The following is a 134,421-nucleotide window of genomic DNA, read 5'->3' as shown; positions in this document are numbered from 1 at the left end:
GTATGTTTGGTATAGGTAAATTGGTTGGAGTGCCCTTTCGATTACTACCCCCTTGTCTGGAGTAGGCGCGCCTCGATTCCGTCTCGTTTCGTCGTCGGTTCGTGATAGGTGTCGTTGCAAATCTGGTTGCAATGGATTGTGTGTAGGATATAGGAGCTAGTCGTCGGTCGTGGGCTCGAGAGCCGTTTTGCGCCGGGGTTGCGAGGCGCGTTTGGGTGCGTGAGTGGACAGGTGGTACCTGGAGCTGGCGATATTGGAGACGTAGCTTCTTTCGAGGCTCACCACGTCAGTCAGGGCTGGTCGCTGGAGCTGTAGAGTGGGGCCGTGAAGCATCCTTCTTGCCTGAACCTTGAGGCATGTAAGTAATGCCTGTCAGGCACAGATGTTTATCGATAAGATAGCTCCGCTGATCCTGCTATCGATAAGATAACGTCTGATCATGTTTCCCTCGGACCTTTTCTTGACGACCCTGGACCGGCATTGCTTGTTCCCCAGTTCTCCAGTTCTTGTGGACGTAGCAGTGTATTATTCCACGAACACATTATGCATCAGTAGGATGAGATGAACTGCGGATAAAGCAACAGCTACGCATAAGTCACTAGATCATGTCATCATCCCGCTGAGATTGTCAACGTCACGCAATTCTCTCTTCTGCAACTTGCAAGCATCAGCTCCAGCAAGTGTTTGCCTCCAGAGAGCGAACAACGGCAGCCAATTCCTCTTCCATCTAGCGTCAAACAAAGCGCAAATTTCTGCCCGCCAGATTAGGCAAGCAATTCTTCCAAGGATGTTCGTCCGGGGATGAACGCTTCTTCTGCCAGCCCACATAACCCAATCCCCAACCAAACAATTCGCTTGTGGGCAGACTGCGGCAGTTTTCTGCTGCTCCTGACTCTCTTCACTGGAGCCCCTATCAACCCATGGCATCGGTAACTGGCCACGAGGTGACTGGGCCGCCAAGCATCACGGCAGTGGACTTCCATCTCCACTCAAAACACGCAGAACCAGAAGTTCTGGACAACATCGCGAGGTCAGAGAGTGCATGCGCTCTCCAAGATGGACAAGTTTCCCTTGTTCTCATCTCATTCTAAGGTGATTATGCTATCACTAAATAGACATTTGGTCCTCGGGCATGTTTCGTTCGAAAAGCCGACCATTTGGTGTCGTGACATTGCTCAACTGAGTCGTGTGCCTGCTCAATACGATTTAAAGCCCTAGTCAACGTTCCATCGAGTCCGTGTACGGCTGCTCTCCGAGATGGTGGACTGAGATCTTCCGGTCGAGGCTCTCTCCGGTGCCCGAGGAAGTGGTGCGAGCTGCTTTTCCGTCGGGGTCGCTGGTGTACTGTCCTCCCTCGTGGCTCATAAACCGCGTATTACCTTCTTCAACAACCTCGACCGCATCCCTAGTAAGCCCAGGGAACCCCTCGTTCATGCGGTCCTGGGAATCTCTCGATTGCCGGGATTTCTATCCCACGGAGATGTCGATGGATCCTACCTCGAAGCCAGGTCTCCATCAATGAGGCGGCCCTACGGTGGTGGAGTTTGTTTTCCACCAACGGGAGGACGGTCTGCTTTCTAGCCCAATTTAACAAGGGGGTCAATGGTGGTTGCGAATAGAATGCCACGGCCTGGATAGCAGCTGTCTGCAACGAAAGTACAGCGTTACTTTCATCATGACCTAGACTGACAGCTCTCAGAGACGAGGGCTCCCTGTTGACGATGCGAAGTTTGTATTTAAGCTTGATGGCAGCCGGCTAATCGGCAAGAGCTGATCCCTCTCGATCAGTCTTCACTGCTGCAGTCATTCATTCCTTACCTTGCAATTGGTCTTTTTGGTTTTTCAACAGCAAACATGGGTCTCTACAGGTTCCTCATCGCCATCCTCCCGGTCGTCTTGGCCGCGGACCTCTACGTCGCGCCCGCCGGCTCAGATAGCGCTGCCGGGACTCTCGCTGCTCCTCTCAAGTCCATCCAAGTTGCAGTCGACAAGGCCGTTGCCGGCGACACCATCTACCTCCGTGCCGGCACATACTCGCCCACGACTAACATCAAGATCACCAAGAGCGGCACCTCCGCCAAGCCCTATACCCTGACGGCTTACAACGATGAGGCCGTCACCATCGACGGAGAGGCTTTGCCCGGCACCCCCGGCGCTCTCGACTCCTCTCTTGCCAACGCCGACCGTGGTGTTCTTCACATCGAGGGGGCCAACTACTGGAAGTTTTACAAGTTGACCATCATCAACGGCCCCTACGGTGTCTACCTCCGCGACGGATCCAACAACTACTTTGAGCGCATCGTCACCCACGACAACTACGAGACGGGCTTCCAGATGCAGGGCTCCCTGAGCAACAACCAGGTCATCTACCTCGACTCCTACCGCAACCGCGACCCCCGCAAGAACGGCGAGAGCGCCGACGGCTTCGCCTGCAAGGAGGGCTCCGGCACGGGTAACATTCTGAAGGGCGCTCGTCTTTGGGAGAACGTTGACGACGGTTTGGACCTTTGGTTAGTTATATCTTCCCACATTCCCCAAGCCCACCTAAACACCCGCTAATAAACATAACAACAGGGAGTTCAAGTCCCCCGTCACCATCATGGACACCATCTCATGGGGCAACGGCGTGAACCGCTGGGGCTTCACCGACTTCCAGGGCGACGGCAACGGCTTCAAGCTGGGCGGCGGCGACGCCGCCGACGTCGGCTCGGCGAACCACGTCATCACCAACAGCATCGCCTTCAACAACGTGGCCAAGGGCTTCACCGACAACAAGCAGCCCGGCAACTTCCAGTTCACACGCAACACAGCCTACAACAACGGCGCCGTCGGCTTCCAGACCATCACGACCAAGTCGACGCTCAAGAGCAATGTCGCCGCCGCCAACTCGGCGACCACGGCCAAGTCGGGACAGACGTCGCTCGTCAGCGGCACCACCAGCAGCGGCAACTCGTGGGACGGCAGCGCGACCTGGTCCGCTTCGAGCTTCAAGAGCGTCGATGTTAGCTTGGTTAAGGGTGCGCGCCAGGCCAACGGCAAGATTGTGGCGAGCAACTTCTTGATTCCTACCTCTGGTGAGGCCATTGGTGCCACCACCACCTGGTCCTAGATCTCGTTTTCACGTCTTGGAACATACTATCTTATCCCGTAAATAATTCATCTGTACATACTTAGACTGCCATAGAGCGGAGTACATAAACCGACCAGTACATATCCTCTTACCTAGAAGACTCTTCTGCCTTATTCAGCGCTAGAGATTTTGCCTGAATGATTTGTCTCCTGGAAGCTTCGGAATGGTTGCTACTCAGTCACGGAGACTGATGTACCAAGATTCTGAACAGTCGGGTCGGCCTAGTAACCCCTCGAGGTTGTGCTGTGAATGCCTGCGCCAACTCCTATTCTTCATCGTGCTCTCTATGCAACAAACAACATGAGCATCAGACACTCGAGGTGAAATCAAGGTTCCATGGGTATGCAGTGCCGTCGAGACGTTGAAAGAGAGCACAAGCGCAGCGGAACATTTCGACGATGGACTCAAACTCAAAATCAAGCCCCGTGCCCTGTTGACAAGGGGAATCCATTGCTCATTTCCCGCGAGCATCAGGGTGAATAACAAGCCACAGGAGAGGCGGCCTACTTGAATCAGTGTTGTGGCTGAGGATAGCACATGTGGCGCAGTATGCACGGAAGGCCCGAGAAAAAAGTTGTCGGCGCCCGGCCAAACCCGCTCCTCCGAAGTGCAGGAAGCTCGGAATTTCTCGTCGGCAATTTCCATGTCGTCGATGGATTTTTTTGGATAGGTTGCGAGCCATCCTTACGCCCAGCGCCCCCCCGTACCAGCCAAGCTGTACTGAACACGCGCGACATCGCATCTCGGGTCCCTGTATACCGTGCGATCAGTCATCGAGCACCGATCCGCCTCCATCAACAACATCTCTACCGTCCTTCGCGCAGAGGCTACTAATACAGCAAACATGGTGAGTTCGCCTCAAGCTTTCCCCTCCTACCCTACTCTCTCTCTCTCTCGCGCGCGCCCTTCCGAACCGAATGCGCCGCCAGAGCTCACCAACCTCATACCGATCCTGCGAAGCGAAACCCGACTAACCCTCGCAACCTCTAGGCCTACCGCCTTATCACCCAAGTCGTCTTCGTCGGCACCCGCATCGTCGGTCGCTCCTTCGCCGCAGCCTACAAGCAAGCGCAGGCCTCCTCCGAGTACGCCCGCGCGCAAGCCAAGAACGGCAACGCACCCGCCGGCACAAAGGGTGCCGGCTCCGGCGGCTCGGGCATGACCCTCGACGAGGCGTGCAAGATCCTCAACGTCGAGGCACCCGGCAAGAACGGTGCCGACGCCAACCCGGGCGAGGTCATGGAGCGCTTCAAGAAGCTGTTCGACGTCAACGATCCCAAGAAGGGCGGCAGCTTCTACCTCCAGAGCAAGGTGCTCCGGGCGAGGGAGAGGTTGGAAAAGGAGATTGGGCCGCTGGTGGAGAAGGAGGAGGTCGAGGCTGAGGTGAAGGAAGGCTTCAAGCCCAAGATTTACAAGGACCGGTGAACTGCCACCGCGAGAACTGCGGCGGCGGCGGCGGCAGGACGGTCGTCACGAGGACGCTGACGCAGTAACGGACGACGAAGGCTTCTCCTGCGACGAGCGATCTTAGGCCGGGCCAGACCGAACCGATGTACGAACGGACCCCGACGGAGGGATGGGAGGGGGTATGACCACTGAGCGTGCTCTGCCAAAGAGCTGCTCGAGGGTCAGAAAACTGTATTGGAACAAACTTCACTCGACTCCGCATGGCATGGCGTTTTTAGGAGGCGGAATCTCTTTTTTGATTATTTTGGCGCGCGCGCTCACGGCACCGCCAGCATTGGCACGGTTAGACGATAAAAGGGGGCTTTGCGTGAAGAAAATTTGTTAATACTACTGTACTATAAAACATGATGGGAAGAGAAGGAGAAAGAGAGACGGGGGACTTCGGACCGATGGGAAGAGGTCTTTAGAGAATGCAAACACCATATTGCTACTCATGCATAGAGCCAATGAAATGCGTCTCACGCTTGATTGAGTTGTTGACTGGTGGCTCAACGTTGCTTGGATTCTGGCATTTTTTCACGGCTTTGGGTGAGCATGTTCCAGTGTCATGCTGACCGACCGGGCACATGAATTTTGACTTATTCAATCCTTTTCAATATACATTATCTCATTATTTCGAGCAGCCAACCGCCCCTCCGATACTTGGCCTACATCAAGTACTTCACAACAACGCAGGACATCCATCCCCACCCATCAATACAGAACTCCATGCCTCAAATTTCTGACCAAACACAAAAAAGTAAACTGATCGCGATGATCAGTTTCGGGTAATTGCCCAGAGGCGGATTCGAACCGCCGTCAACACGGATCGCTGTATAGAAGAACCACAACGTATCATCCTAACCAACTAGACGATCTGGGCGAATTGAAGCTTGCACGCATCCCCTTGGTGGGGGAGGAAACTTGGTTGACAGATCCGCTCGGAAACGGGTCTATGGACGGACTCTCAAGTGAGGTGGGAGACGAGATGCGTGAGGGCTTACGCGTGGTGGAGCAAGTGGATGTATTCCTTCAGGGCTGCATGGAAGTCTCGTGCAAGACTTGAGAAATGGGTAGAAGAAATATGGCTTTAGAAGTTGTTGCTCAGACTCGAATGGTTTGATTGAAATGCGTGCTGTTGTTCTTGATGGGGCTTGACTGCGTTGCTAGGGTTGAATTTCGAAGAGCCCTCGAACGACAAGTCTATGATCTCGCGAATCTCAAGACACTGAGAGATGATAACTCGAGACGGAAAGGTATAGTACGAATTACATCCAATGAACAATACCATTTTTCTCATTCCACGCCATGAAGAGGGTCATCAGCAGCTAGGTTTTCGTCAGGCATGTCAATTATGCCTGGTCGTTCATCTGCGAGACATATGACTGTTGACCATATTCAGAGCCTCAGATAAATCATCCGTTTTGACCCTTTCCATATACTGCGCCCCATTCTCACTTTGCATCTGGACCTCCCCAGTTCCAGAACCCCGAGCAGCCCTCCGTCGCTCGACAACCAGCCACCGCGACGCTGTCACAACAGCCCGGACAATATCCACAAAGTTGAGGGCATCCTTCAACGCTCTCCATTGGAAGCCCCGCGCAGAGACGCTGGTCTTGGCGTTAGGCCGAGTAGAGCCGTCAGCTCCATCCCAAACGCCGCATGCATCCTGCTCTTCTGCTCCTGCCCGTCCATACGCAGTCTCAGGCTGCTGAGGCCAGACTTCTCGGCTTCTTACAGGGATGATTCGCGTCGCAGAGTTCTGATCTGTGCCCTGCCCATCTTCGTCGCCGGTATTGTGTCTGTTTTTTTGCGGTGCGGCTGGGTCTTTGTAGATGGAGTAGGGGTAGGCATAAAGGTGGAGGATCGATACGGCTGCCATCTCGAAGCAGAGGAGTGTGTTGGGAAAACCGACTGCCCATGACGGGTGCGAGATGTATGCTGTTGGTTTCAATGGACCACCGTCGCCTGTGAGGAACTCGAAGATGCCCTGGTGTCGCTTCGGCGTCAGCGTACGTTCATAGTAGACAGGCGGCCAGGAGAGGACGTTGTTGGAAACCACCTATCTAGGGAGAAGGAATTTGCACTCACGGTCTGAACGTAGAATAGAAACACCACCAGCTTGATGGCGAGGAACTTGAGCAGAGGTCGATGCTGGGCCATCTCCTTTGAGGTTTGATGGTAGAATTGCAGCAGGCACATCATGGCTGTGACGAGGGACAAGATCTCAATGACCATGACCTATTCGTAGTCAGTGTCTCTAGTCTTCGCTCTCTACCATGTTCGACCCTCGAGAATCTTGTCTTGTCTTCACTGAGGTCTAACTCACCCAGATCTTGGCATGACTAGGATCCTTGGATTCCTTGCAATACACGTCCGCCGCTTCCGTGATGCATTTTGTGAGAGCGCCGAAGAACTTGACAGTACAGAACTGGAAGACACCGAACCAAACAATCTACCAAAAATTAGTTAGACGCAGACTATATAAGAGGCACCATGATTATGAGCTGGGTTCACTCACGTTGAACCATTTCAGGCCGTCCTCAGTTTGTCCCTTTTTGTTTCTTCCGACATGTTTGACAAAGAACCGTGTGGGATTGAGCCACTTCTTCGGCTCCGCCAAGTTGAAGACCCGGCGTAGTGTATTCAGATCGGGATGCAGCAGCTGGCAGAGTAACAGGAAGAAGGACGTGATGACTAAGGACTCGTAGAACTCGTAAACGCTTCCGATGTACACCTGCTTCTTGTAAAAGATGATACTCAGGCTGCATGCGATGGAGTAGACTGGGACCATCAACAGGATCCGGATTATTCTGTGCAACAATGTCTTTTTGTCAGAACCCACGAACGATCTATGATGGGAGAGTGTTAGAGAACGAGATATGCGGAACTCACTGCTTCTGTTCTTTGGGTTTCGTGTAGTTGCTCGCGTGTCTGAAGATGAGGTATGCCGTAGCACAACAGGCGACTATGGTTGCTCCTGCTGATAGAGATATCAACAGGCCGTGGACTCGGATACCGCCACCGAGCTTCTGTTCGATAACTTGCAGTAGATTTGTCAGACGTGCCTTCGACCGATGTTGTCATATATCTTAACGTACTTGGAACATCCAGAGGATGCTCTTTGCATTTCGCCATTGAATCTTCAGGACGGTCCAATTCCGTAGTGTCACTCTCGAGTCAAACGGTCCAGGATCTCGGCTCGCGTCTTCGTTCAGATCACAAGGGGAGTCACCTTCGGCTTCGTAGGTTTTCGCGCTCTTCCGTGCTCTCTATCCTCCCGATCCTTCTCTTATGGCTGTCCTTTTATTGTTTCTGGTTGCCTTCTCTTTGTGATGACTGTCAATGAGATAGTATAATAAGACAGATTGTCTGAGATAAAACCAGATTTGAAAGAGCGAGATACCAGTACAATATCCAGAGCAGATACTGAAAGAAAACAATTATGAAAGGCTACACGGAATTGGCAATGAGAACATACATCCTGCGCCTCTGGAGCCCAGGCTTTCTTATCAAGTGAGTAAAAGCTTAGGTAAGTACATGAAAGGACCAATCTCACCCAAGCTTTCTGCGTTCTCTTGGCATCGTAGCCAATTATTACCTTACCTATCCTAACGAGACAAAACCTGACGGATCTGCGGGCCTAAGATCATAGGAACCAATGGACTTTCGAATGTCCTGAACTAGGCAGATTGAATAGCTCTCTCCCCCATTTTACAGCCTTTGCCTAGCCGTACTATCCGCTGACTTACTCGTGTAATTGTAACTTTACACGCAGACGTTGGCTTAAAAATCTCTTGGAATATTAAGGTTTCGTTACAAAGCCCAGGCGCGAACGCAGTGACAAGGGTCAAACCCCCACTAGGCTGAGCCGTCATAGCCACACTTCACACGTCAACGGGAGATTCGGGAAGACCCGTTCGTATATCTAACGGCATAACCCAGTCTCGGCAAGGAGTAATCCGTTTGGTCGATGTCCATTTGCCCTTGGTTATAGAGTACCTGATTCGTCCGCTTTTGCCCCATACGGTTGTAAACGCGACGGAACCCGAGTTACGAACACGAGATACGAGCTAGGCAGTTCGTTAGTTACAGACTCGCTTGCTCCAGAATTTGGGGGTTGACAGATCTGCCTTGCTAGGCCTTGGCGGCTTCGAGTGCCGGCTTCCCCTAAATAGGCATTTGCTCGAATCTTGCACTATGTGACATTAGTTACCGTACCCGTAGCTGAGACACGGACTTCGGTCTCTAACTACAGGCCCTGGTTGAAGATTGTAATATCGTTACCCGCGTAAAGTGCGAGCTATCATTGGTTCTGCCTACCGTAGCCTGCGCTTCCAGTGGCTGGTTTTTATGTTCATCCTACCCCACGATCATGACACAGCCCCATAAGTTATCTTGGTGGACAGTCTGTAGTTTAAAGCAAAGCATGAGGCGGGATTGAGAGACTTTAAAGACTCCGGAGCCGTACGGAGCTTGAGTCAGTGTTTGTCAATGCAAGTTACAGTGCCTGAACATCGTGAGCCTCGATGCTGACTGGTCAAAAGTTTCGGCTCCCACCGCTTAGCAAAGTGGTGAAACATCGGCTGCATTCTAACGAATGGACATATGCTACCCATATACTATGGCGGAAAAGCGGTAAGAAAGAAAGAAAGAACAAAAATGGGAACGCAAGGCGCACTTGACAAAGGTGATTGCCCGCATGTTCATCGGATCGGTTGACATCAGTTCGTCTGAATTCCGTCCCGATGTCATGACTGACGACAGTCTATCGTGCGGACGCAGTATTTCGCCTTTCGGCTTTGCAAGCGATTCCCGATATGTGGTTTACCATCAACGTTGTAGCGAATGAGAACGTTTTGATTTGTAGTCCTCTGCCTCATGTGAGATGGGGGAAAGCCATGCATAGGGTTGAAGCTCGCTAGGAGCTGTCCGTTGAGACCCATTTCAAGACCTGGTATGGAATTCAGAGTCGAGATAATTTCCGTCATCCTAAGTTGATCAGTTATTGGCTCCATGATGATGCTCCTGAGAGGCATGCTGAACAACTAAATGTTCTTTACATAAGGAGGCCATTCCATGAAGGTTGAAATGGACGACTCTTGACGAAGCAGCTCTACTTATATCTTACCACGCCCTGTCGACCATCACAACAGCAAACTGATCTCCAAAACGAGTCACAATGGCTTCATCTTCACCAATCGCGTCCGCTTTCTCATGGCTAGGCAAAGAGAACAGTCCAAGCCCAACAATCCAGCCGTACGGCTACATCGCCACTGCCTTCTTGGTCGTCGTCTTTTCCATCTTCCTCAAAGTTTCCAAACACGACGATTTACCCCTCCTGCAGCCACCGCCAAAGTGGTTTAGACCGACCTTCCTAGCACAGATTGAATTCTTCAAAACAGGAAAGGAACTGATTGCGAGAGGGAGAGCCACGTTGCGCGACAAACCCTACAAGGTCCTTGCAGAGAGTGGGGAGATTATTTTTCTGCCCACTCGTTTCGCCAACGTCATCCGGAATGAGGAGGGACTGAGCTTCGGGGCTGTGATCATGCGGGTGAGTTCACAGGGCCGTGAAGACTACCCAGGGTGGTTCTTTAAGACGTTTTATTTGGGGAGCTCTTGTTATACTGATATTTTTGCTCAATTTGTAGGACCTCCATGGCACAATCCCGGGATTCCAGCCGTTCGGATTTGTTGACGACGATAACAAGATCCTGCAAGTAGTTGCTCGCAAGCAACTTACCAAGTCGCTCAGTAAGCTCCACGAGATTCTAACTCAGGAAAATACAAGTCGATGGCTGACTCGAAAATTCCTCTGGCAGATACCATCACCGAACCGCTCTCTCTCGAAACCGCGTTCGCAGCAAACCTCATCTTCGGCGAATCTCAAGGTAGATATCATGGCCATCTCCTAGATTCCTCGGCATGCCTTTCTGTGAAACCCAAACTAACAGTACCGCCACTCCAGAATGGCACCAACTGCCCCTAAAAGACACAATCCTCGACCTCGTAGCCCGCCTCTCCTCCCGCGTCTTCCTCGGCTCAGAACTCTGCCGTAACGAAGATTGGCTCCGCATCACAAAGGACTACACTGTCCTCTCCTTCACCGCAGCCTTCAAGCTCCGCGCCGTGCCCTTCCGTCTGCGCCCCCTGCTCCACTGGTTCTCCGCAGACTGCAGACGCACGCGTGAGTCCCTCGCCGAGGCCCAGAAGCTCATCGCACCAGTCATTGAAAAGCGGCGCGCGGAGAAACGGGCAGCCGCTGCCGGAAGCCAGGCTGCTGAGATGTCGGTGTTTAACGATGCTATTGAGTGGGCTGAGGCTGAGGCACAGGGAGGGGCGTACGATGCTGCCATTTTCCAGCTCACGCTCTCCTTTGTGGCTATTCACACTACGACGGACCTCCTTGCTCAGACGCTCATCTACTTAGCCAGGGAGCCGGAGCTGATCGGCCCCCTGAGAGCCGAGATCGTAGAGGTCCTGAAAGCCGAGGGATGGAAGAAGAGCGCGCTGTATAACATGAAGCTCCTAGACAGCGCCATCAAGGAGACGCAAAGAATGAAGCCCGTCTCCATGCGTAAGTCCACCGCCCTCTCCATTACATACAACAACCCAAAGCCTCCAATTACTTAATCACTTCTTCGACTACAGTCCTCATGCGCCGCCTCGCCACCAAAGACGTGACCCTCCCAGACTCCAACATCACCATCCGCCGCGGCGACACCGTCTCCGTCGACACCTACAGCTCCATCGACCCGACCGTCTACGAACACCCCGAGACCTACGACATCCACCGCTTCCGCCGCATGCGCGAGCAGCCCGGCGGCGCCAACAAGGCGCAGCTCGTGACGACGAGCCCGGAACACCTGGGCTTCGGTCACGGCTTGCACGCGTGCCCTGGCCGGTTCTTCGCCTCCAACGAGGTGAAAGTTGCGCTTTGTCACTTGCTGTTGAAGTATGACTGGAGGCTGGCGCCGGGGTCGCCTTCGGAGCCTGTGATTACGGGCGCGTCTATGAATGTGAACCCGAAAGCTGTGGTGATGGTTAAGAGGAGGGTGGAAGAGTTTGACATTGATAATCTTGGGTTTGGGGACCTGGAAGCTTGAGATTCATGAGTCTGGTGGTCTTGTTGTGGAGAACATCTTCATTGAAGCAGTTGATCGTTGCTTCTAAGCAGTTTTCTCTCGTTTACTGAAATAAAGGAAACATGCAAAAGGGCTTGGACTTGCCTCGAAAAAGAGGAGTCTTGACAGCGTGCTCTCCAGAGGGACTAGAAATCCCATCCCCGTTTTATAGCCTCGTATCAAGAAGACTCAGAATAATGACAAACTCATGAGGTTTACAGGAAGAAGCAACATTTCATGGCTGGAACCTACAACGTGAATCATGACGGGACAACTACTCACTTGCCAAACCAAGCCGTTGCTCATGAACTGCGGAGGATTGGACGACAACAGCACCAAAACCAGCGATAGCAACATAAATAGCCTCGAGACCATTCACCAACGTGATTGCTAGCACTCTCCGACGTTATCCATCACGACCAGGTACAAGGATTCGACCATCCGAAGAGACCTTAACGCACCTCAAGGAGTCGCGACAGGATTTTGCATATTATCGTGACCAAGACGAGGGCGAGACGAAAGTGCCGAACACTAGCAGGGCCCCAAAAACTGCAACTAAGTCATCGACATCGCCATTGAGGGCCTCATGGTGGCGCCGTAGATCCCTTCTGCACCCCGCTGGCGGCCTTTATAAAGTGGCCTCGTGGAGCGTGAACACTCCGCAAAGCAAGAATGCGCCTCTCTTGAAGAGGCTGTTCGATCGGAGAGGCAAGATCTTGCGTTCCTAGTTGTGTTAAGCGACGATGGAATGGAACTTCATGTTGCATGGATACTTGATTTATGCACCAGCAGCATATGCACCAGCAGCAGACAATCAGTAGTCTCGCCCTCCCCGCTTCTCTCCAGTATTCGCGTCTGTATACTCTCAAAGAGGGCTTTAGCGAAAGAATCCGACGTGTCTCAGTCTCAATTAACAGTGTTGTCGTAAGAGGGCCAGGGGAAAATGCACCTAGCAAGTCTGCATCAAGAGGAATTTAAATTCCATGACCCGAGGAGTCTAGCTTCAATGGCAGAGACTGTGTGGAGAGAAACACGTAGCATCTCCGCTGGCCGATAGCATTATATACTTACTTTTTCTTGATCAACACTTGCACCTAGCTACAGATTACGCCAGGAAACACAGTTGCTCAGTTCAAGGTGTTCCATGCGAGACGGGACTCATGTTACGCCTATTCACACGGGAAAGGGGCAAGGCAGCGATTAGATGGAGAAAATTCCGAGGACACTAAGAGAACGATCCTGCAAAGGGGATGATGCGGAGTACACGTCGAGAATGGGAGACGCAATGTACTTGCTAGATCTTCTGGAGCTAATACGTTGTTACTGAGAAAGACGTTGTACATGGGACAATACTGCAGACTAACAAAGGAGAGACACAGGACCAAGCAGCCGAAATACCACCAAAGGGTAGCCAGCGGCAGTACCGTCAGCTAGGCAAGCTCATGTTCCCAGACTTGCGCGCATAGCAACACCGTCAGGAGAGAACCTAGAGGTAGCATCCGACTAGCCAAGTAGATCCCTCCTCAGTATCTCCCTCCAGAATCTTCAGCATCTTTAGCTGAACATCCTATGGAGGGCTGCTCCTTTGTATTTGATTTCGCAAGGTATCAACTCAAGATCTGTCACGTCACAGGTAGGGTAGCTGGCTGACTTGATCTATCGCATCAAGAGGTCTCTTAGACTGAAGAACTGAGAAATCTACAAGCTTTGGCTAGCAACTGTTCGTCTATCGTGTCTAATACTGTGCAAAGTACCCGATAGTTGACAAGCCTGGCAGTTTATACGTCTACGGGATGCTCGAGACGGACTTACGAGCCTCAACGAGCAAGGTACGTGGGGGGAAGGGTAGTTGTTCAAGGGAGGGAGGAGAGCAAACGCCGGAGCGCTTGAGCCAGAGTGATACACACTATATCGTTGAGAAAGACAACGTCCTAGCATGAATCGCCCTCTCATTATCATACATTGCCTGCTCGCTCACGTTCACATTGATGCTCCAACGACGCCGAGGTCCAACGGTGTCTCGAACGGCCCGAGAGTGCGCTCGTCGCAATAGAAATAGGCTTATGATTGTTTCGCCCACCCAGATGCTCCCTGCGAAGCCATTACCGGATTCAGCAAATCACTTGCGATGTTTGGGGAAAATGTGTGTGTATGGCTGACTAACTGACACTTGAGAGTCAACCGACGTTGAGCTACATCAGACCGACAAGAACGCCTCGTCCAGCGGTCGACAATCCACGCTTAGACTGTAAAGTCTGTGTGGTCAATGTGGGAGCCAAAGAGATGGTATGCCCATGGGAGGAAACCTTAGCATAACATATCGACTGTTTGGACGAGACGGAAATGGTCGCTTCCAGATCACGATATTAGACTTTTTGGCCGATTTACGACAACGTTTTGGCTGGAGGGGTCGACGACGTAGATCGTCCCCGCATGTTGCCTCTTTCGGATGACCGAGTCGGCTCCGACCGAGCGGTTGACTAAAACTCCCATACGGATATCCGTCTCGTTCAGCGGTTGAGATCCGAGAATCAGCCGCAAGCTTACCATTTGTGCCTCGACGAGAGGGATGACATGTCTGCGAGGTTTCTGGAAAATCAGTGTAGTGTAATGCAGGCGCCGGCCATTTTGAGAGCAGAATAGGTAGTGGAAAGACAAGAGTAAAGAGGCCCATTGGAGGAAACTCTATCTGGGTTCTTGGCTGTCAGCATCCGGCACAAACAAGTCTGTGGATGACTCTTTCGGCGTGCAGTTAGTCGTCAGGGGACAGGGCGGTCTGTGACGAGTTCAAGCGATCATTTCTCTCGCTGGGAGCCAGTCTGAAGTCGGGTAGAAACGCCACGCTGTCGATCGGATGCTGCCACTGGCGAGCGAATTGACATCGTTCGTTCGGGGGTGTGGGGGAGAGTAGCAAAGAAGAGGAAGAGGATGAAGTGAGGATGAAGCAGCGCTGCATAAGCTTAGAGCCAGGCGTACGTGCTGCATGCTGCACCGAGTGTTGGGTGGTTGAGTTGGCTTTCGCGTTCATGTTTCGTGTCGCGGCACTTGAGGCCGAGCCGATCAGGCTGATGTGGGCATGATTGCTAAAGGCGAGCGAGGTACGGAGTACGGTAGGCCATGTGCATGCGTGCGAGGCGTCACGCGAAGGTCCTCGACCAGGCTCTAGCTGACAGGAGACGGACGGACTTTTTATCAATGTGTAATTAGCGGGTCTTGGCTAGTCTTCACGACGTGAGGTGTCTGGGGTTGAGCTGTGCATTTCTCATCAGCCTTGGAAAGTCGGGGGCCAGGTGCCAGGCCAGGTCGCCAGGGTAGCGGTATGTTCTGTATCCGTAGTGCTGCTATCTCTCTTGAGTCTCTTCTGGTTTGCGAGATTGAGGAACATCATATACCTTGTCCGAGGCTTCGGCCGATTGCCGCCGAGACTCGAACGGCAGCTGCACCGTGCCACCGTCAGGTAGGACGGGGGAACGCCCACCAGGTGTGTGACTTGCGGCGGGAGGGCGCGCGGAAGGCGTGGCGGCGAGACACTAATTTAGCAAAGGAAAGTCTCCGACAGGGTGAGGCGCGAGGGTGCATTTGTCGTGGAACAGTGACTTGCTGGGCTTGAATTACTCGCAACAATTCTTGCTGACACCTCAATGGCCTGTATCCGTTGTAGAAGATAATTCGACCTGTCATTAGTGTGTCTGCTAGGCCCTCGAGTTTTTGCTTTTTGGTTCAGTTGCCATGATTTGCAGTCTAGAAGTGACTCATTCTGAAGACGGGCTTGGCGAAACGGAAATGTCCAGGGTTGCACCGGTTGCTTGATCAGCCGGAGGATAAGACGAGTGGGAGACGTCCGTAGGAGAGTGATAGGAGGCCCGTTGGAGGAAACAGGTCGGAGGGGGAAACAGGGCCGTGAGATTGAAATCTCGTCAATGATCAGCGTCAACGTTGATGGAGAACCGGAGCTGATTCAACGTCCAAGAAGACCTCCGTTGCGGCGGACGAAGCCGGCGGTGGAATGCTGCTGGGACCAGGGGAGCAGGGAGGCCGCGGGGCCCGGTCCACATTGAATTGACGACTTTTTGGTGTCTCCAGAATTCGAATTGCTGCTGTGCCAAAAACCTCAGCTGGGTTGCGGTCGGAGGGTAAGACTAATCGACTGTAAAGGCTTATGTAAGGGGTCAGCGACAATCCACAATGGAAGCAGATACTAGTCGTAATTGATCCGCACGCAATTTAGCATATGAGGTCCCTGCCAGGCTGTAAGACAGTGGGTGGGCGGGATATCCGTACGAATAATACGGGTCCTCGATCCTTTGTCGCAAAAGGACTTTTAGATGTGCGGGCCTGATGCGAGATGGAGATGAATAATAATGGTTCAAATATGCTTGTTTGACTGGCGGGAGGCTAGCGGAGAAGTCGCGGAAGACTGGCGGAAGCATGGCGGGAAGTCCGTGGTGGAAAACCCGGTGAAATGACCGGACAGAATGCGTTTGGATAGAGGAGGTCTGATGAGATGGAGCGAGGATGGGAAGCCAATTGTAGAGTGCGATACTTGAATGCAAATAATATTAGTTGTAGCTGGCAGTGATGGCGATGTGGTGGGATGGCCGTGATTGGAGTTCGAGATCGAAACGAGAGGTGCATATTCGGAGAGAGAGACCCTTCAAACCTGGACTGCTCTTTCCCTCTTCTCTCTCTACCTAATTGGCTCGCCTTTGGAGGAGGGAAGCTGATTCAGCAGCACTAATCCAAAACAAGACACTGTAGCCCTTCTTGCCTTTTCTTTCTCCACATTTTGCCGGATGACTCGAAACCGATTGCCAGGCCCCACACTCCTGACAAGCGCGGATTTCAGATGTTTTGACTGGCCAATGTGGCTGTCCTTGGCCAGGTGGGCAGTGACCAACCAGACTGTGAGAATTCAATGTGGAAGGAACGTGAAAAAAAAAGAGAAGAAAGAAGGACCAAAAAGTCCAAGGAAAGAACACCGGGAGCAGGCAAAGCGGGGCAGGACCCCATCCCTTGTCCTGGTATTGCCGCCTTTTTACGCCGGCCGCAGACAACGCAACGTACAGCAGCACAAACTCGGGCAGGCGCTGCTGGCTGCGCTGCTGCTATCTCTCAAGTGGGGCCGCCTTCCCTCGATGTGGTGTCTCCGTTTTCTGCTGTTGTGCGTGTTCTGTGTTCGGCATTGCCATCGCAACCTGCAACATTTCTTGTTGTTTGCTTCCCCTTGTTTCTCTCCACTGTCTGTTGGCCTGCCGCGTGCTTAGCTGCGCATTTCGCTCTCGGAGTTTTGTAGCGCCAACTTGTGCGACGTGTCTGACCTCTATCATCGACGACCATCGCGCTGGATACCTGCGTTTCAACACTGCTGGTATCCACTTTGATCCCTTTTTTTTTTTTTTGCCTCTTCTTACTCCGTATGGAGTCTCTCATTCTTCTTTTTTCTGACTGCATCAAGGGTCAGCACACATGCGTCGGGGCCCATGGAGATCTGCTTGGACACCTCCATGACGGGCAGGTGCTAGATGATGTTCAATTTGCATCTGCTTTTCAGATGGAAATGTTTGCAAGTCCACGTCAATGTGTCTAAAACCTCTCAACGAATTGGCTGCCGCTAACGTCTATGTTGTTCAGCTCTGCCGTTGCTGGTAGCCAGCTCTCCCACCTTATACTAGCACGACTAGTCTGACCAAAGAGGGTGTTCGAGTCCCTCGCCGGGTAGATAGATCGTAGAGTTGCATTACGCATTCGCGCACACACATACCGACGAAAAAAGTCACACACACACACACACACACGCACACACTGTGACACTATACACCTCGAAAGCGTCCTTCTTCCCGATGACGCGTGCCTCTACACACGGACACTCATCATCCCATCTCATCTCACTGCTGACCGCCTCTTCTTCGTTCAAGATCGGGGACATCTGTCTATGTACCAACGACCAAGATGCCTCGAGGCAAAACCCCGCGACGGTTGGAAAAAGCTTACTATAGTAGAGACCGGTGCAAGCTATTGCCGTCTCTGACTCCTCCCCGATCTGCCCTCCCACGGGCCACAAGTTACAACGGTTCAAGGAACCAAGGAACCCAACGTTTGGTCTGTGACCTGGGAGGTATCATGGTGGCTCAAGATGGCTCATCATGTACTATCCGTCGACCGTCAGGACTAAGGAATACTATGCCAAGGGAACAGGATGATCCACATAGCCGTACCCCCACCACCTCATGGATGACGGCCGTCTTGCACCCTGGCACGCCTGTGTGTCTGGGTCTCCCCGACAATTTAACAGCTGCGGGTCCTCCCATCGCGCCTCCACCCTGCTGCATCGTCCGTACCTACGCAGCGCTGTTAGTCGCATCTGTACGCCTTTTTCCTGGAGCCAAGCCAAGCACGCACTTTCCAACGAGTCCCAGTCTTCCAGACTCTCACTCGTGGCGCTAATAAGGTCCTTTTAGCTGGGTACGGGAGATGCGTGGATACGTTATACGGTACCTACATATCCCACTAGATGACGCCCACAACACCACCAATTCCCATGTACTCGCCCAGGAAATGCTCTCTGTCTTTCTTAACAGACTAACAGCAGCCTGCCGGGAAGTATGTACCCATCACTCTGAAGTCAAGGTAGTATCTATCACCCCAGTCAGGGTGCCTCGCCTACGCCCTGCGTGCAACAATACCTCCTGAATGCCCAACATCGTGCTGTACCTCCACCTGTGACCTCGCATTACCTTACTCCGTACCTACTGCAAGTTGTTAGCTACCGGCCGGGCTTAAGACGTCCTAGATCCGGGAACCGACTCCGGCGCAAATTGTCACTCATCTTGACGCATCGTTGATTGGTAATGTTTTCTGTTTGGCTCCCGAGGTCGATCCGATAGACTGCCTGGGCGGCCCCAAGACCCTCTTTATTTTTTTTTCCCTCCTAGACCATACGGATGGATACCCAGTAACCCAGTCCTTAGGAGGTAGTTGCTTGCTGGCCCTGGTTTTCTTTCTCTTAGGTTGTTGACGGAAGCTTCTTTTATTTTTCCTCAACTCCCATTTCTCATCCATCAACTCGCTCTCGGGTCGACGGCCACTGGGATTTGTGTATTCCTCCTTTCCTCCGCCGAATGACCGCCTCTTGGTCCGAAGCGCATCTCGACAGTCAGAAACTCTGACACATACACGCTCTCTCTCTGTCACGCAGTCTCAACCCACCGGCTCTTAGCTTCCACCCTTCAGTCCCTTGATCTCTCTCTCTATTTCATCCCCTTTAACACGGCACATTGCCGCCTGACTCTTTCGCCTATTCTCCCTCTTTCTCACCATCCATCCCCACGGCATATCACCCCGTACCTCCACTTCCAACGCCTTTTCTCTCCCCGGCACGGGCCAGCCACCGCCACTTTCCGGTCGCCTGGGATCATCGTCACCACCTCTTAATACCAGCTCGACCACTCACTCACCATTAGGTTTCGTGAGACTGAGCATTAATTCAATTCAACGCGCCGTACACAAAAGATTTTGCACCGCAGTGGACAACAACACTTCGCGCATCACACATCAGCCCGTCGGTCCAATGGCGGACCAGGACTTTGAAAAGACGGAACAGGCCGTCGCAGGAGGTAGCCCCGCCGTCAACGAGAAGAACAATACGGCCGACTCAAGTACGGCCCCGCGATCCTCGACCTCCACCGCCGCCGATTCTGAACAGCAACGCGAGGAAGCTCGCCGCAACAACCCCGATGGTTTCACCGCGATCCACGCCGGTATCTCGGTTCACCAGGCCGAGGCCGAGTTTGCGGAACTCCAGCGCGAGCTGTCTGGTCACTCACGCGCGAGCAGAGTGAACAGTCGCAACAGCCGTAGAAAGTCTGAAGATGTCGAGAAGGCTGTCGCCAACGTCAACTCGGCCACACCTTCCTCCGAGACGGATGGTGAGCAATTTGACTTGGAAGCCGTCTTGCGCGGGGGCGTCGAGGCCGAGCGCGAGGCCGGCATCAGACCGAAGCACATCGGCGCCTACTGGGACGGGCTCACGGTCAAGGGCATGGGAGGCACCACCAATTACGTCCAGACTTTCCCCGATGCTTTTGTCAGCTTTGTCGACTACGTGACTCCCGTCATGAACCTCCTGGGCTTGAACAAGAAGGGTGTTGAGGCTACTCTGCTGGACAACTTCAAGGGTGTCTGCAAGCCGGGTGAGATGGTCTTGGTCTTGGGCAAGCCTGGCTCGGGCTGCACCACGTTTCTCAAGACCATTGCCAACTGGCGCGCCGGCTACACCAGTGTTACTGGCGATGTGCTGTACGGGAAGTTCACAGCCGACGAGTTCAAGCAGTACCGAGGTGAGGCCGTCTACAACCAGGAGGACGATATCCACCACTCCACCCTCACCGTCGAGCAGACGCTGGGTTTTGCTCTCGACACCAAGGTTCCCGCCAAGCGCCCCGCCGGCATGTCCAAGAACGAATTCAAGGAGCAGGTCATCTCCACCCTCCTCAAGATGTTCAACATTGAGCACACCCGCCACACTGTCGTCGGTGACGCTTTCGTGCGCGGTGTCTCTGGAGGAGAGAGAAAGCGTGTGTCGATCGCAGAAATGATGATCACCAACGCTTGCGTTCTCTCATGGGATAACAGCACCCGTGGTCTAGATGCCAGTACGGCGCTCGACTTTGTCAAGTCCCTCCGTGTCCAGACGAACTTGTACCAGACCACCACGTTTGTATCTCTGTACCAGGCCTCCGAGAACATCTACAACCTCTTCGACAAGGTCATGGTTATTGACGCCGGAAAGCAAGTCTACCTCGGCCCCGCCACCGAGGCCCGCGCCTACTTCGAAGGTCTCGGTTTCGCCCCTCGCCCCAGACAGACCACCCCCGACTACGTTACCGGATGCACCGACGACTTTGAGCGCGAGTACGCCCCCGGCCGTTCAGCCGAGAACGCGCCCCACAGCCCCGAGACCCTCGCTGAGGCTTTCAAGACTTCCAAGTTCCAGAAGCAGATCGATAGCGAGATGGAGGAGTACAAGGCGAGACTGGCCCAGGAGACGGAGAAGCACACCGACTTCCAGGTCGCCGTCAAGGAGGCCAAGCGCGGCTCTTCCAAGCGCTCCGTCTACGCTGTCGGTTTCCACCTGCAAGTCTACGCGCTCATGAAGCGCCAGTTCGTCCTGAAGCTCCAGGACCGTTTGTCTCTGTTCCTCTCCTGGTTCCGCTCCATCGTCATCGCCATCGTCCTCGGTACTCTCTTCTTCCGCCTCGGTTCGACTTCCGCCAGCGCCTTCAGCAAGGGTGGTCTCATGTTCATCTCGCTCCTCTTCAACGCCTTTGAAGCCTTCTCCGAGCTGGCGGGTATCATGACTGGACGTGCAATTGTGAATAAGCACAAGGCGTACGCTTTCCACCGTCCGTCGGCATTGTGGATCGCGCAAATCATTGTCGATCAAGCCTTTGCAGCAAGTCGAATCATGGTCTTTTCCATCATCGTCTACTTCATGTCTGGGCTTGTCCGCGAAGCTGGGGCATTCTTCACCTTCTACCTTATGATTCTCTCTGGAAACATCGCCATGACGCTCTTCTTCCGATGCATCGGCTCCATCAGCCCCGATTTCGATTACGCCATCAAGTTCGCCGTTGTCATCATTACCTTCTTCGTCACCACCTCTGGTTACCTCATTCAGTATCAGTCTGAGAAGGTTTGGATTCGCTGGATCTACTGGGTCAACGCTCTTGGTCTTGCTTTCAGTGCCATGATGGAGAATGAGTTCAGCCGTCTGAAACTCACCTGTTCAAGCGAGTCACTCATCCCCTCGGGCCCCGGCTATGGCGACATCAACCATCAGGTTTGCACGCTTGCTGGCTCCACCGCAGGAACCACGCTCGTCGATGGCTCAGCGTACATTGCTGCTGGATACAACTACATCAAGGGCGATCTGTGGCGCAACTGGGGTATCATCCTGGCTCTCATCGTCTTCTTCCTCCTCATGAACGTCACCCTCGGTGAACTCATCAACTTTGGGAACGATGGCAGCTCGGCCAAGGTCTACCAAAAGCCCAACGCGGAGCGTAAGAAGCTCAACGAGGCATTGATGGAGAAGAAGGCAGCCAAGCGCCGCGGCGACAAGCAGGAAGGCTCTGACTTAAGCATCAACTCGGAAGCCGTCTTGACCTGGGAGGACCTCAACTACGATGTTCCTGTCGCCGGTGGAACCCGTCGCCTGCTCAACAATGTCTACGGATACGTCAAGCCCGGCCAACTCACGGCTTTGATGGGTGCTTCCGGTGCCGGCAAGACCACTCTCCTCGATGTACTCGCGTCTCGTAAGAACATTGGTGTCATCCACGGTGACGTCCTCGTCGACGGCATCAAGCCCGGAAAGCAGTTCCAACGCAGTACCTCGTACGCCGAGCAGCTCGATCTCCACGACCCGACCCAGACCGTCCGCGAGGCCCTCCGCTTCTCCGCCCTTCTTCGCCAGCCTTACGAGACCCCCATTCCCGAGCGCTACGAATACGTCGAGGAGATTATTGCCCTGTTGGAAATGGAGCATATTGCCGACTGCATCATTGGCTCTCCCGAGTTCGGTCTGACCGTCGAGCAGCGCAAGCGTGTTACGATCGGTGTCGAACTGGCCGCCAAGCCTGAGCTCCTTCTTTTCCTTGACGAACCCACCTCCGGTCTCGATAGTCAGAGCGCCTTCAACATTGTCCGTTTCCTCAAGAAGCTGGCCGCCGCCGGACAGGCCATTCTCTGCACCATTCATCAGCCCAACGCCGCCCTGTTCGAGAACTTTGACCGTCTTCTGCTCCTCCAGAGAGGTGGCCGCACCGTGTACTTTGGTGATATCGGCCAGGACGCTGTCGTTCTGCGAGACTACCTCAAGCGCCACGGCGCCATCGCCAAGCCCACCGACAACGTCGCTGAGTACATGCTCGAGGCCATCGGAGCCGGATCCGCGCCCCGTGTCGGAAACAAGGACTGGGCCGACATCTGGGACGACAGCGCCGAGCTCGCCAACGTCAAGGACACTATCGGCCAGCTCAAGGAGCAGCGCATGGCCGCCGGCCGGACCGTCAACCACGACCTGGAGAAGGAGTACGCCAGCCCGCAGTTGCACCAGCTCAAGGTTGTCGTGAACCGCATGAACATCAGCTTCTGGCGCAGCCCCAACTACCTCTTCACCCGCCTCTTCAACCACGTCGTCGTCGCCCTCATCACCGGTCTCACCTACCTTCAACTCGACGGCAGCCGCAGCTCGCTCCAGTACAAGGTCTTCGTCATGTTCCAGGTCACTGTTCTGCCGGCCCTCATCATCAGCCAGGTCGAGGTCATGTTCCACATCAAGCGCGCCCTCTTCTTCCGCGAGAGCTCCTCAAAGATGTACAACCCCCTCACATTCGCCGCCGCAATCACCATTGCCGAGCTTCCCTACTCCATCATGTGCTCCGTCGGCTTCTTCCTTCCGCTCTACTACATGCCAGGATTCCAGTTCGACTCCTCCCGCGCGGGCTACCAGTTCTTCATGATCCTCATTACCGAGCTCTTCTCCGTCTCCCTCGGCCAGGCCTTGGCGTCACTGACGCCCAGCCCCTTCATCTCCTCGCAGTTCGATCCCTTCATCATGATCACCTTTGCCCTCTTCTGCGGTGTCACCATCCCCGCCCCGCAGATGCCTGGCTTCTGGCGCGCCTGGCTCTACCAGCTCGACCCCTTTACGCGTCTCATTGGCGGTATGGTCGTCACCGCGCTACACGACCTCAAGGTTGCCTGCTCCTCGGTCGAGTTCAACCCCTTCACCGCGCCGCCGGGTCAGACGTGCGGCGAGTACATGCAGCCCTTCTTCGACAATGGTGGCCCGGGATACCTGGCCAACAACGATACGTCGAGCTGCGAGTACTGCGCGTACAAGGTCGGCGACGAGTTCTACACGCCTCTGGGGCTCAACTTTGATAACCGCTGGAGGGACCTCGGTATCTTTTTGGCCTTTGTTGGCAGCAACTTGATTATCCTTTTCATGGCGGTAAGCATCCCCCACTTCAGTCCCCTAATGGATGATTCAAGCAGTTACTGACGTCTTCAACAGAGCAAGTTCCTCAACTTCAACCGCAGATAATCATCCCCACCCCCAAGCCCGCTTCGCAACGCGTTTCGCATCCTGCTTTCCACTTTCCTACTGTCAGTTGATTTAACAGCATCAGCATCGTCATCGCCCGATAGGTTTCCAACTCGGCCGCGTCTTTTCAACAGGCCAAGAACCATGTTTTGTCCAAAATGGAGTCTTCTGGTTTTGGGAATATCGACACCAAAATTTTCGGGAGGGTTTTGCGAATTCATATGAGAAGATAGAGGAAGCCTTCATTGCGCACAGTACACACATCACACATCGAGCCATGAGATAGCATGGCTTTTTGTCAAGAGCTTGCGAGATGTACACACGCACATCACACCCTAGCATAGAGCTTTTTACGTAATTTAATAGACACGGCCAAGAGACTGTATGTATGAATTGAGAATGAGAGCCTTTGTGAGAATTGATGTGTTGAAGGTTGAAGATTGAAGAAGACTTTTTTCTGAGATTTGAAGTGTGAAGACTGCTTGTTTTTGATGAAGCCACTCATTGCGATTATGAGGAAATCGCCATTATACCCCAAAAACCATTTCGATCCTCTGGGGTTGATGGGTAAAGAGGAGGTAGACGAAATCATCTACAATCCCTGCTAGAATTCCTCTTCGCTCGACAGTATACTGAGGTAATCTTCTGGCCGAACCGCTCATGGTTCGAGAAGCTATTCCGTCACCCCAACCCGAGACTCTGATAGCCCACACACTGATGTACCTTGATTCGTTCCTCGAAACTTGACACCCCCTCCCCGCACTCCCGTCGGGAACCCCGCCGCCGGCACCACAGAGATAGACCCCACTATCGGTCGACAGTCCTCCGCCAGCACCCCACCACCGCACGGCGTCCTGTCACCCCCTCCTCCGGCGAACGACTTCATTGAAAACCCCGTCCGTACCGAACTTACTCTAGACTTCGGCATTTACAACCGTCCTACAAATCCTCACCATAGAATCCTTTTCGAATCAATTTCCGCAGCTCGTTCACTGCCTTCAATCGCCTCATCCAAACATCCACACGAGACTTACACTCAACCCGTTCCACCACTTAAAATGGCAGACCAACCCCCCCGCGCAGACCTCACAAAACGCCAAATCCCCTTCATGACCCTCGCATCAGGCGACACCGCCACGCTCCCAGGCGGACCCGCCCGCACCGCCTCCGCGTCCGACACACCCGAATCCCGCTTCGCACTCCCGGGCACAGCAGTCCTGACAGGCGGCACCGGCGCCATCGCCCACGCCGTCGCGCGCGCGATGCTCCAGCACGGGCTGACGGGCCTCATGCTCCTCGACCTAGACGTCTCCTCCCCCGCCGCGGAGACGCAGATCGCGTCTCTGAGGACCGAGTTCCCGGCGACGAAGATCCTTGCCAGGAGCGTGGATGTCACGGATGAAGGGGCCGTCAAGGAAGCTATGGAGGTCGCGGCGAGCAAGTTGGACGGGATCGATTACTTGGTTTGTTTCGCGGGGGTGGTGGGCTGCCACCACGCGCTCGAAATGTCGGCCTCGCAGTTCCGGAGGATCCTGGACATCAACACCACGGGCGCCTTCATCTGCGCGCAGGCCGCCGCGCGCATCTTCGTGAAGCAGGACCGCGGCGGACGGATCGTGTTCACGGCGAGTATCTCCGCGCACAGGGTGAATTTCCCGCAGCCGCAGGCCGGGTATAATACGAGCAAGGGCGCGCTGCTGCAGTTGAAGAGTAGTCTGGCGGCGGAGTGGGCGCGGTACGGGATCACGGTGAATAGTGTGAGTCCGGGGTACATGGACACGGTGTTGAACGAGGGGGAGGGGTTGAGGGAGGCGAGGGAGGTGTGGGCGGGGAGGAATCCGACGGGGAGGATGGGGTTGCCGGAGGAGCTGGGGGGCGTTGTGGTGATGTTGTGTAGTCGGGCGGGGAGTTATTTTAATGGGAGTGATTTGGTTGTTGATGGGGGCGGTGTTGTGTTTTAGATGGGGGTATGGGGATGACAGATTTTGTGTAGAGGGCTGGGGGGTGTGGGAAGAGGGAAGGGTTAGATAGGTTAGAGGAAGATCTGCTAGAGTGCTAGACGCATTGAATCATGTTATTGAAAGATTAGCATCCGGCTGCTTGAAGAGATGGGCTAAAGAGTCTCGAAGGTTGCTTCTGAGGAGGGATCGTCACGGAATCATGAGCCTCGTTGAGTGCTTGAAACGTTTGACAACCCAATAAGAGCTCGATGTCAATCCTCTTCCTTACTTTGAGAGCCACGCGCTCTGTACCCCTTCACTTTCATCTATTGGGCGAGATTCATTCGCTTGTCGTAAATCGGCGGTGGTGCCGTCATATGTCATCCCTTTTTCTCATCGGTGACTTCTCTTTGGTAAGTATGTTGAGGCCGAGATAGGGTAGCCTGAAACGCCATCAGGAGTCGTTAAATTGCCGGGCTAGACGCAGGAGAAACGCATCCGGATGAACAGGTCCCAAGCACGTATCGAGTATGGACTGACAGGAGTGGCTATGGCTCCTGTTTGGAAAAAACAATCGGCATCAAAGCTCGTTTTAGACCATGAAGCTTTGTTGAAGCTTCTTGGTATATATGGTCCAAAGTATATACCATGACGAAGGCGCATCCTGGATCAGATACAGAACAGGGAAAGGTGGCTGTGATTTGGGAGACATGGAGAGATCTATAATCAGAGGTCACACTTAACCTGATTTTGTTGACAAGGACTCAAGCTTTCCGGGGGTCGGGAGCTGATGTTCTTCAACAGTTGGGACACTAACATGACGCTTGCCATGGTCCAGTGAGATATCATGGGCAGAAAGGCTACTTATAGTACTAAAAATCACAAGACGAACGATCTCGCGGAGTCTAGGCCCTGCTTCCTATTCTCAGGATCCTCGGGTATCTACCAGCGTAGTTGGGTATTCCACATAAGGGTGCTGAGTGACGCCACCTACCGCGGAGCAATGTTCTCTTGGGATACTATGGGTGCGGCAAGCATGATTGAGTGTTTCTTTGATCCTCCCGAGTTGTCGACTGCCTGAGGTAGGTGAAGCAAGATCAAATTGGCTGGCGTGAGGCTTCTGCCCTTCTTCAAGTCGTTCGGGCTGTGTAGGACGCATTGCTTAGAGACATGGTACAACTTGAAATAAATTACTCATATGGATTTTGACCAAGGTAACAGACATCTTCCACATACTGTGATAATCAACGAAGCCAGTCTCATGCATTGGGGAGGAGGCTTACATTGAGGTTGAGCAGCTCACCTGTTAAAGACGATGACTGACAGTTCACGCTAACCTTGACTGTGCGGACATCCTTGCTTTGAACACCAAAGATCGCCTGGTAGGGCCTTTTCATCCAGGTCTGCCTGGTATTGTTGGGGGTGAACCTTTGAACCAGAACTTAAGAAAGTCTATGGCTTTCAGCTATCTTATTACTATCCGAGTGAATTTGCTCTTGGCCTGAATTCCAGCCTGCAGGACCTGACAAAGACGAAAACAGAAATTTGGATGCAATCGGCGATAAGAAGATAAGACGTCACCATCCTCCCCACCACCCCCCCTTCCTCCGACCACCGTCACGTGCACGCTAGCGTTATCGATAGTCACAGGGCAGGAATTCGTGACCTTGACGTCGACCGCCCGAATTTTCTCAATCGCTTAAGCTTCTCAACGCGTCAACACCAGGATCCACTGCACAACGCGCGCGCCCACGATGAGCTCATACAGACCATACCCGCCTCAGGGCAATGCTAGGGACGACCGCAATCGCGGTCGTTACGATTCCCGTTCTTCACATCATCAGCCGCCGCCACCTGGAGCAGGCGACAATTGGCGCAACCCGTGGCCCGAAGACCGTGAGTACAGCCACCTCTCAAGATCGCAATTTCCACCGCGGCATTTCGACCATTTTGGTGCTAACAAATGATGCAATGATATAGGCCGAAGATCAGGAGGCTACGATGGCTACAGACCCGATAACCGACCGCCTCAGGGCGACTTCACCTTCCGGATGGATAAGCCCTCTGGCGTTGGCAGCACCTCCAGAGGAGACTCGTACCGCCCCGGCGCATATCAGGGCAACGATAGAAGAAGGGCCCCACGCGCTCGGGGAGGCTTGTTTCGTGGTCGCGGTAGGGGCGGGTACCAGAAGATCATCCCGGCCGAGCGCGAGCTCTTGCGCACCCGCCGCGATGGAGTCGACGAGAACCTAGTCAACGAGGAGGGCGCCGGTGTAGTATACCGCGACATCAATGACCTTTCAGACGATGAAGAGGCCGATATGGAGATCTCGGACAACTCCGACGATGACGACGAGGAATCTGGTGAGCCTTCTAGCAAGCGCGCCCGCCGCGCTGGCAACGACGAATCGGGCAACAGCGTCCCGAAGTGGTCGAACCCAGACCCGTACACCGCCCTGCCCCCGCCTGATGCAGCGGAACGCAAGAAGAAGGACATGGTCAAGATGATTCGGAAGGCACGAGTCGACGAGACAGCCGCAGACAAGCTCAAGGCCAGCACAGAAGCCGAGGAGTTCATTTCCTTCGACTTTGACGAGCCCAATGACGAGGAAGAGATCATTCTTCCTCCTTCTGAGCCACCCTCGCCTCCCCCTCCCCCTCCTCCTGGCCCCGCGCCTCCTCTGCAGTCCTCATCTATCGCCTCGAGAATCGCACCCAGCGGTCCTCGTTCCGACCGTCCACCTGCTATTAACGGATCAGCAGCGTCGACAGCGCCATCCACGCCTGGCAAGCCTTCAACTCTGCCGCCTAGGCCCGTTGCATCCAACGACGCTCTCGGCTCCCGGAAGCGCACTGTCGACGATCACATCAAGCCTCCTACCTACGCTCCGCTCAAGAAAGTCAATAAAATGCCTGTGGGTGGTGCCATCTTGTCTGAGTGGAAGGTGACCAAAGGCGAGGATCCCACGCCCTGGATCGACGCCGACCATTCCAAGACCTCGGACATCAGTGTTTGGTGAGTTGTGGCAGCGTTTAATCGGACGTAGTTTCTAACCGGGATAGGCTCCACAAGGAGATTGTCGACTTCTACGAGGTCGTACGCCCTCGCGACTTTGAGCACGAAATGCGCACACGGCTTGTGGAACGAATTCGCTCAGCGCTCAAAACTAATCGCTTCTATAAGGAATGCGATGTTCGCCCTTTTGGCTCATACATGTCTGGCCTCTACTTACCCACAGCTGATATGGACTTGGTCATCTGTGAAAGAAGTTGGCTCAATGGTGCACATTCCAACTTTTTCGGAATCAAGGCTCTGCGGAGCTTTGGCAAGTTCCTTTCGTCCAAGCGTCTGACCCATTACAACAGCATGGAGTTCATCGCAGGCGCCAAAGTCCCGCTCGTCAAGTACATTGACACCGAGACTGGCCTTCGGGTGGACATCTCCTTCGATCGCCTTGACGGTCCCCAGGCCGTCAAGACATTTATTGAATGGAAGAAGCAGTATCCAGCCATGCCAATTATCGTCACAATGGTCAAGCACTTTTTGGCGATGCGCGGTTTGAACGAGCCTGTCAACGGCGGTATCGGTAGCTTCACTGTAACCTGCATGGTCGTCAGCATGCTGCAGCTCATGCCCTCTGTGCAAAGTCGCAACCTTACCCCTGATCACCACCTTGGACAGATGCTCATGGAGTTCTTCGATCTCTACGGAAATAGGTTTGACTATGTCAACACGGCAATCCGGCTGAATCCTCCAGGTTATGTTCACAAGGTAAGTTCATATTGGTGACCTTGTTGAGTACGTTCACTAATGCTCTCACCGCAGCACCGAGTTCAAGACGTCGTCTACAAGAACTTTGATCGCATTTCCGTCATTGATCCCAATAACCCGGCAAATGATATCTCTGGTGGCTCAAGCAACGCTGGGCGAATTCTAGAAGAGTTCAGCATTGCACATCAGATGCTGAAGAAGAGAATGGTGCAGCTTGCCCAAGCCGGTCCACGCGCCGATGGACCTGCCAGCATACTCGAGACTATCTACGCTGGTAACTACTCTTCATTCCGTCACCAACGCGCGCACCTGCGCCAGCTGTACGACTCAAGATGAGATCCCAGCTCTTGTTGCGAGTCGCAATTCGAAAAGCATCGTTCCAACTGTTGATACAGGAAGGATGGGGGTTTCATGATATGTCGGAAGGGAAGCGAATCATCAGGCTACAGGAATCTTTTGCGCTGCATTGTTTAGACGGGCGGGGCCCAAGCACCCCAGTTTGGAGACGGAGTCAAGGAGAGGCGGCTGTTTCTTTCTCACGATACCCACCCCCATATCCTGGTTGGCTTGACTTCTTGGGTCAAGTCTACTTTTTTCTCTCTTGAAGTGTTCCCCTCTCTCCATCTTCTTTATTTTCTCTATTGTTTCGTCTCTCTTCGAAGCAAAGTTGTATGATAACGGCAGCTGGTTGGCTGCGACGAGGGGGTGTCGACGAGGATCGACTGTCACAGGACCGGTCCTTTTCTGCGCAAACACGTCCTGGTGGCGTGTTCTTACCCCTTTCCCTGCTGGCCAGCTACCCAACGAAGCATTTGGGCCCAGCCCTAGTGGGCTCAACAATGAACAAGGACTTTTTCTACTACTTCTACTTGGCAGCGCTACCGTTCCTCCTGGGAAGCGGGAAGCGGGAAGCCTCTGCTCACTTGGCACTACTACGCTGGGCCTGCGTGGCCCGGCGACTTGCTGACGATTTCACAGATGGTAGGACCTCCTGGCAAGCTTCCTCGCGGGGGCTTGCACAGGTGGGGGTGTGAGCGATGAGGCAGATCTTCTTACGAGAATCTGGCACGAGGACTCGCAAGCAGACAAACAACAAGCAACTCTGGCCGACGCTCTTTGGAGTTTGTTGGCCTCTTTTCTCACTGCATTTTCTGTGCCTTTGCGCATGGGTGTGGAGAGGAAGAAGTGATATCAGAGCCAAATGTCTCGCGCAATCTCTGATGCCACTGGCACGCCCAAGGTTTTAGCCCAATGGACGGGGTAGGTCCTGGAGAGACTTCCTCAACCGTCGAAGCATCTCACATAGCCAGAGAGTCAATGCCCTTGCAGCCTTGTAATTGAAGTCCATGCCTTCTATAGTTTACAGGCATTTACTCATTGAAGCACCCATACTTGAACACGCCCTTGTTTGCGTTTGGCGTCTCACCAGTATTGGGGTCACTTCATTGATATCACCGCATGCTGTCTAGTTCAACATTATGACCTTGCTGTTTCCGGAGGGCAAGTTTTCGCGGGTAGTGGAAGAACTTGTAAGAATATGGAAGAGGACCACCACAGTAACGAACGCCAAGGGGTCAAATAAGCATGCAAAGGAAAGGTATATCACTTGTAGCGAAGGAGCCTTGTTAGATGACGCTGTAGGGTCTCTTGTTCCATCGAAATCTTGTTAGCGATGCAGCTTCTGAGCCCATAGGCAGTGGGCTTGGACAAGGTGCTGCTGCTTCTGCAGCCCGGGTTGGGAACCGAGGGTGCGTTCCCAGGTGAAAGAACGGATGGCTGGAAAGCCCATGCGACTCTGGGGCCAGGGTCAAGCTACCCGATGCTTGGGATTTCCGACCTTCTGGCAGAGCCAAGCAAGGTGTGCACCATCTACGTTTGATCGAAGCTTTTCGGTCCGTATGTAGTTCGTCCGGGATTCGAATACAATCACAGGATACGGGCTGATGTCCAGCACGTCGGCCACAAATTGCCGACCAAAGCAGCAAAAGGGGATCAGTCAGTTCGGTCGATATGAAACTCCGCATCGGGGTAACGTTGCAGTCTCGTCTTGCTGTCGAGGAGTTGCGGGGGACCATTGGAGGATTTGCTCGTCCGGTATCTTGTCTGGAGGGCGTACAGAGTTAGATGCAGCAGTTGGGCGTGCCGATCTCCGTAGAAGGAGCAGCGAATGACCGGTAGGACGGTGGTAGACGGGGCCCTTCTTCGGGGAGTCTGCGGTGTAATACCTAGATGCGCTAGGCGAATCATCAATTCGGAGCCCCCAAATGGAAAGGGATTATGAAATGCCGTAACCTCTTGGTACCTAATGTCGAGGACGTGTTGCCGCCGGAACAAGAAGAAAAACCCTTCCGTAGCTTTGAACGTGCCAAGATACAAGGGCAGGTAAATGTGAAATTTCTGAAATATTAGGTGCAAGGCCGAGGGGTGATGAACGTGCGACTGATGAGAAGCGATCCATTCAAGGCACACGCATCGCAGCAGCGGGCAAGGGCCCCAGTGTCTTTTCAGGGCCTCGCGGAGTGGTGGCCGGGTCAAGTAGGCGCTAAGCAGTGGCCAAGATGTCAAATTGGTGGAGATGCCTTAGGTAATGTCGCCAAAGAGACAACCTTGGTAGATGGACCTCTGGTAAGACTGCGAGAAAGCGAGGTTGGATGATTTAGTCTTGTCATATTTTAACTGACAGACGCTCAAATTTACCGTGGCATGGGACGAGGCTTCAAGATTGCGTGTGCCTTGGTCAGTCTCTGCACCATCATCAGGGCCGGCGATGAATAGACACGGGTTCTGGAAGAGGGAGGAATCGACTTTGGCGTATGTACTGTAATTACTGGTCGTCTTGGCGGAGAACGTTGACCGGTTGGCACATTGGGTTGCTCGTGTCGGAGAAGTGGTCCGAGAACTGGCCCGCAAAACAAGGACGGGACCAAGCTTGAAAGCCCGCAGCTCGGGAGCCATTCCCCCGCAAGCAGACGGCTTGCTAATAAGCTTGAAGTCGAAAATGAGAGGAGCCAAAGTTGCTTGAGCACACCGAAGCCTTGTCAGGTCGGCAAAGGAGTGGTCAGGAGGCCGTCATATGGCGAGGTCCGCATATGTGCTGGAAGGGCACGTCGCTGTATCATCGGCGGGACTCTAGAGGCTAGAGTGCTTGTTGAAACTATGATGATTGCGAATGGTCGGACGAGGAAACCGCGAGATAGTTGCTGGGGACAGAGGGCCGAAAGAGAAAGGATTCGAAATGATCGTGGCGAGACAGAGGCGTGGCGTTCCGACGAGGTAACCTGTGCAGTAGTCGAGGCACAAGACCAGAAATGGCGGAAGCAACTAGACGGCATTGCTCACTGGAGATGCTGGCAAAGTCATCTGGTTGGAGGTGCTGGTAACGGGCTGTTGGACGGAAATCTGGCCCGGTCTGAGACGGGAGTCGGATTGGCGCACTGGAGTCTGTAGGTCAGATGATGCGGGTAGCTTGACGAAGGGGACAAATAAGGTGGTGTCGAAGTCACCCTACCGGCATAAGTTCATATTGTTGGAAAGAAAGAATTGGCCGTTCGTGCCTTCTCTCAACCAATTGCATTACAGGTTTCTCAACCTTTGGGAGGAAGGATCAATGGGGTGAGGAGGTTGTGGTGCTACCCGTAGCTGCCTCGAGGGAGGTGTGAGGTGAGGCCGGGGAAGAAGGAGCCAGGATGGATCCTTCCCATGTTGGGGGTGTGGGGCGAGGGAAGGAATTGGGGTCGACGGGGGAAAGAGCTGTCGGGTAATTGGAGAGAGCTCTACTGCTGTGCCTGCCTCGACTTCGCTTTCGTGTCGCATTGTCCCGTGATGATCAAAAACTGCAAAAACTTTTCCGACAGCCAAGACTCTGAACTTTCGGTGAGTTTGTTATTTGTAACGTGGAGTGGTAGAAACCACATGAGCTTAGGTACCTTGGGTATGGATACCTCATCTCCTCTGCAGCTGGAACAATAGAAAGCTTCCCATGCGGGCTTTTACGAATTTTCCGCCGGTTCTCCGTCTGTTCTCCATACTTAGGTTCACTTAGCAGGGTACTTCCCTTCCCGGCTCTTTTTCATGTGTCCCTTGGGAAAGGTCCAGCAGCGTACGGATAGTTGACAACACCTAGACGTCAGATTTTGTGGCACGAATTCGGACTCTTTGTTCACCGTCCGGCATCTAGGTACTTGCCAGATGCACACGTGCGGGTAAGGTAGGCAACTTTCGTCAGATGGCCGAGGCGACTCTGTATCGCCAAGTTTGCCCCAAGCCTGCCTTCGTCGGAGCAGCAGCCGAAAAGGCACCAAGACATCAACCACCCTGGCGCTGAGTGACGACATCTGGATCAAATCGCCTTGGCATGCTGCAAATCCGCCTGCCTTACCTACCAGGGATAGCGCCCAACTTTTGTCCAGCCTTTTCCTACATGTTCGGTATCAAGTTAAGGATACCTTACCAGGTGTCCACTGTAGGTATTTACCTTCGGTAGGTAAGGCAGTCGTTTCGCCCTTGCCGTGATATGACTGGCCAGCATTAGAGTTGCGTGTTTGGTCTTTATTTCCATCATCATCCAAGTCGGGTGCGGGGGAGATGGGCCGCTTAGATTGGTCCGTCAATTGGGAGGAGGAACGTCGGGAGGTGGTCCACCGTTCTTGACCCGCCCGGGGCAGACAGCGGGCAGGGGTCCGGACGGAAAAGACATACGGGCGATAAGGAAGGGAAAGGGCGAATGAACCATGTGTTTCTCCTTCCCATCCGTTTGACACTGGACTAGGTACCTGCGGTACGTATTGAAATTGATGACCTGCTCCAGGTACCTTACCGTACGGATATCTCCTGCCTTGCGTACCTCACTTAAGGTATCATTGACCAAGTTTAGCCTGCTTCCATGTGTCGGTCCATTTTTGTACAGTTCTCGGTTGCTATGAATTCATGACTAAAAAACTGACAGTATGGCACCAGTGTCAGGAAACCCGACAACAGCCCAGATGTGACATGTCCATCCATGTCCACGGCCCACATCACCAAGGTTCTCAGTTATGATAGTCGACTGCGTAAGAGAGAGCTCAGGCAATAGAGACGAGTAGCCAGGCAAGGCAGACCAGCAGACAGACAGATGAACAGCTCGACTGTACACCAAGTTCCTGGTCTGCACAATTCTGCAGCAATATACCTGGCTGTAGCAATATGGTACTTGGAACTTGGACACACCAGTGTCACCACCGACACGAGCACAGCATGAGACGTGCAACGCAACGACACCTCTACCGCCCATGTGGCATTCGGGATCTCGCCCAGCTTTCTCGTCTGAGCCTCCCACGCTGCTCGCCTGGTAACATCGCCAATCATCCAATCTCGCCAGCCACTCACAGCTGCCGATTCCTCCCATCCTGAGTTAACTCTCCTCTTCTCCGCATTTTGTCTCCCACACACCACACATCTGCTCACGCACTCTGGATGATCAATGGTACCCTGGGAGCTCCTGATTTTCCATACTCCAATGTGCCTCATTTGGTCACCTTTTCTTGAGCTCCCCAACTAAGGTACGGAGTACTTTATGCAGGCATGCGATTCCTACCCAGTCAGTCACTCCTCGGCCTCACCATCTCAACCAACGACCTGGCAACGGCCCAGACACCTGTGCCTTCGCCATGCTCGCCCACTTGTCCTACCTGTCACACAATGGCCCTATCGCCCTTCGAGGAACTGATCGTCCGTACCCTTCAATGCTCCTCCGCGCCTGCTTCTACCCATGACCCCATCGTGTTCCATGGGATGGGCAGTCCTCCACATCAACCTTGTCAACCCTATGTGCCAACGTTTGCATTCGGTCCGTCCTGTCTCCCCAGACAGGGTCCCCCTATGATCAACTCAACTGGTAGCCTAATGTCATTCGACACAGCAACTCGGTACGACGGTGACCAGTGTCGTTACCCATCCTACGATTCGGATACCATACACACGAGGCAACCGCGGCCGCCCCCGAACCGCGTCCAGATGTACCGCAGGCAAACAACCACCGAGCCTCCCCGTTTACTTTAAGTTTCGGTCGCGCCCACCTGCAAGCCAATTCACGAGCCACGAGAGACCTACTCCGCTGACGCATACATACGACATTCCAACTTCACCTCGTCCCACCTAGACAGACGACTCACCTCATTGTAACTGAACACAACTACAGAAATAGTCGCCTTCGTGCGAACACCGCCATCATGTATCAGGCGCAAAACATCTACTTCATTTGCGGTTTCGCCGCCATTGGTACGTGATTCTGCCTTGAGTTCTCGCCTGGCCTTACACCTTGAAGATCATACTGACGAAAGCTCAGGCGGTGGCCTATTCGGCTTTGATATCAGTTCCATGAGCGGTGTTCTAGGGACTGGAGCCTACAAGAGATACTTTAGGAATCCTACATCATACCGCCAGGGTGGTATTACGGCTTCCATGCCTGCCGGCTCCCTCGTCGGATCTCTCGTCTCTTCCTTCATTGCCGACAAGTACTCTCGCAAGGTCGCTCTCCAATTCTCCTGTATTCTGTGGACCATCGGTGCCATCCTTCAATGCGCTTCCGTCAATGTCGGCATGCTTTGTGTCGGCCGTGTCATCGCGGGCATGTGTGTCGGTATCGCATCCTCCATTGTGCCCGTCTACCAGTCCGAAATCGCCCCCAAGGAGATCCGTGGTCGCGTTGTTTCGCTCCAGCAGTGGGCAATTACCTGGGGTATCTTGATTCAATACTTCATTCAGTACGGCGCCGCCGAGGGCATTGGAAAAGGCTCCACTGATCCCGACCAGCCGACCGCCGCTTTCCGCATTCCTTGGGGCGTCCAGATTGTCCCTGCCGCTGTCCTCTTTGTTGGATTATTCTTCTTTCCTTACAGTCCTCGTTGGCTTGCTAGCAAGGACCGTTGGGATGAAGCCATTAAGGTCCTCGCTCATCTTCACGGCAGCGGCGACGTCAACCACCCCAAAGTCCTGGCACAGTACCAAGAAATCGAGGAGGCCCTTCGATTCGAGCGAGAAGAGAACATTTCTAGCTTCAAAGGTCTCGTCGCTCCCCGCATGTACAAGCGTGTGTTGCTCGGCATGAGTATCCAGATGTGGTCCCAGTTGTGCGGAATGAACATCATGATGTGTAAGCAACGACCTTCCAATTGCAAGTGTGGACGACAAGTTGCTGATTTGATCCAGACTACATTGTCTACATCATGCAGGGTGCCGGCATAGGCAACCCGCTACTTACTGCATCTATTCAGTATATCATCAACGTCGTCATGACTCTTCCTGCCATCGTCTTTATCGACAAGCTCGGCCGTCGTCCCTTGCTCGTCGGCGGCTCTTTTATGATGATGACCTGGTTGTTCATTTCTGGCGCACTTCAACAGTACTATGGACAGCCCAACACCGATGAGACACGCAACCCCGACAATGAGTCTGTTACCTGGCTCGTCCTCAACCAGAGGCCAGTCTCCTCTGCTATCGTCTCCTGCTCGTACCTCTTTGTCGCAACCTTTGCCACCACATGGGGTCCTGTGTCATGGACTTACCCTGCCGAGATCTTCCCGAGTAAGATTCGCGCCAAGGCCGTCTCTTTGTCCACTTCGACCAACTGGTTCTGGAACATGATTCTTGCTTTTGCCGTTCCCCCTCTGTGTAAGTCGAACCGCATGGCACCCCCCTTATAAGTAAGGACTAACAGACATTCAACAGTATGGAACATCAACTACAAGATGTATTATATCTTTGCGACATTCAATGCCCTGGCATTCCTTCACACCGCATTTTTCGCGCCCGAAACCAAGGGCTTCACACTTGAGGAGATGGACGATGTTTTCAACTCTGGTCTTCCAGCCTGGAAGACCCATCAGAAGAAATCTCGTCTTGACGACATCGAGCGAGAGATCGCCGCCGGCAATCTTAAGGTCTCTCGCCACGGCGCGGTTGCAGATGAGGATAACCATGAGGTCGTCGCCGAAACTGAGAAGAAGGGAACCGCTGTCTGAGCACTGTGGTAGAGTCCTGATACTCGAAACTAAACGATAATACCCAGCAGGAGTTGTTGTGGGAGAAGATTGCTATGGAAAAAAGCGAATTTGAAGCGAATGAAGCGGGGCGAATGCGCAAGATGGCAGATTAACTGATGAAGATGATACAACGACTGTTCATTTTGTCCAAAGACATTGACGATGGTGCGATAGATGTGAAAGCATGACGTAATTAAATGACTTGACGACACAAGAGGTAAAACGCGCTCTTCCGCTGCTCAATCCACAACTACGTCCCGAGGTCCTAAGATGCGCTGCGAACTTGTACAAAAAGCTATCTTGGCAAACGATCCTTTGGAAGATATTCCTAGATTCGTTGACATACCCGGAAAATTACAACGCCCTTTTTGACCGACTCGTTCTGTTGCCAGGGCTAGGTGGATAAAGGATATATAATTCAGTTTACTTTTCCATTCGTAACACGAAGAGTCCCAAGAAAACTGAATTTGTCAGTCAACCTGATTGACGTCTATACGAAGAGATAGGGGTTAGGTGACTTTGGTGTATATGAGATGATTCCAATGCCTGTTTCTAGAATTCAGTGCTGTAGTTCAGGATGTGGTTAGTACCAGGCGGGGAAGTCTGACGTTTGATGTGTATTCCGTTGGGAATCATCGAGGGATAGGGGGACGAAATACTTGACGGCAGCGAGTGATGGTGTTATGGAAACTCGGAATTTGAATTCTGAGATTAACCCGCTTGTCGAATCAATGCGCTACCCATCCTGGCAACTCCAGCCGGCTCGCTGTCTATGAGGTCGTTGGCTGTAGGCCGAGAAAAGGAATGACCGGCATGATTTGTCCTGGCAGTGACTAGTCTTCAGTTGACTCTTTCAATATATATCTGTCGAACATCTTGATTGCGAAGAAACCAAGTGCTACACTGTCATATGCAGCTTCAGACGAGCCAAGCGATGTGTCATTTGAAACATCAAGTTCGATATCAATAGTCTGCAATGCCTGATCACGAATATCTAGCTTCAGAGATCGACCACGGGAGTGGTCATTGCATTCTCCGGATACACCAACGGCCCCATCGACATCGTCCCTGGCGCAGAAAGCACCAGATTCCCCTTTCCGTCCTTCACATTCTCCACCTCCTTGCCCGTATCCAACGCGCTCGCCGTCTTATACAACCGCGCATCCAGCTTCCTCGTGCTCGGATCAAACTGCAGCGTCCACTCTTCCGCCTTCCGCCGACTCCCCCTCGCCAACTCATCCATTAACGCGCCCAGGTCCCGGTAGGGAACCATCTCCGTAAACCACGACGTCCACATCAACAGACCCCACTCCAACCCACGAAACCCGTCAATGCTGCCGTAGACTTCTTCCACCTCCCTACGAAGCAACCGTCGATCCTGGGCCGAGGCGTGGTCGTAGACCTCGAAGAAGGCGTCCTTGGCCTCGGATACGTATTTCGGCTCCACGAGCCAGAGGTCCCCTTCGTGCCCGCTCTCGCTGATGCAGATTACCCGCCGGAGGAGGGGCCACGCGATGCAGCTACCGTCAGCGAGTCCCCGGGACGGCAGCAGCTCCAGCTGCATGCTGGCCGGAAGCTCGTCGTCTTGGGCGGTGACTTTGGATAGCGGGGCTAGGATGCGGAGGTGCTGCGATGTATTCCACCACACCGGCCCCATCCCGTCTGTGACGCGGAAAAATGCCTTGTACTGATCCGGCAACGGGGCACTCAGCTCCAGCCTCCTCTCCAGATCCTGGATTTCCTGGTGAGAGGGGACTGGGTAGCGAAACAACGTCTCAGGACGGAAGATCTTGTCCTTATCAAGCTCCATCGGCCCCATAACCGTCCTCTCGACGAGCATATCATCCCGCCCGCGCAGTTCGTCGGGGGCATACGGCGCACATGATCTAGTGTTTTCGTCGATTGCGCGCGCGAGCTCGGCAATGGTGTACCCCTCATACGGTCGCACCGGGCTGCGCTCCAGTCGCTGTCGGAGCATCTCGCACCCGGCGTCTGCGACTTCGCGGACATGGGTGAGGTCGATCTCTATGTGCTTGACGAGGGCGTTCTTGGAGGGATCCGTGAACCAGCCGTAACGCCATAGTTCGCGCATACTGCCTAGCATAGACATCTGGTCCTGTGCGGAATGGAGGGTCGCTATCGTTCTTCCCCATAGCTCGATGACGCTTTCTTCTTCTTCGCTTGCATGGGTGCTGCTTCCACAGCTGTCATTAACCCTTTCTTCATCCTCTTCGGCCTCGTCTGCAAGGAACTCGTCGACGTGGACCTCTTCCTCAGGTCGATACACATTCTCTTCCACCCTGCTACCACCACCATCATTGGTCGCCTCCCCACCATCCACCGCATCACGAAACAACCTCACAGAGAGATCAAGCGCCAACACCCGCCCCGTAGCCTTGACAACCTGGTTCATCTGCCACGGCGCCAGCATGCGCTCCCAGAGACCCCAGAACCCGGCCAGGCGCATCGGGATCGGGCCGTGCGGGTTCGCCCTGTTGTCCTGCCCCAGCGCCAGCTCGCGGGCGAGTTCGTAGGTTTCTTCGTCTTCGCGCCAGGGCGGGGCGAAGCGGTTGCAGACTAGAGTGCGAGCGTAGCGCTCCAGGGCGTCGAGCGCCGTATCACAGCCGTTGTCTGAAGATGAATGATACTGCTGTCCATCGTTCGAGGAAGAAGAAGAAGAAGAAGAAGAAGAAGAAGAAAACGGCTTCGGGACGGGCGTAGCCCACCGCGGCCACCGCCCGACATGTTCCCACGCAAACGCAAAGACGATGCGCGTAAATGGGTCTGCGCGCGGAGGGTTCACGGGGACCTCGTACGTGCCGGATCCATCGCCGTTGTCGTCGCATCCCTTGCCGAGGCTCCGGCACCGGGAAAAGTCCTCCGAAAACACCTCGGGCCCGAATTCCCGGAGGTCAAACGGCGGGATGCCGTGCGCGTGGAGGATCGTCAGCAGACCGGTGCCGTGGTCCACTTGGCCGAGGACGGCGAGACACACGGCTGTTTCCCGGACGTGTTGGACGACTTTGCTCAGGGATGGTTCTTGTGCGATGGAGGTTGGGTCTGTTAGGTGGCGGAGGAAGAAGGCCATTGTTTTGTTGGTGCGGCCCGGGCCTCTCCCCCTCCCTGCCGCTTGGAATGATGGTTTTGTACGAGGGTATGTGATTTATTGCTCTTGGCGGTGACTTAGGAGCTTTTCAATACATGACATCAGAGGAACTGATAGGTATGATGACGGGTTAATTTAGAAACAAGGTCGAGGCGGAGAAGTTGGCTTCGGGAGTGGTAAATTGGTGGCGGGGCTAGTGCTGATGGGGCATGCATGTCAGACTTGAGAGCCCTGTTATTCTCAACCTTTCTGTAGATGCATGGCTTGAGCCGGCGATGGTGATGATCATGGTGGCTGATGTTTCACCCGGAAGACAGAACCTTGAAAGGTAATTTAGAATTCAGAGACGAATGAAATCGTAGTAGACGTTAAGAGGCATAGATGCTACTCTCGTCAATTGCTATACGTTAGAAGGATCTGGTGTGGATGTCGCTCTGTGCACATACGTAGACAAAAGTAAGTCGAGTACCCTCCTCCCACCTGAGCCGAGACGGCGTTGTTGCTGCCACTACGTTGGATGCCAGGTTGGTTCCAAGTAAAGAACGCAAGACGGAGAGCTCTCGATCAAATACAGCAAGGTGCTGAACAATAGTGTAAAAAGAAAGTTACCTTATGTGGATGAAAGAACTCTCCAAGATGGTATTTTCCTTCCCGGCAGCTTCGAGCACGTCAAAGCGATTGAGGTCCAGGTGGCGAACGCTAGTAAATATGCTTAATCCACTCTAGGCAGACGAGTTTAAACAACAAAATCACCCGCGAGCTGACAGTCTCTTGAGAAGTTGGCGTAGCTGGGAAATGAGCAGACATTAAAAGGGATTAGTACGTCGTTCCAAGCCTCCAATGCCAAGCGTATTGTCATCTCTCGTAAGGCTGATTTCGGGAGAGGATCAACATTGAGCGAGGCAAAGTCGCAACTAACATGCGCGGAGTCTTTCCGCAGTCCTGCCGGGAACCCTTTACCTCTGCGAGAGCTCCAGTGGCGGATGCTGTGGCTTTCAGCTCTCTAGTTGTCCTCGAGGCCCGGGGGTATTGTAAGCCGGCAGAGCTCTTGGTGCTGACGGCACGGGAGTCCAAAAATTTACGCGATTCTCGACATGCCGCGATTGGTAGCATCGTGGCAGTGGCACGCGGTTCCGGCAAGGGATGGAATCCTACGTGAGCGGTTGGCCCCCAGCTCTGTAATTCGGCTGCCTAGCACTAGCTCTGGTGACTGCCAAGCTGCTTCTTAAGAAAGCTGTGCAGATCTGTTTTGCTTGAGAAAGCTATTTCATGGGTCTGGAGTTGTTTCCCTTTCTGTTTCTCATGAGCCTCATCGACATCACCTCATAGCGATACTCTTCTCCCCATCGGACTCTGATAATTAGACGATTGAATGCAGTCACCCGAGCAAAAGGCGTTGCTCGATATCAACCGCATCCGACGGTCCGGTGGAAGTTGCCGAGACGAAGAACACGAGATGGACCATTCCTACGGGCAGCAGACGGGAGGTTATAACGTCGGCCCAACAGGATCTGATGCGAGTACGGCACAGAATACGAAAACGCATTACAGCCAGTCACAAGTCATTGACGACTCGTACGTTGAAAATGGTCTTCATCCGGTGCCGGAGCCAGACAAGATCGTAGGCGCGCCGTATTATCACCAGTACAACCAAGTACCCGGCAACGGCATGTCTAGCCATCCTCAAGAACATGCGGCATCGAAGAGGAGGATATGTGGCATGAGCTTGGCGATGTTCATGCTCTGGTGTATACTGGGGTTCCTTCTTGCGCTGCTGGCTATCGTCGCGGGGGTATTTGGGAGCATGCTCGCAAGACAGAGCTCAGAAATCTTAGATCTCAAGAACGTGGCAGCAACAAAGTAAGTATTCCCCTCAAAACACCTCGATCAACACTGGCTGGGGCTTTGATACTAACAACCGTCACAGAACAACCGACTCGGACACCAACGGCACCTCAACAACAGCAGCACCCGCAACGACGACGACATGGGTGCAGGTAGTGGACTGGGAATACATTGGCTGCTATGAGGACACCTCGAACCGCGTGTTCCCGGACAAGTTCACGCAGATTGACGACCAGACGAACCGGCTCTGCGCGGGGGTGTGTTCTGGTTACGAGTACTTTGGCACCGAGTTTGGGGACCAGTGTTACTGTTCGCGGACGCCGCCGACGACAGCTGCGCCGGCGTGGAATTGCGATATGCACTGCACTGGCGCGCAGACGTCGGAGATTTGTGGGGGGTTCTTCTTTTTGAGTGCTTGGAAGAAGAAGGTCTGAGGTTCAGGGTTAAGTATGAGGTCTTTGGAGGGTGTCATTGGGTGTGACGACGTGTGAGTAGAGGTCTGCTTCAGTTTTCCTGGAATGATTATGCGAATTGGAGTTTCTTGGGATTGGCTGATTGAGATACCCAGTGGTAACAGGATTGAAAGAGTCTTTGATTTGATTTATCAATCAAACTTTGTGTCGGCCTTCAGGAGGTTGTTCGAAGGTGAATTAGATGTAGGGCGGTCGATGCGTGGTTGTGATGCGGAAGACTCAGACCATGATACTCTCTCTCACAGGCAGGCTACATAGAGCCCAATCTGGCCATTCTCATCAGCATCCAGCAATGGATCCAAACAACCATGGCCGGTTGGCCCAATGGCAAGGCGTCTGACTACGACTAAACATGTTATCAGGAGATTCTGGGTTCGACCCCCAGGCTGGTCATAATCTTTTGAAAATTCTGCATTTTGAATGCCGGGTTTGAAATTTTTGCGCGGGTTGCGGGTCCGGCGCCCCCGCCGAGTCAGGGCTTGCTAGTCCGGGCCGGAAGTGGCCTTCAACGCTCAGGCGCCGCTCAACAGTGTTAAACGGTAGTACAAGAACACGGTTAATGCAACGAAAACTCGTCCTAAGCACATGCCACGGGAGTTATTTTTGTATCTCGATGTTTTGAACGCATGAAAGCTGCCTTGTTGCGCGGCAAACCACACAATCTTCTGCCGGCCGCCGTGACTAACAATTTTTTGACGCTCCGGCGTGGTGCCCCACTTCGCCGAAAAAAGTCTCAACTCCGACCAGATACGTACCTCTCGACGTCTCCTATCGGATCTCGACGGGACATTTCCACTCCTCTTCTCATACACCCGCTCGGTGGGCATCGTCATGCCTTCCACCCCTGCACCGCCAGCGCCGGCATCAGTCTCAGAGCTTCTGACGCTGATAATAACCACGTCGCCAACCCCGTCCGCGCCTTCGACAGAACTCTTGGATGCGGTCTTCAAATCTATGCGCCTTCACTGCAGTGACTTGCTATCGTGCCGCATCATTGTTGTACTGGACACGTATGAGCGCATAGGAGACGTTCCAAGGTTGAAGAAGGGCCAGGTGACGGAAAAGGGCGCGGAGGAGTATGCAGAGTACAAAGACAACGTAAAGAAGCTCGTGCTGAGGGAATACGACGCACATGAGAGACCTGACGAGTTGAGTCAAGAGCAAGGGGAAGCAGAGTATGGCTACAACGGACGAGCGGCGACCGTAACGACAAACTCGGCCACGTTCACCGTAAGCCAGACGAAAGACCTTCGTGTATCCTTCGTAGAGCCGTCAGAGAGGCTTGGTTTCGGTCTAGCAGTGCGGACGGCCTTGAGAATAACGACAACACCGTACGTCTGGGTCCATCAGCACGACTGGACACTCGTATACGACATCCCCGTGGGCCCAATACTGGATGTCATGAGGACGCAGGACGCAGATGAGGAGAACCCGGTGAAATATGTTTGTCTTACTTCGGTTCGGATGCTGAAGTATGCTGAGACTGCTCATGCGCAAGAGTTCCCTCATCTTAGAACGTTGACGAACAAGCTGAAGAGGAGTTTTACGCCAAAATTATATCCGGAGGCGGAGGTGCCGTTGACGCCGATGTTCTTTTGGCATGATAAGCCCCACATCGCAGCGACGGAGCACTATTTGACGCGTGTCTTTCCGACGCGGCTGGCGATACCTAGAGGGGCGTTTATCGAGGACACGATTGGACATCGGGCGCGGACGCAGATGAAGGAGCAGGGCATGTGGTTGCGGTGGGCTTGTTGGCTGTTTTATCCTGATGAAGGAAGACAATTGTGTCTCCGGCACTTAGATGGGAGGAAATGGAGAGGCGCAGAGGGAGAAGTCACGATGAAAGAAATTTGGAAGCAGGCCAACAAAGAGATGAGGACAACAGATGATTCATGAATCACAGCTTTAAAGCATACAACCTTTTTTAGGTTTACCAACACATCTTACTCTGGGATAAGGTCGGTTGCAGTGTAGTATTGACCTTTACCTTCGTAATGCCATTCCTTCACCCAACTATCACCTCCGGAGGGGCACTCGACTCCTGAGCCAGCGCCGTTACAGGTAGCGTAGACGCCGACCAACGATCCGGTGAAAGGACCACTCTGGCCACTGACTAATCGTGCCGAGAATGTACCCATGACAACTTGCTGGTCCGGTTGAGAAGCCTGGGATGCGGCCATCGTGTAGTAAGTGCTGTTGACTGTGGCGATCTGGAAGCGAATCGAGTCGTCTCTCCACGCTTCAGGCACCTTGGCGATATTCTCCACGGGAGCATCTTCTCCCGTTGCCCTGAAGCGTAGCATGCGGTCGTTCCCTTCGGAGCCGTCTGTCTTGGGGAGGACCACTACCCCAACATCGGCGTGATTGAACTGCGTCAGGAACAACGTAACACCGGTTTCTTGGTCTATATCAGCGGTCAGTGCATCAATGACGGCTTCGAAGGTAAAGAGAGAGTCCGTCTGAGGTCGTCCGATGAAAGATAGCCCCGAACGGCCGTCCAGATCCGCATTATCGCCCGTGAGGTTCGCGCGACTAGGCACAATATGGAGCCCCCTCGAGCTTTCAATCGAAAAGGCGCCCTCATTTGGAACCCTCCAGTGGATGAGATTCCGAGGGATAACACCCAGTGCCGTAAAATCGTACGCGTCGGGGTCCGAGTTGAACGGGCCGTCTCCGGGGAGATCTCTAGATGCCGGGGGCATTTGCCAACCCGACATTTTGCCTCTGACGGGTTCCAGTATCGGCCACTCGCCTTCGCGCCAGGTGACTGGATACAAGACCGTCTCGCGACCCATGGGATAGATTCTCCATTCTGGCCCGGAACGGGTGGCTAGCGCGACACCCCACCAGTTTCCATCAAAGTCTTGGAATAGGTCTGCGTGGCCGATAGTCTGTTGTCCAAAGTTAGAGCTAGACAAAAATTGCGATACATGAAATATGGCATGCCTACCTGGAAATATTCATCGGTATCCTTATTGGTCAAGACCGGGTTGTACGGGCACGGCTCATACGGGCCCGTCAGACTGGAAGATCGGGCCATGACCTGGTAGTGCCCAGTCTCGGTCCCACCCTCGGCAGCAGAGATGTAGTACCAGCCATCTTTGCGGTAAATGTGAGGGCCTTCAGGCCAAACACCACCGGTGCCGCCCCAGAGGAACGTGTTGTTGACAACCGTCCCCGTCTCGAGGTCGACGTCGAGGAGAACGTGGCCGCCTCCCGGGATGTACATTTTTCCGTCGTCGTCCCAGAAAAGATCCAGATCTCCGTTGGGTGTTAGGAATGTGTAAGGGTCACTCCAGCTTGCTCCATCGAACGGATTGTTCGTTTTGAAGACCGTTCCCAACATTCCGTAGGGCAGGCCGAGGTACTCGCACACAACCCAGAACTCGCCATCATGGTGCCGAATAGTTGCGGCGTAGAAGCCTTCTTGTTGTCCTTTGAGTTGAACGTTAGTGAAGATTCAAGGAGTTCAATGGCCTATTGAAAGGCATCATTTGCCATGCCTTTGGTTTGTTGAGTAACGTTGGGCATTTGACTTTGTCGATTCCAAACATGACTTATCAACTTCCAGTTGAGCAGGTCTTTGGAGGCATATATTGGTAGACCAGGGAAAGTGATGAAACTTGAGGTGACGCAGTAGAAGGTGCCATCAACGTGGACACATGATGGATCGGAGTGCCAGCCGGGTAGGATTGGGTTGTAGAATGTTGAGTTATCAGCTGCTACTAGAGCTGCCCAAAAATTGAGAGAAAGTCCTAAGACCAAACGGCCCAAGTGAGGGATCATTTGAATAGAGTTGGAAAGTTACAAGATACTCAAGGCTATGAAGAGGCGTATTGACAGCTCAGACAAAGTGGGCGTGGTCTAGTTGTCAGACTATATACCCCATGAGAATTACTGTAGGTTTGAGAATGACGAGGTCATACCACATGTTGCCCAGCATTTCAGTTAGTGGCTTCACCATTCTGCCTTGCCGAACTTCGCTCCCACTATTGAAATACATAACGCAGTAACACAGACTTCGGCTAAATGATCTGCCTGTCAGATAGCATCATGATGCAAGGAAGGATCGATTTGCTTCTGTGTGGGGAAGTTCTTCCCCGCAATCAGCCTCTACATGGAGTCCTAAAGGCATGCAGCCCCTGATACCACTGAAAGATGTCGCAGGAACGCGCAGAGCAAGACAGGGCAGGTCTGGTGACAACGATCATGGATCATGGAGCAAGGCTTTCATGATTGAATGATCGACCAATTGCAATACATCGCTTAAGTAGATGAGAGCCGTTTAAGCTTACAAACAACTATGTTTTAGCCGATTCCCGAACCAATAATTGAACAGAAGCGCAACGTGCTTGACAGCCCGCTCCGCTTGGCCCAGAGTGCCCATCTCATGCATCCGGCTAAATCAAAAAGCATTTTACTACACTGTCGAATACTACGCTGGAACGGTGGCTACCTTAGCTAGTATTATTTCATTGCCGAAAGCTACACAGTTGCACATGCACCCCGCATAGTTCATCGACTTCATCCTCCCGATCTAATGATTGACTTGCGGTTGGATCTTCCTAAGGTTACAAAATCACCTGTTCCTCCATGAATCATTGGAAAGCAGAGGACTGGGTCACAAATCTGGAGACAGCATGAAATCGGATCAAATTCGGCGAAAGTGGTGGCCATCCTGTTTACCTCGTCTTCATTCGGCATCTTGGCGTCTGATCCGGTAACCGACTCTGCCGCTTCGGACGATCTCTGCACGATGTTAGCAATTGAGCGTCCAGAGAGGCTAATAGTTCTGCCTAAGATTCAAATCGAAATATGCTGAGGCTAGATCCAATGTCTAATCTTTAATCGGGAGCTAGAGAATGCTAATATATAAATCACTAAACTTAATCTATTAGATTAGAAGTCTAATTCGACCGCAGTATATAGCTAACTACGCAGGGGCTAATTAGGGGCCCTATTTATAATTATTATAACTAGCCTAACTTATAATTAGAACCTCTTTTTTATTCTTATATAGAAATTTATATAATTTAATTAATTTCTTTATTAATTTATAGTTTAAACTAACTACTTTATAATAAAAATACTAATACTAATTAATAATTAAATTCTATTATTATAAATCGGTAAAGTATTTTGCTACGTAAAAAAAACGACTTCTTAATATTATATAAAATAGGAAATTTATATTAATTAACTTTATAAAAATAAATAAAAAAAGAGGTAATTTTTAAATACCGTATAGAATTAAGTAATTATAGCCCTTTACTATTTATAAAAGGTTAATATTTATTATATTAAACTAAGTTAAATAATAAAACTACTTAAGTAACTAGTTTTTTATTATTATTTTAAATAGCTTTTCTATTAAATAACTTCTTTATAACTAGCCCGTAATTAGAAATTAACTAATTAAATTAAAAAAAAAATACTTATATAATAACTACTCGCTTAATTAATTAATATAACGAACGAGCTTAATAATATAATATAAAAAAGTACTACGTAATTAAAAACAAAGATTTTTAAATATAAATATTCTTATTTAGTAATAAAAATAACTTTATAAAAGTTATAAAACTAAAAAATTTATAGTATATAAAAAGGTTTATTATTATAAAGATCTTATAAATATAATTATAAGCCCGTAATTTAAATAACTTTTTTATAACTCTTTTAATTATTTTCTAAATATTATTTAAGAATATAATATAAGGGATAGTTTAATAAGAAAGGAGGGGATTTAGAGGTCCTAATAGTATTAAGCTAAGAGTATTATAAATTTTAAAAATTAACTTAAAAAAAAAGTAGCTATTCTAAAATAGTCCTATAACTTCTTATTATAATTATTATTAACTTAAAAAAAGGCTAAAAAAATAAGGATTTAAGAAAAAAAAATTCTTTTTTAAAAGTTACTAAAAAGCTTCCTTTTTATACTAGTTCTTAATACGAGATTATTAATTTCGAAAAATTAACTAAGTAATAAAAGGAATTATTAATAAGTAATAATTATTTAATAATAATTAAGTTATAAAAAAGATTATTTAAAAAATATAAAATAGGGTACTAAGAAGTAGTTAGAAAAAGGATTTTTAAAGTAATTAGTCCTATTTAATACGAGTAATAAGTAGTATTTTTAATAAGTCTTTTAGACCCGTAATTTTATAAAAAAGAGGGCTTAATTTTATTAACTATACTTAACTATTTATTTATTTTTTAATAGCCTATTTAGCTCCTTTATGAGCTATTTAGCGTCTATTTTTAACTATTTTTTTAAAATACTATTTTAAAAAAAAGAGGTTAAAAAAAGAAATAATTTAAAAATTATAGAGAGTACGAGGTTTAAAAAGTTAAAAATATATAGAATAATAGAAATCGGTAATTAATAAAGATCTTAAAACTAATTATTATATCTTTTTATAATAATATAAACGTTTACTATTATTATTAAAAAAAGAATTACTAAAACTTACTTTTTTATATTAAATAAAAAAGAGAATCTTAATAAGTATAATAATTAGAGATTTAAAAAAGTAATAATAATTATTAAAAATAGTAAAAACGAGAGTAATAATAAGATAGTAAGAGAAAACGGGAATTACCTAAACCTTAATAAATTCGTTAAGTAATAAAAGTACGGATTTATTATAATTAGTATATAAATTAAATATATTCTTATTAAAATTAAATACGTTAATAATTACTAATATAAGTATAAGCTAGAGTACGACCCTTAGTAAATTAAAATAAAAAAAAAGAAAAAAAAACCCGATCTTAAATAAAATCCTAATCCTTTATAAATAAGTAAATATTAACTTAAATTATTAAGGGACGTAAATATATAGGATCGTAAATTAGCTTAATAATAAATAAATTAACGTAGTATTAATCTATTTAATTAAGGTTTATAAAAAAAAGGGGCTATAGGAGTAACCCCTATTTTATAAAATTATAAATAACCTTAATTATTAACTAAATAAATAGTTTATAAATATAAGCTTAGAAATTATAAAAGTAATTAATAAATTTTTCTATAAGCGAGGGGTATTATTAGCGTAATTATAATTATAAAAACTATATAAGATTTTAATAATAATAATTATAAAAGAGGAATTCGTATTATAAAACTAGGTATAAGTTAATAAAGCGTATAATTATTTTAATAAATTTAAAAAAAAGGTAAATAACTTAGATTTCCTTTTTATAATTACTAATAATAATTTATTATTATAAAAGAATATATAAAAATAAAATATAGTATTAAACGTATGATAATTAATAATTTTACTTATTTCGATTTATAACTCGTTATTATTATTAATATAAAATTTAGTACTAATTAGTTAATAAAAAAAAAAGTAAACGATTTAAAATTACTAATAATACATAATAACGTAGAAATCGTATATAAATACTAAAAATATAATAATAAATACGAAATAATTTATAAATTTTAAAAAGATCTTTTTAAAAAAGAAATTATACTCTAGGGGGAAGTACGAGGTTTTATAAAAAACCCTAATAATATTTTATAATTATTATAAAAAAGTCGGGATTAGAGAATATTAGTACTATTTAATAATTAATATTATATTTATAAATAAAGCCTCTAATTATTATTACGAAGTAGTACGTAATTTTAATTAGAACGACTTTTTTAATATTATTAATATAATCTAAAGCTATTTTAAGACTTATAATAAGAATTTAGAGTTCCTATTTAAGCTATAAATAATTTTATTTATATTTATAGTTAAGATAATAGAAAATAAATTATAAATAAAAATCTTTAAAGAGCTTATTAATTAAATTAATAAATTAGTAAAAACCTAGTTAAATAAGGGGATTAATAAATAAAAAATCGGATATTTTTATACTATAGTTTAGCATATATTAAAAATAAAAATAACCCTATATTAAGTACTTAAAAACTACGAGACGCTTTATTTAAAGCTAAGATTTAGCTTTAATATTAAAATAAAAATATTATACTAAACCTATTTCTAAGTATATAACGGCTTTTATTAATAATATTAGGTTAACTAGATATATAATAAGAAAAAAAAAAGAAGCTAAGTACGGTAATTATTAATAAAGAGGCCTAAATTCGTTAAGTAAATAAAGATTTAATTTACGAGTAGGGTAATAAAAAAAGTAATATTTTATTTATAAAAAAAATAAATATTAATTAAGTAACTATTTTAAAAAAGAGTATATTAAATTATATAAATAGTATAAAAAGTCGAGGGTAGTAAATAATAAAACTAGCTTTTATTAGTTTAACTAATTTTTTATTATATATAAAAGTAGATCTAGGGGTATAGAACTTAGTAATAATAACTAAAATAGTAGCTTAGAATATCTACCCCCTATAAGAAATTTGGAAAATAAAAAAGATCTCGCTCCCTATATTAATAAATTAGATTATAACGAAATTAATAATATTAACTATTCTAGTACGTATAGCTTTAACGAGGTAATACGGAATATTCTTATAAAAGAATATAGAAAGTAAATATTCATATAGAAGTAAGAATATATGAATATAGGGGAAATAAGCGTATATAAAAGAGGTTTTTATAATAAAGAGAGTAGTATAGTTAAATTACTATATAAGAAGTTGCTTGCTTAACGAAAGGTTTAGGTAGGTAAATACACGCTTATATATAGGTATAAAAACCTCCTACTAGAATATTCCATTGCTTATTAATTATGATATAATTAATAAGCGTATACGTAAGTGAATGCGTAATCGTAATACGTAATTCCGTCTCGAGAGAATTCCAGCTTATTTAGTTACCTTCCAGCACTTTCTATTGCTCACGTAAGCTTATATAAGCAGTATTGCTTACATAATCAATACCTATAATAATCTATAGAAATCGTAGATTATTATGGTATATAGCTTGCTTACGTAATATTGATAATAAGGCGAATAATAAGGTAAACAAAGTTACCTTTGTAACAACTACTCTTTTTTTACCCCGTTAGTTTTTAGAGAATATACGAAGCTAAATAAATAAAAAGTAATAAAAACTCTTAATAAGTAGGCTTTTATTTATAAATAGTAAAAGAAAGTCCTTTAGATAATAGATATAGAGGTAAATAAAAGAACGAATTTAATAATATAAAATTCTATTTTTTTAATATTTAAAGAAAAATTAATACCTTTTTTAATATTTAAAAAAAAGAAATATAGTATTAAGTAATTCTAGGGGTAGCTAGAGGGGTCCTTTTTATACTACTTAGATTACTTAAATACTAAGCTCATATAAGTATTTTATATAAGTAAAAAGTACGGCCTAAATAATTTTTATAAAATTATTTTAAATACTAAGGTATTATAATAGTTAATAAAAAAAAAAGGTAATTCTAAGTATTATAAAAAATCGCGCTAGTAATACTTAATATATTAATAGTAAGTATTATAAAACTTAGCTTTAGCCTAAGTAAAAAAATTATTACCCTAAGTATAATAAAAATAAAAACGTACTTCGGAATAATAACTTTTTATATTTTACTTATTAATACCCTATTTCTTTTATATTTAAAAGATATAGATTAACTAAGTATTATATTTAATAATACGAAGAATAGAATTTTTAATAATAAGTATTTCAAAACGGTTAAATAATAATAGGGGTATATGTTTATAAAGCTTACTAATAATACGAAGTTAATTAATTATTTAATAAAAAGTAAGCTTAGATAACTATACTAAAAATTTAAGTACCCGTTAGTTATAAGGTTATATAACTTTTTAAAGTAATTAGGTAATAATAATATTAAAATAGGGGCGCTAGAGTAGTTAATAAAAATATATTACTAATACTAAATAAATATATAAAGCCTACGTAAATTTAAATTTAAATTATATAATAAGCTTAACTTTAATTAGGAAATTATTATTAATATTTTTTATTTAAATAGTTAACTAGTCCTATATATAATTAACGAGGCTATATTATTTTAAATAAGGTAATTTTTATAAGATCTATAAGTAAAAATAATATAAGTAGTTTTATAAAAAAGCTAGATTAATATATACTAAGGATTACTAAATAGTATTAGAACTAATATTAATATAAGTTTTAAGTTAATAAAATTTAAAAAAAATATAACGGCTTATAGTATATAACTAAAAATCGTATTTATAAAAGCGCACTATAATATTAAAAAAATAAAAAGGGTATATTAGTAGTTAAAAAGGGCGTTTAGAATTATTAAAAAAGAAAATTCTAATTTTATTAATAATAAATACTTCTAAATAATACTTAAATATTATAATAATATTATAGGGCTTAATAAGCTTATATTAACGCTATTAGTATTTAGAATATATTTAAGAACGACTTTAGCTTCGCTACTATTACTAAATATAAGCTAACGAGCCTAAGTAATTAAAAAAATAATACGGGCACTATATAAAATAAATATAAAAAAGTAAGTTAATAAAGTAATTACTATATATAATAGGCCTAATATAAAGGCTAATTTAGATATATTTTTAAATTTAAATATATAAGTTTAATATAAAATTACTTAATAATAAACTAGGCTATATAAATTAATTTTTATTAACGACCGGTTTTATATAGTTATAAGAGATTATAACTAGTTATTTAAAGTATTAATTATTATAATTAAACTATATTATATAGATCTTATTAAAGTAATTTCTAACTTATAAAAAAAAAAGAACTAAGGGAAATAGTATAACTTATAATAAAAATATAAGATATTATCTTTAATAAAATCGTTATAGTAGTATTAATAAATAATGAGGAAAAAGAAATTACTAAAAAGGTACTAATATTATTAGTAAAACGTTATAAAAGACTATAATAATAAGCCTTAACGTAATAATTTATTATTAATAACGAGGTATTTAATACTTTTTATATAATAAAAAAGAAAGCTAATTTTAAATTAGTAATTAAACTACGTAAAAAAAGTATTATTATAATTATTAAAAAGCTATATAAAAAATTAGATCTTATTAAAATAAATACTTTATATAATCGAAGGGTTTATTAATTTATCCTTTATAATTTTAAAAAATATAAAAATCTTTATATATTTAAATTACGAATAATATATAAAATTAAAGAAAAAGAATACTCTAATTATATAAAAAATTTAGGTATATAATTTAGGAGTATAGCGATATTAAAAAAGCGATACTACTTACCTAATTACTTATAATATAGTATTATAGCTAATGATTAATAATAGTATTAATAATATTATTATAAAAAAAGGGATATAAAATTTAGAGCTATAATATTACTTAAGCCTATACTTAATTAGCTATAGGGCTTATAAAGAAAATCTTAGCCTACTTACTAAAAAGAATAGCTAATAAGTACCTAGAAAGTACGATTATTAAAGTATTTAAATTATTATATAGACTTATAAAATCGGGTACTTATTAATAAACTACTTATTACGATTTTTATATTAATTAATTATTAATAGTTATATTTACATACAACCCGTATTTATTAATTTTTAAATATAAAGGAGATTAATTTAGAATTATTAAAATATAAACTAACGATATATTAGGCTTATTTAATATTAATTTTATAAAAAAGGAGGATAAGGAGCTTTAAAAAATAGGCTTTATAACTAAGCTAAAAGAAGTCCTTATAACAAATAACTTATTAATATTTAATAATAAAATTTTTATAATTAAAAAAGAAACCGTTATTTTTTTATAAAAAGGGTAGAATAAGAAAATTAACCTTATTAACCCGAACGTAATTAATATTAAAAAGAGGTATAAAACTAAGCTCGTGCGAGGGGTATATATTATAAATATATATTAACCTAAAGTAATTTTTTATTATATTAAAATAGTATAAACTATAGATCTAAATAAATAAGATATTAAAGTATTTAATAAGTAGTTTAAATAGTAATAAATAAATTTTAATCGAGGCCTCGTTTATTACTTAATCGACCTCGCTATTAATAAGCTCTATATTTTTATTAATAAATTATTTATAAATAATGACGACTTTATTTTATAATTAGGGTATATTATTATCTTAGTTAATAAGAATATAAGTAAAAGTAAATTTATTATATATAATAATATAATTTATTACTCGTTAACTAAAAGTAAATAAGTAATAAAAAGTATATTTATATTAAAAGTTTATAATATAATTAACGGCGTTAGCCTTACTTATGTAATTTTAATAATACTAAAAAAGATTACTAATTAGCTTAACTTCTTATTAATCTTAATAGTTATTTATACTAATTCTTACTTATTATATAAATACTTTATTAAATTAAAAATAATAAAAAAAAAGAGGTTTATAATTAAAGAATTAATATACCGGTATCGTAAATTAATATACTAGTATTACTTTTATATTAGTATTACTATTCTATTTTTTAATTAATTTAAAAAAATAGTACTTCCTTATAAAAGCGGTAAAAGTAATTATATTAATATAGCTATTTTTATTATCTTCTCTAACTTAAGCTCTAGTTTAAAATTTTTAAAAATAAGAATATTATTATAACCTATATACTTATTTAGAACTACTATATTACCTATTTAAAATTTATAAATTTTAAATTAGTTAGTAATATAAGCTTTTATAAATCTTAAATAAATAAGGCTTTTTCTTATTATATATTTAAAATATATAAAAAATAAATTATAATAACGTCTACTTAACTACTTCTTTTAATATAGTTATAATAATTTATTATTATTATAAACTATTTTTTACTAGCTCTATTTTTTCTAAATATTAAACTATATTAGCTATTTACTTATATAATTCCCTATTATTTTCTCCTTATTAAGAATACTAAACTAGCTCCTTATTTATTACTAAAATAAGCTTAATATTTAGCTTTAACTTAGCTAACTTATTTTTTTTATAAACTTAACTAGCGTTAACTTATTCTTATTCCTAAATAAGTAACCTCGCTTTTTATTATTTATACCCTAGTTACTATATATAATACGGGCTTAATTAACTAACTAGCCCTCTTTAAATAAAGCTAATTATAATAAAATAAGCTATACTATATTCTTTAACCTATTATAAAGGGATATAATAATCTTAAGGTTAAAAATTTAGTAATATAAATTTAAAAAAAACGTTTTTTAAAAACGTTACTAAGGGTATACTTTTTACTTATTAAAAATAACTAAATTTAATATTTTAAAATAGATTTTATAATAATATAGGATACTTAGCTTAATTAAAATAGTATAATTTAGATTATAAGATCTGAGGGGGTTTAAAAATAGCCTCTTATTAAATAGTATTACCTTTTTTATAAGCCGGCCTTATATCCTAATTAAAATAAGATATTTTAAAAAAAGTATTATTTAAAGTTTACCTAAGTACTTAAAATAAGTACTTATATATTCCCGGCCTATAAGTACCTCGTCTTTTATATAAGCTTAGTAAAAGCGTAGTTCTTAATTACTAAGTATATTTTATATAACGTTAATAAGCTAATATAAATAACTAAAACTATTTAAAAAATAAGTTTTAATATTATTATTACTTAACTTAGTATTAAAAGTAACGTAAGTACTAAAATTTTAATATTTTTAAATAAAGTAACGGGCCTATTATACTCTTAAAAATAAGTATATTACGTAGAGGTACTAAAGGATTAGGTATTAGTTATTAAACTCTTTATAGAGCTTAGTCTAAGCTTTTTTAAAAATATACTTAGTTTTAGTAAAAATAATAAGCTTTTATATTATAAAGACCTTATAATATATATAAAGGGGGGGCTTATTAATAAGTATATTAATATAAGCCTTATTTTTATTACTTAGTATAGTTATTACTTATATTAATAACTAATATCCCTTATTATTAAACTTATTATTATTATTACTATAACTACGGTCCTTAACTTATTTCTACTTAGCCCTAAGTATAATATTAGAGTTAATATAGTAAATATAAAGTTATTATTAAATATTTAAAAACTACTCGTTTAGTATAGCTTTTATCTACTTATTATAGTTTATAATAATAATAATAGAATAACGGACTAAGTATTAGTCTATAAGTTAGTAAATATTTACTAAAAAAAACCGGAAACCCTCTAGTTTTTTATTATTAATAAGGCCGAACGTAGCGTTATAAATAGATCTAAAGTAGGTTTACTTAGTAATTTAAAAAAGAGGGAGCTTAAAACGATTAGTATTATAAATATTATTAAAACTAATTACCTTAGAGAATCGTTTCTATATTTAAAAATAGTAAAAAAAGGTCTAAATAAGATTAATACAGCGGTTTAGCTCGTTATTTACTTATTTTACTATATATAGGATATTTTACTTATTAAATAGCTTAATTAATGCTATAATTAGCGAGTATTTAACTAGTTTCTCTTAATTTATATGAGCCTTAGTATTATAAATATCTTACTAAATAATAAAAACTCTAAAAACTATTCTTAAATAATAATATATATATCGTAAGCCTAAATCTTAACTCGTTAATTTATAATTTTAATAATATCCTTAACTACCTTAATAAGCTTATAATATAAAAGGTATATAGAGGTTTTAAAGCTAGGGCTATAATTATATTATTTATACTAGGGGTTTAAATAATAATATAATAGCTACTTATCCTCTTTTTAAGCCTCAGTAATAATTTACTATTTATAACTATATTTATAAAACTTATATTATTAAATACTAGTATTTTATATAAACCTAGGCTTATTAAACTAATTATATTAAAAAGTATATTAAATAATTTAGCCTCGAGTTTTATACTTATTCTGCTTTATAATACTAAATTTATTAATTTTTATAAAATTATTAACTTAGTTAAAAAGGGTATTATAAATTTATTTTAAATCGCTAAGAATTAGTAAGTTCGGGATTTTAATTATAAGAGGAGAAGAGGATCGGTTATTTAGAATATAATAAGAAGTTATAATTTAAAAAAACGCTTTATTTTAAGTAAAAGATAGCCATAAGGGTAAATAGGGTAATAAGTTAACTTAAGGACCCTATATTTATTATTATTAATAAATATATTCTTATTATTAAAATAATACTATTATTAATTATTAATTAATTTTAATAACCTATTTAATAAGTTAAAGAGTATTATTAAACTATTTTGTTATAGAATAAGAAGGTTATTAAAACTATTTATTAAGGGGAAAAGAGTTATATTTTAAAAAAAGTTATAAAAGGGTAGTCCGCTAAGTTTTTATTATTCTTTTAAGAAAATAGTAAATAAAATATAATATAAGCTCTATATTAAAATAATTATTTATAAAAAGTTACGTTCCCCTAACGGAGTAATCCGCCAGGGCCGTACTATATATTACGTATTAAAGAAAACTAAGTATATTACGCTCTATACCTAACTACTAATTAAAATAGCTCCTAACCTTCTACTACCTACCTATAGGGCGAGCTTTACCTACTCTAACGCATATAAGACCTCTTAGTACTAACTTATATAAGTAGCTAGGTTTATTATAATCTATTTTTTTATATAAGTATTATTATTACCTAGGGGGTCCTATAAGAACTATCTAAAGTACTAGCTTATTACCCTAACCCTATATACCTCTAGCCCGTTTATTATAGCTATTATAACTAAGCTAACGTTAATATATTAAATCTTAATATTTATACCGGCCTAGCTATTTATAGTACTTATAATATTACCTAGCTAAATTCCGTACTACTAAAAAGTACTTTACCACTTCTTAAGTATACTTACGTTAGTTACGATAGCTATAGTATTGAGCTAGCTAAAGAGGGCGCCTAGTTTAAAAAGGGTAAATTTATTAACGGGCATCTTTGGCCTACTAATTGCTAACTATATACTAAGAGAGTAGGTTCTCATTAAAGTAGTATTTTAACTAGCTAACCTCTTAACTAGTTATTTAACTAGCTATCTAAGTAGTAGTTTATATATTAATAGGTTTATTTAGTAAATTTATTTAGTAAATTTATTTAGTTTAAATAGAGAGTAGCTTTAGGTAATATTAGAAGTAATAAGGATAAAAAGAATTTTTACGAGCTCTAGTATAGTAAAAGAGTAATAAATATTAGCCTATTTAGCCCTTTTTTTAGAAACCTCTATATTACTATTAAAGTTTAGAACCTCTATAGTTAAAGAAGGCCGCCTCTAATTATTATAGCTAACTATTACGGCCGACTATTATAGCTAACTATTACGGCTAATTATTATAGCTAACTATTACGGCTAACCTCTATTATTAACCTTTCTAACTAGCGCCGTTACTAAAAAGGGTAGCTTACCTATCCTAAATTAAATAGTAGTTTTTATATTAAAATTACTATATTACGTTAAGCGCGTACTTAGGATATATTACACGTATTATATAGTTAAAAAGTATACTATATTATATAATTTCCTTTAAAAGCGTAATCCCGTTAAAGTCGATCTTTTATACTTATAAAGCTAAAAAAAAAAACTATTATATAAAAAGTTACGTATTTTATAATATACTAATTAAGAGCTTAGTAATAAGGTTATATTATTTTTTAAAATTATTAATTTTATAAAATTAGTTAATATTAAAATAACTACTTTTTAAAAAGGGAGATAATAATAATTAGTTAAATAATAATAAGAGGCCGTAATTAATTAATAGTCGTTCTTATAAAGGGGGAAGTCTCTTAATAAGGGTATTACTTTAAAATTAGCCTTAGGGAACGTCTCTAATTCTAATTATAAAAGCTATTATAAATAAATATTATAAATTAAATTTTGAAGTTTAATAATATAACTTAAGTATAAAGGGAGTAAAGGAATAAAGGCTTAAGATACTTTATAAATATTTAGTAAAATCTAACTATATTAATAAATTTTTTTTAAACTAATTAAAAAATAAAATAACGACGCTAGTATAAGAGCGACGCTAGTATATTAATTTATAACGCTAGTATATTAATTCCCTATAATTAATATTATAACTTTTAAATAATCGTACGAAAAGTATAAGATTTTCGAGATTTATTAAATTAATAATAATAATAACCTTGCTAATACTTTTATAAAAATAGTACTTAATAAGGGGTTAGAATAATTTATAAATAGTAAAAAAATTATTATATAAATAGAGGGATAGGTTATATAAAAAGAGTAAAAAAAAGGGAAAAAAAGAGATAACTTAGTAAATAGGCCTAAGGTTAAATTATATTTTTAATTATAATAAGTAAATTAATAAAAAAAAGAGAAAGTTAGTATTAAATTAGAAGTCTAATTTAATTATAATATATAACTAACTACGTAGGGGCTAATTAAGGGCCCTATTTATAATTATTATAATTAGCTTAACTTATAGTTAGAACCTCTTTTTTATATTTATATAAAAATTTATATAGTTTAATTAATCTCTTCGTTAACCCACGGTTCGAACTAACTACCCTATAATAGGGATACTAACATAATCCTTATAGAAGATAATAAGCATCGATGTTCTTCACCCTCATGCCTTTCGTTCCTGGCCTGGAAACACCCGAGAGAATTTCCTCGTCACCTTCAACCAGTTACTATGACACTCCGTGTGTCTACTGTCTTCTCCCTCGCCCTTCTTGGCCTTAGCCAAGTCGGCCAGGCACTGGTCCCCCGCCAGGAAGCCACCTTTTCCAACCCAGTAATATGGGCCGACCTCGCCGACGATGAAGTCTTCCGAGTCGGAGACACGTACTATTACAGTGCTTCGACAATGCACTATTCTCCCGGTGCACCACTTCTCAGATCCTACGACCTCGTGAACTGGGAGTTCGTCTCGCACTCGGTGCCTGAACTTCCTGGTTCAAAGTTCTCACTTAATGGCAGTGACAGTGCGGGCTACGTCAACGGCGTCTGGGCTTCTTCCCTGGGATATCGCGAAAGCAACGGTGTCTTTTACTGGTATGGCTGCATCCAAGGCACGGATGAGACGCACATCTACACTGCGTCTAGCCCAGAGGGGCCGTGGACTCATCACAACCCCATTCCGAAATGTTACTACGACCTCGGCTTATTGATTGATACCGATGACACCATGTACATCGCCTACGGTGCCGTCGACATCCGCCTTGCGCAGCTATCTCCTGATGGTTTTACCGAGGTCCGCAATGAGGTATGTTGGCAAAACGTCGGAGCCTATTCTGCACTGCAGATACTGACTCTCACTAGCTTGTGTACACTGAAGATGCCCACAGGTACATTGAGGGCTCGAGATTCTACCACATCAATGGAAATTATTACATCTGGGTTACGAAGCCCGGCGATGAGCAGCATGTTCTGAAGTCTACGTCGGGTCCCTGGGGTCCATATGAAATTCGGCAGGTGATTGCGCAGATGAAGGCCCCCGTCGAGGGTGCAGGAGCGCCGCATCAGGGTGGTCTCGTATCGACTGAGGACGGTAAGTGGTATTACATGGCCTTCATCGACGTGTACCCCGGTGGCCGTGCTCCCGTTCTCGCCCCTGTCAAGTTTGACGCCGAAGGTTGGCCTTCGGTGGTCACAGATGCAGACGGTGGTTGGGGTGTCGAATACGCGATGCCTGTCACAACCTCGAAGACAGTCCAGGGAGTTGGATCCTATGTCGACAAGTTCGAGGGTGACGCGTTGAATCCCCGCTGGGAGTGGAATCACAACCCTAACAACGACGCCTGGAGCTTGGGGCCCGATGGAGTCACACTCCACACCGCAACGGTATGCGAGGGGCTGTACGGAGCCGCCAACACCCTCACCCAGCGCATCATCGGACCCAGAAGCCAGGCCACGTTTCGCCTTGATATTTCTGAAATGGTGGACGGAGACCAAGCAGGTGTAGCAGCACTGCGTCAACTGAGCGCTTATATCGGGATCCACAAGGTTGATGGCGTGTCTAAGCTTGTGTACGTTGATGAGATCAGCATGGCCGTGCGAGACTCATTGACGGACTGGGTGACAACCTCGAACGGTTATGTCAAGGCGGAAGGACCTACTATCTCCGGCGGCGATCTGTGGCTCCGTATCAAGGCCGACATTTCACCGCCCGTCGCCGGATCGAGCGCGTGGCCGAATGCTACGTTCTGGTTTAGCACCGACGGTGATAACTTTGAACAACTTGGGCCAGTGTATGAGCTGAACAATGAGTGGTTCTTCTTCGTGGGTTATCGATTCAGCGTCTTCAACTGGGCAAAGACTCGTCTGGGTGGTAGCATCTTGGTTCGGGAGTTTGAGTTGGAGATTTTGGAGTAAAAGGAAATCCCGAAGCATCTTTCAAGTCGGAGAGAGATGTTCGAGGATAGTATGGCGGCTTTTGGGGCATAATAGCCCACAGGCTGCGAAGGCAGACGGAGTGGACGCGTTCAATTCTACACCACGATCATGTGTGGTCATTTTTAGTACGACTCATCGGTAAACTTTCAAATGATCCAGTACTTACTGAGCACCACTGCAAGATCGCATCGTGCAAAGAGCATAGTTCTAAACGGGAATGTGGTATTCTGCGCCTCTGAAGTGCATTAACCTACTGCTTGGCATCTCACGAGTCACGCATGTTATAGGGCTTGGCGACTTCGCGGAATTCCGACTTGATGCAATTCTAGACTGGGCCCTTGGTAGGGTCTGGACCACCGTCTGACAGCTCCAGTTACTAGTGGTCTAATTGAAGCCTTCTGGATAGCGTTGCTTGGCATAATTCAGCTCTCGCCCTCACACCCAAGTCACAATTGATCGTGCAGCGACCAGTAGCCCACCACGACAGGTTGACAACCCTGATATAAGCACCCGACGTGAGAGACTCCTTTCAAAGTAACTAGGCAATTCTCATATTCCGTCAGCCTTTAAAAGCAACACTAGCAAATACTAACGGCGGATCTGCTTTAACGACCTGCTGTATCGGGTATGGCTGTGCCTCTCAAAGAGGCACAGCTGCGCAAAAGGCCGCCACATGCGTGATCCTTCAAAGAACACTTCTTCCAATCAGCAGAATGCCTCAGAAACAACCACAAGCTCTTGAGACAAGATAGCGGTAAGATAGGTCCAGTCTCAGCAAATCTGGGCGAAACCGAGAATTTAACTGCATACGAGTATTGGCCAGAATGGGAAGCTCGCAAAGGTTCAAGGCGCCAAGGGCAAACGCAAACAGGCCGAAACGATTTCTAGACTTTGTATTACCCAATTGAGATATAAGAAAGTCGTAGATTCTGAGTTGCCATTGAAACATAAATAGTCTCCTTTCTGTTGTCATCGGTGCAGGAAATTGCAACTTCTCAACAACTCCTAACCTCAAAAACATCCAACTACTTCTCTCCATCAATTAGTCAACTCACCAAAACAAATCAAAATGAAGTTCTCAATCCTCACATTCACCACTCTCTTCGCCGCTCTTGCAGCTGCAGCTCCCGCTCCCGAGGCCGAGCTCGTCGCTAGACAGTGCTCATGCCACAAGATCGGCGATGAGTGGTTCTGCAGCGGCAGACTTTGCCCCAAGGACTTCGTTCCTACGCCTGCGATGACCAAAAGAGACCTTGATATCCAGGCTCGCGGCTGCAGCTGCAAGCCTATTGGTAACGGCGAGTACTTCTGCATTGGAAGCTCTTGCCCTTGAGCAATCGGCCATGCGAGCTTCCAATTGACTTCGAGCCTTCATCAAATGGTAAGCGCTTCACTCCCGACAAAGAGAAGTCCTATACCTTACTCAATAAAATTAGGTCTTTGGTCATTGTTACCATCATTTTCGTCACTATTGCCTTGGGGTGAGATTTACCCTAGGCGCCGCGCATGCAATTGCTGGATGTTGAAACTATTATCCGTTGGGATGGATAATAAGAACAAGTAAATGAATGCAAACACAATCTCAAGAAGACTTTGCATCTGGCGGCAGCCGATTGCTTCTTTCCCCTTTAATAACCTTAAAGTGCCTTGAGAAGCTTTGCTTTTCTAGTATGGTCAATATCTGACATTCGAGTGCTGAGTGTGGAAATGGCAATCTGTCCATGTGTCTGCAACGCATCGAGTACTTTCAGACAACCTCAGTCGCCCAGTTGTAGAAGTATTCTCGGTCTTTACTTGCCAGATGACGCGATGCCGAGCACATTTTGATGGCGATTCTGCAAATTATGTGCAGCGAATGACGGCTTGGCAGAAGATGTACGTACTCTTCTGAAGCGCTGAACTCGAAATCGGGTTACCTCTGTATTGTAGCCAGTAGTGGGAAATAATTGTATTTCCTGGTATACCTCAAAGCTGTGACGGGGCTAACTTAGAGTCTCCAAGTTCTCAGTATCACTTAGGTTGGCAACCAATGCGCTGCAACTTGCAACTTGTGTGCTGCGAGAGATAGAGCCGCTCACGTCAATGGAGTCATATTGCTTCCGTGCCTCGCCGAAGGCTCAAGTACGCTATCATGGGGAATTGGCGCCGATAATACTACAAGTCAGCCAATGTTCGGCTCGGCTCAACTCGTCGTCGGTACAAGCTTTTTTGGCCGCCGAGAAAAAAGTGATGCGGCGGCCGGACAAAAGACGGACTTTCACGGCGGACATTTCAGCCGCCGTCCACCGACCCAAAACCTCGCACCCTCGAAATTACATGGTAACGGAAACATGTGTCGAAAGACTTATGGCATCTGGGGGTGGGTTACATAGCCACATAAATCCCACGCGTTGCTGTTAGATATGACGCTTGTTTGCTTGATTCCAGAATTCGTGTTACTTGGTGGTGTTGCACTGCGTCTAAAGTCTATGACGAAGATCCCGGGAGCTAAGACGTGCCAACCCGCACGGTCTCGAGCCGTGCCTATTACCGTAGTAGCGTACTAAGTTTGCGCACTTTGTTTGCCAATCAATAACGATGGGTCCTGTTCTCTTATCTGTTTCAGATGTTGAAATCTCCCAAGCGGGCCAACTTTTTTTAAATGTCCGGGGCGGTTCCGTTCCGATCGGTGACAACTAAGGGGCCGGCATGGACACCGACTTTGATGTTTGCCATGCCGGCGTGGCATCATTGTGTTCAACAGAGAAGCTTTCGATAAATAGGTACGCGGCCCGCAAGTCTATCTAGCAATCTCTCGACCAAGCTTTTAGTAAACTCTCACGAAAAGGCTAACCATAACTCCGAATACCGAATACCCAACATGCCATCCAATGCAAAGCCATCAACTTCAGGCCGAACCCTGGCCATCTTCGGCGCGACCGGCCGCACCGGGAGCGAGACGCTGAAAGCCCTTCTTGCCAAGCCCACAAATCCTTTTTCTCACATGAAGATCTTTGTCCGCTCCCGCGAAAAGCTCATCAAGACCTTTCCACAATTCAAGACAGATAACAGCGTCGAAATTATCGAGGGTCAAGTCACCGACGAGGCCCGCGTCAAATCCTGTCTCGTCGGCGCCGACACAATCATCTGCGCCCTGGGCGAGAACGACAACAAGCCAACCGTTAGCGTACTCCAAGATTCAACAACAACAATCGTCTCGGCACTGAGACAGCTCAAACAGGAAGGGGGAGCAGACTGGAAGAAGCCATGGTTCATCCTCCTCTCCTCCGCAACTTGGAACGAGCGATTCTCCGCGAGGCAGCCATGGCTTGTGCGATGGATGATTCAGAACGCCTTTTACTGGCCCTATGCGGACCTGCGCAAGGCGCACGCAAATCTGCAGGCTGAACCGGAGCTGTTGTTACTGTTGTTGGTGCAGCCGCCCGCCATCATCGACGAAGAGGCGAGCGGTCACACGATCAGCACGGAGTCGGTTGGCCTCGCGTGCTCGTATCCGGATCTTGGTGCGGCGTTTGCGGAGCTGGCAACCGAGGAGGCGTACAAGGAGACTAGTGCCGTTGGTGTCACGTCTGGAATGGCCAAGGCGGGTTTCTCGAGATATGGGCCCGAAATTCTGCCGAGAGTCATCTTTGGACTGATGGCTAGTTTCATTCCGGGTGCTTGGAGGGTTGTCCCAAGCGTGTGAGAACTATCAGTTTATTTACAAGTAGCGTTATTAGATTACAATAGACATGAACCAGCCGTTCAGGACAATGCATGATTCTTTAATGCCTTTGTTTTCGACCACTACACTCGCTGGATAGTAAGCATGCCCTTGAGCATTGACTTCATCATACCAGGCTTAGGCCCAGTACGCCGTGAAGTGGTAAGTGAGACAGCATCATTGTTGCGAAGAGCGTCGTCTTGCTCTTCTTCTGATAGGGCCAAGGTCTCAAGTTCGCGTATTTTCCACACGCGAAGAAACCAAACTATGAGCAGTTAGTCAAACGAAGCAGCTTGCCAGATGGAAAGATTTGCAACAACTTACTAGAGATGAACGCCGCAACGTACATAAATCCCGTGAACAGCTGAACAGGGAGGTACGCGTTCAGTCCGGAGCCCTTGATTGTCAGAGCTATGGGCTCGGCGAACGTTGCTGGGATAACGAGGATGATCCAGAAGATAGACAGAGCTGATGGAAGCAGCTGCATTCCGACCACCTCAGCGCCTACCGGTGCGACTGTTGGCCAGAGCACGCCGGCGAATGCGCCAAAGAGGGCAAAGACAATGAGACCTGCAAAGTGTTTGGCGGCGAGGATCCAGAGCAAGAATGTGGCGAGGCCGGCGATGATGGTGCCTAGGCCAGCTACGTTAATGCGACCAAAGCGGTCACTCACCAGGCCGATGACCGGGCGGCCAATACCTTGTGATACTGAGAGAAACATTTAGCTTGACTTTGACTGGAATATGTCGGATGGGGAGGAGAGCTCACGGTTGAACATGGCCGACACAATAGACCCTTGGCTAGCACTGAACCCGACTGTTTGGGCATAGTCCGCCAGTGAGAACACGGAAATGACGTATCCAAAGAGTCCAAAGAAACCCCACGCGACAAACAACCAGAACTCGATCCTCTTAAAGATGTCCTTGTGAAACGCGACATGAACGCTGCCGAGAGCCTTGTTTCGGTCCTTCATCATCAGACAACACGCGCCATTGACAACGAACGACAAAATGGCGATGATTCGGAACGCCCAGGGCAGACCGATGTTGCGGATCATGGCGTTGGAAGCAAGGGAGTAAATGAGACCTCCCAGGCCGGAGCCAGCCGTAGCGATGGAGTTTGCAAAGGAGCGGCGCGCGACGAACCATTGCGGGACCACACCGACGGTGGAGTTAAAGGTAAATCCCATGCCAACGCCGAAGCCGATGCCTTGGGAGAGTAGGAGGTGCCATATCTGGGTCGTGAACGATGCGCCAATGAGAGCGGCCCTGGAAATTGTGTTAGGAACACGGGTGGCGGAATTTCCGTCCGTCTCGGAAGACGTCGGGGGTTGGGAGGGGGTTAGCGGGCCGGCTTACGCTTGAATCACGACGCCGATGCCAAGAGTAGGTTGCGTGCCGATGCGAGGGATGCAAAAGGTGACAATCGGGGCGATGAGAAGGGCTGGTTGTGGCGAGTGAGTGAGATGACGCGCAGAAGTTTAGGAATTGGAGAGAGAGCTTACCGACGGAGAAGGACAGCCCGCCAACGAAAGCGAGTGAAATTGGGCTTGCGCCGGGAAACGCTCCGGAGTTGAGGTAGTAGGCGAGGAACACGGCATAAGTCTAGATTTAGGTGTGAGAATCATGCTTCCCGAAGTGAAAGGAAGGGCGCGTAAGGATAACTCACTGAGTTCAAGCCCCAGGTATGGGCATTGATGAGAAAGACACAGCCTACGACAACCCTGGTATCATGTCAGTGACTCAAGCCTCATTATGTTGTGATGGCTTTATGGAGCGCAACTCACCATCCATAGCCGCCCTCTTTGAACTCTACCTGCTCACTCGGCCGTTGACTGACAGGGCTTGCCGCCGCAGAGCCATTCTTCTCATTCTCCGCTGCCCTGGAAGCACTGTCAGGCATCCGTACCACGGCATCGTGGCTGTCCTGTTGACTGGAAGAATCAGAGTGAGAAGGCATACCGGGCCCCAGCGACAAGACGAAAAGGTGCAAGTTTCGTGCTTGTCAAACTGAGAGATGGGAGTTTTGCGACAGGACAGAGGCAGGTTTCGGATAGGGAAGAGAGAAAATACGCCAGCTGCCTCGGCAAGTAGTGACGGGTTTGATTGAGTTTCGCGGGGTTATTTAGTTCGCTCCTCGGCGGGCCGAAGACCGTTTATTCTGTTTCGATTGACTCACGTCTTCGGAGGTAATGTGGTTGACAAAGCTAGAGCCCTGAATCATCAAGAGGATCTCATCCAAAAGCCGTATAGAGTAAGACCCCGCGGGGATATGGCTGTTTGGTAAGCAGAGGGCTTCGGGAGGCAAGCAAATACTCTCTCGAGTTCTCCGAACCGAAGCGCGTGTTGGGCGTGTTTGAGTTTTTGCTGGCTGTTGGTCCCCGCCGGGAATAGGATGGGGTTGCCGTTACTCGCTAAGCCATGAACGCATGAAGGGCGTGGCAGCGACAAGGACTCGAGGAGCACTGCGGCCAGAACACCTGGGGAAGCAAACAGGCGAGATTGACTCGTCAATTGACAGCTGCAAAGTCAGCGCTCTAGACCCGATGGAGGGTGGCGCCGGAGTCGGTGTCCGCGATGTGTAATGAAATCATCTCATTGGCCTTATCGCCCGGTTGAAGTTTGCCGGGGTGGATCCTATCCGTTCTCGGAAAGGTAAATTCGCAATGGGAGAAGACATGAGCAATCTTCGGGTTCAAGGCCGTGGGCTCGGGTGTGGTTTAGAATATCAATTCACTTATATTTAGCCTCTCCCTGCCTCCGTGAGTCTTCATCGGCGATGCCGCTGCTGTGTCTTGAGACTTCTAGAGACAAACAACTGAGATGGCGCGTGTGGCTTCGGTAATCTGGCTGACTATGGGGTAGAGCGCCGACAAACAGTTGCACAGCGTTTTCTGCATATTTCCATTGATCTTGGCCGCTCTTTATGCGCCCACGTGGGGTCAATAGACTTTCGTCTTTCCGTTGGAGCTTTCCCCCGTATCACCGGCCGCTCTCCGGGCTTTAGGCCTCCGCCGGGACCGACTCCCGGGCCGTGCCGTTCAAATCCCGAAAAGTCGGAAGATGATGCGGGTTCGGCGATAAGATAAGATCCCGATACAATCATGACAATATGGTAATACACTGCCTTGCATTGATCGGCTGTTGTACTTATAGTGAGTCGATGCTTTTACCATTAGTGATGTGTAGGTTTACAGTCAACTGAAAGAAGAAGCCTTGATCAAACGAATGGTCGTCTTCAACTTGGGAACTTCATTGCAAGATTCGCTTCGTTCGTGATCCTAACTAAAACGCTTCAAACAAGCCGACTCTTTGAAGTCGGGGCAGGTGCAGTAACAGTACCCTTCTCCGTCCTCAAAGCACATACTTGAACAAGGGCGACCTATCTCCCAAGTTGAACAACTCCTCCTCAGTGTACTTCGTCTTCGCCTCCTCCGCGATCGCAGCCTTGCGTGCGTTGGCCGACTTGTAACTCCACTCGAGCAAGAGAGCCACGATCAGTCCAGATCCACCAAAGGCCAAACTCAAGCCAAAGCCGGTAGGGTACTTGGGCTTCTCGCTCTCAAGGTACATGAAACTACCCACAATGCCACCGACGTTACCCACGCAGTTCATCAGCGCGATACCAATCGCTCTTCGGGAGGCCGGGGCGATATTGTTGGCGTTCCACGACGCGGCCGCGGCTTGAATGGGATAGATGCCGACTACTGCAAGGACGACGGAGAAGTAGGCGACTCCCTTCTTCGCCTCGAGCGCTCCGTTTAGGGAGAGAATGATGGCGTACGCAATAGCGACGATGGCGAGAGGGATCGCCAAGAAGGGCATACGCCAGAAGAACCGATCAGAAATCTTGGCGAAGGTAATGGCCGAAATGGCGGCAGCAACGTAAGGCGGCGCAGAGAGAAGCTGGGCCTGTGTATTCGCGAATCCCATAGCCTTGGTGATGGTGGGCAGGGTGAACTTGATACCGTACGACAGAGCCGACTGGCACACCAAAAAGTACGCCTGGACGTAGATCCTCCAGTTGGTCAAGTTCATCTTGAGATCTCTCCAGTTGACCTTGCCGCCGGCGCCGGCCTCCTCGCGACCACCGCCGCCCGACTTGATGAAGATGGAGAGCTCCAGGTATCGGATCTCCTCGGGCTCGAGCCAGCGCTTTGAGAGGGTCGGGGTGTCGATCAGGAAGAAGAAGCAGCAGGCACCCATGACGACGGTGGCGAGACCCTCGAGGATGAAGATCCAACGCCAGCCTTCGAGGCCGGCGACACCGTCCATTTCAGCGATGGCGGCGGCGAGGAGACCGGAGAAGGCTCCTGACAAGGCGCTGGCGCAGTAGAAGTACGAAATTCGGACCGCGAGATCTTTGGGCTAGGGATGTTCGTTAGCTCATCCGTCAAGGGGCTGTTGCAGTCTGGATACTCACCATGTACCAGTAAGAAGTCAGGTAAATTGCACCGGGGAAGAAACCAGCCCTGCAGATGTCAGCCAGAGTACTCAAACGACCCCAAACGTTGCGAAACATACTCAAAGACGCCGAGAAGAATGCGAGTTACCATCAATCCACCAAAGTTACGAACCAGTCCCGTGCAGGTCATGATGATACCCCAGCAGAGGGTAAGAGTGCCGAGGTAGAACGAAGGACGCTTGACTTTCTTGAGGATGATGTTGCTAGGAACTTCGAAGAGGACATAGGGGATGAAGACTGGTTAGGGCTGGTTAGCGAATTTCCTTCTCAGATCGAATGTTAAGATGCTGATTATGGCACTCACAGATAGATAGCACAGTGTTGTACTGCACACCAGTCATGCCTAGGTCCTCAACCATGCCTTCAATCTTGGCGTTACCGATATTGGCGCGATCGATGTGGCAGATCAAGTAAAGCAGAGCCAGCATGGGAATCAGACGAACGTCAACCTATTCTCGCCTATCAGTCGGTGTGGTCGTGATGGTTAAGCGTTTCCAATACCCACCTTATGGAAAGTCTTCTTCCTCTTCTCTTCGGGGTAGTTGTTGAAGAAATCGGCATCTTCAGTGGACAATCCATACACGCGGTAGGGACCAACTTCGATGGCTTCAGGCACCTTTTCGAGATGAGCCTCTCCAGAAGGTCTGTGTTCAAAAACGGCATCGTTCTTCTCGATGGAGCTCCTGTGGGTGGCCATTTTGACGGGAGGCTCTGGTGTCTGGACGGTTCGAAGGTGAGAAGGAAACAGGAGCAAGGACGACAGACGCTCTGCGACTTGAGATGATGGAAAGGTTGCCTTTCCCAGCTCTGAACCTCTTCGTCTCGAGAAAAGTCACGGATGAAGATTTCTGCCCACGGATACTTATATCTGACCAGGACCACCTCTTAATACAAAGGGGACAGATAAAGCCCACTGCGGAGAAAGGCTGGGATCATCCGGCTCTTACCCCAGACCCAAAAAACCCACCCCAAACTCACACTAACCCCAGACTTGGCAGCCGCAGAGTGCGGGGAAATGGTGCCATTGCCAGTCGGAAATGTCGGACTGCAAGACGGATTATTGATCAGATGCCAATACCTTATCCGTGTGGTGGTATCCGTCATGTCCGCAGGGGCCAACGTGCTGCTCTTGCCAGCATTCGCCAGAGTCACATTGCAGGAGGCTGGTTCGAGCGCAGGTCGACGGTATTGGAGAAAGCTGGCTGGGATAGGTGGCAAGACATGGGCGAGACATGGCTTTGCCGTTGGTGGGATTACAGCCGGGGGGTTGTATTCCCTGTGCGTTCATTGGAATGATGGATTGCGCGACATCCGCATGCGCGAGGTTGAAGAGAGCCGGTTGGCTTGATTGCTTGTCGTTGCATTTCCATCAAGACGGTGGGGAATCGCGTTGCTGACCAGTATGTGGGCTCCTTTGAGAGATGTGAAATCAAAGACGTGGAGACGGAAAAGCACCATTGCTTTCTTATTCGCCCATCATTTTATTCTCTATCATAGCACCCGGTCCCCGTCAGCTTTGTTGATGCTTGTCATATTTCCGTCTTGTTTCGAAGTGGATCCCGAGAGGATATTCAAATCAGTCTCGAAATCCTCTAGATCAGCATCGTATCTGATGAAGCTCACGATTATGCAGTGCTGCATTGACGAGAATGGTAGTTCCATAGTGTTTTACCAAGTGACAACATTATCGGGCAGATGTGAGGGCCATACCATTTGATCCTATCGTGGCCGCGCGTCAATGCTCATTTGGCACTTCATTCGCCGCTCATATCTGCATTAGAGATCTCAACACTGTCTTGGCGGTTCTGGACCCAGGACTGCGGATTCCTGGAAGCTTAATGGCACTAACGCCGGAGTTAAGCGTCATCAATGTAAGCAACCTGAACCATCTACGTGTAAAAGACGGGCCTGGCTATCACTATCACAAGGGTTGTGGACTGCTATCATTGTGGTAGCTTGCATTCTTGGCCTTTTCCGACGCCAAGATGGCTAGCTTGACAACGGATTTTCATGTTCCCAATGGGATCTTTGTCCTGTTCTGAGTCGGCGGTGATAGTGTGCCGAACAAACCAGAATTTGGATATGCCGACAGAATGTTGTCATGAGGTAGATTTAAAACTCTAGACACCAGAGGTCCAGCATGTGATTCTGAATAATTATTCAAGTAATTAAGGCGTAGAAAAGTATTAAGACGAACCTTTCCATTATTTCACAACGAGTCCCTTCAGAGGTGACGACCAAGGCCACCTTAGGTACTATTGCGGAATTGCTGCGAAACTTGAGTGGCTGAGAAGACAACCGGGAGGCTGTAATGGTCTCATTGCGTCGAATTAGACAAGATTAAAGATCTAGAAGTTGTCACGGCTATTATTGGTTCAGGGAACAGTTTGTCCACGGCCGCTTTCGTCCATGTGCATGTGGGTGTCTGCTACTTTCGACCGAGCAGCGTCTAGCAAGTTTCGAAGTGGCAGGTAAGACGTGACTACGGTAGCAATGTCCTCGGCTGTGATCCGGGCAGTTTGTGTATGCCACTGTCTGGTCCTAATCCCTCGAGATGCTGAGTCATTCAGAACGTTTACACGTATTCAAGCTGCCACTAAAATGGCTGGAGTTGATAGGTCGAGGGGAGTTGCCCGGTTCGGAGTTACATGGCGTTCGAGTGCACCATCGGCGAATCTGGAAGTCATCCCCACCCACTTGCAGACAAAACATAGCGCGATGCGGGTCTCTTATCACGTCGATCATGTATGGACCCGGAACTTTCGTCTTGAACCTCACGATAAACACTATCCTCCGTCGGCCCTAGCATGCGTGAGAAGTACAGAAGTTCCCGCATGTCATCTCTATGCGAACTAATCTCTCGGACCGGGCCGTGGCTAGAAGACGATATGCATATATGTCGATGCATCACCGCGATGCCCACGACTCACCTTCCCTCGTCACCGTTACTTCGAACATTTCATCCAATCAGATCCTTGGCAGCAATCAACGATATATGCATGAATCCTCATCAAGCAGCTATGGAACGTAATGGCCTCCACACGTTGACGTCCAACTTGCCTTAAAGGCACATTGCATTCCAGGATTGCCGTTACCCGCACGCCAAGCACTGTAGGAAAAGCCAAGTCAGATGGAAAAGCTTAGCATCAAGATGATTGCCGCGCAAGCTGTGAAAGATCGGCGTACGTAGCCTCTGAACCTACGTCGACACCATCACCCAAGCAACTTGCGGAATCGACACCACCTCTAATGAAGATACCCAAACTCAACCCCATCAACCCTCACAACACTTGCAACCCGCCCATACAAAAACTCGAGTGTGATATCAAGCTTATCCGTCACCGGCGTATACTCCACCTCAAACACCTTCCAAATCCCCCACCCGCCCGCATCACCAGCATCTAGCGTCCTCTTCGGTTCGCCATTAAACTGGATCCCGATGAACCCCGCCGCCTGATTATCAAAATACGACCAGAACCTCAACCTGCACGGCACACCCGGCTGCACGGAAAACACAGGCGTCGAAAGCCGCGCGCTGACGACCGGGTCCTGCGAGTTCCGATCATACAGCAATCGGGACTCGAACGAATGCGTTCCCGTGTGGGATGCTGCCGAGGTGACGCCGACGCGGGCGTTTTGGTCTAGGTTCTGGACGATCCAGGGGCTGATGCCGCATTCGAAGTCGCCGTTGGTCAGGAGGTTTGTGCCGGAGGGGCTGCCGCACGGGGGCGTCGGGGAGGGAGTGCAGGTGGGGCCGCAGGCGCAGGCGGAGATGTAGCGGGATGCGGAGGTGCCGCAGGCGGAGGTTGCGCGGGCGGGGAAGTTTGTTGCGGTTGTGCCGTCTGCTGTGAGGGTTACGCAGAAGGCGGAGGCGGAGGAGACTGCGGACGGGGAGGGGCATGGGAAGAGGGCGCGGTAGCAGCTTCATCGTGTTAGTCATCGTGACGGATGAGAGGAGGTTTGGAGGAGTACTTGTCCGCGTTGCATCTTGCGAGGGTAGTGGTCGCTGTGGTCCCGATGGCGAGCATGCCGACAAAGATCGAGACTGTAGTCGAGACAAACATCATGATTGACGAGATGAGAAGGTTGAACGAGTTGAATCAGATTGGATAAAAAACTTGCAGAGACTTTGTTCTAATCCTTAATCCTCCATCTCATAGCACGACTTTATAATTTTCTAGGATACTATGAAGACCTCCCACGCTCTACTGATCTAAGTTATCATCTGTGTAAGTGGCTTGCCATGAAGTAAGATTTTCTAGAATCTCTCCGAACACGAGTTCAGCTCAACACAAGATCACACCAAATGGCACACCATGCTGGATGGCTGCATCTCAGCCGTTGCTAGTCGACGAATGGGAGTTGTGCATGTTTCTGCCAACTTTCAGATAGCTATGGGATCATTGGCTCGGGTGGGTCGAGTCTCGAAGACTGAGACAACTTGACATATAAGCCGTTCAAAACCTGGAGTCGAAGGCGTGGAGCGCAGGGATAACTTCGTATGACGGAGTTTGTTGTCAGTTGCCAAAGGACCTCGCTTCCGCGTAGGTTGGTAATATGTCTTAAGTCACGGGAAACAGAAGGAATATGTCTTGAAACTCGTGTAAATAATGACAAGATGCTCGCGCCGAGAAGAAGGACGTCTATAGCAGGTTCTCGCAGAAGTCGTCCCGAAGGCAATTGACGATAAAGCCTTCTGTTGGCGACAGGATGCCGGAGTCAGAGATGAACATCAGTACTTTTGCTGAAAGTGTCGGGGAGGATACGTTTGAAGGTGTCTCGGAACCGACGACTTTGAGGTGTAACGACAGACTTCCTCCACCAAGTCGGCCATAAGCGATGTTGCCTCATGGCTCCGATTCAAACTCCGTGGAGGGACAGAGCAGATACTCCAATGTCAAATGCGCAAACGCTATCGACCTAGCCTTAAGGTGTTGAAAGATCGATACATGCGTTCCTCCTGCAAAGGAGTAAACTCCGAAAGACTGCTGACATTAGCCTCGAAACCTCAGCACTCCGAGCGAGCCATCCTTACCATGCATGCTTCGTGTAATCCATATAATTATGAATGGGATCCAACCCAGGCTTCTCAGGACAAGAATCCTGACTCGCCGGACACCCAACAGTAGCAACCTTGGTCGCCGGCGTATCATCAATCAAATCACCTTCTCCTTCACAATCAAACCCCTCAAACACATGGAAAAGCCCAAACCAGTGCCCTACCTCGTGCGTCGCCGTCTTGCCCAAGTTATCCTCCGGGTCCCACGGCACCCCCGGCCCGCCGGGCATCGTGCCGACACTGACGTGGCAGCCGTCGAAGGTATACCACGATGTGCCATTAATGCCCGTGTTCCAGGGGTCCTCAACGGGGAAGCTGCAGATTCCCGTCGCGGAGTTGGGGTTGGTCATCATGCCTGTCTCGAAGTAGATGTTGAGGTCGTCGTAGGCGCCTCGGCGGAGTGTCTCTGCTTTCTCCTTGATGCGGGCTTGTGTTGTCCAGGCGTTGTTCACGGTGTGGGTAATTTCTTTGACGAGAAATTGAATATTGTGAGGGAGGAAGGTGTCGTTGAGAACCCTCATCTGTTTCACCCAAGATCAATCTCTGGACTTTGTAGCCTTGTACGGGGGTTGGATTCATGCCGCACCTGATCGCTGATCATCGTATCGGTGACAAACCCTCTATGAGCCTCGTCTTCGACAACATGCAGATACGTCGAAACGAGCAGGCCCTCCGCGCGCTTATGAAGGAATGAAGCTGATAGCCCTTCTGCACGCTGGGCTGCGCGGAAAGACACGGCAGCTTCATAGGCTTCGGGCCCTGGCTGCTCTGAACCGCACTTCTCCTGGGCCAGTACTAGTGATGCCGTCGCCAAGCCGGCACAGCTGGTCAGCAGGGACTTCAATCTCATGGCGGCAGCGATAGTCGTGCGGTTCAGCAGATCGCTCGTTCTCCGAAATGTAGCAGGCACTGAAGACAGCGGGCTGCGGGTTTAAATGTTCATCTTCTGCAAGACTTGAAGAGGAAGGTGTCTATCGCAATGGAGTTGGTGATGGTCACCAAGCCAAGCATCGGCAGGCTTAGGCCTTCCTAGAAAGGCCATCGGCCCCTGCCCAGAATACGGGTTGATGCGACGCTGCGGGGGCTGCCGCCAAGTCCATGGTCGATGTTCCGAGTGATACGGATAACGTAATTGAGGTTAAGTTGCTCGCAACGATGGGCCGACTTGAAGAGTTTCGAAGACTCAGCCGGGATCGGCGACGGTGGATAGAAGATGGGGTCCGGCTCCGAGAGGTTCTGGGGGCCGGCCGGAAGCTGTAGTGACAACCTGACGCACACGATTTACAAGGTACGCCCAACTGGGTACAATGGACGGAAATAGATGTAGTACGGCTATTGCGCTCTGCACGCAGGAGGTCATTATTTGATCCTCGTGGGCATCTGCGACTGTCATGCAGCTTATCTTGTGTTAACTACGGCAATAAACCATGACAATGAACCATGGCAATGAACCCTGGCATTGGGCCACAAAAGGATCGTTACTTGAGTGGCCACCCGCGCAGGTCCCCCCAAAAGGAAAATGCTGACGATTAGTAACGGTCAACTTCATCGGTCCCGTCCACTAGAAAGGGTTTGAAGTGGCTTGAGTTTCATGCCAGTGAGGATAGATACCTACTGGATTTCCGGATTGTGGTTACTAGCCAAGTCTTGAAGACGTGATCACCGGACGCATCCGGATCTTCAGCGATCCGCCCGGCGCTGTTGTCCATGAGCTTACTCAAGCCCCGACTTACCATGTAATGCCCTTCGAGAGAGGAGAACGACTCAACCATGAATAAAGAAAAGAGTGACCCGAATGTCCGATCGCGATCTAAGGATAGAGAGCCCTGAGAGCCGTTGGTTGTCAAGATCCTTCGCTCGCAGTGTGGCTTTGAGAATCTACATCAGCTTGCTTGCCTGCTTATGCGCTTGCATAGGGGACGGCGTGCTAAAAGGCCAACATCAGGAGCGCCATGGCTTCCTAGTCTCGCGGCGGCGCCGCCGCCGGGATCGAGCCAACTCCGAGAGGCTTCCCTCCAGGATAGGCAGCCCGCGCAGTTTGACAGCCGACTACCGAGAGAGATGAGAGGGGGCAGTCCGATCTGTGGTGGCTTTCCAACGTCATGATGGCTATACTCAGTCAGAAACAAGCAAACTCTTTTGAAGCCATCTCGCAGGCGCCATCCTCGATGCAGCGGGGCATGACAGATCAAATGGGAAACGATCTGTAGCACCCTTCGCAGTCACGACAAAGACAGACAAACAGAGCCACAGAGCCAAATCAACAAAAAAGGCTGAGGCAGTTGGTTGCACAAACCGGCCTTGATTGCCTCGCAGGCCTGCACCGTTTACGGAAGCGCGGTATGCCGCCGCCGCCGTGATGGCCGGTGGTACCTACGCAGGTGAGCGCGTTGCCAAACCTGCGCTAGCTGTGGTAACACAGCGCTTCTGAAGTCGCTGCTGCTGAGGGTACTTGAGATGTCGCACAGGTAGCTTAAGTTGAAGAAAGAGGTGATGCTGACCGCGACACGAGCGCGAGCTGAAGGTCCGGAAAATGTGCGTGTCGATCGCTGAAGAAGAACAATCTAGGGGTTCTGAACGTGGAGAGTTCGAGCTAATTGTTGAAGACCAAAAACACTCGGGCCGCCGTTTATCAGCCCATGCGACTCGAAGCTAGAGCAGCAGTGTGGTGTTACCCCTCAGGTGAAGTGCGTGACCTAGTTCAATAGACGGAGGATATTGGTTAGCTGGACGTAGGGAGAGACATCTTCAAAGGGATATGAACCAGCGAAGAGGGCGGCCGGGAGGTTAAGAGGTGGAAGACTTGGGAGAAAAGGGCAAATATGCCGTAGTGGTGAAAATTGCATGACTCTCAAGTGCCAGCAAGTGGGCAAAGTCAGCTTGGTGTGAATCGATAATTCGTGTCTCACTCGTACGATAGCTGCATAATCCTTGCCGAGGCTAATCCCAATTGATCTGATCGGCAGCATACTCCTTACTTGAGAGAGCAGACGCTCTTGCTTGCTGCTCGTTGTCTGGTCTGCTGGACCAAGTGATGGGATGGCCGTCATTGTTGGTGCGGAAGGCCATGTTCCTGTTTGCACGTCCAGAGAATTGGGTGGTGTCCCGGTCGTACAGTCCAGGGGCGAGAACCAATGGCCCGTGTATGCAGCGGAGAGAATGCGAAATGCAAATCCAAGCGTTCGGCACAGATGATCGACTGCAGCAGCGTTGTCAGCTGAAATGTGACGCTGGGTTCAGGTAGGGAGATGGACACGAAACTACGCAGATGCAGACGGTTGCAGAGGAGGAGGAGGAAGAGGAAGCCGAAGATCATCGGGGATAAGATGCCTCGCCCGAATACGTACCTTATCGATGTCACCGCACTCACCTCCTGTCACCTCAGGCAGGAAATGAGGCCGAAAAGGGAGGTATCGCGGAATTGTTGGAAGGTACGTGCAGTACGTACCGCACCTTGCAGTGTTGTGGCTAAAATTGTTAAGGCAGGGCAGGCGGCCCTTGCGCAGGTTCACCCCCAAATCTCTCGTGCTCGCTGCTCAATTCGCCAGCTTGCCCCCCGGCCCCCCCCCTCCAGTACCGCGCCGCCTTCTCCCTTACGACCAATGCACACCAACTCTTAGGTTGCGACCCCTGCGTCTCCAAGCTCGACGTCTCTCTCCCACGTGGTAACCTTGCATCTTCCTACGCTTCTCTCCGCATCACCGCATCTGGCGCCGTCGATAAGAATTTGTTACTCTGAAGCTAAGGCGCGAAGCAGCATAGGCCGGTCCGGTTACCTGAAGAATCCCACGAGGAGATCGTCCCGCCCGAGACTTGCCTATCACCAACTCCTTCCGTCGGCCCTCCGAATCCGTCTGCAGAGCACCGCAATCTCTCCAAGTCTTGCTCTGCGTTCATTATGTGTGTGTGCGTTCGCGTCGTCCTCGAACCCGCCCTCGTCCTGGTCATTGTCATCCTCGGCGGGCAGAAGAAAATCCTATACCGCCTCACCTTTCCAACGAAGAGGATGCGAACAATGGCGAAAGAATTTCCGATCTTTGCTCCGCTAATCTACTCGTCCTTTGACAATGACTCTGGCATCCCCGGTTTTCGAGCATGCCTCGAACTCTGATTACTGGGTCGGCACAATCTGACAGCCCGCCCATTCATAGCTTACGTACAGCAAACGCGGCCGGATTGGGAGTCTGCTACGGGGGCGAAGAGGGTCAAATTGTCGATTCCTTTGTTTGCTCCTGTCGACATTAGCAAAGACAAACAAGATTCTGATCGGCCTAAACCCTCCACAACACGGACACAAGCAGGATTGGCTGCGAGACCTCACCAACGGAGGAAACTAACGCTGCGGGTTCCCTGTCTCGCCGCATCCGAGGGGTCCTCAATCATCCAAGGGTTTCCTCCACAAATACATTGCCATGAAGCACCAGCACTGGCTACAAAATCTGGCACCAGCGTGAGGAATTCTCCAGCCCAACGCAGAGTAGTGCAAGGCGCTAACTATCATACTATGTAGAAAAAGGTACCTTGACACCAAGCCGCTTTGACTCGTCCACGCTGGAATCGGTTGGTTCGCCGACTCGTCCGAAATCCCCTACGTCTCGAGGCATCCCAAGTTTGGATTCAAGGGCGCAAGCCTCTTTCACAACCAGCCGGCCGTGGCGTCTCCTCCGCTCCCACCGCCATTGGCCAGTCGTCATGAGACATAATTAGACGGAGGAGAGAGGCAAAAGGCTTTCCATGCCGACTGGGCGTCTGCAAAGCACCCTAACGGATGCTACTGACCGAATCACGCCGCTCGACTCGTTCTTCCCTGGTGAAGTACCGGTGGGACTGTCTGTGCATTGTGCGTAGTTTGTCTGCAGCAGACCTGGAGTAGGTGGAGCTATCTCCCTGCCTGGTCGAGCCAGAGGGCCCTGACATGGAATCAGCCGTGGGACTCCCGGTCTGATCTGCTGCAAGCCTGCATCGAGCGCCCCGCGGCACATGCAGATACAGAATGGCGCTAAAATGAAGAAGACTCTGATATATGATGGGGAAGGTTCGTCCGCCATCAAAGTCAAGGCGTCCCTTGTCCTTGCTCTATCTTATGTTACTTCGGCACCACTCGGTCGTACACACAGCATCTGTACATTCTTCAGCACGATTTTTTCAACATGGACGCCGCCAAGGAACGAAATACCAAGCGGGAGGAAGAGGAGGATAAGTCGGCGGCACCATCCAAGATCTCACGCCTGTTCCCCGACTGGTTGATTTGGTACAAGAAGCCGGAGTACAGGGACTTCAAGGAGTATGCCACCGCCATTCGGACGGGAAGGAGGCCCTTGAGTAGGGACGGGAGAGATAAGAGTCCAATTCCAGTACGGTTAAGTTTGGAGAGAGTTCTGAACAACCAAACCTGTAAGCATGCCTCTCAAGCCATACTGCGACCGACTATATGGCCAAAAGCTGATCTTTGTTTTATGTAAGGCTCGCCAATGTCGTTGTATGACTTCTACATGTACCTCAAGTACATCGAGTTCTCGCCCGAGAATCTTGAGTTCTTCGTCTGGTAAGTGACACTTCAGCCATTGACACGACTGCATGAGCCATGGTCTGACTGTCCTCGCAGGTTCCGCAACTATGAAGGATCGTACGCAAAAACTGGAAGTCTCAACAACTTCCCCATCGAGAAGGATATCGACCAGTCATCTTCATCACGGGACAGTATGGCAGATAGTGCTGTTGATGCAGCGGGCATGAAGCTTCCCTCTATCCAGATGTCTGAGTTTGAGTGTGATCCCGAAGCAGGTGAGTGTTATTCCTCCATTTCTTTACACCCTCAGCAGTATCTAACTTATCCAAAGCCAACGAGACCATGACCAACATCGTTCACCTCATCGCTCCGGAAGCCGCTTGCAGGCCCAACAGCAAAGTCGGTCCGAACGGTCGCGACCGTATCAAGTCCTGGGCCAACGCCTGCGCCAAGCCCATCTGCGCCAACAATGTCCCAGCCGTTATCCCTACTCGCATCGCCCCGAACTCGGCATACCGCGTCGAGCTCAACGCCGTCGTGAACACATTCCTCGTTCCTGGAGCCGAGAAGGAGCTCAACATCCCGCCTGCGCTTCGCGATACTGCCCTCCTCAACCTACAGCACTCCTCCGACCCGATCCACCTCAAGCCAATCGCAGATCACGTATATGGCCTCCTGAAGAACTGCTCCCACCGTAACTTTGTCCGCCTCGGTGTCTCCAACGGAACCTTTGAAACTCTCTGCATGGCCACCAGCGTTGGCATCGCCCTCACCATTGGAGGCTTCCTCTGCGTGCTCCTCAAGGCCTTTGTTCCCTTCATGGGCGCCAACAGCCGATGGAATGCTTTTGCACCCTGGCCAATGTGGTTTGTCGGCATGTCGCTTATCTTCTCAGGTCTGCGAGGTAGCTGTTTCTTTCTATTGCTCTTCACGAGACGTCAGCCTCTGCCCTGGGAACGCTTCGACGACAGCGCCTCTCTTCTATCGCAACGTTCTGGTCTTATGAAGTTTGTCTCGCGAATGATGATCTTTGATCGCAAGATTCGTGTCAAGGATGTCCATCTGCGCAAGCTTCAGCATAAGATTGTCCTTCAGGCCATGGTTGGCGGCGCGGTCTTTGCGTGCTTGAGCACGTTGATTTTCATTTTCCTGCCGATCTGGTCGCAGACGGTGGTGCACCGGATGTAACAGTTGTCTTCGCGAAGCTGTACTATGACGGAAGTGTTTTGATGATATATATACTCTTTTAGGATCTAGCGTGTGATATCCCTGGGTGGTCGAAATCGATTTCTATCCCCTTTGTTTCTATACAACGTTGTCTTCATTTCATTTTATGTTTGTCAAGTATGATATGTATTTAGATCAGACAGAATCAAAGCAATGATGGTCACACTCAGACCTATACTTTTTCACCTTACAATGTTTACCATAATCCTTCCATGCGCGGACAACTGTCCCCTCTCTCAAGGTGCTGAGCCTAACCCAGCTCAAGAACCCCCTATTCTCCCCCTTACTGCAGTTAAACATGCCTACATTACATCGGCGCATGTAGCGCCGTATATCTTCCGAATCCCGAACCTCTGCGAATCCGCGCTGGTATACATCATCACTTTCGTTTGGGGACAGCTCTTCTGTCGCCTAAAATTTCCTTTCCCGTATTTGCTGAATTGATTTAGACAGTTTCTTGAGCCCTCACATTGTTTAACCCCAAGAACCAGTTTATTCGGTCTGGATGCCCCGATGTCATGGAGGCCCATTCTGATCTAGATGTTATCCTTCTTGACATCATGGCCCCAGCTTGGGGATAGGACTAGCAGACTACTATGGTCTTGTAGCATTCTGACAATTGTCTTCTGTCAGTGGTGAGCGCGGACCTCTCCTGTCCACGAGAAATCAGAGCAATCCATCTATGAAAATAGCCCTCAGGCCTGAAACTTACTTAATGCCTTTCGATAGCATCATAGTTACACATCGACATCGCATGCTGGCTTGAAGCAACTCATGGGCCTCTCAGGCTTGGATTTTCTTCCTCAACTCAGCCATCTTTCTTATTCTTTCGGGAAGGGCGACACCACGCTCTTTTCCTCACGATATCAAGCCCCTTCCTTCCGCTGAATCCAGTTGTTAACCACCGCCGCAATCTCCAAACTGTTCTTCTCCAAGTGCATAAAATGCCCGTTTCCACGAATCCCAATTTCCCCCAGCTTAATCCATTCCGGCTGCCCACCAACCTGCTTCAGATAATCCACAGTACAGTGATCATACGTGACATGTACACTCGCCTCCGTCGTAACCATCAAATACGGCACGCTCGCAATCTTGGGCAGTTGCCGTGCCGGCTCCTTTTGCCGGTAACAACTCCGATGCGCCAGCGTATCGTTCCCCACAACCTCGGTCTCGAGCTCCGCCGCGCTGGCGGCGGGAGGATCGTAGTCGAGAGGCGTATTCGTCAACCCCCACGCGTTCGTCGCTGAGCGGCTCTCGAATGACCAGAATGGGACTGTCGTGCCTTCGAGGTTGATGTTTCCTGCAATGTACTCCGGACAATCATTCGATAGAAGAATCGTGGCGCGGGCGCCGATGGAGTGCGAGATGAGATACGCCTTCTCGCCCAGCAGCGAAAGAAGCTCGCAACCTGACGCGCGAAGAGCGTATTCCTGCGGAACCCAGCTTGTAGACAGCGGGAGGATAGTCTTTTTGAACTGCTCAAATGTTGGGTCGCCTTTCTGCCCAGTGCCGGCCCACTGGGTATGGAGGACAGCTTGCGGATAGGCGCCGTATGCCTCGACGTGCGTGAACCCCTTTTCCACGCCCTCGGCCGCTGTGCCGGCGATCATGGTGAAATTCGTGAGGTTGTTCTCTGTCGAGCGGCCGATGGCGGCGGTATCGACGAGGTAGACTGTGTGGCCTTGTTGTAGGAAGTAGGTTGCCCAGCCTGGGCGGTTGTCGGGTGTATTGAGCCATGTTACGCCTGTTGTTCCGCCTCCGTGGAAGAAAACAATAGGTTTCGGTGTTGTGATAGTGCTGCGGCGGCGGGTCCGGCTGGTGGTGACAGGAACTAGTTTTTCGACGTAGAGCTGGTCGACTGTGACGTTTCCTGAGGTTGTCTCGATGTAGCGGCCTCCAAGGTAGAAGAAGTCGCGGGTGTGGGCGGCTTCTTTGGAGGCGCATTTCGTGCTGATTGCGTTGACGCCGGTGCAGTTCCCTATGGCTAGGGCCTGTGTGGCTACGACACCGAGGGAGAGGATTGAGGCGATTGAGAGGCGGACCATCTTTACGCGGAGAGGGACAGCCGAAGGTTGAGGGATACGACTAAGAGGACGGATCGAGTGCGACGCTGTGGTTGACGGAGATCGGGGTCATGGTTGTTAAGTATCCGGTGATGACGGGGGCTGTCGACTGGGGTTTTTGATGGCGGCCGCCCAGAGGTCGAGATCCTCTCGGGGCTCCATTTCTCGAGATTGCTGGCCTAAGGAATTCTCCAAGGGGCGGAGATGTGGTTACATTCGCGGGATGGATTCGTGGAGATGGCGATCCACAAGGCCCAGGGCCTCAGCCCGAAGGTTGATAGTGGAGCGAAACCGAGCGTCTCTTTTGGCGTTGCGGTGATATCTTTTTGAAATTCCCATGGCGAGATACGCGATCCATACTATCGGGTTTTTGGTTTGAAGGGACACTTGGGAAGACATTATGCGGATGTCCCATTTGCCTTTGCCAAGACGGAGGAGAGTTCACCGGAAGGTGGATCTTCGGCGCGCAGAAGCCAAGGAAATGACGGGCCGGGGGTATTGGCTTTTTGGGTAAAGTTGGCCCCACGCCTCGGACCGTTTCTCCGGGGCGCATCTGTAAGCGATGGGACTTTGGTCAACCTCATATGTACGTGAGGGTTTGTATCCACGTGGCGGGTGCATCAGAAATGCTGTTCACATTGAGCAATAGAGAAAACCAGAAGAGTATCATTCGTCTTTCAAGAATGTCGGCAACACTTCAAAGAAACAGTCAGGATAGAGAACCAAGCCCAAACGAATTGGAAGAAGGAAAAAAGAAATGTACGCAGAGCGCTGAGGGTGATTTGAACCCACGAGATTTCCAGATGGCCATACAAATTGGGCAATCGAATGCCAGTCTCCACGGGACGTCAACCGCTCAACCATCTTCCGGCGGTAAGTCACTTCCAGGGTGAAAACATCTTCCTCTCTACTGGGTTGACTTTTTGAGCATTTTTTGTCCCTATATACCCCCCTTCCCCACTCCACAGAAATACCAGGCAGTCACAATACGACTGCCCAGTGAGTATTCTACTTTGTCACGTGGCCTTGGATTGCCTCTTGCCTCAACTGTTGGTTCAACCTATATCATGTTAACTAAGGTAAGGTACGATAAGCCAACTAGCCTGAACTTCATTTCCGAGCAGCGTTTGCAAGTGATGAGATCAATCAATTTCTCCGCCTTATGATCCTATAGTGACCATTCTTCCTCGTCGTGCTGGCCACACAGGCTAAAGACATGTTCCGCCCGGGAAAGATCTTAACAGGGGATCTGAAAATGGCATGATGAATGTGTATAATGAAGCAAAGGGGCAGAATCGTAAATTAAAGGCGAGTGACAAAGTCATAGCGCCAGGGATGTCCCATTCTCCCGTCCCTTAGTCCATACGCCGAAGCTCCCTGGGAATTCTGGGATCTATGTAAACCGTGTTCCAACAATACTTAGCCATTGTCGAATCACCAATAGACATAGCTGGGCAAGCTCAGAAGAGGCTTGCAGAGATTCCTGGAGACATCGAGATGGCATTGATTATTTGGCGCACAGGAAGTCGCTTGTTGGACGGATTGAAGGCTGATTGAGAGAGTGTAATGTGACCAACGTTCAGCTTCAACACTTCAAAATCTGTTTGTATGAATCGACAAAGAAATTGGCAAACCTGGACTTGCAAAAGTCTTGGATCGACTCTGGCAGGATCTTTTGACTTTGGGAACTTCTTGGGCAGGTATCACCTCGTGGATGTAAAGGCTCCTTCCTGATTTCACTCATCGACGCGGTCTAACAGGTGAAAAACAAGCGAAGACGCCCAACGCGTCTAGATGAGCCAAATCATACTCACTTCTGAATAGTCTGGGCGGTCAACGCACCTTCTGCTCTGAATAATTTCTCCCACCGCCTGCAGCCCTGCTTCCCGAACTTTTCAAATTTTCCCACAACATTCAACCTTTCCTGACCTCACTTCTTGTTTCCCACAACACCTTCCCCTCCACCCATCCTCCTTAACACCGCGACTTTGCATCACCTCGCATCGCAAAACTCATCGCACCTTTCCTCTATTGGATAACTTCTCTCATCCTTTTCACTCGACCTTCTTCGAACCGTTACTCAACCGAGAATCGATCAGTCTGCATCAACCATCCTAACTCAAGACTAGAGTAATTTGATCCCTCTCCCAATTCTCTCCGTCCGGTCTTCGAGTACTAATCCCATGTAGATCATGTCGTTCAGAAGCAGCCTGATTACTTCCGGCTCTGGAGGCATGGGTAATGGCGAGGCAGCTCCCATCTGCGCCGACCAGAATGCCCTCACCCGAATTCCTGGCCTGATCTTCGAAGTCGGCGACAACGGTCGCATCATCGCGCAGCGGGGCACTCCTCAGCTCAAGCTCCTCACCCAGGGCTACGCGAATGACACTCCGACCCGCGACATGGCCAAGCTCATTGCGCGCCGTGGCGCTGATCTTCTCGCCGCGTACTTCAAGGTCGTCGCTGCTGCCAGCAACGGCAAGAACGCCCTGGTCGACCAGAATCACCACCTGGCCTGGGTCCCCGCTCTACGAAGCCTGGTCAAGGAGAAGAGATGGACCGAGTTTCTGGACGTCAAGAATCACCACGTCCAGGCTGTATTGATCGCCATCGGAGACGCTCGCAAGCGCTTCATCGACGAACTCACCGTCACCCCCGCTCCTCCCAACCGCGAGCATTACAAGACCTTTCTCGACCTTGTCGATCGCTTCAATGTCGATCGAATTGGCCAAACGGGCTCCTCTAGCTCCTTTCCGGCTGTTACTGCTGCTCCGGTCGCCCCTGCCCAGTCCGCCCCTACCGTCCCGTCTGCCTTCCAGATCTCGGCGAACCATCTCCAGTCTACTGCAGATCAGATGATCCGGGATGCTTTCGCTGCACTCCAGATCAGCGACCAGCAGATTGATCAGATCAGCAACGGTCTTCAGACCTCGGCGGACCAGCTCCAGGCTGCCGTGACCAAGACAGTTCAGGACGCATTCGATGGTTTCAACGCCAAGGACAAGGTCATTGAGACCATCACTCAGCAGACTAATCAGGCCAACAAAGCTGCTCGAATGGCCCAGACCGAGATCACGGCCCTCAGAGCCAAGTATGAGAAGATCGAGGATGAGAAGCAGAAGCTCATGGAGAAGAACGCCGAGGCTACGGCCACCGCCGTGGTCGCCTCTTTGACCGATACCATTACTGGCGCTGTGACTCATGCTATGGCTGAGATGGAGGCTGCCGAGCAGCACGGTAGCATCTCCGGCCAGGAGATGCTGTTCGCCCACATCGTTGATGACCTGAATGAGCTTGAGGCTCTTCGAGGCGGCGAGGATGTGGAGTGGGCTGCCGATGACCTTGATGACTACAAGGAGAAGCACAATATTCCTGATTTCTGATTTGTACACCAAGAGGTCTCGATGCCGGTATCCCGTTGGAGGAAGATGGAAGGGTCACTGTTGTACATGTCGGCACCATCGGACAAAGGAAGGGTTGAAGAATACGGCTATCAGGCGTTGGACTGGTCTAATTCGAGTATATGGGTGTGATAGGTAGCAAAAGCTCCTGGTCTATCAGTCGATATATCTGCCTCTCTGGCGGTCTATGATCCAATGACCTCACGCGTCCACCTAAGGATGCCCTATCCAAAACAATGACAACGTAACCATCCTCATCAAACCTTCTTAAGCTCAAACCCACCAGCCTGAACGTACCGCGCGGAAGCAAACACCCCCGCTGAAGCAAGGATCGAAAACCCACAAAACAGCTGTAGACCCAAATAATCCCCTCCCCGCGCATCGACAATCGCACTCGCAATCGGACTCCCCGTAAGCGCGCCAAACGACTGGAACGCGAAAGCCGTGCCAGTCCTGGCGCCAATCTCTCGAATATCTGAAATCTGGGCAATCAGCGTCGGACCGATGGAGGTCAGCCCTGACGAGAGGAAGCCAAAGGCCGCTGTGAAGACTAGAATGCCGGCGTTGCTCTTGATTGGGATCCACAGGGCCAGGCACGCGATGCCGGTGAGGGTGGCGAGGATGATCATGATGTTGTAGCGGCCTATTTTGTCGGCTACTAGGCCTGGAATGACACGCCCGATTAAGCTGATTGAGAGGTCAGTGGGGGTTCTTTGGAGTTGTGAAGGCCCTGAAGAGGGGCTTTAGGACGTACCCTACGGCATGCATGATGGGCAGCAAGTAGATGACCAAACCGTCGTCCATACCCTGCGCCTTGGCTTGCAAGATAACAAAGGCGTAGGGAACAAATAGACCCCAGAAGACTAAGAATAGACCGAAGACAGTGGACATCATTGTAGGTTCCCGAATGCCCCGGAAGTACTCCTTCATGTCCACGGGCTTCGTCTGAGGTGCCAGGCGGGACCTTACGGTGAAGCACGCGATTGCCAGAAGAGAGAGAAACATGAAGCCAACGGCACGCATCGCCCACGGGAACCCAACACTCTCAATCATTCGCGGGATCATGATTGGCAAAATGACGCCACCGACAGAGGACCCAGACATCATGATGCCGAAAGCAGTTGCACGACGACGATGGAACCATGTTACGAGGCATGACATGCTCGCGCTCGTTACAGCGCTGGCGCCGATGGGACAGACGATGCTTTGGGCGAGGAAGAAGTGGAAGTACTCGGATCCCAGGGAGACCATCATTATGCCAAAGACGTAGGTTATCGATCCACAGATGAGAAGCCACCGTGGACCCCATTTATCAAAGGCAAATCCCCACTGCGTTAGTTGTCAGTGGATCATAACTGATTCGGGTCGGAGAAGTATTGGACATACGACGATGGGCATGAAGTTCAAAGTCCATTGCATAAAGCTGGTAATCCACGATATGGTGGATGAACTGTATTCGCGAAGGGCATCGGTCACATAGTACGTTTGAAAGACGCCAATGCTGTTTCCCAAGCCAAAAGTACAGAACAGAACGCACCAGGCCCCGAAGAGTACAATGAGAGCCTGCCTCCCACCTTCGGGGTAGTCATCCGGATTCGCACCGGTGTCAGCTACGGATGTCGTTGTCGAGAGACCCTGCGCGGTGGCCGCCATCCGCTCGGGGAAGTTCTCCAGATCCGTGCGGGGGTGGGATGCGGAGGAAATGCGCCTTTCCTCGAACCGGTCTGGCTGGTGGGGGTCGGAAGCATTCTGGCGGGTCTCGGGCCCTGGCTCCGAAAAAGCCGCTTTCTCCATCTGCAGTTTGGACGCGAGAACGCGGGGGCAAGGCTTCGGAAAACGTCTATGCGTAAAGATACTGCAGTTTGCCCCAAAAGCCGGCGGGATGGGGAAGCATCGTTTGCTTGCTCCCAGCTCTAATTCTGGCACACGAAACCTTAAGTATTCAAGCAAGAGAGCGGAATCCGGAGAAGATTGTGGATACATGTTGTGGGGGGTCTGGGGATGACGATCCTCTTTGCAATCTTGCCATGCAAACTATTACCTAACGTATTGTTGGTTCGGTGGTTGTTGGGGTGAACGTATTTCCACCATTCACAGTGTGAGCGAAGCCTTCGGAAATGTCTACCACTAGGGATGACGTGATTGCTCGGCATTGAGGATTGACAAACACAGAATTCTGCAAGATATGGCAAAGAATTGAATAGTTCCGTCGCTTTGAGCCCAGTGCCACGATTTTGGTGATACCTGGTTTGTACTCACTCTTTGACGTTTGGCTTGGCAATTAGTCGTTTACTTCGGAAACCAATTATGTGTTCCTCATGTCGTTAATGATTCAGGGATTGATACAAGATGTTGTTCTCCCTTCATTCACCTGCAAGCTCTTGAGTGAGCACCGTTGCTTCGAAGGACGGACATAAGTCGGCAAGAGTTTCAGCGCTGTTAACGTTGAAGACGTATTTGAGATGAAGAGAGATATAATTAAATGGAAAACGATTACCAATTCACCGACTTCGAGCTGCTGTTCGTCCTCTGAGCAGTTGTTTCGTTCACGCTAGCTTTGGTTCATCACAGAATCTGCCCGGTAATCGGAAAGCAGCTCTAAAATGCTGAAGTCATGTTGACGACTGTTTCTCTCTTATGATACTTGAAGTTCCATATAGAGTACCTATACCGTTGATGAAAAACATAGACTGGAGCTAAAGCTTCAGAAAGCTAAACCTTGGACCGTACTTAGGGAAGGCACCTCCGGGCTAGTGCCTTCCAAAGTGAACCTGACCATGTTTCTTGCCTATAGGCAAAGTGGGGCGACGGTGAATAAAATCTTGCTAGGAGTATTCAGGAGGCATATTCTAGATGGTTTGAGCCCTACTGATTGCATAGTTTGACCGCCCTGGGCCCTCTTTTATAATCCTCACCTTCGCGTAACCACTTCGCTCCTCTGTCACGTCTCAGCTTAACAGCACCCTTCCTCTTCACATCTCTCCAACTTCCGTGCGGCAGTCTTTTCTTCGCCCCGTGGCGTACCTACCCTACACATCAGCAGTCTCATCTTCTATACCTTTGAGAACAACTATTCCGCGATCATCTCTTTCCCACCGGAGTGATTCTCACCAAACACCTTCGTATTTCCCCATCTCAACTTCCGCGCGACTATCGCAGACTTCGAGTATCGTCCTGACTTCAGGTTAGTCTACCGCCCTTGATCGCTACAAGCGTAATTCATGTCATCCGAAGCTAATCTTAATCAGACAGTCCCATGATAGAGATGGCTTTCAACGGAACTTCTGCCAACCCCCCTGCCCCTCACGAGATGGGCCCCGAGAATAACAACCAGCCGGGCCCTGCCACAGGATCTTCCACATTCACTACCCATGACAACCCGGCCGCCCCCGCTCACCAGGGCATATCCCAGGCTGATCACGCGGGCGATATGGAGGAGAAGGAGACGAAGAAGATTCAGAACCTCCATGCTAAGCTTCAGGAGGAGCGTAAGGCTCAGATCGAGGAGAAGAAGCGTGAAGAGGCCATTTACCAGGCCGGGCAGGCAGAGAAGGAGCGCCTGCAGAAGGAGGCGCAGGCTCAGAAAGACCGGGAGCAGAAGGCTCGCCTGCAGAAAGCCATTCAGGCCACTCCAGAGGAACGTGAAGCTTACGAGACGTCGCTGGAGTATGCTGAGACGTCCAGACGTTCTGAACGCCGTAGAGCCGAAACGCTCAGCAGCATCAACGGCTATCTTAAACGCCAAGGTAAAAAGCGCAGATGATAAGATGTTGGGGAGGGGGGGGGGGGGGCTTTCACGATGATGTATCTGCTTTGAGGGAGGAAAGAAGGAACAAATGGCGGTCTTCTTATCTTCGAGGCAGGTAGAGACATTCTTTGAAGATGCAAGGAGGACGTGAGGCAATTTCTAGGGGCCAAGGTACAAACTTGCACATAGCAAGCACAGAAAGGGGAATACTTGTGAAGGAAGCGTGTGTCTTTAGTGCTACAGCACTTTACCGACATTCATCACGACCGATGCAGATCATAAAGAAAGCGACACCTCTATTCCTTCCTCTAATCTTGAATCAAATCCGGGGCGGGGAGATCCCATTCATCTTGCATTGCTGACCATGATCATGAGAACTTCGTCTTTTCCACTGACGGCTTGCTGTTACCGCTGACAATTATTTTGAAAGACTAAGGCAAGAGAGAGACTCACATGACCGTTCTGTGCAATGCAAAGACGCAAGTCTCATTATTTGTCGTTGAGATGGCATCCTTCTAAAATGTCTCACAGTGACGACGCAAGTAAAGAAATTTCTAAGACGGAAAGACTAAAGACCTCTCCTAATCAGCCTTCTAGTCCTAGGACCATCGCGTGATATCGCACCCAATCTACAGACCTATATTTCCACCATCTAGTACCTACCAACAGAGATGTTCTCACGCATCCAAGCCTCTTGTTCAGCTGTCCACGCCCATCCCGTTGTGGTCCTGACCTGATGTATTTCAGCCAGATGATTCTTGGCATCAACTCACAAATGTTTGGGGAAAGCCGAAGCATCCAGCTCATGAGACGCGATTCATTGGTCAAATGCCCTGAGAAGGCGGGAATTCTGGTGATCAGACAGCTGCGAGAACTTCGGGTTCGCCTTGTTGGCAAGGTACTCCTTCTGGCCGCGTGCATACCTTTCGATGAGATCACCCTATCTGTTGTTGCTGACCTTGACCTCTCAAGCTGGGACCCGGTGCAGAAATTGCGAAGGAGTTAGTTTATATGAGAGACACAGACAAGGTCGCTGGAGGAAGTGAAAGAAGATGAATGTGGAAATTATCCCATATAGTGAGACCAAATCACCTTTCCTTCATGCCTGGGGGTATAGTTCATTCATTAATAGTAACTAGAGTGATGGACGTAGCAGTCTCCAGTGTACGAAACAGCCAAGATGTAACTAGTGCCACGTCTTTGTCTTTGATTGACCTGTGGCCATGAAAGCAATGATAGTTTCTGTGTTCATCATTGAAGTGGAAGGAGCCATCAGAGCCGGAGGGGCAGATGCTGGGTGAACGGGCCCGACATCCTGATGACGTTGGTATCTTCTAACCCGATAGCTATTCATCCATCAATCCTTCGCCTCAAATTGCAGCATGTCAGTGGTAGAGAAATTGTCTGCCTTGAACGCAATACATCGATCGATTGACTTGAGGAGTCGGCAGTTCTGGCGATCATTCAAGTATGGGAGCTTCGAGACTGATGGATTCTCAAGGTAGCTCATCCGCGCATTGGTGAAAAGCTGAACAAGGTCTCGGATCTTCTTGGCAGTGACCTTTGTCTTCCACAAAGGGTTCTCTTTGGAAAGGAATCGTTGTAATTTGTTCCAATACTGACGCCAGTCCATGATTGAGTCTTTGTTCGCATAAAGAACTCCAAAGACGATGGAGAACAGGTGCTCAACTCTGTAGCAGACACAGGACGGCATGTCGGTAGGCTCAATAGGCAGGGCTGGTGGGCCGGGGAAGAGTAGGTCCTGGTTGAGACCGAAGACAGTGACAGAACCTTAGTTCTGCTCAGTGATGATGATGTCTGGCATGTCGAGGCCAGGATACTTCAGGTACTTCTGGATTCGAAGAAGCTTGGGTCGATATGAGCGCCCTTAGCGCTTTTTTTGGGGCCCGGTGTTTTTTAAATGACCAAGGTGAGTGATCGATTGGACGGCTTTTAAAGGCAGTATTAGTTCTTATTATTATTCGAGATGAGCCCGACGAGGTAGACTTACAGCTGGAGAAGGCCTGAACTGCAGAGAGAACTCGCGACTGGATTCTCGGCTGCTCGGGATAGGGATATCTTCGGACTTAATGCCAGGCGGTAGGGACACAACATCGTTCATCTGATAGATATTTGGTGAGTAGAAGAATTGCAGTGTTAGGTAGACTACCGTACCTTGAACGTGCTGGGCTGTTGACGTAGGCCCGTGACCTCAGCGCAAATATTTTGGTATTCCTGAAAAGTGAGTCGAAAAGATTGCTGTGAAGTTCGGTCTGAAAAAACTTTTATAATTAGAAGAAAAGAATTTCTGCGTCTCTCACGACCGCGGTAAGGAGTGGTGTGTGAAGCAAGTGATTGAGTTAGTGAGGGCAACAACAACTCCCAAGCACGGGCCCTCATGATGGGATCAACAGCTTCACTGTTCCCTAACTGGGAAGGAGCTGAGTGCCTGGATAATATATCACACCTTCCCTCCAGCAGTTCATCAACAGAGTCCGCATTCTTTCCCCTTTAATTTAGTAACGAAGATTCAACTGAGGTGGAACCGCACAGAAAAGCTGCTTCCTTTTCACTGGAGCCAAGGCTTGGAATACCTCAACAACCAGCTGCGTCCCTACAAATCAACCTTGGCTCAACTTCCTCCACAATCTACCTACTATACCGTGTCATCTTATCACTGACCTGGAGAATAGATTGGAGGTCTGTTGGATTGAAGCGACATATATGAGCGTTTTCAGATCATTGGCGACTCAATAGACGGTTCAAGAGGGACATGAGGAAGATCATTTGCCCTGATATCTGTCACTTAGAAACATGATGTTAATCATTTGTTGAATAGGAAACGTTTAAACAGGTTGTCTGCAACGGTTTGTCCCAAAATTCCAAAGGGTCAAATATCGCACTGGGAAGAGTTCGACAAACTGTCCAGAAACAGGCCTGTCGCTCCGGCTGTCTGATTACACAGTGCATCGCCCTGGCGGGAGTCACTGCAATGGCATCGGAAGCGACCCACGCCAAGTTCACCTTCCATCTGAGTACGGAAGACAGTCTCGCGAGACCTATCTAAGAAAGAGTCCCGGAATGCCTAACACGGAGTTTACGGAGGCTGATCGAATACTCCGGGCGGCCTTTCCCTTGAGATCAAGGCTCTCAGAACTCCATTGCACGGGAGCGTGCACCGATCACAAATACAAGAGTCACACTCAACCTTGACACCCCAAATCTATGACTCCCGTATTCGGAAGCCCGACCCTTTTCAGCTTCAGTGTTTTGGCGCCTGCGTTCTTTTCTTGCCCAACGAGACCGGACGACGGCCGACTCGGAGCCCGCGAGCCAGAGATGTAGAACGGCGGCTTCGGGCTTTTTTGGATCTTCTGAGAGTAGGAATGAGCAGCAAAAGTCTTTTGGCTTCGTTTTCGCTGTTCGGTGATGCTTGGACTCAGTTCAATCGCGCTAGCGCTGTTCGTCTGAGACGTTCGAGACGAATGTTCCACTCGTCCGATACCCCACGAGAGAACGAAGGAGCTCATGCACTGCGCTGCGCCAACGGCCAAAAACCGTTCCTCGTGGCACGAGCACAGAGGACCAAAACATTCTTGTCAGGATCTGCCGCCGCAATGAGTCGTCTGGAAGCTCCAACGGAAGTCGTCCAAATTGGCCCTTAACAAAAGACATAATGGGCAAAACCGAACAAAAACCTTCGGTGCTTCCCACACTACGTACCGATTATCTCGTTTCGACGACACCCTCGAATCGAAGCAACGAACACTTGATCTGGAAGATGGGTGGACCCCTGCAGCGTGACAGCCTCTCAGACTCGGGATTTGACTACTTCAAAGGTCATCCCCAGTTGTCGGAGAGTCCAAGGAGATCGCGTACGTGATCTCCCGATTGGCTTCAGCCTTCCGCTTCCGAAATGCAACCATTGAGAAGCTCTGCCACGGCTGACGGGAGTTTCCTGAGTTGTATGTGACACCTCCATTCTCTGCTATGTCGAATTAGCCTTCTCCCCTTACCCATATGTCATCAGCCTCGATACCACCGTACAAGAAGGTCCAACATTGAGTAAGAAGGAGAATACGACGTATCGACCATTTCCATTCCAGAAACATGACATCACGCATCACCTTTACGCTCAATTGTAGCAAAAGGCCCGCTAACTGCCGATGGCACGGACATTGGTTACAAACGCTCAAGTTAAGCTTTCCTACGCTTTTCTTCAGTCCAGACACAAGCGCCAACCTTCTTGGCAGCCTCACTCGCCAGGCCAGGCACACCACACCAACTTCCACACCGTTACCCATCCCTGCTGGATTTAGAGTTGGGGAATCTGTGTCATCCGATCAGATCCCAACTCAAGATGCAAGGTTGCATTATTCCGCAGCAAGAGGCGAAGAGAGAAGTGCAACAACATAAAGCTTTTGGGTGGGAAGCACTTTATCATCCGAGGACTTGTGCGTTCCTGTTCCCGATTGTCGAGGATGCACATCTCTCCCTCCCGCATGACACCTTCAACCAGACTGTCAACATCTCACCGGTCACCATCAAGATGATGGGCGACTCAGAGGCCGCCGCGGCCGTCGCGGCCGGTCGTGTACCACCGGAAATCAGCCTCGCATACTTGGAGGAAGACAGAGACGGGCCTTCGATGGATGCGTCAATCTTCATGTTCGCCATTACGTTGGTCATCGTCAACGGTCGCGCCTTTTCGCGATTCTTCCTACGGAAAAGCTTTGGAATAGATGACACATTAGCAGTGATATCTATGGTAAGCTAGCCGGGCAGGTCTCACGGAGAGAGCATTGAAGCTGACAACGGCGCTAGGCAATGTTCATAGCCTTCGTTCCACTGTGCATCATCCTCATCAACATCGGCTCTGGTCGACATTTTGAATTCATCCAATTCGTCATGACCCAAGATATTCTGGAAGAGACAGAGATCCTCGACTTCACCGCCCACCTGATCTACACAAGCGCGCTCTTCGTTTGCCGGTTTTCGGGTCTAGCGTTTTATTACCGAGTGTGCGGCGTCCACAGCCGATTCCTCCTCGCAATTAAGGGAGCCGGACTATTTCTGATCGCCGGCTACATCACACAGATGCTTCTCATCATCTTCCACTGTCTTCCCGTGACAGCGATATGGCCGTACGAATGGCAGTCACAATTCAACCAGTACAAATGCCTTCCATGGGGTTTTGTCTACGGAATTAACTCGGCAGTTTCATTGCTTTGCGACTTTGTTCTTTTCGGAATACCCGTAGCGATGTTATGGATGTTGGAAATGACAAGAAAGAGGAAGATTCAGCTTGCTTGCATTCTGCTGCCCGGAATTTTGTGAGTAGTGGCTAGCTGGCCCTTCGGCCGTACACTTACTGACCACTCATAGTGTTGTCGCCATTTCAATCGCCCGTCTCATTTTAGTTATCAACGGTCAATGGCAACCAGACCAGTCATGGATCTACAGCCCGCTTCTCGCCATTGAAGTATCCGAAATCGGTGCGACGCTCATCGCACTCTCCATCCCAGGATTCAGGCCGTTGGCAGAAGAGCTTTTCAACAGAGTAGTCGCAAAGCTAAAGCAGTGGTTCCCCAAATTATTCAACAAGCGTCGGCGGAATTCCACGGTGCATCCCGACTTATGGTACGAAACACCACCATGGCAACAAGACGGGACACCGATGACGGGAGACTTCAAAGCAAAGGACCTTGAAAGAGTCGTTGGGTTGGAGCTGAAGGAAATTCGGAGCCCCGATAAGTCTCACCCAAGTCCTATCGACAAGTACGCGCAATCCAGTAAAGGCAAGGCAAGACCTGAAAGCACGAACATCTGGATGTTTGAAGACCCGGTCAAGGACAAGGATCGGATGTGGTCTTGACCACAAAAACGAACACGTCTAATGCCTGTTCGGCTCATCTCATATTGAACGGACAATTGGTTGGGGAGAAGGGGACGGGCTCTGCGAGTCAAACACGATAACAACACGAACAACTCCAGCACACGAATAGGCACCGGAAAGTAAAGTAGACAGACAGCCAGGCGCAAGCACACTACTGCGTCATGTATACGATGAATTATGAAATACCATTATCATTGACAACATTCCATGTTTCTGCCAAGCTGTGTCACCATGTTGTAATCGACGAACCGTCTGGGGTAGCTAAGAATCGCCTGGCAAGTGGCAATTTTGCCCGACTGGGCAGCTCTTCAGGAACAACAAAACAAACTCAGCCAATCGCTTGCCGTGCCGACAGTCAGCATTCCAAGAAGATCAGACACCTCAAAACGAATAAAAAGACACTTTCGATGGTGAAAGCTGAAGCCCAACTTTCGAAATCGACGCGCCAAATGTCGACGGGCTTGAAGGGGCCAAGATGAGCAGAGTTACGTTCTCAAACACGCGCCCATACAACTCCCTTCAGCTTCGGAAGCAGGCACTGCAAGGTAACGGAATCATCGTATTGGGAAGCACTATAGCCGCGGATAAGGGGTCAGAAGGCAGAGCAGACTTTCGGTCTGATTCGCCAAGCTGCGTTACGGATATTTGAGTAGAAGCTTGCTGGGCGGCTTCCCCCTTGGAGATCTTGCAGGGTGAACCCAACCGCGAGAGACCACAAATTTGACTAGCGGGGCCTTACGAAAGCTTATTTCGACGATGGTGGTTGTGCGCGGGTCTCTCCGCGTTTTCCTCGCTGGGCTGCATATTGGAGCTGGGACAATCCCTTCTATCCGGCTTGCATGTGTTCCCCGAATCGAACATTTCTCCGTCCATCTGTCACGTCCACTTCTACATTCGTCCCCTTTGACCATCCACCCCGTCCACCCCATTCCATCCAAAGATTTTCCGGCGTCATCCATTTACCCGCCATACGCCAAGTCGTCAACGGTGTTGCAGAATTGGAAGACTGATGTGGTTTACTCATCAGTCAGTAGGCGCATCCCATCTCGATGGACTTGCTTGACGGACAAGAGTGCGTGCGGTGTCTCGCCTGGAGTCGTGGAAGATGCCGCGGAAAGACGCACGCGCGGCGGAGCTCGGACTGGATCATGCGGAAGGGAAATGGAATGTCTTTGCACACTTTGGCACATTGCTCTTCATAACCCACTAATCCCGTAGGTATGCCCGTGGCAACCTACCCAGGTGGAAGATTCCCCCTTCGATGGGCAGAAGATGTCCAAGCGGATGCGCCAAGTTTCGAGAGTCATTAAATTGCAAAAGGTTCTCCATATCGAACGCCGTGTTAGCCGCGCCTTTTCAGAGCCTAATCAATCGTCACCAGACCCGATCCGAGGAGTTCTGTTGGTCAGCATACCGAATTGCTATCAAATTAGAGATAGGCTCTGTGACGGACTTTCGGGTTATTACCCCGCCTCACCTGCACGTTCAGGTCGAGTAAAGAGGAACAAGTTCTGCGCCCAAGAGTTCTCCATGGCTTGACTCGTTTGGTGCATCTCGAGGAGAATTCCCCCTTGTTTCATGTTTCAACATTCTCTCCAGAGCAGAAGAAGGGATGACCCTCGGCACCCCCACACCTCTTGCGGGATAAACGAGGTGCCCCCTGGAAGCGCATCTCAGGAACCATCCACTCGGCAACCCATGATCAACAATTTGGCATTGGCGCCGTGAATCGCGCAGTGGCAGCGTGTTCAAGGAACTGGTCTCGACTTGTTCCCGCCTGACTGCTGCCTTCCTTGCATTTTTTCCCGCCTCTCACTCTCCTTTCCCCCTTTTCGTCCATATTGTCAAGAAACTTTGCAAGAGTAAACCCGCCAAGCAAAGGCCAAGCCGGTACCACATACTCCCTTGGCCCTTCCCTCCATGCCTCCCTCATACTTCATCCTCTCTATGGCTTTCACGGGTGGAACAAGCTTTGGGCGTTTCTCGGCGCTAAATAAGCTTGCAACGCATCCGCCTTCTTCCCGTTGTGGGGTTCCTGCAAAGCCTGCATTTCCCCCCTTTCAACCCCTTGTCCAGCTTCCTTTTACCGCTGTCGTGTACGGGGTTCTTCTTTGTTGAACTGGGACAGACGCCAGGCATATCCCTTATAGAAGTGTAGGCCAGCTGGATGATTTGCGCCATTTCGGTTCGTTCCTTCGGGTGTGGCGGTTCAGAGAACGAATCTTGTTCACGTTGTTTCATTTCGTGTAGCGAGGGAGACTAGAAAGGATTTGAACCGCAGTGAGGCCCCATCCTTTCGGGGAAATGTTTACTGGGTTGTGATGTTTCCGGGATTGTGTGACTTTGCATGTGGCCTTTGCGTGGCTGGGTCTTGGCGAATGTGAGGGATCTGGTGAGACGGCCTGATAGACGTTGATTATGAGGTGCCTGTACCCACACCGGAAGTTCTTGTGGAGGCAGTTCGTGTGAGACGTACGACAGATCTGCGGGAGACTCGGAGTTTAGGGTTGACTGGCAGACTGGCGCAGCCTTTCCACGAACTCTTATCCCATCAGCCACGGAACTCCGTAAGCTTCAAGGCTGCGATATTATGGCTTCGGTATCCCACAGTCTGCAGATGATGAGATATAAATGAAGTAATGTCCGTTGGAAGCTGAGTCTTTGCCGCCTTGGCAGCTTGGCGACTAGCTCTTCGCCGTCTAAGAATCGACGTCGCCGAAGATGTATCCCGGAACAGAACTCACGCGGCAGGTCGCCGGTAGCCAGCGATGACGATCTGAACTTGATCTTTGTCTGCGCACATAGTTGGGTCGACCCACCTCAATTGACTTCGTTCTCGTTATTTTTTGACAGAGTCGCCAAGGCTTGGCAACTACGGCATGTCGAAGATACCGTCTACGCTGTATTGAGGAATTTACATGACGCAGTATCTCGACAACAACTGTGACTCCATCTTCGAGCATGCCTCAAAACAGACGTATTGGGCCTTTTGTTACTTTTGTACCCAATCCGGGATTGTTTACGACTTGGGTGATCTTTTGCCTTGATGGATGTGCGGTTTGAGAAGTCGGCGATGTCGTGTAGTGTTTCTCGTGGCGAACTATCTTCAGTCGTCAACAAGGATTTTCATTGTTAGGAACTTTGCTAGCCTTTGTCTATTCATGACGTGTGGTTGTGTTCTATCTTCTAATTCTCGTTACAAACACGAATGTAGGTCTACGTCTTTTGTTTCAGCAATGCTGGACTTTCCCATGAAGAAGAGCGGCATTCGTGTCTTTGGACCTCTTACTGAGCATCAGTATATCTGCTTGGTCTCATTTGGCATCAGAAAATGATAGAACCACGGTCTATTTGTTATACTGCGTTCAATTAGACTGGTGAGTTTCGACAAACCGCTGCGAGCCTGGAGATACATAGTCTCAGGTTTTACTTATAAGAAATCTAGAGTGAGCCCACTTTCACCCGAGTCTAAGCATCAAGCTAGCGGGGTTGATTGGGGCTTTTTATTGACCTCTTGCCATCATTTGAATTTTTGTTGGTCATTGTTTGCGTAATAGAAAAGTGGAAGACTTACAATAGTCCGGCTACTTGACGACTTTCTTCAACATGTTAGCTATATCATATGAGAATGATGACGCTACCTTTTCAGCTGAATGTGAAAGGTGCACCACTCCATCTGTCTGCCGCTGATGCAGGAATACGAAAAGTGCCTGAGGTGAATATAACTTCATCTAAACCACGTGACCATACAGTCAGAGGCCTTCTACGCGAACTGTGTATTTCCCGTTGTTTACGTTTTCCGCCAACAACGCCGTACTGCCCTGGTTTTACGTCTCACTCACAACACCAGTCGTGTCACCAATTCCTCTACTTATTGCATTGCACTGTTGCCCGCTATCCGACTTTTCGCATTGCGAGTCATCATAGCCTTAGCGCACCCAAATCCAGGTTATAGCCATCTTCAGATATTCTACGGTAAGCTACGGCCTCATCCAAATATTGCGATTAATGCTTGTCTGATATTTTCTTGCCGTACAGTGTCGTCCGAGCCCCTTGTGTCTGAAAAATGCCTCCAGTCACCCTTCTCACCACGCCCGGGGCACGCAACCTCAATCACAAGGTTCTTGCCAAGATTCCTGGGCTCCTGTTCCTCGATAACGGCGACTTCCTTCTAGGCGATGAGATGTCATGCGCCATGTTGCTGGGAAAGACGATGAAGAACGACCGCAAGCTCCCCAAGAACCCGAACGCCATCAAGTTCTACATTCACAGAATCTCCAAGAGACTCTATGGCCTCATCCTGGAGGCGAAAAATCATCTCTTTGAGCTCAAGAAGGGAAACACCAGCCTCCGTCGCATCCTCAACAATCACCGCCAGCAGGAGTTCTGGACCTTTGTCTTTGGCCAGCTTCGAGTGAACCGCAGATGGGACGTCTTCACTCCCCACGGCCCGCAGGTCGAGGCCCTCCTTGACCGCTTCTGCGACGCTCGCAGAGATTATCTCCTCGCCCGCGCTCCCAACGCCGCCGACGACGAGGCTGCTAAGAACCCCGTATTCAGTCCCATGCTCGAGGCCCTAGATGCTTAGATCGCATCCAAGGCCGAATTGGTCGGCTTGTTCTACGCCATCCCCGATGACTCCGACCTTCTGTTCGCTCCGTCCCCTCCAGGCCGGGCCCTCTCGCCTGTCGACGACGCCATTGCCAGCGCCGTCACTGTCGACAAGAAAGAGTCCCCTGACACCACTGCCGAGGAGCAGGAGAGTGAAGAAGACGATACTTCCCTTAACAGTTCTCTTGTGACGATGCAGCTCTGGGCCATCGTCCGGCCCATCGTAAACAGGGAGAAGGAGAGACTTGGCCTTCGCACCTACGAACACAACGAGTTGGCCGAATTCCTCCGCATGAACACCAAGTAATGGCAATTAGTATGAACGGGTTTCATATGCGTATGGCACGAGATATGGAGGATTGACACGGTTGGACATCACTTGATAAGATCATGCAATCCGGTTGTGAGGGTTTTGGTTCATTACCTAGGAGATCTACGCAAATGCTGAAGCTTTCTTGTCTGTGGGCCTATTGATGAGATATGAAATACAGCTTTGGATGAGTGGGTAATTATCCCGTAAAACACGTCTGTCGTAGGCTGAACGTTCCACCTGATTGTGTACTCCCAAAAAGGCCTTTTGACATCTCCATGACTTATGTACGATATGAATGGGCTAATTGTTGCTAAACAACCTTCAAATCCATCGTCAAAGATGCTGCATAGGTCATTGTGTTTGAAACCAGATTTGATTAGGCCCCTAGCTTTCCATCAACAAACGACCAGGGAGGACGTGTCGCCGAATCTCATCGTGGTTTGACTGTCGCGTGGTCGACTAGTATCCTAGGCTGCAGCGACCTGAAGTCGGAGTGGGGGTACTTATGTCAAGTTGACTGAGAAATTCGCAACCCAGGGGAAGGGGGGCAGGTTAGAGTCGGATGGTGCAGATGTAGGGCCCCTCTGCATGAATTGTCGGCGCCGGTAGCCCCCTTGTACCAAATTGTCTCTTAAGAGCATGGGTTCGAGTCTTCATCGAAGCATTTTTTTTGGGGAACTTTCCGGGCCTGACGAATTAAGCGGGGTACCTATACCTAATTGATCGGTAAATTCACACAACCCAAGGGAAAGGGGGCAGGTTATTAGCTGGATGGTGCAGCTGTTGGGCCCCTCTGCATCATCACGGGTGCCGGAAGCCCCCCAGTACCAAAACGATCTCTCAAGAGGTCGGGTTCGAGGATCCATAGGAGCAAATCCTTTCTTCTTTGTTTTGCTAGTAATGACAATGCCGTGATCCTGTTTTCCAACGATCGCGACCGCGATCATCGTAAAAGAGACACTCTAGCTGCTACAAGAACCCGATTGATAACCATCTTCTCCTTGGATGTGAGATGATTTTTCTAGAAGCAAAACCTTTACGAAGCTATATACTCTCATTTGACGCGTGACAGCGACTCCCTTTTCTCCCGGCTACTTACGGCATTTCCATTGAGTAGGTGGCACACAAAAGCTCCAAGCCGCGGAAGCAGGACTCCTCTTTGATTTAGCTGTGGCTCGACACACCTTTCAGCTGTGCTGCCAATGGCTGATTGTTAACAAGAGCTTGGTCTGGGCACTTCTTGCAGCATCTATCGTGGATTCATTGTCCAGACTAAAGCAAAGTAATGCCCCCCCCCCCCCCCCTACCTCATTATGCTGAGCATCAAAGGGTATCAGGAGGCGGCGGCGTGTCTCACAATCCACAAGATATAGCCAAAGATGACGATAATAGAAGGATCCAAAGTGGATTACATTAGGCTCTGGCAAAGCCATGTTGGGACACATCCCTTCGTCGTTGAATCAAAGTGGTGGAGCGAGAAAGATGACAGTTCGACTAAAGTTTGTGGATGCAGCGCCACGCCAGAGCCCGTCCCAATCATTTAACGCGACACGTCCCAAAAGGGTACTCGCCCCACCTTTGGTGTGCTCCCTGCCCCGGACCCAGTTGTGAGGGCTGCCCCTCCTTCCCACGCAACGCCGTCGCAAAACTCCCGGCCTACCACACAACGTAATGGGCGCGCAATGCGCTTCAGTTGGGAAAGGCTCTATGAGTTTGATCATGTTGGACCGATGATCAGGATGCCGCCATAGGTTAAATCAAATCACTCAAGTCCATCACAAGCTCACTTGTCTCACAGAAAGTGACTAAGGCAGTCTGATTGTCTGTGGATACGGAACACCGTAGTCATCTCACGACTCTCCTGGTATTCATGGATGATGTATCCCCAGCCGGAAAACTGCGATTAGTCATCAAGTTGGCAGCAGTACTGACGTAGAGCTCTTGGCATGAGATGCCTCACATCAGCATACCAGCAAGGGATGTTCAGAGCTCTAGGAGCAACCCAAGGATAGCAGTTTTCTTGCCGACGCCCATCAAGGAGGGGACCAATTCTGGCTTGTAGAGCATGAAGATTACGTAATGCAACCATGAATCAAGTGGCGTGAATGAGATACGTCGGAAGCTGAAAGCCATATTGCACCGACTGTCCTAGGGATTGCTCAGCCGACTGTGATAGAGTTCAAAGGCAAGTTCGTGTCTCGTGGATCTGAGATAAGGTGGACGGGGGGACGGGTAGAACTCTTTCATCAGACGGCACACCCAGGTTTCTCAGTGTCACCTGGGCTCCTATTTTTGACTGCTTTCTTGGGCTTTTAATTTTGTAATGTCAAGTGCCAAGTATCATCACATCCTGTCGGACTTCCCTGTTTTCAGCTCAATGCTTGGCCTCCAACTTTTGCAATGTCATGTGACTGACCGAAGGCACCAGAATCCACCTTCATGTCGTCACTGCTAATTCTGTAGAGCATATGCATCCCAGTCACTCATGGTGTTCCGAGACGAGGCGGAGGGATATCTCCCCTTCTGAGGTTCTGCAAGGTCCAATGGCTCCCGCCTGGGCAGGTAGGAACGCCATGTTATTAGATCGTCGTACCTTACATTCCAGGTAATTATTCAGGTTGAGCAGGGGCCCCCCCTCCATGTCAGGTGACCTCGCTGAATGCTGAATGGGAGGGTGAGGCTAAAAGCCTGGATTGGCCCCCCAACATGTGTGGCTGCCCTCGCACCTTCCGCGCGAGGTTTTCTCGCCATCGAAGACGTAGATCCACTCTTCATTACCATAACCAACAAGGCAACAAAGAAAAGGGCTGACCGGACACTTCCTTCTGTCAAACCTTGGATTCCATCTCTTTCTGTCTTTTTCATCCGCAGAAGATTCCAGCGACGGCAGGAACACTTTGCTCGAATGCCGCATAGGAGTTGAAATTTCGTGTCAAATTCTACTTTGGCTTCCAAACTCACAACCACCATCTTTCTCTTCTTCTCCAACTTCATTTTCGTCCTCGATCTCATTTCCATCGCTCCCAAGCCAACGAAACCGCGCTCGCCGCTGTTGCCAGAAGTCCCAACTGGTTTGCAATCCCTTCTTCATCGCGTTCGTCCATCCCAAATTCAACACAATCAAACTCCATCTGTTTGTCGCCCTCGTGAACCTAGCTGAGTTGTTCAAAGCTAACTACTATCTGTTGCAGGCCGCAACGATGCAATCTCAAAGCATCTCTGCCGCAGACCTTCCGGTCGCTCCGACCATGGAGCGTTCAGGTCGAGCAGCGGAGCGACACGGCCTACCAGATGCCCAGCGTACTGGATACCTCATCCAGCACTATATTGCGGAGCTTGAGTCATACGTTCAAGTACAGCAAATGGTCTCCGGGGAGACCAGCTTGATCATTCAGGCGCTTGCCGCCGTCATCACCAACCTCCACAATATCAAAAGAAAGGCTGTCATCACGGCGAAGGACATCGAACACGTCATTGCCGCTGTCAAAGATGCCATGTCTGCGGCGAATGCCAGATCAAAGGCTGCCGGCGTGAAGGAGGCTGGGGCCAAGGCAAAGATTCGGGCGGAGACCGAAGATGAGGGACGTCGCTGCAAGGGTGCAAGCACCAATATCCCCGCCGCCGCTGCCTTCCTCCATATCGTCGACACCCTCGACATTGCCTACTACGAGTTGGGAAAGGCTCTTCAGGCGTCTCAGCTCCGATCTTACCGCACTTTGGAGAGGGAGAATACCCGGCTTCAATTGAATCTCGCAACTCAGGAAGACACGATTGCTCGTTTGAAGCAAGAGATTGTGGAGCTAAAGGTATGCTTCCTGCCTCAGACTGTCAAGCCTGCGACCCCACTGACTAGATACAGCAGTCCAAGGACAGTTCGTCTGAGGGGAGTTTGATTAATCTGCTCGACTAGCCATGGAGTCATCCGTTGTGGTGAGACCGGTTGGAAGATAAAGTGGTCTTAGGTTCAGATCCATGTCAGAGAGAGGGGGTGTTAAAGAATCATACTTCCAAGGTCCTTTTGAGGGGACGTTCATTATATTCAATGCTGTGGCTTTCAAATTCTTTCTTTCTCCCAACAGTACGTTTGTTTGAACTAGGGCCCGTCGTCAAGATGGACTCGAAGCGCAAGCGCTCCGGGGCCAAATCTCCCTTCAATCCCAAGTTTTGCCGCAGTGTCTTAGTCTACATCTGTGCCCAATTTCTTCGTCTTGCTTCTGGAGTTTTAGCCCTCGTCCGAACTTTTATCGACAGCTTTCCATAACACCTCCAACTCAGTGCTTACAGTCCGAGCAGCAAGAATGGCCTGCGCCACGTGGTTGGGCACCAACTCCGCATCAGACAATCCAGCTAGGCTGTCATAGATTGAAGTCCTTTCCGCCCAAACGCTGCCGGCAAACAACGTGAGAATACCATCCTCGCAATACGATCCCGTAGAGCCGCGGTACCGCACCGCCGTAAGGATTCCGCGATTCGGCCAATATCGGTCAACGGCGTCCTGGCAAAGGTCTAATCGCCAGGAAGCGACTGTTGCAGAGGAAAAGAAGGTCCACCACATGTATCCAGCTTTTGGGCGATGAGAGATAAGGAAGATGAGCTTGCGATTGTGGAGCGTCCTTGACACAGCGCTGGCCGAAGGCAGCCTTTTCTAACCAAGTAATACTCCCTCGGGATCAAGAGGGCCGCTCTGCAATCTGAAAGCTCGACCCAGTCGTGGAGGATGAGATCCCAGCACCTGGTATTTTCATTGCCGTAGACGTCACGAGGACAGTAGCTACCACGTATATGATGCTCGAACATGCTACCCAGCATCCCGTCGCTGACTTCCATTCCAGTTGGTGTTACATTGCCCCTGACGTAATTTCTTCTCATTAAACCACCAATTGGCCTTTGTCCAGTGCTTTGGTGACAAATGCCTGTCCGTTTCGCTTCTTAATCCATTCGTTCCAATCTTGGACTCCTTCTTTTGCTTTGCAAGCAAGGAACTCTAGGTGGGCGTCGATTAAAACTCCGCGGCCGTGGAGTTGTTCTAAGGTTGTGTGAGTCTTGAAGAATTGGATATTGTCTTGAGGCTACAGATCGAGGTTAATATCCGACATCTCCATGCGATCGACGCGTCGTGCGTGACGGAGTTCGGCTTCGAAAAGTTTCCTAAAAGGGTCGTCTTCACACATTGTGGATTTGCGCGATGTCTTCTCTAAGGAAGTCATAGTTGAGAGACTGATGCAATGTCTATGTGGTAAATTGTAGACAGCAAATAGAAACGCGCAAGGTAGAGCTATTAGTCTGGGTCACAAAGAAGCGACTGGAGAAAGGTATCAGTAGCGAGTGTCTCGGCATCAAAGTCTTCCTCCACTTGAAGTCCTCCTTGCCGCCTGTGACCACGGCCCGTCAAGGTAGCCAGCTATTAGAATGGCGGGAAGTGGAGTACAACATGAATAGCCTTATGGAGACGTAAGATTTCACATCCTGATGAGAGGTCCGAGGGCTGCCGCCATCTTGTAGCCTCAGGTCTGTTCGCCAGGTTGCCTCTTTCACTTGGCTGTCCCTGATCGCGTGAAGTCGAAGAATTGCCTATACCCCGATGTCTAGATAGACCAAAGTGGAAGTCATGACTTTAGACGACACCGGTCTTCCTGCTGCAGACTCACATTCTAAGTCCTGGGTAGGCACTCGAGTATTTAGAATGCCTTGTACAAGGTCATCCACGGGTGTTCGGGCCCAGCACGCGCACCTCTAGGATTCAAATTATTTAGATTCATAGCTTACTGCAATCTTTTGAAGTCGCGCTTTCTCTTGTTGAGACCTTCCCCAAGTATAATTAGGCAGCCAAGGAGCCGGATATTGAGTTCGTAGCCCGACGGAAAGAACGACCGCCTCACGGACTGATTCGTCGATTACCTCACTCGCCTCACTTTTACCCTCTCATTACTTCTCTCCCCAGTTCAACCTCCACACAAGTTTTGCTTGCCCCTCCCACCTGGCTTTGGCAATATCGATATCAGAGACTGGAATAGCACCGAAATCCTCATATATACGTTCATATATGGGAATCTCCATGCTCGTCCTTTACGGTGAGTAGTGCTTCAAGCGCGCCTTTCTTATCCCCCGGTCCGTTCCCCAGAGTCTTACTGGCCCGGGTCTATCTACGCATCATTTACTGTCCATGAAACGTGAACCCAGATGTTCTGTGTATTTATTCCACCGTTATGGGAAGGTAGCGAGGGGCGCACATTGCTAACGAGATCTAGATGCCTCCCACGTATAAGGGAAGGAAAGCCAATTCAGGCCCGAACGTGCCTGCCATAGCTTCGCCGCCTGCCGAGCGCTTCTCAACTCACCAGCTGAAAGTCATTGATGTTTGCCTCCGCCAGACCGGATTCGACTTCCGAGGCTTTGCTTGCGGCCCCGTTGCTGAAGCCGAGTGGGATGCCCTCAAGCTCCTTCACCTCGATTTCGCACTTCCTACAGCCGATCCTAGCTTGACCATGACTGCTTCTCGTCTTGCTGCCATCACCCATGCTGCTGCTCAGTGTCTCGAGAGCTCTGACTGCACCACTCGTGATGCGGCATTCTGGAAGGAAGTGAAGAAGCTTCTGTCTGACGACAGCACCTTCCAAGCGGCTCCCATCTTTGATTTTGTCAAGTTCGACAACATTCTCTACCGATTCTACTCGGCTTGGGTATCTTTCAGAGACAAGAACCCCGGCATGTCTCGCACACTTATCCAGGAGCCTTACACCACCACTGCCGAGAGCAAGGCGGTTCACCAGCTGCATCTAGCCATGTGTGCATAGGAAGATATCATGGAACTCAATGGTACCGCTGTCAAAGCCAAGGCCTCCTCTAAGGACGAACTCCTCGCGGCTACCGATGAGTATATTCGACAGATAGTGCGTGGCAAAAAGAACAGCATCGCACTCGCCAGGCGTCACTTCAAAGCAGGATACCGTGCTCATTTCAAATCAGAATTGGAAGAGACCTACTCGGAAGCCTACGACAAGGGAAAGCGCGAGGGTGAGAGTGAGTACAAGATCAAGCTCAAAGAGATGAAAGCACAGATACGCAAGGAAGAAGCAGACCTGTTCGCACTCAACAGGGTGACAATGGACCGAAATCGCCAGGTGGGACAGGAGAACAAGTCCATCACAAAGGAAGTTGAGGATTTGCAAGCGGAGAACTCTGAGCTTCGCAGACTCAACAAAGAGCTCAGTGACCTATGTGAGGCGTCGCAGCAACGGGTTGCGATGAACAGACCTGGAGGAAGCACTGAGAACGGATCAAATGGCTTTGCTTTCGTTGAAGTGGTGGACTTGCTGGATTAAGTTTGAGGGCTAATATCTGGTGATATCGAGTGGTTGGATCTCAATGCTGAACAACCAAAGTCGAGGATTCTGGGCAGAGAACTTTCTGTAGGATAAAATGTCAGGACCACCAGCCTTGAGCTCATTTGTCTGTTTGCTCATGTAAGCTTCAAAGCCCTAGGAATTGAACATACTGCTTCTTGATACCTGTCCCTATGGCCATGTATCGGAGTCCAAGCCTACTCGGGTGTCACTCTCTGCCGTATCAACTGCGCTTTCTGTCGCTTGTAAAATGGCCTTGGCTATTAAAAGACTGATGGAGTTAATCATCAACACATCAGAATCGGTGCTGCCTGACCAGAGCGCTTTATGACGGCTGCTATGTTGCGGCTAGCCATTCTGGGTATGCCGTTGCTCACCCTCTCGAGTCCAGCCTTATTGTCTCGAAACGATCGACCTCGATGGTGAGCGCCACCCCGCCTGAGACCAGGACATCCCGTCCGTCCCGCATCAAACTACGGCTTCAACTGCTGTCTGTTTCGTCATTGACCCAACCTTTTCATCAATAATCGATCGTACACACTGCGTCTGCAACCCAACTCTTACCACATGGTTGAAGCCTGCTTGACGCAGAAGCCTAAGCCATCAAATTGCCACGGTGGAACGAGGGATTTCTAGGTCTTGAAGGGTGGGCATTGTGGTTCTTACTTCTGGACATATTGTATCGTAGTAACTCCACTGCCCTGCCTTCATGTTCAACAGCCGAGAGACGCGGATCTCTGTCTTCAGCTTGGGGGAGTTCTGGCCCCCAACACTTTGGGCAGCTCGCCCGAGTCTTCGGTCAAGCCTGCGACGTTCTGCGGCTTGACGCCTCGTTCTCCGCTTCGTGTCTCACTCGATGTCTTACCGTCCCCGCCTCCTTCGTTCGTGGCGCAAGACTTTCCCGTTGAGAAGAGGATCAGTCGCGGCCTGGTCTAGAGGCTCTTTAAAGGCAATAACATAATCGTTGGCTCATGAATAGCATCTGCTGAAGTTTGGTCACTCGCCCGCCCCGTAGAGCCATTAAGTCTTGCAGCTGGCACCCCGACGCCGGGTCTAAGTCGCGAGTAGTATTTCTAGCTTCCAAGGTGAAGTCAACTTCTGAAAATTTTGCCTTCTGCTCTCCCCGCCTAGTGTGTGCGGCTTTTACAGGAGCAATTCTAGCGATGCCAGTCTTCGGTGTTCCAGATGAGACATTTAGAAATCCACGCTATGATCAAACCATCAGGCAAAATATAAAAATACATGGTGGTGTCCAAGAGGCTGGCCACCAGCCCGCAGATCATGTCCCAACTGCCCTTAGCGCTTAGGACCGGCCCGCATGTCGATCAATCCAGACTTTGACCCGCGATCCCACGCTCCACCGTTGTTGCGCAACCACCTTCATTCGTCCTGCCCCTCGTGGCCCTTCACGGCCAGTCGACCATGGGGTTCATGGGCCATACTTGAAACCCCCGCACATGCAGGAGGTAAAGATCGAGAGGGGATTCCGGCCAATAATGGAAGGCCAGTATGACTTTGTTCTCTCAAAATAAGAACGCTGCAGCGGAGGAATTTTGGAGAGAGGTGGGTCGTTTTTGTGGTTCTTCTTCTGTGCTTTTTTCGCCCGTTCTGCATGCTCCATTTGGTTATGAGAACGAGCCCGTGACATCAGCAGCTAATCGGTCACCAAGGCTGCGAGGAGAGCTTGTTTGTGCTACACAGCTCACGTGGATGCCACAAGTAACAGAGACCGTGTAAGATTGCAGGATGCGCAATCGTCTAGATTCTGTGGGACAAACAACGAAGACTTTGCGGCACGACATGCGCAAAAATCTGCCGCCATTGGCAAACATGATGTGTCTCTCCAGGAAAAAGTCGGGCCACCAGTTCAGACGAAAGGCAAGAAGTTCAGGCGAACCCTAATGCTGCGTTCTGTTTGTCAACCTTAGATGGTGATACCGCTGTGCATTCACGCTGGCGAATCACGTCCGCATCGACGTGCGCTAGCGGGAGATGCAAACCGAAGCATGACATCGGAGGGATCTGCCAATCAGGACGCGATGATGCCAACCGGGAAACGTACGATGGCAAGACACTCTGAGCCAGGCATGCCGGTAATGACAACTGCTTTGTTTCTATCACCATTGTCATCATCATTGCACATTAAACTGACGCCGGCGTTCACTGTAGCGGAAAGTGGGGGGCTAAAACGCCAGTCTTGCCTTTGGCATCGGCTCCGAGAAAGAGAGGTTCGGCCCTAGCAAGATCTCAAGCCTGAAGATGGATTATTCCATTTGACATTGGTTTCTCGTTTCTTTTGAGGGACTCGGCGTGACAGCCCGAGACTTCCTGGAGAAGAGGACTTTGGTGAGACTGGCCGTTTTTCCTGTACCCCCAGTTTTAGCGGCAAGACGCATGGTACTGGTTTGACATCGGAGCACCTTTTCCGTCGGACGCGTGAAGTCCTATGTAGAGATCATCGCTGTGGTAGCGAGACATACATATTCGAGCCCAACTCCAGAGGAGGGTTGACATGGTCAGGGTCCCGAAAGCTTGACTATACAAACGGTGCACATAGCTTGTGGCCGCACGGACTTGGCATCAGAGACAGAGAGAGATCGAGCATCAGGGAGCGATCGCGAAAGAACGTCAGCTGAAGCTTCTGCCTCCAAGTACGTGCGTATAGGGATAGAGGAATACAGTAGGATGTCCGGCCTCGATAGACTGTTATCTGAACATACTGTAGAAGCGGGATGGTACTTGACTTTCCATAGGCAAAGTAAACCAATGCGAAGTATCGGACATCTCACATCTCCTTCCGCTTTCGTGACTAACTGCTTCTATCCTTGACCATGCTGCTGGTGATATGCGATTGACAGAGGACTCATTCGATCTCAAGAGTCAACTCCATAACGTGAGGCGAGACACACAGCGTCGAGCCCAACATCGTGGCAACGGACCCATTAGAACAGGGAGAGGCTGGGTAAAGATCACGACCGAACCAGCGAAACACACAGATTGAGGCCCAACCCGGTGAGCGACCTGACATTGAGATGATTGAAGTCGTTCGAGAAGATGAGCACGGCAGCACGTAATAGCACAGCATGGCGATTGGTGCCCAGGCAAAAGTGACAGGACAATTCGTATGGTTCATCACCAGATTTTCAAGTACACCGGTCTCGATTGGGACCTTGTGGTCGTCGATATGAGGGTACAGATCCTCGGGTATGCGTGGCACAACACCCCTCGTGCCGACCTCAGTATTGCACTCGTGTACTCCAACCTCCTCGTCGTTGTACTGACGCTATCCCTACCACTTGGTGCCCAACTGAAAGAATCTGGCCCACGGCGATGCATCTGATCGTGGGAATATTCGCTTTTGCCGGAGAACCACAGCAGAAAGCTTGGATGACGAGACAGCTTGGATGACGAGCAAGCTTGACGACCGCCTCACTTCTAGAAACCAGCCATTCGTTTCTCATCATGATACGTATTTATAGATGGCTTGGGCTCTCACAAGCATCCTATATCACCCAAGCCATCGAACAACACCGTCTCACAATCATCTCACAGTCTCTTTCTCCTTTCTCCTAACCTAGACGACTTCTTTCAACCATCACTTACAAGATGTCAGCCTCCAACGCCCACCACACGCCCGTGAAGCAGGCCATCGATGCGGTGCACGCCACCCATCCTCCCGCGGGACAGCGAGGCTACCCCTTCTCCCTGCCCCAGCGCAACCTCCTAGTCATCGTACTGGGCGAGTTCTGCGGAACATTCATGTTCCTCCTCCTCTCCTTCCTCGGAGCCCAGACCGCCATCGTCACCAACAACCCCGACGACCCAGCGGCCACACTCTCTCCTGACAGCTTGCTCTACATCGCCGCCGCCTTCGGCACAGCCATCACCGCCAACGTCTGGATCTTCTACCGCGTCAGCGGTGGCATGTTCAACCCTGCGGTATGTTTCCGACCCAGTTCATCTTAACCCCCAACCCTTTCTACTTCAAACGCTGAATAACATCTTCGTAACAGGTCACCCTCGGTCTCGTTCTCGTCGGAGCAGTCAAGCCGCTTCGAGGTCTCTGCATCGTACCCGCCCAGCTGCTCGCTAGTATCGCTGCCGCTGCCGTGGTATACGGAGTCCTCCCCGGCCCTCTCCGCGTCGCCAACACTCTGGGCGGCGGCGCCACCGTGCCCCAGGGCTTCTTCATCGAGATGCTTCTGACGGCCCAGCTCGTCTTGACGGTCTACTTCCTCGCTGTCGAGAAGCACCGCGCGACGTTCCTTGCGCCCATCGGCGTCGGCATCTCCGTTTTCATTGCCCACATCACGGCTACCAATTGGACTGGCACTTCAATCAACCCTGCTCGGTCATTTGGTCCAGCTGTCATTATCGGTTTCGTAAACTACCATTGGATCTACTGGATTGGCCCATTCGCTGGTGCTCTTCTGTCCTTCTTGGTTTATGCCTTGTTCAAGTGGCTCGAGTACCAGACTGCCAATCCTGGACAGGATGACGATATGGAGAAGGCTATTCACCCTTCTCTGCCTGTTGACTCGGCGCACAGCGGTGGAACTGAGCTTGCCCCTGAGCACGCCAAGGTCTAAACTTCGATGAACAGGTTAATACTAATGGTCTTGTATACCCCCTGGCACACGGATGTTGTCGGAAGGATTATGACTTCGCTGGTAAATGTAGCTTGTATGCTGGATCGTACTTGACAGAATTGGCTAAGGGCCACGGAAGTAGATGGAAAAGAGTTTGCAGGTTGTAGATACATGTAGTCCTAGATTGCCTATTTTGGGTATCGAAATGTCACTTGCTCTTACTAGATGAAGTTTCACCCCACTAATGCCTCCATTCCTACGGGTCTTCTCTTGCTAATAGCGTTTCGTCTGATAACTTACTGTGGAAAGTCGCATTGCTGAAATAGCACCTATTTTTGATTTCACGAGGGCGCTTTAGGTGAGAAAATGATTGGAAGGAACAGTTTTGTTGGCTAACCTTGTCGTCTTTCGTTGCGGTCACGTGATGGCGGTCCTTGAACAGGCGAACGATGCTATCACGACAACGACTTGTTCCCGTTGTGGTCACCTGGATAGCATAAGCGCTGCTTTCTGGTTCTTCTTCTTTTTTTTTTTTTTTGACAAACTATAGGTCGCATGGCAATTCTGGTAAGATCCCCTGCATTTAGAGATTGTACTTCCGGTTCGTACCTGACTGATTGAGGATAAGTTCGTGATGACCCTTTTGGACATCCGTATTCATCTTGAACCTTCGTTTTGACAGGTCCCACTAATCTCGACTCGCTCCGCGGCCCGCATATTTCACTTAGCTCGAGGATGAGAAAAGAGGACTACTTGCTCTTTCCTCTTCTTTTTTTCCTGTCACGCCGGTCACAGCCTCTCTGTTCGCTTCGGCTTAGCGACAGAGTTCGACAAATTTGACACGATGGTGCTGACCAACATAGTCGAGGATCTTGGCAAATCAGCATACCCAGTCATTTCAGAAGTCTTGGAAGACATAGTACAAGCAACTGTACAGCAGAATAACGAGGGAATCCCGACCCCGTCTGCCACACCTCCGAGCGACAATACTTCATCTGTTCTACCACAGCCTCAAGAGGAGAAAGACATCACAGCCGACATCAACAGACTCCAAAACCAGTACGAGTTACTGAGTCAAAGAATGTCTTCATTCGAAAAGACGCTCGATAATGCCGAGAAGAAGCGCAAGAAGTTGGTCAAGATCCGGAAGGGCTTAGAGCGGAAACTCGACGCCAGCAAGTCAGACATTCACTCATTGGAGCACAAGATTTCGTGCGCAGAAATCGATAGCCATGGCTTGGAAGTTTTACTTGAGGTCGAGACTTCAGAGTCTTGGGGCGCCAAGACTAGAAGGGCTATTCATTTGAAGAAGATCGAGAAGAATGTGGACGAAATTGATCGCTTCATTGAGAGATACGAAGAAAGGTAAGATGTCGCACTATTCAGTCCCACATTCAACCCACTGAGTTTGCATCGCAGACAGCGTAGTCTGGACGACAAAGCCAAGGACTCGAACAACTGACAATACTCTGCCTCTCACATCGCGACCATAACCCCAGCAGCCACACCAGCAGCAACACCAGCCATAGCCATCCCAGTACACCTCGCCACAGCAGCACCGCCCTTTGAAGTCTTCGTCGCCGCCGTATTATCCTGCCACGCCTTCTGCCACTCCGAAACATACGACGAAACCCACTTGTCGTCTTTGTCCGGCACGTTATCCTTCCACCACTTGGCCTCCTGCTGGGTGTCCAGGCTGTACCCGTTGACCGCCATCGAGGCGACGACGTCGGGCGCGTCGGTGGCCTTGGCGGCGGCGGACCACATGTGGGAGTAGACCGTCGTCCACTCCTTGTCGTTGAAGTACTTTTGGTCGACGCTGTACAGCGCGGTCGCGAGGGAGGTTGCTACGGCGCCGGTGATGGTGCTCGGGACGGATTTGACGTGTTGGGAGAGGTATTCGTCGGCGGCGGTCGAGGTCGGGAGGGTGGTGCCGAACCAGAGTTGGGCGAAGGCTGTTGGCGCCATGGCCGTTGTGAGGGAGATGAGTTTGAGCAGATGCATGGCTGAGTGAGGTTGAATAGAGGACCTAGTCTTGTCTTCAATGCTGATCTCTCGGTTTGTTGTAGCGACTCCTTTCTGGCAGTAAACTTTCTTTTTGAAAATGCTCAACTTCTGAGAAACTCACAAGAAAGACTTGGGACAATGAGGGACATCATATCCATTTAAATAGTCCAAGTTCGCGAATTTTCACCATGCGGCAAAGCAAACGCCAAGCGAAATTCCCTTATTCCTTCCTTCAAGTTTCACCACTTTGATTACTGGCGGACCATTTGTTTGCTGTGCCGTGGTGCCTTGCGGCACAGCAACATGTCTGCTGCCTAAATTCGCGATGCAATTTTCTTCGAGTAACGAAGCTAAAACCCAGGAGGATTAGCCGCTTGTAGATGAGATGTTACATCGAGGACACGCGGGGAAAAAGTACCTTGCACTAGCACCCGGCCATCGGGCTCCTTCGACTCCTTCCTATGGTCGGGCGTGGCTAGGTTTCCTAACGTGTTTTTTTCGCGATACTACCATCGGAGGGCCGGTGTGACACTCCACTTTGGCCGGCGAGCTGGAACGGGGAAGTGGGGCATTTTCGGGCGATGGGCCTCGGCATGGAGCCGAGGGGAATATGGCTTTTGCGAGCAATGGCGTTCAGTCACATGGTTTTAGTTACACCACATCTTTGATCATTCATGTGTACAGCGTGACCGGTTACTTCCTCGACTTTCCGATCGATTCGTGAGGAAATCTGTCAGCTTTTGAAGGCATTTTGGCCTCAAATGGTTATGCTGGCCAATTACCTGAAGGTTCAAGCCTCTTGCAATGTACCAAAACCGTACTATTGCTCCCCGCAGAGCAGTTTCAGGATCTATGAGACGTGATTTGGGTCTAGCGTTGCCGCGGAAGAACCTCTGCAGTCTCTTAAATCCAGATCGAAGCAGTTGAGGAGTCTTCCCAGTTCAGAGCCGATGCATGTGTAGTCGATGTGACGTTTATCGCATATTGGTCTTGATACCCTGATTGAGAGTCGGAGTCGACTCCGACGGCCAGCTGATGCGACGTGGTGGAAGAGAACTGCCTTGCAACACTTTTCATCTCGTTAATCACTCGCGGAATTTGTGGATGATCTTCTTCCATCATAACCTGATGTCGGAATTGACTTGGCGGAGAATTGGACCAACCAATCAGTGGAAATCATAAGCGAAGATCGGCGGCCAAGGTTCGTGGGTCCTGGTTATGGGACAGAGTGGATTCACAGATCTGAAGCATCCCGCTTGAGGTGCATCATGAGGACTAAAGACAAAAAGGAAAGAAATAGGTAGGGTAAAAAAAAGGGTAAATGCGAAGATGCCATTGCCCTGATCGTATTAAACAGCTCCTGATATCGCTGTTCCAAAATCTTGAGTTGGATGCAGCCGGTGGGAGGAAGCTTTAAACAGCGCGCGGAGTAGTGCGGAGCGGAGCGGTTCCGCGATGCCAAAACCCCTTCCAAACCCCGAGTTGAATTGATTCGACGTTGCGATCTCCTGATCCGGGCTCCCATAGCCCCCATGGGGTAAGTAGCCAAGCTGTCAAGTCTGCCTAGTCTGCCTTGTGACTTGAGATTATTACCCAAGTTGCATTTCAGCTGCCAAGGCGACTCTCTTCTTCTTTCATTCCCTTGCTGCCAGGCCCTTGGCCGCTCTTCGCTGCATTCCTTGGATATGCCGGCATCCGAGCTGTCCGCCCTGCAAGGGCTTTCTCGCTTAAAAGTCATGTCCCAGTCGCGGATAGTATCGTCCTCTTTAAATTTCTTCAGCCTGAGGGAACTATCTCTCAAACAGGTTTGCACTTCTTTACATCTCTTTATCACTGTTCGTTCAGAAGAAGGAGCCGAATGCTCCCATAAGTCCATCGTGTACCATGGCCTCACTATCCACTCTCGCTGAAGACATCATGCATGGCATATGCGAATACCTCACGACCCGCGACATTTTCCAACTCACCCTCACTCAAAAACGCTTTGCAACGTCATTCGAGCGAAGTCTCCTGCTGCACCGCGATTTAGCATCGCAAACATACACCGCGATGCTAGCAGCCATTATCAGAAATGAAGTAGACCGGGTCGAGGAACTCTTAAAACTCGGCTACGAAGCTAAGTTTGCCTGTTCAAGGTCTGTGCTTGCCTGCCCGGCCGACTTTGACTTCCCAGTCGACAATCTGATGCTTCAAGCGCCGTCAAACGTTGCCATTAGAAGGCAGTGTCTGGCTGCGCTCCTGATTGAGCGACTGTACCGTCCCGCGTGCGATACGCACAAGATCTGGATAAACTACTCCGTCCTGGCCCACGCCATCTTGGAAGACCAGGTCGAAACCGTCAAACTCCTTCACAAGTACGGCGCAGATTTGGAAAAGCCGCTGCTGCAGGTCTTTGCGTTCCGTGGCATGCCAGTGGATGTTAATCACCAAATCAGTGTCCTGCACCTGGCGAGCAGCAGTGCCATGATCGAGACACTCTTAGAGCTTGCCCCGAACATTCCCATCGACAAGGACAGATTCATGCACACAGAACCGTTGCTTCTCTGGCATGTCGAGAGAGGCACAGATGTCAGAGGCCTCCGGCGACTGTTGGAAGCTGGCGCTCATGTCGACGGGGCACGTCCGGCGACACAGCGAATCGGCTTTTGCCAGTGCGAACAGGAGGACACCATGCACGTCTTTCTAGATCACAAATCACCGCTCGAGGCCGCCATATGGAACCTGGACCGGGATGCCGTTGAGCTTTTGCTAAAACACGGGGCGTCGACGGTGTACCCGCCCAACGACGGAGGCGAAGTGACTTGTTTACAGGAAGCGATGAGAATTTTCCTCATGGAGCACAAGCCGGAGGATCTAGAGGTCAGCTTGCAGATATTTCGCCTCCTGATTGACCACGGGTTCGACGTCAACCGCGAATACACTGAGTGGGCGGAGTGGACACCTGAGGGTACGCGCCTCCGGCCAACAAGAACCAGAATCAACCTGGTAGTGGACAGCCTTATCTACTACGTATCTGCCGAGATGTTCCAGCTTCTTCTCGACGCCGGAGCAGATCCATTCAACGAGCCGGGTCTGGGGGCAGGAGACAAAAGCTACGTCGTCATCCTCGGCTTGTCATCGTCGGTAGCGAGATTGTATCCCACTGATATGACCGAGCCCGAAAGGCTGTCCCTACAGAGCGCAAAGCTGAAAGCACTAATCGCCAAGAGAGCAGAGTCAGATCCCAGCGGCTGCGACCGCACGTTGTTATTCAGGGCTGCGATGGAAATTTCCCGACCATGGGAACTCCATCAGGCGTTCAAAGTTCTTCAGAATGTTTTTGGATCGTTCGAAGAGGAGCTTAGTCTCCTCGCAGACACCATGGGCCGAGTGAAAAGGATGCCAGGAGTCCTTCACGAGAGCCGACAGATGATTGACTTTCTCATCCGCTGCGGAGCCCCCGTCAATCACCCCAATTCCGAGGGGGAGACACCTTTACACGTCGCCTATACGCTCTCAATAGCAAGTCCTTTGCCCATCGGCGAAACGGACGACCTCCTGGCGTGGGACGTTGACGAGGAGCAGGGATTTATGGTAGGCTGGGCTATTGGAACCAATTACTTCTTTGGCAAAAAAACTATCAATGGCATCTTCAGCACGACAATCAGTGGTCCGGCGGAGGCAGAGAAGCGGGTACGAAATGCGAACGCAATTTTTGACGCCTTGATCCAGGCCGGGGCGGCTCAGAATTTGCTGAATGGGAAGGGGGAGACGGCAGCGATGGTGATGGCTCAGCATGGATGGATTCAGCTACCGCCTTCGCCTGGTCCCGATTCAGATCGTCTCGCTGGAGATGAAATGAAGTCGGATTCGGCGCAGATGGATGATGTTGTGGCGAATGCCTTTGGGATCTGGAAGCAGTTTCAGCAACTTGCATTGGGGGAGGCGGGTTCCAGTTAGCTGCTAAAAGACGGGGTTACAACACTACCGCAAAGCAATAAACAGGCTAAGCTTCATCTCTATGGCTTCTTACTTAGTGCCCTTATCAGAAATAATCGGAGTTTTACAAAAGTTCTTTCATGTTCAAATGACCAGACTAGACCAAGCGTGAGTATTTGCGTGAATTTGATGCAACTTTTGTTTTTACGGAGACACACTTATTGCACACCAACTTAAACTTAGTGGAAGATATGCCTCCTTGTTACGTATCCCTAGGTACACTCCATTGTTTCACTTTACGAAGTTGAGGTGGACATGATATCTCAATGACCTGGAAGCAGTAACTTCTGGCGTAGAGGTATTACTTCTTCAACTGGGTGAGGTAGGTGCGCTTCATCTCCTAGCGACTTTATCGCCGAACACCGATACGGAACGGGTGGAGACTTGTCCGTTGGGCCGTTCCGCACAGCCATAACAGGCTTAGCGGCGCACCCGCTGACCAAAACAGGGAAAGCTCTTTTGGCTCGCTTATCCGCTCGATCTGGGCCCGCGTCTGCTACTGCTCTTCACCTTACTTCCACTGCCCTCTGGCGGGCATCACTGGATATTCTTGGCATTTCTCGCGGGCCCTTGGTCATATCTGCATGTTTCGCAGGACTCAAGGACGTCGCAGTGCATCTACTGTCTTCTAATGAACACCTCAGCGATTTCAACAACCATCAGTCCCGTCTGCCTCCCGCTGAAAGCTCGGCTTTCACGGTGTCTTTCCCGGCTCGGCGCCACCCATGGAATCCCACTCTACCCGCCCCAAAAAGACTGACATTGTCCGCAAGCGAACGGGTTGTCCAAATTGCAAAAAGAAAAGAAGAAAGGTCGTACTTCCCACGGTGACATTCTACTTTCTTCGCCATGTTCCCCGTCTTGTGAAAGTACCTTCCAACTGACTCGTAAACAGTGTGACGAGACACGCCCGGAATGCCTCGCTTGCGTGAAGAAAGGAGTAAAGTGCAGCGGCTACGAGCGTCCCGTGACCTTCAGAGACGTCACCACTCGAGCAGCCGAGTCTTCGAGGAAGTTTGAGGAAGCTAGATGGGCCGCTCTACGTCTTGAGGATGAGCGAAGGAAACGACGCCGTATTGGGTCAATCGGGGAGCCGTCCCCTGTCGCTCGGGAGTCATCAACGCCGGAAGATGTTATAGAATTGCCGGCGAGAGATGATGCGTTGCCAGCTACAGCCCTGGCACCTATACCTCCATGGCACTCGGCGAATGCTGAGGGCTGGCTCGCTGGGTCCTTCACCTTACCGTGGTCACTTTTCGACACATCTGGTGCTTCTTCCGCGATTCGAGATCCGCCTCAACAACAACAGGAGGTAGTCGGACCAAGGGATACCTCGAGCGGAATAGAGCAACCTACAAAGTTCGAGAATTCTGCCAACCGGTTGACGCTGACAAGTGGAGTACCAAACAGCTCGGCACCGGTAGCGGAAGCCCCGAGCCCAGCTTTGACGACTGGGTGGGACGAGTTCCTCGTCACCGACGGTTCGTCTCCGGGGTCTTCCACGTCCACCTCATCTCCCCTAGGCGAACCGACGGTAGACTGCCAGCTATCGATACCTCTAGAAGAGGTCCTTATCCAGCACTTCGACAGAAACGTCCTTCCTTTGATACCAGTTGCTCTCTCCTTTCCGAGTCTCTTCCGCCAGAGCAGCTGTTTCAGATCAGCGGCCCTAGCTCTGTCCGCCAGCAACATTAAGCTGACGCAACCTCTTCCCATCGACCCGCTCGTGCTCCGTCGAGTATGCGACGACAGCAGCGTCTGGATCTACTATGACACAGCGGTCAAAGGCCTCCAAGCTCAAGTTCAGAACGTGGAAAACTACCGCGGTGAGGAGCTCGCGGGCGCCGCTTTACTGCTTGCCTACCACGAGCTGGAAGCCGGCACAGCCCTGGGAATCAGGAATCACGCTACCGGGCTGGACGCCATCGCATCCAAGCTCGACTTTGCCGCGTCGTCCATCCCCGACCTCTTCAAAGCCTGGCGAATGCTTCGCTACGATGTTCGTTTCATGATGTTGCCGACGCGAGCGACATGCAATGTTGTAGACAATTACGATGTCTCGAGTCTACTAGACCCGCAACTAGCAATTCGTGATATATTATTCAGGCTACATGGCCTTCATGCACGCTATGCGATGGAGGCTACATTTAGCCAAGATACGACCGCAGACGGCGATAGCGCTTCAGAGAAAGTTGCACTGTGGCTTATGTCTGTCCTCGGCCGGGAATCGGATCGCCGTAATGTGCGCCTCAAGGACTTTCACAAGGAGAACCTCACACCTGATACGATATTGCGGCAGTGCGATGTGTTTTCGCATCGGCTGGATAACTGGCACAGGGGGCTCTGCGACCACGATATGCCGGTCGTCAATCTTGGGGCGGATTCGGATCTGATCAGTGGCGCTACTTTTGAGACTTTTGTCACTTACCGTTTCGGTGACACGAGAAAAGCTCTTGAGTACGTGATTTATCTCGTGTGTAGGATGACGTGCAGCTACCTGCGGTCTCTGTTCGACCCGTCTGTGCAGTCTTCGGGCACAGATGCACTCGCCAAGGTCATTCTTGGTATTGTTTGTGGTATGAACATGCAACACCGACAGCAATTCACTGTTCTTCGGGTGGATGTACTGCTCAGGATGGCTGCAGGCTTGTCCGAGGGCACAAACTTTATCACCACCGTTCTCGACTATCTGCTACCAAGACTGATTTCTTCGGGTCTCACTGGTCCTGATATTGTTGCGTGGGTCTACTTGAAATCAGCGTTGGAGCTTGAGCTCAGGGAAAGACGGAAGGGCCGGGCGATCAGGATGACCATCGATGGAGTCGAGGAGGACTGTGAAATGTGGCAATTGGTGAACAGGCATCCCGTCGCTGCGTTTGGGGATTACAATGGGAAGGGGTACTTCAGGGATTGCTATGTCATTGAGTGTCTAGGCTGAAGAACATGTGGCGACAAATAATCAACAATGTCTTTGTGCGAAGCGTCCTGCATGTCTCTCCTATCATCTCCCCCCTCAGTACGCATAAAATAGAACGTTTTCGTTCTCGGATTGCCGAATCTTCCTGTTCTCATTCTTGAGCCAGAACCGCATCGCCCATGCGCCCATGGCAGTCGCAACGCTAAGCGCCGCGCTCGAAGACATTGCCATGACGTATCGAGGCTCGTCGGACTTTGGCCACATGTAGGGTGTCCAGATGAAGGATGCGACGGCGATGCAGTTGACGATGGCGAGGGAGGATGCCTTTTTCTCTTTCGTCTGGGAGCAAGTCGCCGAGACCCACCCCAGTATGATTGAGTTCACTGCATATGTCCCCACAGAGAACACAACCATGGAGACTGAGAGGTTAGCAAAGCACCTAGAAAGTTTCGAGGGAGGAATGCTGACAATATCTGGCACCTGTGTTAAGTGTAGCACAGCCGAGGATGAAGCCGAATACTGCAATCGATTTTGCGATGGTGATGTGCCTTCATTCATGATCAGCATGCACGTCACTCAAATCTGACAGCTGGTCTCAAACTGACCAAGTACGTTCATTGAATCTCCCAGAGGACCAGGACCAAGCAATCGATATCACTCCTGCGATCAGATACGGAGGGCATGTAAGCACCAACGTAATCGTCTCATTGAATCCAAGCGTCTCGACCGCAGTCGGAAAGAAGTTCTTGAACCCATTCGCACCCAGATGGCAGTGCTGCATTACAGTGAAGAGCCAGACCTTGGGGTCTTTGGCAGCCTCAAGGAGACCAGACCAGGTTGTCGTCTGGCCAGTGTTACCCACAGTGTCTTGAAGAATTCGTTCGTTGGCTAGAATACGTTCTTCAGGACTGAGCCATCGTGTCGTGAGAGGTTCATCGGGGAGGATGAAGAAGGCCATTATGGCGATGATGAGGGTGACTACGCCCTGGATGATGAAAAGCCATCTCCAGCCCGCGATACCGGCCTGTTCCCTCGTCAACGTCCGCGCCGGGCATCAAGGGGAGGACACGAACCATTCCGTGCATCTGGAATATTCCCAGGGCAATCAGACCAGCAAAGGCCGTCGCTAGGATATTCCCAGTATACAGAATCGATATTCTCGTCGCCAATTCCTTGCGCGTGTAGAACGTAGCGAGTACGTATAGCGCACCTGGATAGTAAGGCGCTTCGGTGATGCCGAGGAAGAAGCGAGTGAGCAGTAAGCCCGTGTAATTCTGGCTGACTGCCGTGAGGGCACTAATGATGGCCCAGACGGCCATGCAGGAGCTCATCCACAGGCTCGGGCGGACTCGCGTCACGACCATGTTTGCGGGGATACCGACGATGACGTATCCGACAAAGAGTATCGAGACGCATGTTTGGTATTCTGTCGAGGTGAGATTGAGGTCTTCTTCGAGGGTGTTGAGTCTGGCTAGGGCAATGGCGTTGCGGTCCTTGAACGTAGGTCAGAAATGTATGCTGAGAGGTCTTGGAGTTGGAGTATTCTCACTAAGTAATTGAGCCAGTAAATGAACCTTGAAGTTTCTTCAGTAGATATTCAAATCCGGGTGAAAAGGCCTTCTTACCATAGTATAGGCATGATCATCCAGTCAAGACGACGCACCAGGGCGATCTCGGTTGGGTCATACTTCGCACGCGCGCCAGCATAATCTCGAACCTCGGGAGCAACTTTGAGAGCCTCTTTAACTTCAATCGGGACAAAAGTGGGATCTTTGGCATCTGGCTCAGCCTTTCGGTTCAACAAAGAGAGTTTCATGGCAGCGGGAGTGGCCGAGAAGGTTCACGAGACGGCGATGGCAAATCTTTGACAGTAAGCTTGACCTTGGATTCCAAGAGAGCTGGATTTCAAGGAAATTCAACGGGAAATGGGGAAAAGTTAATAGAACTTCTAGGCTTCGCAAAAAAGAACGTAGGAAAACACCTCCCTCACTTTCATCTTGTGCCCCATTCGCAAGCCAAACGCTGAAAGCCAGCTTCCCCGCACTGCCAAGCATCTTATCGAAGGTGTCATGACAATGGTGGTGGTCTTGGTTCCAATCCCACGTCTTAGTGCATCATTTGCCTCGAGATGTGCGAGAATCAGGACGGAAAATGAGTGGTGAGGGGAGACTTGGAAGTCTGGGCATGGCCTTGGCGGGACAGGGACACACATCTCGGCATCGTGAACGGTGATTCCTGGTAGTAAACAGAGCAATTTTCTTTCAAACCGGATTTTTTCGTAAATAAGACCCCAATCAAAGAAAACTTTCCTGAGTTGGAGACAGCGAAGGAATTGTCGCAACGCGAAGGGATGTAGTTGGAATAACATTGTGGAAACAGGGGTCATTACATAATCGCGCCCGCAAACCTTCTCCTCCAGACGACCCACCATCCATCCAAGAGAGAGCTCCAGGCGAGTAATCAGGCATAGGTACCGAGGTATTGTACTAAGGTAAGGTAGATAGCGAACCGGTGCTTGAAATAAGGCGTGTCATCAAAGTCATTACGTCTAACCAAGTGAGGGCAGCACGAGGCACATGCCTGCATGGAGATTTTCGATCATAGGAAATTACTACCTAGGGAATGTCCGTCAGCATGCAATAGGAGCGCTTTCCTCCCGTCATTGTCAGTAATTGTGGAGACACTGTGACGCCGTCGGGCCATATATACAACTTTTGCTCTCGATCTGTCACCATCGGACGAGGAGACCTCGTGGCGTAATAGTTGGGACTGCTCACTCCCGACCTCGGCGCCACCAGCTTGACCCCCGGTGGCTTTCTATTTTGCAGGTCGTGAGTTCGAGTCCCTTTTTAGAATCTTTTTTTCTTCCTTCTTGGCGAGGCTCACGCTGTGGTTGCTGTCTATGAGACCTCAGGATGCGGACCGGTGGCAGATGGTGTTTTGATACTTTGTTCCAGTAAAATCTACCTTATCCGATGTCATTATTTCTTCGTGTCTCAACATGGCCGATCTTGGTTAGCAAAAATGGATAGATAAACAGCTTACCTGTATCGGTGTTTACTCTATGTGTATTCTTTGATTTCTGAGGTCGTCGTCGTATTCATATGATCCACTCACCTCTTGTATGAGCTTTTCGCCAGCCCTAACTCAAGGTGAGCCTTCAGCCGCCTAGGTACGCGACGAAAGTTTTCATCGCAATCCTGATTATCGCTAACAGAGAAGGAAGAGACGAATTTTCACCTCGCGTCTAGGCCTTCCACTTTTCTTCTCAACTTGACCTGTTTCATTTCCTGCTTCCACTCTCCTCCAACCGGGGCAGTTGGCAGTAACAATAACAACAACATTATCATCATCATCAGCTACAGCCTACCAGAACAAAGAAGCGCAATGGCCCCAAATAATCGTCCTTGGGTCAAGGCGATCCTGGAATTTCCAGGTCTCGACTTCTACATTGAAGGCGATGCCCCCCTCTTCAATCGTCGCGTCAATGCCGTCTACCTTAAGCTATTCGGCAACAACGAGTCTTTCCACGGAAGGGAGCACGTCAGTCTTCGCCAGCACTACATTTCCAACCGCGGCAATGTCCTCTTCCGCGCCATTATCAATCTGTACGTCTCCGGCAAACATGCGAACTTCAGCACATTGTACGGCGCTGCCCTCACCCGCCTTGCTGAGGAGTCTGGCCCTTCCCGCGAGTGGGAGGACTCCAGTGAGCTCGGAATTGATTCCGTCATTTTCGTCGTTGACCGAATCATTCGCGCCCGCATCCAGAACCTGAGAGGCAACAATACCAACATCGACGTGCTCAACCCGGTCGTTGAAGTCTTTCTTGCCACTCTTGATGAGTGGATCGCAGTTCTCGACGAACGCAAGATGAGAGCTTCCACTTCTTCCGAGTCCACTGCGCCTGGCGGCAGCCAAATCTCTTTGCCGTACCGCCCTCATCCCTACAACGCCGGTACTGCCCCCGCATCTGATGCGCCTACAGCCAATCAGACCAATCTGCCGTACCGTCCTCGTCCTTATCCTGAGATTGAGTTAGGTGAGTCGCCTTCCGTCATTGATTCTAGGCTATGTTTTGAGACTTTCCACTAACATACAGCAGGCAATCTAAAGGAGGTCAAGCCCAGAACCCAAGACGGCCGTGATCAGACGATCCAGGACTTGCAATCCCAGATCAAAACGGAGCAGGCTAAGTCCCAGGAGCTGGAGAACAGGAACATCGCTCATCGCGAAGAGCAGGAAACTCTTGAACTCGTCAACGAGGCACTTCGCGCTGAGCTCGATGAGGCGAAGAATGCTCGCCGCCGAATCTGGTGATTGCGGTCTACAGACGGCCAATAACAATGCAGAGGATGGGTTGGGTGAAGAGTGAGAGACTGGACGGTTGAATTTGGAGGCAGTCTCATGCTTTTAGTAAATCGACCCGGCAAATAAGATTATCCTTCTGCACCTGACTACGCTTCAATAACTTGTGATGAGTACTCTGGATGGAAGATGCCCTGGAAAAATGAGCCTCAGTAAGGATTCTAGCTCTAATGATAATGGCACTTGCCCGAGGCCATCGCCCTGTTCAGACGTACCGGCCCATCCCTTCTACCTCCCGTCGTCTATAGTAACGAGGATGAATCCACCTAGTGAGTGTCTGTCTTGTTCTATAATGACCGCGTGGAATATGGAAAGAATACTCGTTCATCTGTTTACTGAAGCACCCAAGCCAGCTACTCTACCCTGGAGGCATCTCTGGGTCTACGTCGAGGCTCACAATGTCACAGCCAGACGAGTAGATGAAAACAGAAAGGGTGAGAAAAGAAAAAAGAGTCACTATACATGAATCGAACTCATGACCTCCAAAAATAGAAAGCCACCGGGGTCAATTACCTAGCGCTGAGGTCGGGAGTGGGCAGTCCCAACTATTACGCCAAAGGCATCTCCTCATCCGATGGGTGATGATTTTAGCAATCTTCTGACTTATAGACCATGTCCGGTGACCGTATGGCTCCTTCCCAATAAATCATATCCCCCGCCGCGTATATTCACACTGACCGTCGCGTCGCGTCGAGCCACATTCACCAACACTCACCCCCTTACCCTTCCCTCGCCCCCCGCCCCCTTTTGTTTACATTGCACATCCTCCATATCTGCCGCCTTTCTTGCGCTATACTTTCCTCTTCACCCTCCATCTCAATCCTGTCTCTTCTTTCCCCATTCCAATTCCGTAATCCGGGCCAGGGAAAGTCGCGTCAACCCATCACTTCGCCTTGCTCATCTTTACTGTACTTTACTTTGCAATCCACCCATCTCTGACACCGCTGTCGTGCCCTGCTTTCCTCTTCCTTTCACATCCCGATTTCTGAGCACACCTTGGATCGGAAAGAGAGCGCGTCACTTCACGCTTTGCTTCTCCTCCAGCAGCGCTGCTTAATATTAAGGTAACAACTACTCGACAAGCTTCGAGGTTCGGTGAATTCGCAAGACTAACTCGTTCTTGAAAGAATCAACACCCAAGATGGCCAACAAATCCTCCAACCCCAGGACCTCTCAGTCTGAAGCTAAGCCTCAATGGTACGAATCGCTCAGGACCTTCCCGGGCCTAAGGTTCAAGGAGAGTTTTGGTGAGAACGGCACGCCGACCCCAAAAACCGAAATGGCATTCATCAATATTGTCTGCGACCGCTATGAGAAGCAAGACGAGGCGGTGCAAGGCGACATTGATCGCAAGATCGTCATTGCGAATCGCGGTCATGACCTTATCACTCTAGCCCTGTGGGTTGCCGAGAACCCGGAATCCATCTTTGGCAGTGTGAGTGAATCTGCCTGGGATCTCGCTATGGAGAAGCTCATTCGCCTGGGTACATTCCGCTGCGTTCCTTTCTGCGGCAAGGACATTGGTGGTGTCATAGGTACCATTCTGTACGCACGTTGGGCCCATCGGGAAAAGCCTTACTCTTGCAAGCCAACTACCGTCACAGAGCTCAAGCGCTTTCTTCGCAGCCTCGACAGATTGAGCAACTTCGTTCGAGAGAGCGACTTTGCCCGCGCGTACAAGCAGAACCCAGCCTTCCCCTACAACGGTCCCTCCGCCACTATTGTCCAGAAGACTCCGGTCGCCAAAACTCCGGTCACCAAGAACCCGGTTCTTAGAGCTCGGTACGATAATGTTCCGTCTGCTAGAATTCAGCAAAGCCCCATTGCCTCTGGTGCAACTCCCAAGAACAACGACCAGAGCGCTGCCATTGAGAAGATGCGACTTGAGGTCAATAAGCTGCGCGCTGAGAACGAGGCTCTTCACTCTCTGCTTGCTAGATCTCAGGACGAGAAGGTGGCTCTGCAATGGGATCTTATCAAGGCTACGTCTCGTGAAGCGGAGCTCATGACGGAGCTGCGTCGCATGTGAACTAGCCGCTTACAAGAAATGGCTTCTGATAAATCAATCATAGAAATGGTGCGGAGGAATGCTTTCATGTTCATTTGGTTTGGTCTTTGTTATCCAGTGTTTGGGTGGTATCAGTTGGGGCTTGGTTTGCTGGCTTTGCTTAGAGGTGCATTACGGACAATCTGCCAATCACAATAGCACACAAGCTGTATTCGACAAAGAACAAGAATGATTCGGGACAAACCCATAGATAAGTTAGAGTCATAAAGAGACATGAAGAAGCAATTGATAAATTCTGTCAAGTATTTATATCCCCTTATTACAGACCAACAGCTTCTGTTTATGTTCGGTCAAGGAAAAAAGCCCACCAATATTATGGATCCCAGGCGTCTGGTGGTCCTGAGGATTTGTTTATGGTGATACCCCCTCTACAATAGCTGAGCGCGGTGGTGGGCCTCAGTCCAATTATATCCCCAGCCTTGGCCTTGGAGCTTCTCTCCCTTCCTCACACATACAACATGTCTCTCATTTCCGCAAAACTGCTCCATTCACACACAAACCATGTCCACGGGACCGAATGCCATTCATAACTGATCCAGCTCCTATTCAGTGTCTGGGTCTTCTGTACACCATTCTCACCTTCAATGTACATTTTCCTTGCACCTGACTAAAGTTCCCTTTGGGCATCGCATTATAGTTAACGAGGCCCACTGTGTCAAGAACGAACTCTCGGCGATGTTTGTATTCCTCTTGGAGGAGCGTTACGATTACTTGACCCTGGTTATTGCAAGGCCGGTGGTTAACCATATCTGCGACTTAGCCGCTTATCTGAGACTGTTCTACTATATTATTTAGAAGGCTTGGCCTGAAGATGAGCGCGTCTGGATAATGCCTAACTGCTAGGATTTGGGAGAAACGCTCCTCCTCTACTCGCCAGACTACGACCCTTTTTAGGAGTACTTCGAGGTCGGCCCCCGCAGAGTCCGCGGTCTTTTTCACGGGTCCCCGGGCTAGAGTACGGTCGCTCTGTGGTACCTGAGCACCTACGGCATGCATCTGTCTTTCAGCAACACGCCATAGGAACTACCTTGGCGGCACTAATGCCGCCAACCTGAAGCTAATATAGCACCCATTGAAGGACAATTTGCTTAAAAGGCTTCTCTCATCGATATGGTAAAGGACTCGGGTGGCTCCTGTTCTGAGAAAGGCAATACTTGTCAACACTCGAGCGTTATAGCCCTGGCAATTACTGACTTAGTCTGTTCGCGAGCGTCACATCAGGCAATACCTCACACCCCGGGCCATAGAGAGTACATTGTGGTGTGACTCTGGCATAAGAACCGCCAGCTAGGATATACAAATCTTTCTACGTCCCATCGAGGTCCTCGAGGCCGGAAGTCCTGTCACCATCACCTCTCGTATTGCCACTACCAAAAGAGTAGTTGTTGCCGGGGGGGCCTCCCTCGCGAGAATCCTAAACGACCTTGCCTCGACTCTCTTTTCTTATCCAAGCGACTCTAGCCTCTTTTATACTTTGCGGCTGAAACAGGTCACCGCTGTGATAGCGGTCGAGGTTTGGTCTCTTGACAGGTAAAACCCAAAGTATACGGCATACCCAGTCCAGGCGAAATCGATCGCACCGAGATGTGGCTAGTGGCCCTCGCCGATGACGGCCCCGGGTCTACATACCCTCTACGTCCCATCATTACAGGCGGTCTTTCTCACCAGCCGATCTCTTGCTGGAGGTCGCGGCTTGGCTTTACAAGATCACTACCGAGCGCTGCCCTTCCCCGTTTTGCCTCAATTGATTTCCACTACTCGTATTTCGAAATTCATGCAGAGTTTCAGCGAAAATAGCCACGATCGCTCGAGGCTTTCCCCGGTCTGAATCTCGGCGCCGGTGTTGGCAGCTATATCATACCGACTGAGGAGGTCCGACAGGGTCGCGCACGCATACCTCAGTGCCTTGGCAAGCCGGTTTTCTATCCTCTGGCTTCATTCCTCGTGCTCTCGTATCGATCTTTGTAGCTCTACTTACTTACGGAAATCATGTACAACCGGAAACGCAAGGCAAAGAAGGTTGCCGCTGTCGCTGCTATTCGAGGCCTCCCCTTCCACTATCCCCGTCGTCGGGTGCAAAGCCCTCGAACTAGATCCCGATTGTCGTAGACGGTCATGGTAAGTGCTCGTTAGCCTCTTGTGCGCCTCTCTTGCTGACGGAATTACGGGAAAGGGTTTGCGCTGCGTTGACTGTGCAAACCAGAACAAATCCTGCAAGAAGGACGTAGATGTATGTACCCGGGCCCTACGACTTACAACCCCGTCTGCAATTATGCTTGGCCCAGACTCCTTTTACGCTGGAGACGCTCTACAAGGCGTCGCCAGCACTACCTGACCACACGCCCGTTCACCGGCCAATTTGTAAGTCATGGAAATACACAATCGTAATGTTCAGTAATCTGATGTTTCTTTTGCATTAGGACTTGTGAAGTCGCCGCAGCAGCCACAGAAGAAGGGTATTTCTTTAGATGTCTTCAAGATTGTACAGGACACCCTTCAAGCCCCGAAGAAGGAGACTGTCCGCCCAAACCACAGGCTCATCATTATGAAGGCGCCCAACTTCACCAGATTCAAATCGGAAATCCCAGGGACCTGGAGAACGAGAAGGTCAAGGACAAAAATGCCGAGGCTACGGCCACCGCCTTGGCCGCTGCCCTGACCAATGCCATCACTGGCGTCGTGACTCATAGTATGATCGATATGGAGGCTACAGAGCAGCGTGGCAGCATCACCGGACAGGAGATACTCTTCAGCTACTTCAACCATGTTGGATATAATAAGACTGGATAGGATTTCAGCTTCATTCTGTAGATGTTAGCCTCGATGACTCATGCCCCTCCGGTACACTCAAATAATCGGAATGGAACCAGAACTAGCCCGCCCCGCCAAAGACTTGTCTGCAAGTGACGAGATGATTGAGGATGGCCTACTATAAGGGCTGTGATAACGCCTACAAGAGGGGCTGATTGCTGTCAAGTTGAGCTTCTCAAGAAACTTCTGTCGTAAACATATCAACCGCGGTAGAAAGAGATACCTCGAATAATTCTTCATTACGCATAGACGAAATCTCTACAACATCTAGGCATAGCCCGGGGAAATTATACGTCCGCGCGAATGAAATAATGAAAGGTCATCAGGTAACGCGAGGAGCAACTCGGGGAGTTGGCCTTCAGCCTTCGAACTATTGTGGTAGCAAAACTCATTCCCAAGGACGGTTACCTCCCGCCATGCCATTAGGCTAGCTGAACAAGTGCTGCTCCATTCCTGTTGAGGAAGGAGGCAAGCTATACAAGTGGCACACTGGCTCCGCATTTCTACGCATGGATACAAATAACAACGCCTTTGGGTACCGTAAATCAATCTCTTTCAAATCATACGCTCCTGCCACCTCCTCTTGTTGATAGGACGACAAGGCCCGCCCGTAACACCGCACCGCTTTCCAGTTGTTGAGGTGGCATCAGCTAGACCGATAGAGCGTTAGCAAGATATTTCAACCATCAGCAACTCAAGACCATCCGGTCAGGCTGGCGGAAGGGGGCAGTAGTGCCTACTTTTGCAAATGAGTGGCGTGACGCCGTTTACGCATCTGATACAGTCGGCGTCATTCCGACATTCACCTAGATAACTCTAGGTCAGTACAGCTTTCTTGGCCTTTGTTGGGTCATTGAGATTTAGAAGTGATGGATTATGAACCTACCCTTATCTCCCTTTTGTTGAGCAATGACAGCTGTGGCTAAGAATGGAAGGAGGGCTAGAGCTGAGAAACGCATGATGGCGGTCTGTAGTATTGAAGTAGGATTAATATGTTCAAATGCCAGCAATTGATAGATTATAACGAAGAGTAGATTGCAGTTATTCTATCTTGTGCAAGAGCTGATGTCTTTGTATTTATGCATGTTCGTGTCATATTGTATTCACTTACAGACCGAGATGGTGGTGATGACTGCTGACTCGCCGTCTTTGACTGAAACTAGGTGTGTTGACTCGAGGCATTCAACTACAGGGAGTCATCCGAAAGCAGGGCAAACTCTAAATCTTGCTGTTCACATTGTCAATAGACCAACGTCTTTGTTTACAACTTAGCCTGAGGTGAAAAGAACATGCAACCGAGAGGTACCTGGTCCATCAATTGAGGGACTGAGCGCACCTTTCGTAATCTTAGAGACACTGGAATCAATCAGACCAAGTCACTTGAGATCACCATTTCCCGATAGGCTAGATACAATTCATGTACTGTCCATCTCGCCGGCTCCTTGTATGTAATCCAACCTTGAAACTCGACCCAGAATACCAAAAGAGACGGTTCAGACGTCGATCACGCAACCGGCCTCAAGTCCGAGATCGACATAAAACAAGACGAACGCGAGGGAAATATGGGACAGAAACATCAGACGATCCACAAAAACTCCCCAAGAGAAACCCGACACTTCGGTCAACGCCGTCCATCCAAAGACCTCGCTTCCCGTCAATCAATTTTTCTCAAAAATAAAGAAAGAGCAATGCACAACCTCGGAGATGTGTGTAGTGCACATCAGCTGACAGAAGTCTCATGCAACTGCAGCGTTGACTCGCCGCGACATGTCAAGCTCCGGCTACTCTCACCGTGCCGCTTCCGAAGCGATCGGACTCTCGGGAAGGGTATCCTCAGCTTTTCCCCGATGTCCTTCCTCCGGCGACTTTTTCTTGTAAGTCAACATACCCACTTCCTGGCACCCCCCTGTTTCTGGCACCACAAAAACGATGGGATCACAACCCAACCTCCTCATTACTATTAACTATTGATCCTCAACCACACCCACTACAATACAGCTGCCAGCCTCACTAGGGCATTCAGAGTCGCTGGATTCAGCCGTGATAACCTCCTTTTCACCCGCTTCGATTTGAGCCCGATGGATATCCCTGATGTTCGCGAACTTCGTATTGGGATCG

At 49.2% G+C, this 134,421-nt stretch overlaps 43 protein-coding genes across 43 annotated transcripts; 26 read left to right on the top strand and 17 right to left on the bottom strand.

Annotated features, from left to right (window-relative positions):
* Nucleotides 1–1,218: 1,218 nt before the first annotated feature.
* CTAM01_09413 (uncharacterized protein) lies at nt 1,219–1,434 on the bottom strand (the record flags this gene model as incomplete). Its single annotated transcript, XM_060525432.1, has 1 exon — nt 1,219–1,434. One exon carries the CDS (start codon nt 1,432–1,434, stop codon nt 1,219–1,221), a length of 216 nt encoding a protein of 71 aa, XP_060379888.1.
* A 420-nt stretch (nt 1,435–1,854) lies between these two features.
* On the top strand, nt 1,855–3,109 carry CTAM01_09412 (pectate lyase L; the record flags this gene model as incomplete). Its single annotated transcript, XM_060525431.1, has 2 exons — nt 1,855–2,510; nt 2,575–3,109. The coding sequence occupies 2 exons, from the start codon at nt 1,855–1,857 to the stop codon at nt 3,107–3,109; spliced, it is 1,191 nt and encodes a 396-aa protein (XP_060379887.1).
* Nucleotides 3,110–3,974: 865 nt separating this feature from the next.
* Nucleotides 3,975–4,555, top strand: CTAM01_09411 (uncharacterized protein; the record flags this gene model as incomplete). Its single annotated transcript, XM_060525430.1, has 2 exons — nt 3,975–3,977; nt 4,121–4,555. 2 exons carry the CDS (start codon nt 3,975–3,977, stop codon nt 4,553–4,555), a joined length of 438 nt encoding a protein of 145 aa, XP_060379886.1.
* Nucleotides 4,556–5,942: 1,387 nt separating this feature from the next.
* On the bottom strand, nt 5,943–7,714 carry CTAM01_09410 (uncharacterized protein; the record flags this gene model as incomplete). The annotated part of the gene is made up of 6 exons (XM_060525429.1): nt 5,943–6,566; nt 6,668–6,817; nt 6,906–7,031; nt 7,098–7,389; nt 7,472–7,619; nt 7,678–7,714. 6 exons carry the CDS (start codon nt 7,712–7,714, stop codon nt 5,943–5,945), a joined length of 1,377 nt encoding a protein of 458 aa, XP_060379885.1.
* A 2,044-nt stretch (nt 7,715–9,758) lies between these two features.
* CTAM01_09409 (ent-kaurene oxidase) lies at nt 9,759–11,685 on the top strand (the record flags this gene model as incomplete). Its single annotated transcript, XM_060525428.1, has 5 exons — nt 9,759–10,133; nt 10,231–10,333; nt 10,402–10,470; nt 10,548–11,156; nt 11,231–11,685. 5 exons carry the CDS (start codon nt 9,759–9,761, stop codon nt 11,683–11,685), a joined length of 1,611 nt encoding a protein of 536 aa, XP_060379884.1.
* A 3,471-nt stretch (nt 11,686–15,156) lies between these two features.
* CTAM01_09408 (uncharacterized protein) lies at nt 15,157–15,384 on the bottom strand (the record flags this gene model as incomplete). Its single annotated transcript, XM_060525427.1, has 1 exon — nt 15,157–15,384. The coding sequence occupies one exon, from the start codon at nt 15,382–15,384 to the stop codon at nt 15,157–15,159; it is 228 nt and encodes a 75-aa protein (XP_060379883.1).
* A 2,268-nt stretch (nt 15,385–17,652) lies between these two features.
* CTAM01_09407 (uncharacterized protein) lies at nt 17,653–18,147 on the top strand (the record flags this gene model as incomplete). The annotated part of the gene is made up of 1 exon (XM_060525426.1): nt 17,653–18,147. The coding sequence occupies one exon, from the start codon at nt 17,653–17,655 to the stop codon at nt 18,145–18,147; it is 495 nt and encodes a 164-aa protein (XP_060379882.1).
* Nucleotides 18,148–19,270: 1,123 nt separating this feature from the next.
* Nucleotides 19,271–23,812, top strand: CTAM01_09406 (ABC-2 type transporter; the record flags this gene model as incomplete). The annotated part of the gene is made up of 2 exons (XM_060525425.1): nt 19,271–23,719; nt 23,783–23,812. 2 exons carry the CDS (start codon nt 19,271–19,273, stop codon nt 23,810–23,812), a joined length of 4,479 nt encoding a protein of 1,492 aa, XP_060379881.1.
* Nucleotides 23,813–24,870: 1,058 nt separating this feature from the next.
* CTAM01_09405 (short chain dehydrogenase) lies at nt 24,871–25,773 on the top strand (the record flags this gene model as incomplete). The annotated part of the gene is made up of 1 exon (XM_060525424.1): nt 24,871–25,773. One exon carries the CDS (start codon nt 24,871–24,873, stop codon nt 25,771–25,773), a length of 903 nt encoding a protein of 300 aa, XP_060379880.1.
* A 1,733-nt stretch (nt 25,774–27,506) lies between these two features.
* Nucleotides 27,507–29,860, top strand: CTAM01_09404 (uncharacterized protein; the record flags this gene model as incomplete). The annotated part of the gene is made up of 4 exons (XM_060525423.1): nt 27,507–27,648; nt 27,733–28,768; nt 28,816–29,524; nt 29,579–29,860. The coding sequence occupies 4 exons, from the start codon at nt 27,507–27,509 to the stop codon at nt 29,858–29,860; spliced, it is 2,169 nt and encodes a 722-aa protein (XP_060379879.1).
* Nucleotides 29,861–34,454: 4,594 nt separating this feature from the next.
* CTAM01_09403 (uncharacterized protein) lies at nt 34,455–34,907 on the bottom strand (the record flags this gene model as incomplete). The annotated part of the gene is made up of 1 exon (XM_060525422.1): nt 34,455–34,907. One exon carries the CDS (start codon nt 34,905–34,907, stop codon nt 34,455–34,457), a length of 453 nt encoding a protein of 150 aa, XP_060379878.1.
* Nucleotides 34,908–35,200: 293 nt separating this feature from the next.
* On the top strand, nt 35,201–37,521 carry CTAM01_09402 (high-affinity glucose transporter; the record flags this gene model as incomplete). Its single annotated transcript, XM_060525421.1, has 6 exons — nt 35,201–35,234; nt 35,421–35,517; nt 35,700–35,779; nt 35,847–36,653; nt 36,710–37,171; nt 37,229–37,521. The coding sequence occupies 6 exons, from the start codon at nt 35,201–35,203 to the stop codon at nt 37,519–37,521; spliced, it is 1,773 nt and encodes a 590-aa protein (XP_060379877.1).
* Nucleotides 37,522–38,542: 1,021 nt separating this feature from the next.
* CTAM01_09401 (uncharacterized protein) lies at nt 38,543–40,630 on the bottom strand (the record flags this gene model as incomplete). Its single annotated transcript, XM_060525420.1, has 1 exon — nt 38,543–40,630. One exon carries the CDS (start codon nt 40,628–40,630, stop codon nt 38,543–38,545), a length of 2,088 nt encoding a protein of 695 aa, XP_060379876.1.
* A 1,390-nt stretch (nt 40,631–42,020) lies between these two features.
* CTAM01_09400 (uncharacterized protein) lies at nt 42,021–42,927 on the top strand (the record flags this gene model as incomplete). The annotated part of the gene is made up of 2 exons (XM_060525419.1): nt 42,021–42,508; nt 42,576–42,927. 2 exons carry the CDS (start codon nt 42,021–42,023, stop codon nt 42,925–42,927), a joined length of 840 nt encoding a protein of 279 aa, XP_060379875.1.
* An 870-nt stretch (nt 42,928–43,797) lies between these two features.
* Nucleotides 43,798–44,570, top strand: CTAM01_09399 (alcohol dehydrogenase; the record flags this gene model as incomplete). Its single annotated transcript, XM_060525418.1, has 2 exons — nt 43,798–44,409; nt 44,481–44,570. The coding sequence occupies 2 exons, from the start codon at nt 43,798–43,800 to the stop codon at nt 44,568–44,570; spliced, it is 702 nt and encodes a 233-aa protein (XP_060379874.1).
* Nucleotides 44,571–44,912: 342 nt separating this feature from the next.
* Nucleotides 44,913–46,755, bottom strand: CTAM01_09398 (uncharacterized protein; the record flags this gene model as incomplete). The annotated part of the gene is made up of 3 exons (XM_060525417.1): nt 44,913–45,860; nt 45,920–46,404; nt 46,575–46,755. The coding sequence occupies 3 exons, from the start codon at nt 46,753–46,755 to the stop codon at nt 44,913–44,915; spliced, it is 1,614 nt and encodes a 537-aa protein (XP_060379873.1).
* A 13,770-nt stretch (nt 46,756–60,525) lies between these two features.
* Nucleotides 60,526–62,207, top strand: CTAM01_09397 (glycosyl hydrolase family 43; the record flags this gene model as incomplete). The annotated part of the gene is made up of 2 exons (XM_060525416.1): nt 60,526–61,098; nt 61,155–62,207. 2 exons carry the CDS (start codon nt 60,526–60,528, stop codon nt 62,205–62,207), a joined length of 1,626 nt encoding a protein of 541 aa, XP_060379872.1.
* A 1,090-nt stretch (nt 62,208–63,297) lies between these two features.
* Nucleotides 63,298–63,561, top strand: CTAM01_09396 (uncharacterized protein; the record flags this gene model as incomplete). The annotated part of the gene is made up of 1 exon (XM_060525415.1): nt 63,298–63,561. One exon carries the CDS (start codon nt 63,298–63,300, stop codon nt 63,559–63,561), a length of 264 nt encoding a protein of 87 aa, XP_060379871.1.
* Nucleotides 63,562–65,088: 1,527 nt separating this feature from the next.
* CTAM01_09395 (uncharacterized protein) lies at nt 65,089–65,913 on the top strand (the record flags this gene model as incomplete). The annotated part of the gene is made up of 1 exon (XM_060525414.1): nt 65,089–65,913. One exon carries the CDS (start codon nt 65,089–65,091, stop codon nt 65,911–65,913), a length of 825 nt encoding a protein of 274 aa, XP_060379870.1.
* Nucleotides 65,914–66,014: 101 nt separating this feature from the next.
* CTAM01_09394 (major facilitator superfamily transporter) lies at nt 66,015–67,890 on the bottom strand (the record flags this gene model as incomplete). Its single annotated transcript, XM_060525413.1, has 7 exons — nt 66,015–66,196; nt 66,256–66,639; nt 66,700–67,199; nt 67,290–67,374; nt 67,436–67,535; nt 67,600–67,654; nt 67,718–67,890. The coding sequence occupies 7 exons, from the start codon at nt 67,888–67,890 to the stop codon at nt 66,015–66,017; spliced, it is 1,479 nt and encodes a 492-aa protein (XP_060379869.1).
* Nucleotides 67,891–69,284: 1,394 nt separating this feature from the next.
* Nucleotides 69,285–71,499, bottom strand: CTAM01_09393 (major facilitator superfamily transporter; the record flags this gene model as incomplete). The annotated part of the gene is made up of 6 exons (XM_060525412.1): nt 69,285–70,298; nt 70,354–70,402; nt 70,455–70,632; nt 70,700–70,844; nt 70,901–71,113; nt 71,374–71,499. The coding sequence occupies 6 exons, from the start codon at nt 71,497–71,499 to the stop codon at nt 69,285–69,287; spliced, it is 1,725 nt and encodes a 574-aa protein (XP_060379868.1).
* Nucleotides 71,500–73,641: 2,142 nt separating this feature from the next.
* On the bottom strand, nt 73,642–74,462 carry CTAM01_09392 (uncharacterized protein; the record flags this gene model as incomplete). Its single annotated transcript, XM_060525411.1, has 2 exons — nt 73,642–74,317; nt 74,368–74,462. The coding sequence occupies 2 exons, from the start codon at nt 74,460–74,462 to the stop codon at nt 73,642–73,644; spliced, it is 771 nt and encodes a 256-aa protein (XP_060379867.1).
* Nucleotides 74,463–75,426: 964 nt separating this feature from the next.
* Nucleotides 75,427–76,304, bottom strand: CTAM01_09391 (metalloprotease 1; the record flags this gene model as incomplete). Its single annotated transcript, XM_060525410.1, has 2 exons — nt 75,427–75,975; nt 76,041–76,304. 2 exons carry the CDS (start codon nt 76,302–76,304, stop codon nt 75,427–75,429), a joined length of 813 nt encoding a protein of 270 aa, XP_060379866.1.
* A 4,300-nt stretch (nt 76,305–80,604) lies between these two features.
* Nucleotides 80,605–82,151, top strand: CTAM01_09390 (uncharacterized protein; the record flags this gene model as incomplete). The annotated part of the gene is made up of 4 exons (XM_060525409.1): nt 80,605–80,848; nt 80,918–80,999; nt 81,060–81,238; nt 81,295–82,151. The coding sequence occupies 4 exons, from the start codon at nt 80,605–80,607 to the stop codon at nt 82,149–82,151; spliced, it is 1,362 nt and encodes a 453-aa protein (XP_060379865.1).
* A 905-nt stretch (nt 82,152–83,056) lies between these two features.
* Nucleotides 83,057–84,235, bottom strand: CTAM01_09389 (uncharacterized protein; the record flags this gene model as incomplete). Its single annotated transcript, XM_060525408.1, has 1 exon — nt 83,057–84,235. The coding sequence occupies one exon, from the start codon at nt 84,233–84,235 to the stop codon at nt 83,057–83,059; it is 1,179 nt and encodes a 392-aa protein (XP_060379864.1).
* A 2,210-nt stretch (nt 84,236–86,445) lies between these two features.
* Nucleotides 86,446–87,636, top strand: CTAM01_09388 (uncharacterized protein; the record flags this gene model as incomplete). The annotated part of the gene is made up of 1 exon (XM_060525407.1): nt 86,446–87,636. One exon carries the CDS (start codon nt 86,446–86,448, stop codon nt 87,634–87,636), a length of 1,191 nt encoding a protein of 396 aa, XP_060379863.1.
* A 275-nt stretch (nt 87,637–87,911) lies between these two features.
* CTAM01_09387 (riboflavin transporter MCH5) lies at nt 87,912–89,448 on the bottom strand (the record flags this gene model as incomplete). The annotated part of the gene is made up of 3 exons (XM_060525406.1): nt 87,912–88,341; nt 88,409–88,983; nt 89,041–89,448. 3 exons carry the CDS (start codon nt 89,446–89,448, stop codon nt 87,912–87,914), a joined length of 1,413 nt encoding a protein of 470 aa, XP_060379862.1.
* A 1,471-nt stretch (nt 89,449–90,919) lies between these two features.
* Nucleotides 90,920–91,417, top strand: CTAM01_09386 (uncharacterized protein; the record flags this gene model as incomplete). The annotated part of the gene is made up of 1 exon (XM_060525405.1): nt 90,920–91,417. One exon carries the CDS (start codon nt 90,920–90,922, stop codon nt 91,415–91,417), a length of 498 nt encoding a protein of 165 aa, XP_060379861.1.
* A 1,342-nt stretch (nt 91,418–92,759) lies between these two features.
* On the bottom strand, nt 92,760–93,116 carry CTAM01_09385 (uncharacterized protein; the record flags this gene model as incomplete). The annotated part of the gene is made up of 1 exon (XM_060525404.1): nt 92,760–93,116. The coding sequence occupies one exon, from the start codon at nt 93,114–93,116 to the stop codon at nt 92,760–92,762; it is 357 nt and encodes a 118-aa protein (XP_060379860.1).
* Nucleotides 93,117–95,762: 2,646 nt separating this feature from the next.
* Nucleotides 95,763–97,277, top strand: CTAM01_09384 (uncharacterized protein; the record flags this gene model as incomplete). The annotated part of the gene is made up of 3 exons (XM_060525403.1): nt 95,763–96,170; nt 96,227–96,735; nt 96,788–97,277. The coding sequence occupies 3 exons, from the start codon at nt 95,763–95,765 to the stop codon at nt 97,275–97,277; spliced, it is 1,407 nt and encodes a 468-aa protein (XP_060379859.1).
* Nucleotides 97,278–101,364: 4,087 nt separating this feature from the next.
* On the top strand, nt 101,365–102,216 carry CTAM01_09383 (uncharacterized protein; the record flags this gene model as incomplete). The annotated part of the gene is made up of 2 exons (XM_060525402.1): nt 101,365–101,850; nt 101,899–102,216. The coding sequence occupies 2 exons, from the start codon at nt 101,365–101,367 to the stop codon at nt 102,214–102,216; spliced, it is 804 nt and encodes a 267-aa protein (XP_060379858.1).
* Nucleotides 102,217–105,422: 3,206 nt separating this feature from the next.
* Nucleotides 105,423–106,132, top strand: CTAM01_09382 (uncharacterized protein; the record flags this gene model as incomplete). Its single annotated transcript, XM_060525401.1, has 2 exons — nt 105,423–106,028; nt 106,082–106,132. 2 exons carry the CDS (start codon nt 105,423–105,425, stop codon nt 106,130–106,132), a joined length of 657 nt encoding a protein of 218 aa, XP_060379857.1.
* Nucleotides 106,133–106,444: 312 nt separating this feature from the next.
* On the bottom strand, nt 106,445–106,777 carry CTAM01_09381 (uncharacterized protein; the record flags this gene model as incomplete). The annotated part of the gene is made up of 1 exon (XM_060525400.1): nt 106,445–106,777. One exon carries the CDS (start codon nt 106,775–106,777, stop codon nt 106,445–106,447), a length of 333 nt encoding a protein of 110 aa, XP_060379856.1.
* Nucleotides 106,778–108,470: 1,693 nt separating this feature from the next.
* CTAM01_09380 (uncharacterized protein) lies at nt 108,471–109,544 on the top strand (the record flags this gene model as incomplete). Its single annotated transcript, XM_060525399.1, has 2 exons — nt 108,471–108,983; nt 109,017–109,544. 2 exons carry the CDS (start codon nt 108,471–108,473, stop codon nt 109,542–109,544), a joined length of 1,041 nt encoding a protein of 346 aa, XP_060379855.1.
* Nucleotides 109,545–113,171: 3,627 nt separating this feature from the next.
* CTAM01_09379 (uncharacterized protein) lies at nt 113,172–114,154 on the top strand (the record flags this gene model as incomplete). The annotated part of the gene is made up of 2 exons (XM_060525398.1): nt 113,172–113,504; nt 113,579–114,154. The coding sequence occupies 2 exons, from the start codon at nt 113,172–113,174 to the stop codon at nt 114,152–114,154; spliced, it is 909 nt and encodes a 302-aa protein (XP_060379854.1).
* Nucleotides 114,155–114,998: 844 nt separating this feature from the next.
* CTAM01_09378 (uncharacterized protein) lies at nt 114,999–115,616 on the top strand (the record flags this gene model as incomplete). The annotated part of the gene is made up of 2 exons (XM_060525397.1): nt 114,999–115,519; nt 115,574–115,616. 2 exons carry the CDS (start codon nt 114,999–115,001, stop codon nt 115,614–115,616), a joined length of 564 nt encoding a protein of 187 aa, XP_060379853.1.
* A 14-nt stretch (nt 115,617–115,630) lies between these two features.
* On the bottom strand, nt 115,631–116,158 carry CTAM01_09377 (uncharacterized protein; the record flags this gene model as incomplete). The annotated part of the gene is made up of 1 exon (XM_060525396.1): nt 115,631–116,158. One exon carries the CDS (start codon nt 116,156–116,158, stop codon nt 115,631–115,633), a length of 528 nt encoding a protein of 175 aa, XP_060379852.1.
* A 1,887-nt stretch (nt 116,159–118,045) lies between these two features.
* CTAM01_09376 (uncharacterized protein) lies at nt 118,046–123,077 on the top strand (the record flags this gene model as incomplete). Its single annotated transcript, XM_060525395.1, has 3 exons — nt 118,046–120,095; nt 120,735–120,838; nt 121,035–123,077. 3 exons carry the CDS (start codon nt 118,046–118,048, stop codon nt 123,075–123,077), a joined length of 4,197 nt encoding a protein of 1,398 aa, XP_060379851.1.
* Nucleotides 123,078–123,152: 75 nt separating this feature from the next.
* Nucleotides 123,153–124,872, bottom strand: CTAM01_09375 (major facilitator superfamily transporter; the record flags this gene model as incomplete). Its single annotated transcript, XM_060525394.1, has 6 exons — nt 123,153–123,475; nt 123,525–123,604; nt 123,662–124,080; nt 124,130–124,549; nt 124,606–124,630; nt 124,682–124,872. The coding sequence occupies 6 exons, from the start codon at nt 124,870–124,872 to the stop codon at nt 123,153–123,155; spliced, it is 1,458 nt and encodes a 485-aa protein (XP_060379850.1).
* Nucleotides 124,873–126,443: 1,571 nt separating this feature from the next.
* Nucleotides 126,444–127,376, top strand: CTAM01_09374 (uncharacterized protein; the record flags this gene model as incomplete). The annotated part of the gene is made up of 2 exons (XM_060525393.1): nt 126,444–127,098; nt 127,162–127,376. 2 exons carry the CDS (start codon nt 126,444–126,446, stop codon nt 127,374–127,376), a joined length of 870 nt encoding a protein of 289 aa, XP_060379849.1.
* Nucleotides 127,377–128,565: 1,189 nt separating this feature from the next.
* Nucleotides 128,566–129,453, top strand: CTAM01_09373 (uncharacterized protein; the record flags this gene model as incomplete). Its single annotated transcript, XM_060525392.1, has 1 exon — nt 128,566–129,453. One exon carries the CDS (start codon nt 128,566–128,568, stop codon nt 129,451–129,453), a length of 888 nt encoding a protein of 295 aa, XP_060379848.1.
* Nucleotides 129,454–131,720: 2,267 nt separating this feature from the next.
* CTAM01_09372 (uncharacterized protein) lies at nt 131,721–132,282 on the top strand (the record flags this gene model as incomplete). The annotated part of the gene is made up of 2 exons (XM_060525391.1): nt 131,721–131,853; nt 132,044–132,282. The coding sequence occupies 2 exons, from the start codon at nt 131,721–131,723 to the stop codon at nt 132,280–132,282; spliced, it is 372 nt and encodes a 123-aa protein (XP_060379847.1).
* A 576-nt stretch (nt 132,283–132,858) lies between these two features.
* On the bottom strand, nt 132,859–133,262 carry CTAM01_09371 (uncharacterized protein; the record flags this gene model as incomplete). Its single annotated transcript, XM_060525390.1, has 3 exons — nt 132,859–132,953; nt 133,044–133,109; nt 133,190–133,262. 3 exons carry the CDS (start codon nt 133,260–133,262, stop codon nt 132,859–132,861), a joined length of 234 nt encoding a protein of 77 aa, XP_060379846.1.
* Between the last annotated feature and the right edge of the window lie 1,159 nt (nt 133,263–134,421).

The sequence above is a fragment of the Colletotrichum tamarilloi genome, assembly GCF_030869305.1.
Source record: "Colletotrichum tamarilloi strain Tom-12 chromosome Unknown Scaffold_37.1, whole genome shotgun sequence".
NCBI lineage: Eukaryota > Fungi > Ascomycota > Sordariomycetes > Glomerellales > Glomerellaceae > Colletotrichum > Colletotrichum tamarilloi.
Note: the sequence above shows the minus strand (reverse complement) of the source record. Positions and strands in the feature narration are given on the sequence as shown.